Genomic DNA, 144,179 nt, shown 5'->3' on the forward strand with positions numbered 1-144,179 from the left:
GTACACACCCATATCAAGACTTTTAATTCACGGGAATGAAGATTTACGGCATTCCCGAAAGCCCCCTTTGTACGGGGCAAGTTACCATTTATTCCAGACTGGTCGTGCAGAACATCGACTTCATCACACTGTATATATCTGAAGCAAGAATGGGTGTACTGTTAAGAAAAAAAGACAAACTCAAAATAAATCACAAACACACCCACCCACACCCACCTCCTAGGCAGCCTGTTCAATAGTTATTTGTACTTATTTTGTGCTTATTTCTAAGACTGTCCTTCACTCCCTTCACGGATAGTTTGAAATTTATGACGAATATTCTGACTGTTGCTATGGCTTCCTTGCCTCTAGAATGTATTATGCTTATTGTGTAGGCCAGGGTTTCTTAACCACAGCCCTGTTGCCATTTTGGGCTGGATAATTCTTTGTTGGAGGAGGGAGCGCTGTCCTGTACGTTGAAGGATGTTTAGCAGCATCCCTGGCCCTCTGCGCCTGATGCCAGGAGCACCTCTCCCTCCACACTCCTCAGTTGTGACAACCAGGTATGTCTCCAGACAGTGCCAAATGTGCCCTAGGGGGCAAAGTCACCCCCTGTGGAGAACTACTGGTGTGGGCCATGAGCAAGGGTCTAGGCTACCGCAGCACTGGTGTTTGGGGAGATCCTGCTGGTGAAGAGCAGGCAAACCAGCAACCATCACCACCACCACTCAACACAAACGAAACAGGAAAGTGAACAAAATCAAAGGCTACTATTCATTGAGAGCTTACGTCTCCCCCTCCTCCGCGCACCTCCTTGCCCCTCACTGAATGTGCATAGATTATTCCTAATTCTCCCAGCAACCCTACAAGGAAGCTATACAGGCAAGGAAACTCCGAGAAGGTAAATAGCTTATTTAGATTATTCAACTAGGAGATGGTGGAGCAGGAGTCCACATCTCCATCTGTTAGATCCCGAGGTCCATGCGGGTCCCCTCCACAATGCTGCCTCAATAGCCCGGAATGAAGGTAAGAGGCTCCTCCCAAAGGGCGTATTTTCGCCTCCCTATCAGTACATGGGAGGGGTGGGGAAGCCTACATATGTGCTAAGACCTGCAAATCTGTTAGAGTTGGGATTATTTTTGTAGCATGAAGGTTTAATTTAAATAAGCTACTTAATTAAAATATGCCCACCAAATGGAGTCTTACTGAAAAGATATGAGGACCTGGGGCCGGCCCCGTGGCCGAGTGGTTGAGTTCCTGCGCTCTGCCCAGGGTTTCACCGGTTTGGATCCTGGGCACGGACATGGCACTACTGGTGGGGCCATGCTGGGGCAGCGTCCCACATGCCACAACTGAAGGGACCCACAACTAAGAATATACAACTATGTACTGAGGGGCTTTGGGGAGAAAAAGGAAAAATAGAATCTTTAAAAAAAAAAAAACAGATACGAGGACCCAACAACTTCTCTGTTAATATATTCAGGTTGCCAGAAAAGCTCTTGCAAGGTCTGGAAGCGCCTCTTGGCCATGGCTTATCCCAATACATGGCACTTTCCTTCTGGCTTTTAGAAAGGACAGTCACTTGGAATCGCAGTGTGAGTTTCCTTTGTTTTAAACTAGTCTTTGACCTGCAGACACATGAGCTCAGATGTGAATATCTGTGACATACATCTCTCAATTAACTCTCACCAGAGCCATGCTCAGAAATGAATCTGAACATACACATTTAACAACGCTCTTCTCCAGTGATAAAAACCAAAACACCCTGTTCTTTTTCAAGTGAAAGACATAGGAGGATGTAATAGATTCAGAGGTCAGAGGTCACCTTTCAGCACAAACTCTGTCACAATTTGAGATTAAAGCCAAAGAAAAACAATTTTCCCTGTCCCCTTTTCTTAGAGTGATTGTATCTGATGCACTTATAATAGGTTATCATATAAATATTTGTAACTATTTGACCTGTTCAAAGGAAGAGAGAGTTGAGCGAAGGCCCGCTAATTACATCAGGGCAGAACAAAAGTAAATTCATGAATTTACAGTGTTTAGTCCAAATCAGTTATCCATGTAAGCATTTCTGCCTTGGCTATAAGATTTTGGTATATAGTAAAGACAGTACAAGATTTGTATTTCCTAAGTATTACATGTTTGGATTTTGCAAAGCTTGGATTAGCACCAGGGAGCCAGCCTTATCATATTTCATTGGATTAAAGACGAAGGCCTCATTTAAACAGTATAATAATACTTGACAATGCAAGGGTGCCTCCAAGCTCAATTAATATAATTGTTCTCTTTTGCTGGAAATAAATTTATGTTTCCGTTTTAAGCAATAACATAATTCTTTTTGTCCTAGCCAATTGCTTGTTCTTTGTGAATTCAATAATTTAACCTCATGCTAAAATCTTTCTTTTTCTTGCATTGAAAGAGGTATTTGAAATTTACCTATCATATGAAATTTCTAAATTTAGAAATTATTGAAATTCTTTAAATAATTTTATTGTGTTTGTCCTTAAGAAAAATAAATCAAGCAAGCTTAATGTTGTCACACTTTATGTTTAGCACTGTTGAGAAAAATGCTAGTTCTCAAAACATTAAAACTCATGCCTTGTAAAACTAGCAACTTCATATTCTCACAAAATATTTTAAGTTTTTCTTACTGATTGGTTTTGTGCAATAAGATTGTCTGAAATAGTAAGAGATTGTTTTTTTCAAGTTTGAATTCAAATCTAGACTATTTCAATAGAGAAGCCCAGTATACATAAGACAGATATGCAACCAATATGTGCCTGTGAGCTATAGTGGTTGATACATGGCTGTGGTCCTGAGTCCCCCAGTGGTTCTCCTCCACTGTAGCCCATCCCACAGGACCCCCAGACCTTCCTAAGATTGAAGAATTGATGCACAGCACCATAGGCAGCCTCCAGGTCCCTGCCCTAGCACTGTGGTTACCTTCTATTCTGACTGCTCTATGTCCTGCCGTACCAGTCACTGGATATTTGATATCACTCCTGGGTGGGAATATATAATAAACAAAGTTCCAAGTGGGTTCTGTACATTAATGAGAAACCACAATTATGTATCAATAAAAACAAGCAATTAATTATTTGTGCAAGAAAATATGATACCTCAAGGACTGATGTTAGATCAAATATTTCCTCAGGAACCCCCCTTCTTAAGGCCCCAGCTATGTGGCCCTACGATGCCCTCTATGCTCTGCATCCTCATACTCCTTGTACTTAAATGTATCTTTTTGTATAATGACTCTTTCCCAGCAGACTGTGAGCTCCATGAGGCTGAGGGCCATCTCTGTAGCCCCAGGGCCTAGCCTGGAGCCTGCTAGATAAAAGGTGCTCAGCAAACATTTGTTGAACATAAATAAAGCAAGCTATTTCACATAGGATTTTTCGTTGAAATTATTTCATCATCATTTGTTATTGAGATTTTTTTCTGGCATTAAAAATATCTTTGGAATTTAGACGGCCCACTGTCTCTCATTTTGGTTAATTTAATTTTAGACACAATTTGTCCTTTTCCTGACATGGTTGTTTATTGCACTGCTTGTGGTAGCCCTCATTCCTGATTAAAGGATGCTAACCTGGAGATCTTTCTTGACCTTGGGGACTTGACCACTATATAATAATTGAATTGAATAAATACAATAATAACAGGCGGCTCAGTTATTATAAGATATCCTAGTATATTTAACCTCAGTATTCCTTTCTCATTCTGTTGTCCTTTCTTTGTGCCAGTTCCCAGAACACCCACTTTTTAGAGTCAGTGTATTAAATCATAATTCATAGTAGCATAGCGAGTATTTTTCAGTTCATGAGAGAAAGAAGGTATGATGATGTGAGGCTATTTCTGTCAACGATACGGGCTGGTATTGACAAAAATGCTTAAAACCACATTGTTTTTATAGGACAAAATAATAAAGACAATTGTTCAAAGAATAAAAACAAGGTGAGAAAAGGTATTCTGTTCTCAAAACTATTTGAAGTATAACCAAGAAACATCCTTATGGGCACAGCTATGAGAGAGAAGGTGATGGAGCCCAACTCTAATGGAAGAGGCCATGAGAATATCTTTAGCTACAGGTTCTGTTTTACCAAAGGATGAAATAAACACGATCTAAATGGCTAAGTGTTTCATTTAAACTGCCTAACTCAGAGAGAGCAAGCCAGAAGCCACATAGAGTATGACACAAATCTGACAACTCAAAAAAAACACAGTTAAGTGGCATTATGTAGAGGAGGCAAGATAGCAGGATAAAAGGAGGAAGATTTTGATACTGCTGCTAACTAGCTGTGTGATATCAAGCAAGTCATCACCTTTATTGGCCTATTTGCTTATCTTAGGTTGGAATATTTGATTTCTAAGGTTTCTTCTAGCTTGAAAATCTCATTATTCTAAGATTTTTTGTGATTAGAGAAGGCTTAGATGGTGGTAGGATAATTTCTTGATTTGTGTGCTAGAAAGGGAAGTCTTAGGATAAATTCAGGAGTCCAAATGTGCTTATTCAGAAGAAAAGGCCCAGATAAAAGATGAAACCATTATGATGGTTCTCTAGTCATCAAGTGAAGTGAAGGTTAGAAAACACCTTTTTGGATAACACAAACTCACCTAGTTCTCAAAACCAGAGTGTTTCAGACTGCACTTGTTTATACTTCTGTTTTAAGACTATCCTAACAAAGTGGCAATATCTGAAGATACTAGATTAGGTACATACATATCTACGGCGATCCTTCTGTATGTATATGTGTGTGAATATATACGTATGCATGTATACATATATAATTATGTATATATGTGTGTATGTATATATATGAACACCCAAGAAAGAAAAATCTTCAGACAAAAAACTCTGAGGGAGCCAGCCCTGGTGGTCTGGTGGTTAAGATTTGGCACTCTCACTGCCATGGCCCAGGTTCATTTCCCAGTTGTGGAACTACACCACTATCTGTCAGTTGTCATACTGTGGTGGCAGCTCACATGGAGAACTAAACTAACAACCAGGATACACAACCATGCACTGAAGCTTTAAAATAAAAAAATTAAGAAATGCACCCAAAACACTCAGAGGGAGCCTATGTGTGTGTGTCTGTATGTACACACAACACACACATACATACATGCATATGTATGGCTGAATGCCCAAGAAAGAAAAATTTTAGACACAAAAGGTCAGAGTGAGCCTAGCACCTGAGAGGTCGACAGGACCCTACACTGCAGTAACCCTAGGAGTTGATAGCAGTGATGGCGTGGGTGCACTGCAGATATGGTCTGGGTTGGGGAAAACGACTGGGACTGAGACACCCACAGCAGCGAGACCTTTGGAAGGCTACAACTTCAGTGCAAGAGGGGCCTAAAAAATCTACCCCCTCCCTTGCCGCCCCCAGCACAAGGCAGCCTATCCCTGCTGCAGCTCCGGGAGGAAATAAAAGTTTCCCATGAGAATTTGAAGACTCCAGACTATTTAGGGAACTGAATTTATACTAATTACATGGGGAGGCAAACCGTAAGCTGAGAAATGAAGATTAAAAAACCGGTTCCAGGGGGTGATACCTCAGGGTACATGGCAGAAACAAACGTATACCCACTCTGAAGGGACTCTTCAACTCAGGCAACAACAGATTTCCTCAAAAAAACAAGACTAATAAAAAATTACAACTGACGAGGAAACGGCCCCCCATGAGGCAGAGTTAACAGACACAATATACACTGGGATTTTCAGCCCAAGAACTTGAGATCACAAAATAACAATCTTAAAAAAGTATAATGTAAATTGTTTAAAATGATTAAAGGCATAAAAGACGATACAGAAACCATAAGAAAATAAGACATATGAAGAACAGGTAGATATAGAAAAGTACAAATAGACCTTCCATAAAGGGAAAATAGTCATTGGACTAAGTTTAATGGATCAAACAGATTAGACACAGCTGAAGAGTTTATAAAGTGAATTGGAAGATAAACCTGAGGAAACTACCAAAAATGTAGCATAGAAAAATATGAACATTTATATTCTTTGCATGAGATACTCTGAGTAGTTTGAACCTTAGAATGCCTTTCAGATGAAAGCAGTAAAGTTGAATATCTGAGCCACTGTCTAAAAAGTGGTACTAGAACTGTATGTGCAATATGGCAGCCATGAGCCACATGCGGCTATTGAGCACTTAGAATGTGGCTGGTGTGACTGAGGGATGGAATTTTAAATGATATTTCCTCTTAACTAATTTAAATTTAAAAAACCTTATACTTGATTCAATTATTAGGAAACTCAGGTATGTTTGGAACAATGTGGGCATGTAAATCTACTTTGTATTAAAGAGAGAAAATATTCGATGAAAATTTAGTGTCTGAATTGAGATGTGCTGTTAAGCAAAATATATACCAGATTTCAAAGACTTAGTACGAGAAAAGTAAAATATTAATTTTAAAAATAATTGAATGCAGAAATAATACTTTGGATATATTAAGTAAAATATATAATTAAAATTAGTATCCCCTAGGTTTTCTTTTAATGTGGCCATTAGAAAATTAAAAATTACAAAATGGCTCACATATTTCTGTAAAGTGAATTGGAAGATTAGCACTATGCTAGAACATACACTTAAATCAAAGATGTTTGAGACTTCAGTTAGTCCCTCAGATCTCAAATGCTGAAGGCTGGAGAGTAGGGTGAGGGGAGCTAAAAATTTCATCTGAAGACAGCCACTGCACTTACAGGAAGCTGTGCAAGCAACGGAGTTATCTCCTTCTTTGTCACCAAAAATAAAGCCACTCCAAGGATTCTGGCTGCAAGTCGTGACTTCTTTCCCCTTAAGTTCCACATAAAATTGCAGTGTTTAGGTTGAGAAAGTTGTTTCCACAATTATTAAAGTGACTATGAACATGGAAGGTATACATATAAATACATAAAATGTATATACACACATATATGCACAAACACACATATGCACACATAGATGTATAAATTTTTGGTTAGCTAACTTTCTCAGTTTACATGCATTAAAGATAATTCTACTTCATTGGTTCTCATCCTTAGTGTGTGTATCATCTGGGGACCTTGCTAAAAGTGCCGACTTTGATCCAGAAAAAAAAAAATTTTATACATATTTTAATTACAATCTTCTGTTACTTCATTTTATTTAGGCAATGGTCAAATAAACATTTGATAACATGAACTTTGAACCAAGTGTGCTGTGATAGAACCTTCTTTCCACTGGATCTTCTCTTCTCATTCTTAGGTCCTTTGGTACTTGCCTTGTTTATACTGCATTTCATCAATTATTTCATGATCCACTAAGGAAGAAAGAATGCTGCCAATTAAACTATGACACATCATTGATTTTATGATGTAGCCCTATTTCAGAGATGTCAGAATGTGAAAAACAAGCATCTCTGATGATATACAGCATCAGTGTTCCCTAGGCCTCACTTTGAGACCCAAATTTAATACTGCTGATGGATATCTTGGTCTGGATGGCACGTCACACTTCCCTTCCCCACAGGTGAATTCATTATGGCTCCCCCAACTACACTCTACTTTCTTCTAGATTCTGTATCTCAGTAAGCCACACCATCTCCAGGTGATTCTAATGCAGCTGTTTCTCAGGCCACACTCTGAGAAACACTGTTCTTCAAGGAGAGTGTCTATAATTATTGCTGGTTGCAGGCCTTACAGCTGCCATCCAAGGGTTTGATATTTCACTGCCAATGTTTTCTTCCAGGTAATTGATAAACATGCTAAGGACATCAACTGGCCTCACAATGCTTCCTCAAGAATCACTCGACACTTTTCCACTTAAAGAAGTGCCTGTTTGATGCCACTCCCTGTTCCTTATCTTAAAACCGTCTCCTTATTTAGGACAAAATAGTCCCAGCTTGTGCTTCAACATTTAAATATTCATCTGATTAAAACTTTCACTAAAGCATCATTTGTATTCTGTTAGGAAGTAAATCTGTCCTGGGTGTGACAAAAAGGTTGCAGTGAAGCAAAGGAAGACAGAGGATAACCACTTAATTCCAGTAACAACATGACCATGAGACTTTTTTATGCTGGAAAAAACCCTCACTCATTCATGTATTCTAAAATGGCTACAATCATGACTCAGTGCCACCGCCAAGTGAAAAAATATGGAATGTGATAAACTTAATCTGTGTGCTCTGAGGGCCATGCCCTCTATTTTTATTATTTAATTAGAATAAACCCATTCATACACCATACTCCCCTCTAAAGCATCACTTCTCCCCATAAAATCAAAATGACGCATTGAAAATCTGCAAATGGTTTCATCTAGTGTCTCAACAGAGTTGAAACTTAAAAGAAGACTAAAGAACCAAAAATTCTGATAATACTTTCTACAAAAATGCTTTATTTAAAAATATGATCTTTTAAAAAAAGAGAATTTTTATATACAGTTAGTTTAGAAACAGTCAAAAACACAACAAAATAAACCGAGATTTAGAAATTATGATTTGTAACATACACAATACTGGTGCTGAGCAAGATAGTTTAAATGTATGATTAATTCTTTTTGTCCCATCACATTTCAGTAATTCACATTTACTAAAACCCGTGGTTGGAAATAAAGAGGTCTTGTCTGAATTCTTTCCTCTTCAGGAAGTGGCAGCCACCCTTCCTGGCAGATACAGAAGGGGCAGCAGCTAGGCAGTGTATTCTTATTTGAGTGCCTGTGTGTCCAAAAATATATCTCTATCACTTTTATTCTTTTTCTATTTTCTTCTTTGAAATTTATTTATATGTGGCTATAGTGCCTGGTCATCTCTATCACGCTTTTCTTTTTTTTAATTTTAATTTTTAAAAATGGAAGTTCTAAGGGCAAGAAGCAGCAACTGCTATTGATAGCACAGGACTCGGTGCTAATGCCCTTAGGATATCAACACTCAACATGATTCTGGTCTCCAAGTCAGCATTCTGAGCACTATGAACCAATCTTTTTTTTAGCATGTGCCAAAATGTTTCAAATCACATTCAAACATCTAATACAGATTTGTAATAAAACAGGAGAAATGGCTTGTCAAACTAAAGTGCTATTAGCTACTATATTCAAGAGTAATCCTGATTTCACAATTTGAAGTTTTTAAACTTTTTCTTTTTTAACCAACCACAGTCACTGTTTCTCAAACCGGGGAACCCTAACCATCTTCCTGGAGTGTCAATTTTACTCAAAGATTTGGAAAGAAGTTGAAAACCTTTCTAATCTTAAAAAGTTCTGTCAAACATATTCGCAAGCAAAATCAGAATAATTTTAAAGATAAAACATACAACTTCAAAGAAATGACAAGTTGACATTTTGGACTATGCCCTCACACCCTATCTCCTATGAGGAGTATTTCAGTAGTAACATCTGTGAAGCAATGACCTAGGAGACCCTGATTTCTGAAAGTGTAGCCAGGTCCTTACTGACAGTAAATACTAATAAAATTCAGTCTTGACTCATTCTTTTGAGTTCCATCTTCAAAAATAACATAATTCTCTGATTGTACCAGTCTTGTCATACTGATCAGGAAGAAAGTCAACGAAAGAACTCTGGACTGATTTTTATTTTACATCGTTTAATAATTAGAGGAATGCTGCAGTTAGAGAAGATTGCTGGCTTACAACTAAAAATACACAACACATGTCGTAAAAAATAGTGGAACTCCTGAATCCGAAAGATTAGAACTCGACCCACTGAAAATAATGCGAACAGAAATTGTGGGTGGTTTTATCCTTCTTTCAGATTCACATTTAATTACATCATCCCTGCTCCTTACTTCCCTTTCTGTTGAAGCAGTAAGTACACGGTACCCTTCTGAGTTATCTGTCTTTAATTATATTATCTCCTTCAGATAGATCCCCAGATCTACTAGGGATTCTTTCAGTATGTCATGGGGGTCAACCCAAACTGCCTGCCAACAATAACTACTTGTCAATTAGAAAGTCAATAGTCACTCTCTGTATAAAGTGAAGTTACCAATGAAATGATATAAGCCAAATTTGCAAAGGACATTTTTTTAAACAGTTGGTCAACTTTATAAGGCCATGTAAGGAAATCATAATCTGTAAATCAAGTCGTCATCCAACACATTTAATAATTAAATATAAATATGATACTGGATCAAAAATGATCCTAGATAGTTTAGGGATTGAGGTTAATCCCACAGTTTAATGAGACCATCCCAACCACACGTGATGACTTTGGAGGTTTCGTGAGGATGCCACACTGCACCGATACACACTTTATCATGAGCTTTAAACCGACTGTAGAGTTTTGTGGTCTTCCAGTCCCAGATATTTAATTTTCCATTTCCATCTCCTGAAATCACATAACTACAATGGGAAGAAAAAATAAATTCAAATTATTCACACATCTTAAACTGGTAAAATGAATGAGGAACAGAGAAAGAGTTTATCTTTTTCACCTTAACATAAAAAAAAAATCAATGAGAATATACACTACTCAGTGAGAAAAACAAGGCAGAGCATAAAGTAGTCTATAATTTAAACTTCTACCTAAAACCCTCCCCATTGAGTAAATTTATTTTTAACTTGGAAGATTGGGAGACCCAGGGACCACAATGAATACAGTATTACAATTACTCTAGATACTCAGAAACAATGTAGAAACCAATTTCACACAGAGCCAGCAAACACGTTCAGATCTATACTACTGTATTAGGCTCTACCACCTTCATCATAATTTTTTGGCTTCAGCATCTTTTGAATACGTCTAAGACTGACTCAGAGGTAGGAGTCTAAGGCCCAATTAACAGGCTAAACTTAGTAGGTCACAGGAATTTCTGAACTACTTCTACTTAGATGTTTTAGCTTAGAAAGGGGGAATGAATGCAGAGTTCACTCTTAGAAAGACTCCAGGGCTTCACAAATCTAGTGTGACCTAAAAATATTCTGAAGCTGGATTTGAGGTGTCAGCAGGGAAAAGCTATAGTGAAGCTGTTAACTTCAACCCTGCAATACAGAACGAAGTCTTCTGGTGTTCATTCAATCACAGTCACATAGTGATTACAGTCCTGCTAGCCTTGCTTAGAAAAGCAGAGAGAAAATAAGGCACTGCCTATATAGCAAGGGATTTATTATTTAGTTAAAGGGCACAGCACCAAGCAAGGTCTCTTGAAATCATATATAAGGAGATACAAGAACTTAAAAACGCAAAATGTAGTTTTCATAACTTGTTTTTGCCTTTTTTTCTGGTATTTTGACAGTCTGCACAGTTCTCATACAATTACATATGTGAAAGTGATTTGTAAAGTGGTGTTATTTGTACAACAATAGTTTATATTATCATATTTGAATATGAGAGTACATGAGAAGATTTAAACTTACCTCATGTCTGGGGAAAAGTCCACCTGACAAGCATAGCCTGCTACCATATGGCCCTTAAAGATTTTTTTCTTATTTAATCTAAATCTGTTCTGTGCTCCAAAAATTAAGATTTGGTTGTCCATTGATTGGCATGCTAGCCATTTCCCTGTAAATTCAATAAATGAGACATTTTAGAGAAAGACTGAAAATTTTAAAAAGACTTTATTTTAAATGTGTTCAGTCATTAATATTTTGATCTCAACTACTTTATAATAATAGGAAAATGAATTTACCATACCATCTATGAAGTATTACAAATGGGTCCCTATATATACTCTATTATATATAGAGTAGTGAATTTTGCTCATACAAGCATATGTCATGGAGTACTCTCTATATAAAAGCTTTTTTTTTTTGTTTAAATAAGGACATACGGAAATTCTGAGTTTAGCACTAATAGAACTAAACTAAAATTTTATGAAATGAAATTAATTTGTACTAAGTATAGACAATAGAACCATGGGGAGAAAGAGACTTACCGATGTTAATTATGGGGAAAAAAAGATTAACTTTAGGTGAGAAAACCTAGGATTATTAAATAAAACTGTATGAAAAAAAGAGATGATTAAAAAAATTGTAGTAAGTGTTGCTGGAAGGCCACACTGTCTTTATCTACCCAGGATTCACGATGGCCCCTAGCACCTAAACTACAGTATCTTCTTGCATCCTATATACTTACAGACATTATTAACCAAGGGGATGATCCTAACAATGCTCATAGTCTGAGTGGGTAAATGGCCTTGTTCAAGATGGGCACAGTATTTGTAATGGATGATTTAAAAATATACTACATGAAAGGTAGATGCATGACGGCAAATGTGACAAAGTATACAATAGGGTGATTATCAAAATAGGACCCAGTTAGGTTGTTCTTCTCATAAAAATCAGGGCATTTGGCAAATGATCACCAATTTGCCTGTGGCAGATGCCCTGATGGAAGAGCCAACTACTTGTTGCCTCCTCTTCCTTGCTCTAGCCTTACAGTAGCTACGTGAGTTTATTGGCTTTGACGACAATACTGCCCAAACATGAGATCCTCCACTTTAATACCCTCATGCAGAGCTATAATCGTATCAGTATACTGTCAATATATCTGCAGTATGAATTACCTTGTACTTAAAAGGCAACAGTTTATTGAATAGAAAACAGTATTAAATAGATTTCTCTCTTTTCTTTTTGCCTGAGAAAATCTTTTATACTAAGTGCTAAGGTGTTCTCATTATGGGGAATCAGACCAAAATTTTCTATCTCCTGAATGAAAAAGAGCTCCCAGTAAATTACTAAATGAGATGTTGAACATGATTCTGTTCGAAGGAGAATTATTAACAAAAAAGCCCCCTGATTCTCAGATGGAAATCCTTAGATGCTCAGTCATGTTAGTTGCAAATCATTGTTTCTTTTATTTTTATTTTTTCCAAAAACAAGAGAATGGGTGAGGTGGCTCACATATGCAAACCAGTGATTATTTCTAACATTGGAAAGATTTCCTTATATAAGTATGGCACACAGACAGACCTCCCCTAGGAGGGAATGGCCAAGGTTCTTTGAATACAGAAATCACACCGTGTCCTCGATGCTCATTTAGAAACACATGCTATCTACTAACTCACCATTTGGAGACAAAGTCACTGCGGGCATTGAGTGCATACTGGGTTCTGCTATATACTTGAAATCCACAGGGATATCCCTAAAAGTTAAAAATAGCATATCAGAGTAAGTAATTTTAAAAAGCACTTTCAGAATAATTATCTCTGAAACAAAAGAGATACTCTTGAAATCATATATTTAATAAATTTTTCATGAAACTTCCCAGAGGAAGGACAATCACAAAATGACATTCTATTGATTATAAATCTTTTACTTCACAAATGACTTTCCATGACAATTATAACAGTGTCAGTGATTTAGTTTTCAAGCTCTAGCTGATTTACACTTTGACCTTCATGTTACAAAATCTGTTACTGGAAGTTCTTTAATAATGAGCTCATCTAAAAACGTACCATGGTAGGCAGCAGCAAGATGTCTGAGGCAAGCCTACAGGGAAGTATTCTTATTTTACCTGCCAGTCAATATTGTTACTCTGCAAGCAGGTGAGAGTGCTAAAGAGCCTTCAGCAATGCAGGTGGATGGTAGGCAAAGCTGTAAAGGGATTGGCAAGCAGGTTGAGCCCATCTAGAAATAATGAGATTTCTGGAGGGGTAAGGGAGATAAATGCTTGGTACCTGGCCATCTTCTGTTTTCAGTTTACATGTAAAGTATTCCAAATTTGTATGGTGCAGGAGAAAAAGCATTACAGAAATTCTCATGTGAGTGACACAGAGGAATAAACAAAAACAACAAAAATCTAACACTAGTCGCTTAAATCTAGAACCATCAAAGGTTCTAAGTGCCTTTTCATTTTTAATATTCTTCGTGATAAAAAATTCTTTAGTAATTCTGAAGGATTTTGATCTTGTTGCTTTTCATTAGAGACCAGAAATGTTTTTTACAGAGTAATGTGTGGGAAATGTAATCTGATAAATAATACAGAATATAAAGCAGCAATTTCAATTTCAAACTATGGTTCAAGTCCAGTACTTTGATCAATTGGAAAATAATAATAATAAATTAATCAATTAACAATTTATTATCTAATTAATTAATAATGTAATAATAATAATAATTATTAGTCTTTAAGTAAGGATTTTCTCTATCCATATATCCATCCATCCAGAAGAAGGAACAAATGATTAGAAAAAACTTCTATCAGGGTCTTGGTTAGAGGAAAAAAATTTCGGGTATATCCTGGGAATAGTACCATTTATCAGATCTCCAAACCTTTACATCTCTAAGGTACCAATGAGAACTGACATTCAGAGTGACGCAAATATACTGAAAAGAGTCTCAATTTGAAAAAGGTTCAACTGTTTTTCCCTCCTCCTATTTATTATTAGTGGCTAATAATTTTATAACATGGATTAAAACATAAGAACACTTTCTAAATTAAATTAACCATAGTTCAGGCCCATATCAAGCACTGTGTTACTAAAAGTAAACCAAAGATTTTAAACAGATCCCTTATTTCAAGGACTCTTGGTACAATGAGCTCTAGAACAAGAAATGAATTTGAACACTCTGTGAACTTCATTATTTCTAGTAAAAATGCCTGCTAGGCATAGTTATATTTAATAAACACAACAATGTTTTCTAATTAGAAACTGTAATTCAGTATAATAAGCTAGTAACTTATATCTAACAAACAATCTTCAGTCTGGAAATGAAATCATTGAAAAAACCCTAACAAAAAGCTACGAAATTTTAAAGCTAAAAGATAAATAGTAGTGTCAACTTCTGTAAAATTTTCTTTCAAAAATATTTTAACAAAATAAATACCTTTGGGAGAAAACATGTCTATGACATCTCATCAATTTAGCCGATTAGAATACCCAAGGCTGCTGAATATCTAATTATAATCTCTTATTCTCCTTTAAAATTGTAGAATAGTCTTAGTTTGTATAGTAGAGCTTTTCCTTTAAGATCAGGAACAACACAAGGGTGTCCACATTCGCCACTTGTAGTCAACATAGTACTAGAAGTCCTGGGCGGAGCAATTAGGCAAGAAAACGAAAGAAAAAGTATCCAAACTGGAAAGGAAGAGGTAAAACTGTCCCTATTTGCAGATGACATGAAACTATACTATATGTTGAAAATGCAAAAGACTCCATCAAAAAACTGTTAGAGCTAATGAAGTCAGTAAAGCTGCAGGATACGAAATCAATATACAAAAATCAGTTGTGTTTCTATACACTAATAATGAACTACTGGAAAAAGAAATTAAGAAAACAGGTCCATTCACAATAGCATCAGAAACAATAAAATACCTGGGAATAAATTTAACCAAGAAGGTGAAAGATCTGTACACTGAAAATTATGAAACACCAATGAAGGAAACTAAAGAAGACATAAATAAATGGAAAGATATTCTGTGTTCAGGGATTGGCAGACTTACTGTTGTTAAAACGTCCACACCACCCATAGTGATCTACAGATTCAATGCAACACCTACCAAAATTCCAATGGCATTTTTCACAGAAATGGAACAAACAATCCTTAAATTCATAGAGAACTACAAGACTCTGACTAGCCAAAGCAATCCTGAGAAAGAACAAAGCTGGAGGCATCAGGCTGCCTGATTTCAAACCATATTACAAAGCTATAGTAATCAAAACAGTATGGTATTGGCATAAAAACAGACACATAGATCAAATGCAAGAGAATGGAGAGCCCAGAAATGAACCCATGCATATATAGTCAATTAATTTTCAACAAAGGTGCCAAGAATATACAATGGAGAAAGGACAGTCTCTTCAATAAACAGTGTTGGGAAAACTTGATATCCACATGCAAAAGAATGCAAGTGGACCCCTATCTTACACCATACGCAGAAATCACCTCAAAATGGACTAAAGACTTGAACATAAGACCTGAAACTGTAAAACTCCTGAAGAAAACACAGGGGATAAGCTCCTGGACATCGGGCTTGGCAATGATTTTTTGGGTTTGACAGCTTAAGCAAAGGCAACAAACACAAAAATAAACCAGTGGGACTACCTCAAAATAAAAAGCTCTGTACAGCAAAGAAAACCATCAATGAAATGAAAAGGTAACCTAGGGAATGGGAGAAGATATTCGCAAACCACATACCCGATGGGGTCAATATCCAAAATATACAAGGAATTCATATAACTCACCAGCAAAAATCCAAATAACTCAATTAAAAAATTGGCAAAGGGCCTGAATAGAGACTTTCCCATAGAAGACAAAAAATGGCCAATGGGTACATGAAAAAGTGCTCAACATCACTAATCATCAGGGAAATGCAAATCAAAACCGCAATGAGATATCACCTCACACTTGTTAGGATAGCTATCATCAAAAAGACAAGAGATGATAAATGCTGGTGAGGATGTGGAGAAAAAGGAACCCTTGTGCATTGTTGCAGGAATGTAAACTGGTGCAGCCACTATGGAAGTATGGAAGTTCTTCTTGAAATTAAAAATAGATCTACCATATGATCTATCAGTCCTACTTCTGTATCTATATCCAAAGGAGACGAAATCACTATCTCAAAGAGATATCTGTACTCTCATTTTCAATGCAGCATTATTCACAATAGCCAAGGTATGGAAACAACCAAGTGTCCACTGATGGATGAATGGATAAAGAAAATGTGGTATTTATACACACAAGGGAATAAAGAAGGAATGCTGACATTTGCGACAACATGGATGAACCTGGAGGGCTTTATGCTAAGTGAAATAAGCCAGAGAAAGACAAATACTGTATGGTATCACTTACATATGCAATTGAAAAAAAAAGGTCAAATTCATAGAAACAGAGAGTAGAATAATGGTTGCCTGGGCCTGAGAGGGTGGGGAAATAGGGCGAGGCCAGTAAAAGGGTACAAATTTAGCTGTATGATGAATAAGGTCTGGGGATTTAAAGTATAACATAGTGACTATGGTTGATAATACTGTATTATATAATTGAAATTTGCTAAGAGAGTAGAACTTAAGTGTTCTCACTAAACAACAACAAAAGGTAAATATGTGAGCTGATGAAAGTGTTAACTCATGGTGGGAATCTTTTCTCAATGTATATCAAATCATTATGTTGTATACTTTAAATATATTATAATTTTATTTGGCAATCATACCTCAATAAAGCTGGGGGAAAAAAAAGAACTCAAGCTTTGGAATCAGTTTGATCTGAGTCTGAATTTTGGGCCTTTCATGTCTTGTGGAACCTCGGGCAAATTATTTAACCTATCTTAGTTTCCTTATTTATAAAACAGGAATAACAAACAAAACTATGACATGAAATGAAATAGTTCACACAAAATGCTTAGCATGCCTGGCAGATAGAAAGGGTTCAACAAATGTAGCATCATTCATAATTATGGCAACAATGATTTCCTTAGATATTCAGTGCACACTACAAGCCAGGTACTGTGCTGGTGCTGGGGACAGATGGAGAGCATGACTGACACACTTCTTTCTCTCATGGTTAAGAACTTGTCAGGGAAGAGGGACAAATAAGCAAGCACTAAAAAGCTGTGGGAAGCAAAAGACTGTGGGGGATGATAGAGAAGAGGCACCTATCCTCACGAGAGGATTGGCTGGGAACGCTCCAATAGCAAGTGAGGATTAAATTGAAATCTAAAGGATGTCATCACTTATAATAAAACAGTATTATGACTCTTAAGAGTATTTCTTAAGCTCTGAGAAGGAAAAAAAAAGAAACATGCTAACATCACCCCTTAATCTAATGAAAATATTTTGCTGACCAATGCTTTATTTTAGAACACACACACACACACATGTGTTCTTAAAGCCCTGTAATTGGTGCATTATTTAAATATTTACCAATTTCTTTTATACAACTGCATATTTTAAAATGGAGCTGAAATATCAACTGAAGACAGAAACATTTGAAAGTTTAAGTACAATCAAACTGTTAAAATATATAAACAAAACAAGGACATGTATGTTTATTCTCTGGAGTATCGTGAAAATGATCTAAGGTGGCTCATACAAAACTTAGTGTTCACGTCAGATTCTCTGCATGTGACATCATTTCTGAAGTAAGAAAGATCTCAGTTATAAGATAGTCTCCAATCATGGACCTTAAGGATGACGCTAAGACTAAATACAAAGTACAGTCATCTCTTCCTTAATTGGGGGTAATCTGAAGGGGTGTACTGGTGGTGAGTGTGGGAGAAACTACAGTTAAATTACATTAAATATTCAATTATCCAAATTGCCCTAAAAATGGTTAGGAACCTGCTCACCTCCCCAAAGGGACTCAGTTTTAGGAGGAAACTACTGGCTGTAGTTCAAGGCTTCCCACTTCCTAGAGCAGAACAAGTGCTGGGGGTGGGAAGGCACACTCTCTAGTCCCTGCAAGGCTGCACCCACAGTTGAGCTGTGCTCCATCACTGACTAAAACACAAGACAGGTTCCAACCAAACATTCATTTTAACAAAAAGATTACTATGCATTTCTTTGTAAATTATAAAACATGATCTATGATCCTTGGTGAAACCAGCTTTAGTATTTCTTCCCTTTATAAAAGTGTTTTTTTTTTTTTTTCCCTCTAGGAAAGCACAACTAACCAATATATTCTGATTATATTCTACAAGTAAAACATTTGTTTTCTACCATTACGGGCTATGAACGGTAGGATGCAGGGGTCATGATATGGGGCAGTTTTCAGTACTGAATAATCCTAATGCAGTCATTTAAAAAAGTAAGAGTGGGGCTGGCCCTGTGGTGCAGCGGTTAAGTTTGCTCGTTCTGCTTCAGTGGCCTGGGGTTTGCCAGTTTGGATCCTGGGTGTGGACCTACGCACCACTTATCAAAGCGATGCTGTGGCAGGCATCCCACATAGAAAGCAGAGGAAGATGGGCAGGGATGTTAGCTCAGGGCCAGTCTTCCTCAGCAAAAAGAGGAGGATTGGCAGCAGATGTTAGCTCAGGGCTAATCTTCCTCAAAGAAAACCAACTAAGAGATTTTTCAGTATTTTCTCTGAGTTGGTTCTGAGGCCAGGCTCTTATGCTGAATCCCTATTGTAACCAATATAGTCTATACATTTCTGGCTCCCACTTCTCATCAGTCGTTTGCAAAGACAAGTAAGATCCCTAACAAAGAACATAAAACAGCACACAATATGAACTTCTCACCACTTGAAGAAAATGACTCAAAATACATATCCTCTAGATAGACTATCCAAAGACGATGAAAGGTAGCATGTTTAAATTTTTATTCCCATATTCTGGGTATTTAAATAGTTAAGACAGTTTGACTGGCAAGCCAGAGATCACAGTTGTGAAAATATTCAAACAGTTGTATATCATCAGGCTTTGCCTTCGGTTACAAATTTATAAATTGCTTGCCTTATATAAATCAGATTTTCTACTGATAGAAACTCACCATTCCCAAACTCTTAGGCTCTTATCATCAGATGTGCTCACAAATCTCCTGTTCTCATCAACAAAAACAATGGTGTTGACAGCTCCCAAATGCCGATCATATTCCTGCACAATTTCTCCACTTCGAATGTCCCACTGTATATCAAACAAAAGAAGAGGTACCGTCAGAAGTGGAGCAGATTTAAGAAAATGAACAAAGTCATAATTACAGAAAGGGGAGAAGGAAAAGGTCTCCAACATCATGTTTTCATGACTTCACTGTTTTCTACTAAGAATAGGGCATCAGCAGTCCCTAAAAGTAACAAACATTAAACAAGCTAATATTCCTTGCTCCATCCTGATATAACATAAAGCTCAGGAATCTTAATGAAAATATTGTGAGAAGACTTACTTGCACAATCTTTTTATCAGACATCCCAGCCACAAAGAGATTTTGCTTATCTTCATCAGGATTAAATTTGACACAGTAGGGTACTTTTCGATTTGTAAATCTTGATATACACTGTCCTAAAACCAAAGACCCAAGTCAAAGTAGGTAAAATAAATTTAACCACTTAAAGATTAAGATCCAGAGATCATCTGCTTAACACATTTTGAGGAAGGACAGCCTGCTTATTCTTTACTGTAAATGACATTGTTTTCTTTTCATGGATTTTTAATGGTTAAAAATAATTTTTTCAGAAGTAAATCAGTGTCATCACCTGCAGAAAAGATAAAGCCCTCCACGTGATTACAGTGTGCAGCCAGAGCTGAGGAGCGCTGCTGAAGAGGCTGAGGGAATGGGCTTTGGCATGAGTGACCTGGGTTTGAACCCAATTTGGCTATTTACTAGTTGCGTGACCCTGGGAAAGTTACCTCTTTAAGCCTCAATTTCCTCATCTTAAAACTCAGCAAGATGAAAGATGATTTTCTATATAAAAGTATATTAGCCACAATGTACTGATGCAATTAATATGTCTGTGACTGTGGAAAACCAATTGGCCCATGGAACTTCAGATTTACAGTTTAATCAATTTGGGCAATCAAATTTAATTCTGTTCATCAGACATTTATTGTGCTTCTACCAAGCACAATGCAGTATGCCAGGTGATGTAGGGGAACAAAAAGATCAATTAAATGGTCTATGGAAGATTCCAAATTTGCTTGTGTATCAACATGTTCGCTTCATAAATCATATTTGGTGGAAACAAAGTTTCATAGTGAAAGAGCCTCCTTATATAGCTGAGTTTCAACTCTACATTTTGTGATATTAGCTGATAGTCAATGGTATGAGAACCAGCAGTTAAAGGTACCATTTTGCCACAGAGGACCACCCACATTGTTTCATTTATAAATGCTAATTTAAAGATAAATACATATGAGTATGTGAGCTCTTACCTGTCTCAGTGTCCCAGAGCTTCAGATACCTGTCATAAGCTGCACTGAGGAACTGTGTCCCTGCAGTATTAAAGCAGATGTCCCTCACAGCTTTACTGTGACCTAAAGGCAGAGACAACAGAAGGGGAGTTGAGGTGAAGTATCTTCTCTTAAAATAGAAGAGAAACAGCATGAAACAATGGTTTCAAGCCACTCACTGAGTCAAAATCACCAGAACCCTGTCCCGATTTACTGACTCAGAATGAGTGACGTGTGTGCTTGGGAATGGAGGTGCTTTCCCCACACTCCCTTCAAAAGGCTGCTCAGGTGATTCCGATGCATAACGTTAGGTAAGACCAAGAGAAAAGATCTAATATCTTCTTCTGAAAGTCTGTCATGGCAATCTCTTAATATGTAATACATACAACTGATGACTAAACAGCCAAGAATTTAAGGAAACATAATAGGCCAATTACTGCCAATGAAAGAAATGACTGGTGACATTTTGGAGGTTCACTCAGGTTACTCACCAAGCTGGAGATGAAAACAAGGTGCCCTGAACCTAAAGTTCATGAAAATTGTAGCCCTTGTTCAATAACTACATATTTCTTTTCTTACATTACTAAATTTCATAGAAATGGATTTAGAATCTCAGAGACTAAGCCTTTTTGAAAACAAACATTAACTTCTATTTTGTTTTAAGATGGCATTTTGACAATAAATTAACTTTAAGGTGCTTTTCCTGGAAATCAATCTTGCCAGACCAATCAACTCTGTTGAAAGGTTTTGTTGCTGTTAGTGCTGTCGAGTGGATTCTGACTCCTTGTGACTCTGTACAGCAGAGCAGAACCAGAACTGCCCCTCTTTTTGCGCCATCCTCTCACCTTCTAGTACTATATCAGACAATGCTCTGCTGCTATTCACAGGGTTTTCATGGTCAATTTTTCTGGAAGTGGGTGGCCAAGTCCTTCCCAGTCTGTCTTAGTCTGGGAGCTTCACGGAAACCTGTCTACCATGGATGACCCTGCAGGTATTTGACATGCCAGCTTTGAGCATCACATCAACACGCAGTGCCACAGTATGACAATCAACAGACAGGTGGTGTGTGGTTCCCTGACCGGAAATGATCTTGGGCCATGGCAGACAGAACACGGAACCTTAACCACTAGACAACCAGGGTGGGCTTTTCAAAGCTACAGGGACATATAAAATGTGGTTAAATGAAAGCAAAAACTTTTCTATTTTTTACCGCCCCACCATGACTGACACTACCGAGTACAATTATAGAAAATGGGCATGGCACAAATTGTCCACCGCACACAGCAGCCCTGAACCACCTCAACTCTAGTCAGGCAGTATGTGCCATGGCAATGAGGCCTTCTTTTCTATAGCAGGAGTCCTGGTCAGAGCTGCTATCATCTTCCTAAGTAGGAAATTTTCAGTTTTCCACTGAAAAACTGTCTGCCAGTGCAGGGGAGACAGATGGGAATCAAATCCACTCCATCTGCAGCAGACATTTTGTTCCCCTGGACCTGCTGAGAGCCTCCGCACAAGGCTTCCTGGAGGCGGCTACAGCGTCTCGGGCAGTATTTATTTGTGCAGTGAGGTCCTAAGATCATAACAAAGCCCTGCAGAGTGGACTCCTGCTTGAATCTAAAAACAGAGGCACTACGATGCACACAAATAGTGTTCCAATGTGGTACAGTTAAGTTCAGAAATGTAACTAGCCTTCACACGAAATCCAACAAAGACAACAAAGTATTCTCTACCGAAAAGGCTCATCTGCCACAAAGCTGTCCTCTCTTTGGCCTCTTCTTTCCTTTAGGAGTTCTCTCAATCTCATCCTTTTACATGCTTTAGTTGCCAATTCCCAACCCTTCTTCAAAGCTTAACATTTGGCAATCTAATTGCTTACTGGACATTTTCATCTCAATATCCCAAAGGCAGCTCAAATTCAATGAGTCTGAAACTTCCTGATCCTCTTACACTCCCTCTCTTGGTGAGTGGCACCACCATTCACACAGCCACCTGGGAGTATGAGTAAGTCTCCCCCTGCAAGACCCAGCTCAAGTCTAAGAAGACCTTCCTTCACATGAGTGTAGTAAAATCGCTGTCAATGATGTTATCTTAGTTTAAAAAGTCTTTCCAAACAGATCTATAGCCAGAGAAAAAAGAAGCATTACCAATAAATGTTCGCAGACAGCGCCTGTCTCCATAAACCTCCCATAGCTGGGGAAAAAACAACACACAAAAATATAAATTTAATGCAAGACTTTGATAAAATCACAACTTTCAATCATTAACAATAGCCACATGTTGGCTCCATGTGTGCATATCTGTGTGTGTACAAGGGATTTAACCAAAGGCATTACACATCATTAAACATACTGCTTGGTGCTGCTAGTCTGTGTTGCTCTATTTGGATTAGACTTACACACACACACACACACACACACACACACACACGGACTAAACTTTGAAATCTCATATTTAAAGATATATCGAAATATCTAGAGAACTTAACTTAGATGGAGCTAATACAGGTAATTTTCATTTCCTTCATGTTCTTTTCTATAATTTGATATATTTTCTACGATGAAAAGTTTCTATTTATACAATATTATGCAGTACTTTTAAAAAATTAAATGTTATTAAAACTGCCATGTTGGGGCTGGCCCTGTGGCGTGGTGCTTAGGATCAGTGCACTCTGATTCAGTGGCCTGAGTTCGTGGGTTCGGATCCCAGCTGTGGATCTATACCACTAGTCAGCCATGCTGTGATGGTGACCCACATACAAAATAGAGGAAGATTGGCACAGACGTTAGCTCAGAGCTAATCTTCCTCAAGCAAAAGAAGAGGAAGATTGGCAACAGATGTTAGCTCAAGGTGAATCTTCCTCAGAAAAAAACCCCCCAAAAACAAAAAAACCTTCCATGTTTATAACATTTTGGTACTAAAAGTTTTTTTTATTTTTAACTTTTCTGAAGTAATGAATATTACAGAAGCTGTATGAAAATGATGATGTAGACTAAGATGTAATAGGCTCATAATTCTCATCATGTCTACAAAGAATCAACACAATAGCTTCAAAGCTACCTTTACTCTTGCCTGCCTCAAATCCAGTGCTCAACAATGCTGCTAGTGCTCTAAGATAGAAAGCATTTCCTGGCCACCCAGTGCCAACAGGATCAAGTCTCAGTTCCGGCAGCATACCAGGACCTGCTGATCCCTTGCCTATGACTATAGTCATTCTGTGTCTCTCTCAGATTTTAGACTCCAGCAACCACACAACTTGGTTCTCAGCACAACCATGCTGCTTCAGTCTATTCACTCTTTTCAGACATACTTCACTCCCTACGCACCCCCCTCTTTACTTAGTTACCTTCCTATTGAGGTAGGCTTCCTCCTTGAAACCAGAACACCTTGTGCCTGCCTCTATAAAGATCATTTATGTCATAATGAAATGATCACCCTACAGACAGGGATAGTGTCTTAATAATTCTTTATCCTCAGCCCCTTACACATAATATGTTTATACAAGTGAACTAAACTGAATTCTATGCTTTTCTTAACGGGTCAAAGAGAAGACCATAATCTCAATTAACATAGTTTGTATAAAGTGAAAGTTAAAGGAAATTAAGAGTTTTTACTCAAAACTGTTGATCTGTCATTATAAGCTACTAGAGACAAATGCCTAAACGGCTGCTCTCATCAAAAGCAGCTGCCTTATTTATACATTGTTAATATCCGTGAATTATTTACAAAGAATAAAAGTTTAACGATTCAACTTGCCAAGCCCCAATGGCATTATAGGGTTGATATTTATTGACCATCATAATGATCTGGACACAGAAGACACAAAAGAGATAAGAACTATTCTCCTAGATTTAAGATTTTTAAAAGGCCTTCCTCATATTCAAGTTGACATGCACTGGCAACTGGGTTTTCTCTATCACCCCTTCTACGGCTGAACATCAGCTAAAGGTAGAGCTCCCCAAGACTGGAAAAAGTGGGAGAAGAGTCTGGGAGGAGTTCTACTTGATGCCTACTAGCATTTAGAAGAAAAAGGATGAATTATATTACCTACTCTCTAAAAATGGGATTTCTATCACATGTCCTCTCTACCTCAAAAGGCTCTGAGGAACAAATGAACTCAGTTACATATGCAAAGCCTCTATAAAAATGCATTATTAGTGATTAAATATTTATGTGTCTAAAGCCAAAGGGATTGATTACATTGTAATCAGTCATGGAAGCTTAAAAAAGAGCCTAGTGAACTGGACCACAGAGCCATATTTCAACCAACATGTTTGGAAGCAGTTCATAAAGGCTGCCTTCACAGGGCCTAAGAGAAAAAATTAGCCTCTGCCTGCCTAACAAACCCAAATTTATATATAATTAACCAAAGAGACTTAACCAAAGCACTAGCTTTGCAGCACTCCTCCTGTTACTGAAAACTCACCTTAATTTTACAGTCCATGGAACAAGACAGCAATAAATGGCCGGAGAGAGGAAACAGTCTGACTGCGCTGACGCCCTATGAAAAGGTATCACAGCTGTCAATCAGAAGCACTCTAAAGTCAGCTAAAATTGAACACACGGAAAGGGCGGGATATTTTCAAGCAACTTAATCTACTACTTTTCTTCATTCCAGAAATCATGCCACAGAATCACCCTCATTAGTATTCTTAAAGCAGCCCTTACTGACACTAAGCTTTTGAAGGTGTTTTTTTTAACCTTTAATGTTGACTTCCTCGCCCAAGGGAATTCTTAGTCAACCAAGCTGCTGATGCCCCGACTCCTATCCTTCTTTTACTCAGTCTCTTTGCTCTTTGCCAAGAGCTGAAAATTGTCAGTTGGAATAGTGCAGACGACAAAGAATATCAACATGTAAAGTCTTCAAGTAACTCGTCTCTGCGTTAGTTTAACTGTTACCATAGTTTATAAACCAGGGAGCATCTAATCTTCTCTGAAGTGTGATAACCCCAAGAGCTAAGGCAAAATTACTGAGGCTTTGGTGCTAGTAGCAGCCCATTATTCACTGACTGGGTGCCCAAGAGGACGCAGGCTGTAGCAGAAACTTGTGGAGAGAGGCTTGGGCCACCATAAGGGGCCAGGACACCAAATCACGAATGCTTATGTCATGGCCCACCCAGATGACCTTGAAGACTGAGTGACCAATGTACTTGTGACCAATACATGTGGTGACCTCCAAAGCCCAACTCAGGTTTACCTTCAATTTGGCTTCCTTGCTCCATCTTCACTTCCCTACATGTTTACCAGAAATACTGAAGGTTCCATATCAACAGCTGAAACTTTCTGTTGGCTTCATTATTATGCATTACAACAAACAAAAACAACCAACTGCTTACCTTTGTGTGTCCGGACCACACATGAATTTGTTTTTTGGGAAGATAACACTTCTCAGGTGGCACAGTTGACCGCAGATTGACACCAACATCCTGAGGTATGTGAAGATAGGACCTGCCTTGATAGTCATACATTTCTTTAACTGAAATAAGAACGCAAAGGAAAGCAGTGAATACAAGCCATAGTCATGAAATCTATATTCTTCTTTTTTTTTCTGCTGAGGAAGATTAGCCCTGAGCTAACATTTGTACCAATCTTCCTTCACTTTATGTGTGGGTCGCTGCCACAGCATGGCTGACGAGTGGCATTAGGTACGCACCCAAGATTGAACCTGCAAACCTGGGCCGCTGAAGCAGAGTGCGCTGAACTTAACCACTACACCATGGGGCTGGCCCCAAAATCTATATTCTTAAAATGATAACTAACATTTTATTCATAGGGATATCATTCCATATCAAAGTTTAAGTAATAATACTCTGATGGTAAAACCAAGAGTCAGTTAAAATTTAGTTGCCTGAAATCATTGCTATTATTTACAATTAGAGATATTATTTTGGAATTCCTAAACATCCAGAGAATATCAGACCTTTAAATAAGATGTATACTTCTTTTACTCAGTTACACACTTTAGTGCTATATAAAAAAGACTTCACTGCAGTATAATTATAGTGAGAGAAGAAGAGACAATAGTTGGGCCTTCTAAGTCACTGGCAAAGAACCAGAAGCAAAACAGAATAAACAGAAAGTTAAAACAAAACAAAAAATATCAATTATCCCTTTTCCCCTGCTTTCCTCTTTTATGCCCTTCCAGGTTTTCCCATTCTCTTTTCTACTTTCAACACAGATTTTACAATAAAGCCACTTGTGGGAACTAAATAACATGGTGTATATAAAGCATGCCTGGCACAGAGTAGGTATTCAATAAATGGTGGCTGTCATTGTTGTTATGGCTGCCAAGCACCACAGAACTACAAAGATTCCTTGAAGATAAACTGGAGCTCAAGAAACCAAATATGGCTTTATCAAACCCAAATATTTGATATGTGATATAACATTAGAATAACCAATATTATCGGAACTGAATTATTCTTTAGAGTTTCAGATAATTACTATATAATTTCCTAAATAAAACTAATTATTAATGAACCAGGTACATTCTAGAATATTTATAATTTATTTTGGTGAATATGCATTTCCTTCCACAAATCAAAATAAGTATGAGAGTCTTAATCTCTAATCTATTCACATGAAAAACAAAGTTTATTCTTTTAAAATATAACTTAGTAACAGCTATAAACTGTGAGGATAGCTGAAATATTTGATTTAGGCTAAAAACAAAAGGTTAAAATGACTAGGGTACTACTAACACACGAAAAAAGTCAACTTTATCTTAGGAAAGAACATGTGGACCATTCAAGTTTCTTCTTTATCATTTTTAAAAATTCATTAGCACTAAAAAAATTATCTGTGGCTAGCATTAATTATGTGATTTTTCTCTTTTATTAGAACATAGGAGAGTTTGCTATAATTTCTTTCTTTATTTATTTTTTGGTTAGGAAGATTGGCCCTGAGCTAACATCCATGCCAATCTTCCTCTACTTTGCATGTGGGACACTGCCACAGCATGGCTTGATGAGCAGTGTGTAGATCTTTGCCCAGGATCTGAACCTGTGAACCCTGGGCGACCAAAGTGGTGCAAGTGAACTGAACCACTGCACCACTGGGCCTGGCCTACTATAATTTCTTTGGGTGCAAACTGTCCAACATAATTCTTAATATAATGAATTACAGCAGCTGATTAGTAAGGGCAATTGATATTATATGAAGAGAGGACAGTAAATATCTGAAAGTTGATCATAAAAATTGAGAAGTATAAAAAATATGTTACCATGTAAGATTGTCTTTTCCTCCCCAGGTTTCTCTTCTTCTTGTTTGCCTTTTTTCTGCCTCTTTGCTGTGATTTCGTCCAATTCTTTTTGTTCTTCCTGAGGAATTTAAGAGTAAACTTTAAAACGGATGTTCTAGAACCCCATCATTGCCAAAGCTGGTTACAAAGTTTTTATAAAGAGGTCTACTTTTTGGTGAAGCAGCATCTTCACGTCAGCAGATGCTGTCCCAGGAGTAACAATGTCAACTTTCCGACAGATCACAAAATGGCATTGAACACATATGGAAACTGGTTAAGATTTTTAAACTCATTTTATAGAAAACCCGTCCTTCTGGAACACCAGAAATAAATTTAACGTGTTATGCTAATTATGCAAGCAAAAAGACGAGGCAATTAGAAAATCTAGTACCAGAAAGGAAACTGAATTTTAGCACATCATGTTGTTCTTCAGTAAATATGTTTTACATGGTCATAAGGATATAAGCAACGACTATAGATTTGTGACACAATTTTTGTGGGAGGAGCAGTGGAAGGAAGGTGGGGTAGTAGAAAATATTCATTTATAGTAAAAAAGAAGTTAATAGATGATGTCTAAAATAAGTAAGTAGCAGCCTATATATATTATTGAGATATATGGATGTACGATGCAGCTAGAATATAAGCTTTCACGAATACAGAATCTCCTTGATCCTGTCCATCGCTACATCCCTAAGACCTAGAACAGACAGGCTCATGGAGACAGTGGGATTAGGAGGTGGGGACGGACAGGGTAGGGTTCTATACTCTTACTTCATATACTTCATATTATTATTTTTTTTAAAAAACAATATAGATATATTACTTTGTTAAAATTTTTAAATAAATTAATAAATAAATAAAACCCACCATCAATTCTAAAATCATAGACAGGCTGATTCTGTAGTTACTATCTGAGTATCTGGTATCAGAACAGCAGCTACTATGGCAGCTTAATAGCATTAACAAGGTGATTTTTATTAAAAACTGTTGAATATTATATTTTAATTAAAAAGTATGGAAGAAAATAAATCAGAAAAAATATAAGTAAAAATATTCCAAAGAAAAACAAAGAAATCTTACTGTATTTTCTCAGTCAACCAAAGCAGAGAAATTCTGATGAGTCATTTGGTTCCCTGAGGAAATCTCAAATTTATTAACACAGCTATCCCTCATAGAGATACAGCATACACCTGAACTGACAAGGAAAAACATCAAAGCTTACTTCTGAAGGTTTGGCTACATCTTTTTCATCCACATATTTTGCCCATGGTCCCAAGAAACCATCAATATTAGATGCATCATTTTCTTTGAACTTTTTCCTCTTTTCTATTTTCTTCTGACCAGTTTCAAACACAGTTAAACCTACATGAAAAAAACCCAGAGGACACAAATACAGATTTTTCTAAAAAAATAGCAGTATAATTTTACTTTATATGGTTAAGAGAAAGGTGATTGTTCACGTGACCAAAGATTTATTAAAATACATAAAGTCCATATGAATATGCCAGATACACCAACTCATGCTATCCAAAAGGGAGTCAACCTTTTGGGCAAAGAAGTTTACTAATGCAATATTTGCAAGTTCTAATATATGAAAAGAAAAGACCCAGCAATGGTACACAATCCTTTTAATGAAGCACAGATCTATATCAGTGAATTTTACCACTTTCTGAAAGAAACTTAGCAATTTAATATTGCTAAATAATGATAAAGCTACCTCTGAAAGCAGGAATAAAATAAAATTTATCATTTAAAGACTGAATTAAATTACAGTAAGTAATAGCTCATCTTTGATTTACTTGTATTGCAATAATATATAAATTAAATACAGTTCACAAGAGTCTGGTAATTTTTCTAAGTGATCTCAAACTAAACTCGACCTCTAATATCATAAAACTTAACAGTAAGAAGAAAAGAGGAAAGAGGATGCTTCTGGTTGAGACTTTGATTTGATCACTAGGAGGTGGCATACTGTGTGCAGCTGTCAAATTGGAAAAAGAAAGGTCTATGGGAGTCATAGTAACAATTTAACTATTAACTGAGAACCTAGCTACATAAAGATGTGGCTTGTACAAGTCTAATTTAAAGAAAAATGTTTACCTATATGAATTCGAATCAGTTTCTTCCGGCTGTGTGTTATAATAAAAGCTTGTTAAAATTCAATTTTAACAACAATCTAGCTTATATACCAAAGGCAGCTTGATCATATAGGGTCTGTGGCTACTAAGTGTCCTCATACAAATGGCATACTGTTTTTCATGAGCACTTTACGAAGATTCCAATGGGCTGATGAGCTTTGTGACAAGTTAGTGTTTAGAGTACGATACTTTGTCTTATAAGCACAAAATGAATATGACCACAAACATATATTTTAAAACACAGATTCAAACTCAGTCTTCAAAGCAACCCTTCAAAGACAATATTCACAGACATCCACAAGGAAATTTTCTTCTGCTGGTAAAATGTAGCTTGACATTAGTGTTAAGAAATAAACTACTAAAATTAGCTATACATTAATTACAATTTATTGAATGGCTTCTACAGGATTGGCACCATGCCAAGTACTCATTCCAACCCCTGAAAATAGGTACAACCATCTTCCCTACCAGGTTCCATACCTAATAGAAGGCAAAAGCAAGTTCTAAATGGTGATAGTTCTAAACTATATCGCTCTAAACTCTATCACTATTGTCTCAACTTAAAAAAAAAAAAATCAAGAGCTAAATAGAATACTAGTTTTTTCCTACTGTCTAAAGTCAAACTGAAAGACAGTAAAGATATGCATATATATTTGATACTAAATATTTCAAATAAATTACCTTGATTTTTTTCAGCTTCTTCTACAGAGCCAATATATTTAGTAGACACTTGATGATTATCTAACGAAGGGTCCAATGCATAACCTAAAAGGAAAAAAGTACAAATTATTCACTCAATTTTTGCCATTTACAATTCATTTTAACTCTATGCAAATATACTCATTTCATGTTTTTCTTCCTAGATGTCGAAAATGGTCTCTTTAACTTAGGACCAATCCTTCTCTCCTGAGTTTTGTTTCCATTTAGAACAATTAACCCAAATCTCAGGCTGGGCCATGAATGACTTCAGCAGAATAAGAAGCATCATGGGATGAATCTAGTATATTGACCTCACATTACTAAGAGCCTCTCCAGCCAAGATATCAAACTGTGGTCTTACGTTTTGTAAGAGCTTAAAATTACATACGTATACATATAAAAATATACATTCAGAAGCTTAGAAACTGTTTTCTTTTTCTTTTTGACAGATAATATGTGACTTAGTTTATCAAATTATATAAACCATTAAATAATTTAAAAAATAGGGTAAGAAGAACTACCTAAAATCTAGCTATTATTTTGAAAATGTCAATCTCAGCAAAGACAGTCTTCTCTCCTAATTTTAAAATATTTCTACTTCATAAATCATTATTTATATTTCCTTAGTGAGAGAAGTAAGTATGGATATCTACTAGCATATGGAAACACTCTTTCAACTAGTGAAAGAGTATATAGCTACATATAAATGTGGTTTTCAGTGATCTATGGGAACTTAAGAAAATGTACATTAACTCAACTCAGTTTTTTCTCAAGTGGGGGTGCCAGCATGATAAATGTTTGGTAAAATCAGTTTTAATAATAACCCAGCATATTCACAAAAGAAAGCTGGATGGCTCGTCACTCTAGGGCCCACAAACCACGTGAACAATCATGGAATACATGAAAGTACTAGTGTTTTTTTTTCTTAAAGGGCATATCCTAGTGGAAACAGGTATTTTAATTTTCTAGCTAAAGATTAAAAGGGAATTCTTTTGGGGAACAGAAAAAGATTTGTCATCAAACATACTTTTCAAACAAGCTAAGGATGTAGATGTGCAACTCACCCTTGTGATATGCTAGAACAGAACCAACCACTTGGCTATTAGCTTATTTGCATTTAGTTTTGTTCAGTATTAAAATACATTCTTAGCCAGAGGAGAGAGTTTGATGGCAGAAAAGCAGCTTTGGAATAGAATCTCTGAAATCACAGGTTCAAATCCCATGAGTTATTTCATCTTTCATCTCTCTGATGTACAGAATAGTTTTCTGGAAATGTTTTTTTTAAATGAGACTGTATAAGGCTCATATAAAATTTAGACCAAAATACCCTAAGTTAAAAATCCCCATCTCGACCATAAAAATTTATCTAGAATGTAATTCAATCTTGAAGGAGATTCCTGTCTATATAAATGGCAGTGCATTATGTGTTTGGAGGGATGGAGTAGGAGGCAGAGAGTGAAGAGAAATCCCTGGTCCTTCTTGTGTTACTGGGTGAGCACCCATCCCTAACTCGTCTGGTCACAGTGTTGTTTCTGAGGAAAGGAACTTACGCTCTCCTCCTTTTCCATATCCTCATGGTAAAGTCTTTACTGCCACTATCACCATTACCACTGCTTCCTCCAACCCCAGGTAATTAGGGGATAATAGTATTTTCCCTTTACATATAAGGGCAGTTAAACATTTAGCTGTATGTCCTACTAGAGGTCAGCCAGTGGCAGAACTAGATATAGCTCTAAGAATACAGAATTTCAGTCCAATTAGTTTTCTACTATCCTGTGTCTCAAATAAGTGAATATTAGTTCTGAAATATGCTCATCTATCTTTCTGAAGCTTATTCTCCATTTTATCTTTTCAGCTTATTCTCCATTTTATCTTTTCAATGGAGTTAATGTTATCTTCTTCCTTTGTAGTCTTATTTGAAATGGCTCTAATAATATCAATTTTATTACTAGATCCTTAAGATTATTAATACTAATGTCCCAATATATAAATGAAGAGAGACTAAATAAACAATTTGTAAAACATGGTCACAAATAAATGGGAAAACCTTCAAAACTCACTAGTAGTCCAAATGAATAAAATTAAAATAAAGAGAGAGAATATTTTGATTATCAAATAAACAAAGGAAAAACAATCATAGATCTTGGGTAATGAGAGTAGGACTTTGATATATGGAGGTAGCAGTATAAGTTGGGAGAGTTCTTTAGGAAAGCAATTTGAGAAAACATAACAAAAGCTTTAAAAACATTTACATTCTTAGGCCTGCTGCTGGGAATTCATGTTAAGAAAATAACCAAAAAACCCACAAAGTTTTATGCACAAAGATATTCAGCACCACATTTTAAAAAGCAGTTTAATATATACGTCACCACATTTTGAATAGTGAAAACCGGAACCAACTTGAAATCTAAATGATGTAAGAAATGTTTACATAAATTATGACATCTTCAGGAGAATATTTTAAAAAATTATTTAAAAAGGTTAATAAAGAGTTTCTAATATTGAAGTTAAAACTCAGTTAATAATAACTATGGTGAAACTAAAGGTGTTTACTTTAAATTCTATTTTTCAGTTCCATAGACTGGTGTAAAGAAAATTCTCGGTGAAAGTAGGACAAAGGGAAGAAACCTGATTGAGAAGCCCCAAGGAAGACCAGCAAGGGAGCAGGCCAGGAACCCACGACAAGGGAGGAACAGAGGACAAAAGAATTCACACAAACCACTGAGAGACAGAGAAGTCAGGTGAAACACCATAAATAGGAGCTAAAAGCAAAACTCTGCAATGAGTAAATGGGAAGATACAGCAAATGTGACCATCTTCACCAGTAAGGACTCCACAGGTGAGTTCTGTGATAAACTAAATGTACTGTACAACACAAATCTTCCAGAAATAATACACTTGGATGATAACATTGCTCCAACTACCTAAAAAGGGGAAGAAAAGTAGGATCAGTGTTTGTTCTATAACCTAGCAGTCACAGAGTGATACATGAGTGACTTAGGTAAAACTGAATTCATGTGCCATCTACCTTATGTCTCGTGGTAACACTAGTGCAAGATGTAAGGTTTGCTCCCTGGTACTTTGCAAAAGAAGGAAGGTAACAGAAAGTTCTCATAGCCTTACATTCCATGCATAAGAGTCAGAGAAAACTCGCTCATTCTCTGAAAGGAATCAGATCACTACCTGAAGTTAGACAAGGACTTTCTATGAGAAAATTATAAGACTTTTAAATTAACAGTAGCTATACTTACTTAGTACTTGGGGTTAAAGAAAAAAGAGACTGCTAAACCTGAGGCTGGTTAACTAGTTTATTAATTTAAATTCATACAAATTGCTCTCAGTTCTAAGATTATCATAAGGGAGACAGAGCATTTCTTAGTTTTGCAAGTGGCCACTCCCTTTATTCCAGGCTGCCTGATACAGTACAGCCTCACCTTCACTTTTTGTCTTTAACTCACTAAATACTTCAACCAGTATCCGAGCCCACCACCGCCTAACAGACGGGCAAAGACACTGGTTATTTAAAAAAAAAAAAAAAGCCCATTTCTGAACTCAAGTCTAAAGCCAATTAAATAGTTTTAAATGCTTAAAAAGGAAAGTAGGTACCAGTATAAGCTTAACTGGATTTTTCCCCCCATTTTGTTCTACAGGAGATTTAAGCTATCTAAATTATTGCTAAAGGCCCTTCTAATGTCAAAGAAAACAAAGTCTTTAAAAGTCTGTTTTATTATAGACTAAAACACAATAAATTCCTGATGCAATAGAGTTGATTTTTATGCTCTGCATATATACTTACATGAAATCCCTTACATAAGCAATGGGTACAATGCATTTACAACCATTTTATTGGACTGGAAGCGTCACTGAAGTCTCTTAGGGGATTCTGGAGTACACAATCTTGGCTGTGACTTTTGGCACACAGTTAAGTCAATTATAACTTTGCCAGGGCGAAATACGATCTAATAGATGATAATCTTTTCATAACTAGTTTCCAAGGATAGATTAAAATAACTAAGACTATTTGTACTAAACCTCTAAACTAATTTACGGTAAATCAGTTTGCATCACTCACTAAAAATTAGAAAAATTAACTTTCCAACATTAGATTATGTAAATTGTGATAGAACCAATCAATGGATATCATATAGCTCTTAAAAATGAAAAGCTTTCAGATTATAAAGTAACACTGAAAAATGCTTATGATAAAATATTGAATAAAAAGTGAGATGCAGGGGCCAGCCCAGTGGCAGAGTGGTTAAGTTTGTGTGCTGAGCTTTGGTGGGCTGGGGTTCGTGGGCTTGGTTCTTGGGCTCAGGCCTACACACCACTCATCAAACTATGCTGTGGTGGCATCTCACATATAAAACAGAGGAAGCTGGCACAGATGTTAGCTCAGGGACAGTCTTCCTTGAGCAAAAGGAGGAAGATTGGCAACAGATGTTAGCTCAGGGCTAATCTTCCTCACCAAAAAAAAAAAAAAGCGAGATGCAAAACGTTCAGTTCAGAAAGATTACAGCTCTGTAATATAAATATGAATATGAAAAAAGACTTGGAGGGATAAAGACCACAATGCTAAGAGTAGATATTTTAGTATAATGGGATTATAGGTAACCTCTCATTCCTGTCTAAATTTGTTTATATTACTTTTCAATGAAAATAACTATTACTAAAAAGCATCATATAAAAAGAACATATAATATTTCACGATATTGCTTTCTTAACTTTTTTTTATCCTATCTTATAATAATGGAAGTTAATGGTAGATTGGACAGAAAAATTTTAGAACTTCGAAAAAATTCTACCATAAGAAATAAAAGGGGGAAATATTAGAATTCTAACTGCAAAGAAAACTTAAGAAAAAAAAGAGAGACAACATTGCTGAAGTCTAAAAATGTGATTATTAAATTTGTTGTAAAAAACAATTAAGTTTTCTTTTTCAGTTACTCTTTTGGGAAAGAAACACCAGCACAAGTAATTAATTCATAAAGAAGATCACAACTACGACAGGCATAAAAACATTCTCATTTACTTTGTTCACCCATCCCTGCCAAAAAGGTCTTTAAAGCAGAAGGTGACCAGTGTGTCTGTCTATCTACAGATGTGGATTACAGGAAGAGAAATGAAAGGCACCACCAGATATGAACAAAGCTGATGTAAGTGCCCAGGACCTATGATCTGTGGAACTACCAACAAGGACATTACAAAGGCCATCTCTTCTCTTAGAGGGGATTCCCAGCCTTGCATGCATATTAACTTTCTTATATCCTGCCACTGAGGGGATGTAATTATTTTACACAGTGAATTTGTGGCCATTCTATTTCCTGATGCCCCTTGGTGATCAAGAGAAAACTTGTCTGTGATAAGATGTGAGAAACAGAGTAAAGTCAACTAGTGTATAATAAGATAAAAAATGTAACCTCTTACTCTATCCTGCCATTTACGAACTTCAACAGCAATCTGCATGTAATGGGCATTCAATAACACCTGTTCACTATCAAGTAGATCTTAAGACCACAGAATATTTCTAGTATTCAGAAATCATAGTGGATTTAGAATGACAGCCAAAAATAGTAGTTCACCTTTCCATTTGTATAAATATTTATAGATGTACATAAGAAAATACTACCTTTTTTGAAGGAATTCAGATTAATAAATTTAAAAAGCCAGAAGATAAAGGTGATTATCACACACATACATACACACATAACTCCTAATGAAGTCAAAGTTAAAACTATAAGTCTTATCACCTTACCATATGTGGCAAAAGTTCTTCTTTGCTGTTCAAACATAAAATCATTGATATGAGCTGGTTCAGCATACCCAGAAAGCATATTTCTAGGGGCAGCCATTTGCTGTGTCCTAAAGGGATTTTCTGGTCCAAACTGTAATGTTATAAGAAAACAAACAAACAAACTTAAATTCTGAGTCTATAAAGCTAGAAGTACCAGAATAATGTACAACATACAATCTATTTTCAACTCTAACTCGTCAGGGGCTGAGTACCCTATTTGGGAACATGCTCACTCACATAGTTCAGAAGAATTGGGCAACGGCTGATTAGGACTGTCTGTCAGCCCCTAGGACAGAAGGAGAGGAACCTACCTAGTTCATCCAAGTCTACATGTATCTATTTAAATTTAAGTTAATTAAAATAAAATATTCAGTTACTTGGTCACACCACCCACATTTCAAGAGCTCAACAGCCACGTATGGTTACCAGCAGCTACATTTCCCTCATATCAGGAAGTTCTATTTGACAGTGTTGCTCTAGATAATTCAGACTTTCTATAACTTTGTCTAAACCATGATTTGGGGGATTTGGGTTGACTTTTATACGAATAATGGCACTGTGATGTAATTTAAAAAAAATATGTTTCTCCTCTACTAGACTATGAGTTCCTTAAAGGTGGAGACTTAGAATCCTCCACACCAACCATAGTGATGGGCATACAGAAAGCACTAATGAGGGAAAGATTAGTCAGAATCCCATGGGGGCAGAAGACAGGAAAACAGACAATAAAAGTCAAGTGCTTGAAAAACTCCCTAGGAAAAGACATTACAAATGTAAATAAAATTTCTCCACTCTGAAAAGTCACACTATGAAAGTCTTACACAAAATAGTACCATTATCACCTATTTGTATATAATGCTTTGAGTTTCCAGAATGGCTTTTCAAACGTTATTTAATTTTATCTGCACAAAAACTCTGGAAAGTTAAAGAGGTATTTTCCCTCTCACGTTAGAAATGAAGGAAAAGCCACAGATGATGTATTTTACCTACCTTAGAGTCAATAGATTTTTTTTTTTTTGCCGAGGAAGATTTTCCCTGAGCTAACACCTGTGCCAATCTTCCTCTATTTTGTATGTGGCTTGCTGCTACAGCACAGCTGCCATGGAGTGGTGTAGGTCCACACCTGGCAACCCAACCCAGGCCCTGAAGTGAAGCACGCTGAACTTAACCACTAGGCCACAGAGCCAGCCCCAAGATTTTTTAATTAGTAGAAACAAGACTAGAACAAATCCTAATCTAATGTTCTATTGCATCATAACATTCCTTAAATGTACAATTATAGCCTCTAAATTATTAAAAAATTGGGTAAAAAAAGTACTAGAATATATTGTGTCAAGTGCTATTAGTTTAATGCTGTTATAAAAGGTACTGAGAAAATCTAACTCTTTTCTTTTTTGTTTTAAAATAAAGAATAAAATGAACTTTGGAAATAGTAGAATTAGAACATTTTTTATTTGAACTCTGGAAGGTCTACGGTCATGATGAAATATTTTGACATTAGAACATCCTAGGTCACTACCATTAGAAACCCTCTTTTCTATGATACCTTTCCAGAGCCAGAAACATAAATTATTCATCTCTTAACCAGAATGTTGCCTTCTCTAGATATCAACGTTATATTATGCATGAAAATCTGAATTTAAATGTTAGATTTGCCTTACTTTTTTTTTTTGGCTTCAGAATAAATTACTACAATGTTCCTTTCTACTGACAGTTTCCATTTCTATGATTAAAGTGATTCAGTCTTAAAATATCTGATTTATATGTAAAGCTCTTACAACTATTTATTCTAAGTTATAATAAAGGACAGTACATACTGTCCATTGCAGCCCATACTAGTTCTTCCTGTGCTGATGGCTGCAAACGTAGGAAAAAAGTCTAGATTACTGAACGCCGGAAGTTGTAGTTAACTTCATTCACAAAATATAATATAATAAACACAAAATTTATTATAGAAACAAGGAACACTCATAAAGTTAAAGATAACACAATGATTTAAAAGTTTCCTAGATGCTCTACTTGCTATAGTCAACAACTATCCACAAAACAGCATCTGATATTTCCGGGGGGGAGAAAGCTAAAAATGATAAAAATCTCTATTGCCCTTCTTGTCACTCCTATCACATATAATAAATTAACCATTGTAATGCTTATACCTTCCAAGTTAAAAAAGAAAAATACAATTTCCATACTCTTATTTTATGAAGATTTTACAAAAAGAACAATTCTTCTACAGGCCATACATATCAAACCAGCTTCATTGTGGAAGATTGGCCCTAAGCTAACATCTGTTGCCAATCTTCTTCTTTTTGCTTGAGGAATATTGTTCTTGAGCTAACAGCTGTGCCAATCTTCCTCCACTTTTTGTATATGGGATGCCGCCACAGTATGGCTTGATGAGAAGTGTGTAGGTTCACACCTGGGATCTGAACCTGTGAACCCTGGGCCACTGAATCGTAGTGGTCGAACCCAACCACCACGCCACCTGGCTGGCCCCTAAACCAGCTCCATCTTTTAAAGGAAAATTCTCATTCTTAAAGAACTTTGATGTCTATAAGAATACAGATGTATAAATTACAGCTAAGTATATTTTATATATGGTGCTATTCCTAAAGCAGTCTAAAAATTTAAGTGTGTTTATGCTTTACAGATATTTAAGCTGAGACAACAAAAAATCTTCTAATGATACAGGAAGCTGCACGGGGAGAGGATTCATCTACTTTTGGCTCAATTTAACTGCCTGGTTGCCGGCAGCGGTTGGAGCTGACCTCAAAGACATTAAATGCCAACAAAGAAAGGCAGAGAATGGTATTCAGCAGAACTCAGCTCTTCCCAATACTCAAAACACATTTCTCTGATGTTTCTGCTCTCCCTGAATATGCACCTCTTTTAATTCTAGGTTAACCACTAAAAAAACCTCCCCAAACAATGCATATAGAAAACACACAAACTGATTTCCAAATACTTTTAAACTTTTGGCTATAAGTTTAAGAGTAAATTTGTATTCAAGTGATTTTAAAAAATACATATTTGAGTGAATTAGGTATGAGTACTTAACAGTTTTTGGCTAAGGGAATACTGAAGTACACCACAGTCAATTACAATTGTAATCTCCCCATATAAAGCACACACACTTTTGTATTAATTCAGATCACTGCACCCAGAAGAATGTACGATGCTCCTGAGAGGTAAGGATCCTGACATCTTTAATCTGCGCGAGGGAGTCATTTATTTATAGAGTTGGGAGAAAGCATTTTCAGTTTAAGACGTTGGCTGATAAATCTAAGAGATCTGTGGCTGTGGTTTTCAAAAGCCTTCAATAGGTAGAGTACTTGAGGGTCAATTTCTTAGCAGTATGTCATAACATCACAGGAATTAAGAAAATTTATACTAGTAAAAACTGACTATATGGAATCATAACCATAAGTTCACATACAGGAAAAAAAAACCCCATTACTGAACTAATAATCATATTATACTAAGATTGCTGGTAAGTTTTTCATTAATATTTACTGCAGTCATCAATGTTTAAAACATTTATCAACAAATTTTAAAGTGAGAAGAGTCTATTGACTAACTTAATTATTTCCTACAAATTTGGAAAAGATCACCAGAATTCAATTTTATTGGTGGAATACCTCAAATTTGTAAGATATGAGCACAGTTTAAATATTACTATTATAAGAATATTTTATTAGTGTTGGTTCTATGACCTTGGGCCTCAGTTTCCTCATCTATAAAACAAAAAGAGCTGAGCTATATGATTTCTACAGTTCATTCTTACATTTATATTTATAGCAGTCCATACAGCCAGATTTTTTAACAGTAACTAGCATTTTTTTCCCCTCAACTTTTGTATTTTTTTAATTTCTAAAAGTACTACTATTTTAAGGAGTCTGAAATTCTCCCTGAGGCTTATGGGTTTTATATGAGTCTAGAGCAGCTAACAAATACACTTTTCCTTAAGCAGATCTGAAAAGGATTGAGTGAAATGAAGAAAATCACTAGACTAAAACAACGGTTATTATATCTTCAAGTTCCATCTGTAATTTCAGAAAGCTTATTTGGGTATCTCTAGCTGGGTAGACCATTTAGGAAAAGTCCTTGGTTAGGAGGGAGAAACAATCTTTTATAAAATAAAATAGCCAATTCAGTTAATTTACTGAAGTAGCGAAGTCAAAGGCATAGATAGGGGTGTGCCCTGCATACCACAATGGCCTCCAAACTGATATTCCAGTTGCAGCGATTGTTAAGAGCGATCTGGACTCAAATCCCCAAATACACCACTTGCTGGCTGTTTAATCTGAGACTTGGTTTCCTTGCTACAAAATAGGGCTAAGAGTACTTACTTCATAGGGCTGTAGTGAAGACTAAAGGAAACAAGGTACACAAATATGTAAATCCCTCAGTGTGGGACCTGGCATACAGTAATAAGTGGTATTTTTACTTCATTAGTCTTTCTCCCCGTTCTTTTCCATCATGCAAACCCTTACCAGATTACCCTTCTTAAAAATTCAGCTTTGACTATGCTAATCCCCCACAGAATTGAGAGATTCTAGGTTTCTAAAGAACCTCAGAAATCTGTCTATCAAATCAAGACCAGACTCTTCACCGTGGCCCCCAGAGCCCTGTGCAATATTATACAAGCACCATTCTAGTCTCACCCTCTTCTCCCTACTGATAATGACTAAAACATTCCTGTTCTTTAGACCTTTTATGATTCGGCTCATGCTGTTCCCTTCTGCCTGGAATTTTTCCTCATAAAAGCCTACTTAGCCATCAATGCCAATATTAATATAAATATAAATAAGGGCCACCATTTACTAAATGCTTACTCTGTGCCAGGGAGTTTCCTAAGCACATTATCTCATTTATCCTCGTAACTTGGTAAAGTAGAAATTACCTTCATGTTTCCTATGAGAAAACTAAAATAATGCAAGGTTACACAGGAGCTAATAAGCGGTATGTTTAACCTCAAATCTCACGTTCTTAAACTGGACTGTATTGCTCATTTCAAATACTACTATTTTCACAGAGCTTTTTCTCATCTTTACAACCAGATGCAATCTCTCCTTAGACTTGAATAGTACTTTAGAGGCATTATCTCTATCTTTTTAAAAAATAAATTCAGTGCAGCCTCTCTGGTAAAGAGAGGGATATATATCTAGTTTGAGGAGAGGGATTATATCTTGTTTCTAACAGTGGATTCTCAAACTATGGGAACTTGAATTTCATCTAGCAAAGTTCCTGACAACACCTTTCTAGACTTTTCCAACTTAGACAGATCCTAGTCATAAAATTCAAAGTTAATAACTTGTTATGTCACAGACGATTCATTTGGCAATCAGGAAAAATTATAATTTTTCTCCACTTTTTAGTCTCAGCATTTTCTTCTAAAATTGTTGACAACAAGCATAGAAGTGTTCCTAACATAAACTAGTTTATGTATTTAATGTAAGGCTCCCTAACATGGGGAAAAGAAGAACAGAACATTAAAGGATTGCTAACCCCACAAAGAGGATGACAGGCCTACTGCCTTGCCAATAGCACCACAAAAATTTTTGACTTTTTGAATTTTTCTTGAAAGTTTTGAAACCTAGTTACACAGCAATATATTAGTTATGCATAGGATCTAAAAATTTAAGAAAAATAGACTTCATAGAAAATACACTGACACAGGAATGCCACACACACTTCCAAAATTTCTTACTTCAAATTTTATTATTTTCTGGATTCAGTGGTTCTATTTAATTGAAGTATTCTTCATTAAAAAAAAAATCATGAGGCATATATGTAACATACCATCTCTCTCCAATGTGTTGGCTAAAATAGTGCCAAGGGATAAAAGATGGGTTATAGTTTGACAGGATAGAAGGATTTAAGAGATAATGGAATAAAATTAAAAATGTGTCACAGTCTCAGAGCATGAGAATGAGATCCTTGCTTACTGTTACCCAGAGAACAGGCAGAGCCCTGTCTAACACTAGCACACACCGCCTGTGCTACACATTTCAATTGCCATATTTTAAGTGACTACGGAAACCTAAGCATGAAAATTACATGAAATAGTTTTATGGTTCTGATACACCAAAAAAAACCCAATGACTATATGCTAAACAATGAAAAATATTAAAAAGTATTTCTTTCTCCACCAAGATGCAGTAAAATACGGCTCCTCACCTCCATCTTTTAGTGCTCTTAAGGATCCTCCTACTGAAGCCTTATTATTCTTTCTTACAATGACCATTTTCTAGCATCTCTATTTTGGCAATCAAGCATTCTTTTCCTTTTATAAGGGCAAAATATTTATAAATTTCATTTTTTCTATAAAGACTTTGCTAAATGGACAATTTTCACTGTTTCTGATGTTTTCTTTTCCTTCCTTATCTTTTTAATGTTTCCACCGCCATTTATCATCATAAGATGTCTTACTCAGAGCAGGCGATGAACACTGCAACTACTTCCAAGCACTGACCATGTGAGTATGGGACCTCATTTAGTGTTTAGCATTGCAGCATTTGTAACTAGACATTTCATAATATACTCTGCACTGACGATGCTAATAAACCAAATACTTTTTCCCCTTATGGTTAATTTGTAATATTCCTTTATCAACACTGAGAGGAAGATGTTAATTAGGTTCACATCTAAGAATCAGATATTTTAAGATTTCCCTTTTCAAAAGACATAGTTCTATACTATCAGATAGTTGTGTGGATGCAGATACACAGCTAGTGGATTTGTGTGCGTGTGTGTGTGTGTGTGTGTGTGAGGAAGACTGGTCCTGAGCTAACATCTGTGCCAATCTTCCTGTATTTTGTATGTGGGATGCTACCACAGCGTGGCTTGATGAGTGATGCCTGGTCTGTGCCCTGGATCCAAACCTCCAAACCCTGTGCTGCCGAAGCAGAGTGTTAACCACTCTGCTTAACCACTACACCACTGGGCTGGCCCGCTGGTGGATTTTTAAAAGTACTGCCATAAGACCATACTATTTAAACTTTTGTAGGCTAAAGGAATATATTTTCTTTTTTCAAATTGAGATATAATTGACATACAACAAGATATATTTTCTAAAAGTTTAAATAGTATACTTTTGTGAGAAAACTTTGAAAAATTCACCAATTGTTTATCTACTTAGGCATAATTTAAATACTTTAGCAAAAGGCAGAATCTTAAATATAGTGTCCTTTCTTACCTCAGGAGCAAACATGGTCTCATAGGTAGGATTATACTGAACCTCTTTAACAGCAGGGTCAAGGTGAACTCCAGTCTCCAAGTCTTCCTAAAAGAAAACCAGATGAATGTTAAAGATCTGACGAATAACTACTTTAGAAACTACATTAAGCTAGCCATTTTAACACCAATTTAATCATTATCACACTAGGGCCATGTGATTAATAGTTCTAATAATCAAAGACCAATAAAAGTAATGTATGTGGTTACAGAAGTTAGAATGCATAACAAAAATTTTTCCTTTCAAAACACTGACTTTATCCCATTTGAACAAATTAAAAATGTCTAAGTTAACACTACTCAAAGCCTTAAATTAAGAGAATCCAACTCTTCTTTCTTAGTAACTCAAACGACCTGATCTTCTGCTTCCAAATTCAGGAGAAGCGCTCCTTCGTTATTCAGCAAACCTCCTTAGATATGTACCAGGGGGCACTCGGTTAGAGACTGTGGAGGAAACAAAAGGAAGCAGTAGGGCCCGAACCCTCTAAACCCACAGACTTACAATCTACGTCAACGTTTCCACCTTCCTAAATTCATCCCCAGTTTAAGGAACATAAAAATCTCTTCTCCACTACAGAATTACTGGCAGTCTATCTCCTGTGTAACTCTATCACTTACAAATAGAACAGTTCCCAAATTGGTACCTCGAGCCTGACCCTGTCCCCTGAACCCTGGAGACTTACATATCTAAGCTCCAATTCAACATCTTTTCTCCCAGGGTGCCTAACAGACATCTCACACTCCCTATATCCAAATGGGAACTTCTGCTCTCCCTTCCCCAATGACTTTTCCAGCCTTCTCTATCTAAGTTAATTGCAACTCCATCCTTATATTTGCTCAGGTGAATACTGCCGGAGTTATCCTTGACTCCTCTTCTCTTCACATTATATATCCAATCCATCAGCAAATCCTCTACCTTCTACACACATCCAGACTTCAACCACTCCCCCAGTCCTCTTTTCCTATCACTGCCGTCCAACTTACCATCTCGCCCCTGCATTACTGTAATAGCCTCGAAGTCGTCTCCCTGCTTCTGCCCTTGCCCACCTACAGCCTCACTCCACACAGGGGCCAGAGTGATTCTTTAAAATATTAGTTAGATTATGCTACTCCTTTGCTCTAAACCCTCCGGTAGCTTCCCACTCAGAGTAAAAGCCAGACAAAGACTTACAAGACTCATTATCAGTTGTTCTCAAAAATTAAGTATGGTTCCCTAGGGTCGTTTCACAGTGCACTGTTGTCTTCCTGTATTGTCCTGCACGAGTATTTACATATTAAAACACATTATTTGTACATATTTAATTTACATATTAAACATATTAAACATACTATAAATACCTTTAATTTAATTAGGGCATTCAAGTTATATTTTGAAATTTTTAAGGAAGTTCCTATTCTCTATGAATTATATTTCAGTAAAGCTAGAATTACAAAATTGCTGTTACAAAATGAGGAAGTTGGATCTAATTGGTTGAGAATTTACCCTCCGTGATCTGCCCTCTGCCCACACCAACTTCTGTCTTCATCTAGCCCTGCGCCTGTGTTCACTTACTCCAGCCTCACTGGCTCATTTGCTATTCCTGGAATTTATCAAAGGACAATCCTGCCTTAGGGTCTCTGGACTTGCTGTTCCCTCTTCTTGGAATGTTCTTTCCCTGGATATTCACATGATTGTTCTCTCTTCTTTCAGGTCTCTGCTCAGTTTTTCTACTTTCCCCTTACTTCGCTTTATTTATCTCCATTATATTTATCATCACCTGATGTATATATTTATTATCTACCTCCCTCTACTAAAATACAAGCTATACACGCTGGATTTTGTATACACAAATGTGTTCTAAACCCCTAGAACTATCCCTAACATATCACCATCTGTATCCTGCTGGCCTCTTGCTGATGGCAGGATATATCTGTCAACATAAAGCAAAGACAATGTACAGTAATATTGCAAATTTTGCAAAAAAGGTGGGATATCATGATGTTGACAGTGATACTGAAGAAGCACCGCGACTGACAAATGGCAATCTGGTAGAGTTAGACCAGCTAATGACCAAAGACCTGAAAATGACAAGAAAAAGAATACCATAGACACAAACTTATGAAATTACCACCTTTAAAACACCCTTCACCAAAGCAGCCAACTTAGTTCTTCACTTCTCAAAGATACGGTCTTTCAGGTACGACTCCCTGAACTTCCTTCAAAAGTCTCCATATCTTTAACTTACCTTAACCTTCCCATGACTTTAATTTCCACCCCAAATTTTTATCTGCAGCCTCGACCACACTTCTGGTCTCTGGATCCCCATATCCAACTGCCTATGGAACTTCATTATATGGAGGTTCCACAGCATCAAACGCTTTGCTATGTCCAAACAGAAGATATCATCCCCATAACTCCATCCTTACTCACGCACAAATCCAGGACTGAGCCTTACTGACTCCACCTCTGAAGTGGTTCTCTAGCAACCCTACTCCCACCTTCCCTTCACGTTCTAGCCACTACTGTCCTACTGTAGCCTTCATCATATCCTGCCTGGTCTATTATAATACCTCCTTACCTGGTTTAATATACTCTAACTTTTACCATATTAGACTAATTGCTGATTTTAAAACTATGAAGCTCTTTCATGCTTTCCATACCATTTGCAATGTTACTGTCTTTGTTCCTCATGCATATCCCTTTACCATCTGATAATCTATCATCCTCTTATTTTCCCTGATACCTTCCCTCCTCCTGGTTCAAGAAAACTGCTTTTCATCCACAGTCCTGTGGAATGGTGTAGCAACTCCTCATGGCAACTGTAATAGTACACTATTTGTTGCACACGACTTTTACTTACATTTTACATCCTTACTGCCTAGTAGAATGCAGGCCATTCAGCGCATGTTCAATAAATATTTGTTAAATCAAATGGAAGAAAGAAAAGTCAAATCCATAGAACAACTAAAGAGGATGAAGGCAGACCAAAGATCACTGAATTCGGCAATTACGTCACAAAAGAACCTTTGTCAGAGTGATTTCCATTGTGGCATGGAGTAGGGAAAGCTACTTGCAAGGGGCAGAGATATAACTGAGGATTTAGAAAATCAAGACAGTAATAATTTTTACTCTTTCAAGACATTTGGCTGTAAAGAAGAAGAAACGGGGTGCCAGACTGAAGGATTTTCAGGATAAAATTAAGTTTGTTTTTTCCTTCCTTAAGAAAAGACTAAGTCAAAGATTTAGTCAATCATAAGCTACAGGAAAGGAGCGAGCAAGGAGAAGCACATGAAAAGAATGAGGGGGCAATCAAAGGTATGGTTATCCCAGAAGAGGTGGGAGGGGAGAGAACCCAGGACACAGTTGAAGATTAGCCTCTGAAAGAAAGAGAGCTCTCTCTGAGCTGAAACAGAGATGACAAAGACGAGGATGGGTGACGGGTGATAGATGTTTGGAGCAGATGGGAGATGTTGAGAGCCACAGTTGATCTTTTTATTTTCTTTGTGTTGTCAGGAGCATAAGCATCTTCATAAAGCAAGTATGGTAACTTCAGCTTCATTTATTCATTCCAGAAATAATGACTGGGGGGTCTACCTATGTGCCAGGCACTGTTCTAGGCCCAGAGAAATGGACGACATTCCCCGCCCTGCTGGAGCTTACAGTCTAGTGGGGGAGACAGACGATAACCAATATAACAGTGAATTATGTAGTTTGCTAGAAAAGCGTAAGTGCTATGAACAAAAATATTAAACAACAGTAGTTGCCAAGACCAGGATAGATATATCATCTCATATTATCCTTACAACAACTCTGTGAGGTATTAGCAAGATTAAGTCACTTACTCCAAAATATTAATAGAATAAATATGAAGGGCAAGAATTTAAAGTAACCATAATGAAGGATATTAAAAGAGACTCCGTTAGCAACAAATGAAAAAATTGCCAGCAAAGTTAGCCAGGATTTTTAGCTGCAACCAACTAAAACCCTCCCAGGCTGATTAAATTGTGCTGAATCCTTTCGAGTTTCTCTTAGCATTGCCGACAAGGGTGGAGAATCAGCTTGGGGAAACAGGCAGAAATAAAGGGTGAGTATACAGACGGAATCACAATTCAAAATCAATCATATCACAGAACCAGCCCAGTGAGGACAACAGTTCACCATCTCCGAACACCATCACTAATCTCTCTGGCTGCCACTGCATGTTGCTGTTGAAACTACTGGCCCGAGAAACTAGACACTGTTGGCCACCGCCACCACTTAAAAATATTTTCTTGCTTCTTTGTGGACCAGCTTTAGATTAGATTTAGGTGGGCACATTTGGCTGGCTGAGCCCAAGTGACGGTCCTGAGCCTCAGCTGACAGGGAGCTGGGAGAATGAAAATCGGGGCTTTCAGCTTCTACAGGTGGGGGCAGGGAGGGATGTTCTTCACATTAGGACTCTTAAGGAAAGGGGTTCAAATGCTGGGCCGCCTAAAAGATGATATATATATATTACCCTAGAATGCACACTAGAATCTTCATTGATTAGAAATACTATCTTGCCTAGGGCTCAGAAGCAAAACCCAGTACCATAAAGTTAAAAGGTTATACACAAATTGCTTAAATTGCATAAAAACTAAATTACATGCTTTTCTCTCTTAATATTCAACTCCTAGTGATAAACTGCTTAAAATAACAAGAAGCTTAGCCACATTCATATCTCCCCAATGGATTTTATAGAATACAGTTGCTAGAACCACTTTATAATATGGCTTGCCAGATCTTCCTGATTAAGGGTATTTTAAATATTCTAAATTTGAATTATTTTGAACAGAGCATTATGAGATGCCAAGTTTTAAATGCAAAGTATAATTTAAAACGAATTACTCTTTATATAAGCAATGGTGGCAACTAATAAAAAATACAGATAGATCCCAGTTTCTGGCTCTTGCTAAAATTCTAGAACAAACTGAAGAACCTTCCGAAAATGAAGGATTATTAATTTTATATTTAATTAGAAAAACTTAGACAATACCTCAACCTTGTTTTAACACCCACAAGGAGTTCAATAATAATTAGGCATGCAATTGAAATTATTACAGAATTACCAAGGATTTCTATTCAGTTTTAATTATCCATAAAAATGAAAGTACAGTAAGTGAAGAACATCCTATGGGTCAAATAAGTTTAAAAAGTTTATCTTTTATAGATTCAAAGAAATTTGAGAATAAAACTAAATAATATTTACTTTTCAGTCCTTTTCACATTTCTACTGTTGTACAAATAAGAAAACAGAGGTAAAAGCACTTTGTAAACTATAAAGCAGAACATAAATATTAATCATTATTCTAAACTATTTATCAATTTATGGTATAGTTTTTTTCCCCCCAGAAAGTAGAAATGAAGACTTCCTAAAATGAGAGTCTAGGTGGATGAGACAAAAGAATAGAAATTCATATGAACACATCCTTTGAGTTTGGCCCTTAACAAACGCAGAGGGAAAAGGCGATCCATTTGAAGCTCACAAGTATGAGAAAGATCACCCAAGAAGAATGAATTTAAACATATGCTAAAATTAGAGGCAGAATTTTTATTCTACTCAAGTTGGCTGTGCTAAAGCAGGGAATGCACTGGGGAAAAGTAACATAGTCACTGACTGGAATGAGAGAAAGCCAGGTCTGCTTTTATTTTTTTAACTTTAGAGTCTATGAATAAGCAACTCTTGCAACCCAATTGGGCTCATTACATGATTTTCAAAGTGCAAAATCTGACAAGGTTGCATTAAAATAAATTTTTAACCAGAAAATACTCAACCATCGTCATACATTAAAGAACACAAATATGTTTAATTGGAGTTCTAGAATAAGAGGAGAGAGGACAGGATTAAAATATGTGAAGCGATAAGAACTGAGAACTTTCCAGAAATGCCGAAAGATCCACACTCCAAACCAATCAATTCACAATTAAAGAAACCTGACAAATTCTGAGCAGGACAAATAAAAAGAAATCCACACCTGTGTATTCCATAATGAATATAAAGAATGAAATGATATCCCAATAAAAGGGGGGGGGGGGCGGTGACTGTCTTAAAAGCAGTCAAAAGAAAAATAGCTACACTGACGGCTGGCTTGTTATCAGTAACACCGAAAATCAGAAGATCGTAGAATATTTTACTTTAAATACGCTGAGAGAAAATAGCTCTCAGCTAAGCAAACTAAACTCAGTGAAAATATTCAAGAAAGAGGGTTAAATAAAAAGTTTGAAGACAAACTAAAACTGAAAGCAGTTGCCACTAGTTAACCCCTACTAAGGGACATTCTCAAGTATGCATTACAGCAAAAGAAAGCGATCTAGCGTATGAGATGCATGAATCCACATCAGTCATCGTCATCTTCTGAGGTTTAAATATATACAAAAAATACAGGACAACTATAGCTAAAGTAGGGGTGGGGAGATGTGAATAAAATGGAAGTGCTCTAAGGTTCTTGCGCTGTTCACTAAGAGGCATACGTATTGATTAATTCAGACATTTCAATTTCTAGCGGGAACCACTTAACAGAAACTGAGGGCATCATTTATAAATGAGCAGAGGAAAAGAATGGAATGATAAAAAAACAATCAATCCAAAAGAATGGATGCCTAGTATACTAACCTTCTGCCTTTCTTCTTTCCTATTGCATGTATTTAAGGCTATACTTAAAAAGTATTGCTATGGCTGCACCTCACAAGTTCTGATGAATATTATTTTCCTTATTGTTCAGTTCAAAATATTTTCTATCATTTCTTTTTACTTTGGCCCACGGGTTACTGAGAAGCACAACTTCATAATTTTCAAATATGGGAATTTTATACTTATCTTTTTGTGACTGATTAGCTTAGATGCACTGTAGTCGGTGAATATGATAATATGATTTAAAATTTACTGAGATTTATTTTATGGCCTAGTACAGAGGATGGCAAACTATAGTTTGTGGGCCAAATCTAGCCCACGTTTGTTTCTGTACCAAGCTAAGAATGGTATTTACATTTTAAAGGGTTGTTTAAAAAGAAAGACAGACAGAAAGACACTGTGACAAAGATGGTATGTGGCCAGCACAGTCTCAAATATTTACTATGTGGCCCTGTACTGAAGTTTGACAATCCCTGGCCTAGAATATGGTCATTTTTTCAAAGAGTGTTTTATTAGTCCTTGAAAACAATATTCTGCATTGAGTTCTATATTCTTTATACTCTTTAGATAGAGTATGCTAATTTTGTTATTTAAATTTTCTGTATCGTTACTGATATATCTTGTTTCTTCTATCAATTATTAAGAGAGGTATATTAAAATCTCCCACTGTGATTACAGATTTGCTAATTTCTCTTTGTAGTTCTATCAGTTTTTGCTTAAATATTTTGAGCTTACATTATTAGGTGCATATGAATTGAAAATTTTTAAATACCTCTTTGTGAATCGAATCTTGTATCATTATGAAGAGACCCTTTTTCTGTTTTATTTTACTGATCTTAATACAACCAGTGCCGCCACCTTCTTTTGCTGGAATTTGCCTGATATATCCTTTTTCCATCTTTTTATTTTTGCTCTTTCTGGAGATCTTAGCAAGCATGGCAAAGCAAGAAAAAAAAATAAAAGTTGAAAGAAAGACGATACGGTCATATTTGCAGCTGATATGACCATGTAAGGAGTAAGATAAGTTAGAAAACTACATAAATGGAAAAAATAACGCTATTTATTAATATAATAGCATAAAAATAAGATGCACTTAGAAATACCTGCAACAAAACTGTACAAGATATTGTTGGAGAAAATTATAAACTATGGAAGAAATTAAAAACCTAAAGAAGATCTAAATGAATGAATAGATATAACATGTTTTCAAACGACTGAATCTATGATTCAATGCAACTCCAAACAAAATCCCACCTGGTGTTAGTAGAACTTTATGAGTCAATTCTAAACTGTATATAGAATTACAGGGGCCAAGAATAGCAAAGACATTCTGGAATAACAACGACAAAAAGGGGGGAGGGGCAGGCAGAGAGCCCTACCAAAGAGTGAGCCACAATTATTAAAAATGGTCACCTCATATACAAAAATTAATTCCCTGTGGATTTATGACTTAAATGTAAAAAACACACACATGGTCAGGGGCTGGCCCTGTGGCCAAGCCAGGGTGGTTAAGTTCACACGCTCTGCTATGGTGGCCTGGGGTTTCACCGTTTTGGATCCTGGGCACAGACCTAGCACCACTTACAAGCCATGCTGAGGCAGCGTCCCATACAGAACAAACAGAAGGACCTAGAACTAGAATATACAACTACGTACTGGGGGGATTGGGGAGAAGAAGAAGGAAAAAAAGAACAAAAGATTGGCAACAGATGTTAGCTCAAGTGCCCCCCCCCAAAAAAGTAAAGACATGGTTCTTTCAAAAGATAAAATGGGAGAGTATTTTTAAGACTTTGGGATAAGGAAGGATTTTTCAAACAAGAGACAGGAACCACAATCCATAAAAGAATAATTTGATAAGACTACACTAAATAAACCACTTCTGTTTATCAAGACAGTGAAGAGAGTGAAAAGACAAGCCACAAACTGGAAAAGATATTTGTAATACACATAACTGACAAAGGATGGTAGCCAGTAATACAAAGATCTCCTACAAATCAAAAGGAAGAAGACAACCCATTAGTTGCTTCAATAAGAAAAAAGAAATTCAAATCACCGATAACATATATGAAAAGATGCTTGGTCTCATTAGTGTTCAGGCAAATGGATTAAAAACATTGCATAAGTTTATTCTCTGCCAAAATGCTTGCTATTAGTCACAATACAATTAGTCATATACAGATGAACTTATTTGCATGCTTCACATCGCCTCTGTTGGTCATGTTTCTATCACTACGTTCACTATGTATAAGGCTTTTGTGGGTTTTTTGGACATATAAGCAGGTGTTGGTTCACAGACTAGCGATGATCAATGTCCCTGACTCTCTCATCACAGAACCTAGATCACTGGGGGGTGTAGCCCCAGCTCTGCTTCTAATGGACCCCTGGGACCTTATGCAACCTCTCCTTCTGGAGTACCTTACTTATAACCTGAAGTGATTGAACTAAGTCAGTTCTAGAGACATACCCTCACTCTCACCCAGTCAATGTACACTGATTCTCAATGTACATGCCATTTCAAGACTTTCTTTCTCATGTAATCTTTCATTCATTCTTTCTCATATATTCCCCTCAATCTTGTGTACTAGCCATTGGAGACATGAAAAGGAAAAGACACAAGAATCTCTGGTCCCCAGGGTCTCCCAACAGTCCAGGGGAAAGAAAAAAGCAACAAATGACAGCAATGTGGCAAGTGCTACAACTGAGGTAGGAAAAGGGGGCGAAGGCAGACAGAGGAGGAAATGCGTGCGCTGAGACTGAGTAGAGCAGAGGTTTTTTGGGCAGGAGGGAGGCATGGGGCAAAGGATTTCTAGGCAGAGAGACTAGTATGGGCACAATCTTGAGAGGAAAAAAGAAAACAAGGCTTTTGGGGCTTTGTCGAGAGTTCAGCATGAAAGAATGGCAGGTCTCACGGGTTCCACAAGGAACTCAGAAATTACCCAGTAGGCAACCCGGTGTCTTTGGGCAGGGAAGTGAGAGGATAACGCTGGAATTGAGAAAATCACTCTGGGTGCACTGTGAAGGAAAGAGTGCGGTATGGAACCAGGAGACAAGAAAGGAGGAAGTAGAAAGATCAGTTAGAAGGATATTATAATTGTCTTGAAGATAAATGATAAGAACCTGAACTAAACAGTGGCAGCAGACAAGGAAAGAGAGATTTGATAAATATCATTGTGTCACAATGGACAGGTCCCATTACCCAAAAGTAGAGGTTAAGGGAGAAAGAAAGTCAAGAATGACGCCTGAGAGAGGTAAGGAAGATAGGAAGTAAGGCTGTGTCAGCGAAGATGAAGAGGAAGGAACTGATTTGAGAGAAATGAAGCAGAAATGTTGGAACCAGTTGAACCACTACCTTCAGGGGCTGAGGAAGAAGGAAGAGAAGAGGAAGACCCCTTTGTTCTTGGCTGGACTAACGGGGGCGGGGGGGGGGGGGGGTTTGCAGGACGATTAATCAAAATGGGAAAAACAAGTGAAGCGGATTTTGAGGGAAAGAAAATGTGCTAATTTTTCAGCACATTGGATTGTAAGTGTCCGAGTGTCATCCTGGGAGAGAAGTTTAATAGTTCTGGAGCTAGCAAGGAGTTTAGAATTGGAAATAATAAGGATAGTGTGCCTGGTACCGTTCTAAGTGCTTAATATGCTTTAAGAAAAGCCTTTAACTCCGTGAGATAGGTACCAGTGTAATCCCTACTTTACAGATGAGAAAAACCTTAGGCACAGAGCACTCAAGTAACTTATTCAAGGTCACCATTTGGTTAAGTGTTGGAGCCAGGATTTCAATCCTAGCAGTCTTGATTCCAGAGCCTGTGTGAACCACTTCACAGTGTTCACCTGTAAGTCATCAGAAGCACAGACTGAGGGTGAAGGCATGGAAAATTTGAGGGGTGTAGAGAGGACTAAGGGCAGAGTCCCAGGAAACACCAATATTGAAAGGGAGAGAAGAAGAAGAAACAGGAGATCAGAAGACTGAGGATAGCCCCATGGAAGCCAAAAGGAGAGAAAGCTTCCAGAAAGAACTATCTAATGGCATCACTTGATGCAAATACTAAAGTCAGATGGCAGAACTTGACAACTAGAAGGCCAGCACATCACTCAGGGAGAGTAAGTAGTCTCCCAAGAGGTAAGGCTGGGCTGCACTGGGTGGAGGAGAAAATGACAGAGCTCCAAAAAGCTGAGCTGTGAAAGAAGGAAGATTCAGCAGGTTGCTGGAGGGGTATAAATTTGGGGAGTTTGCTTTGTTATAAAGAAAGGAGGATTCTAAGCATTCTTTCATATCAGAGGCCCGTTAATAAATAATAAAATTCATAAGGAGCTCACTACAAACCTGTAAAAGACCTAAGTTATAACACTAGACTTGGGAACATCTTAAATACAAAGGAATTTTGTACACTGTCTCCCCTCACCACATCTTGAGTTTCTGATCACCCTATTAGGCTCTGCTGGGCCGACACTACCAATCGGTGGATGCTCTCATTGGCCTTTAGACACGCCGACCTCTCCTTAGTTCTTCAATCACACTAGGCTCTTTGCCCTCTCAGGCTTGTTGCCTCCTTTGCCTGGAAACTCTTGCCTTAGCTTGCACATGGCTGGCTGCTTCTTGTTCTTTAGAGCCGCCTTTTCAAAGAGCATATCCCTGACCAAACCACGGAAGTCATGCTCCTACCTTATTCTCTACCATGGGACTCTATTTTTCTCCTTCACAGTGCACACTCCAATCTGTAACCACTTTATTTTCTCATATTTTACTGGCTGCCTCTTCCACTAGAATGTATGCATCATGATGGCACAAATGTCTGGCTTGATGGCCTGTGTCTTCAGCCCTTAGAACAGTTCCTCGCAAATAACGTGTTCAATAAATATTTGTTAAATGAACTATATAATCCATTTTCTCCCTCTATCACCTTCCTCAATTGAGATCATGCACAGTTTCTTGACTCCAAGGTCTTTTACTCATGTATTATAAATGTATCGACATATATAATCACAAGAGCTAACATTTATTGCACTTTTATTAGACACTAGGCTCTGTGCTATAGGCTTTCTTTCTATCATTTCACTTAATCTTCACAATATCCTCTCATATAGATAGGTGCTTTTAAAATCACCTCCACTGCACAGGGGAGGAAACAGAGGAGATTGTATAACTTGCCCAAGTCCACAGAAGTGGTGGAGCCGGGATCAGAATCCAGTTCTTACTTCAAACACAAAACAAAGCCAGATCACTGCTCACTTCAAGCGAGGGCACATACTCGAGTTAGGGAAGTCCTGATCTAGCTTTATCTATGTTCTGAGATAACTCCTGCTCTATCTACGCCACATACTTATCCATGAATTCGAAATTTCACCCCCTCTTCCCACTTGCTTTCTGATGGCGGGAGGCAAGAGAGGGGAGCAGTGGAGCTCTGTCCTGAACTTCCAATTCTCAGCATCTCCTGAGGAAGAGGCACGTAGAAAGGAGAAGCGAACCAAGCGTTAGCAAGTTATCTCTCAGCACTGAGGAAGAGGTAACCCGGGGTCTAACAAATGGGACTGCGGGATTTTGGAGCAGAAGCCGACAATTCCCGCACCGCATCAGCGGCCGAAGCGCTTACCTTAACTGCCACCTCCGGAGCCGAGTCCACCGCCACCGCCAGAGAGGGCTTGGCCGAAGGCGATTTCGTCAAGTGCATGAGAGAGTCGGCGGCTGGCAGCGGACACCGTCCGCCCTCACTGTCCGAGTCCGATTCGGACCCTGAACCCGAACCATAGGAAGCTGCCAGAGCTGCAATCGCAGCCGACATGACGGCAACAGATCCTCTGCGGAGACCAGGCCCGGGCGGAAGAAGAAGCGGCTCCCAGGTCCTGACAGATTGCCACAAAACACATTTTTCACCTCCTTGCAAGTCATTTATCACATTTCTAAACAACCAATTAATTAGCATTAGAATAAGTGAAACAGACCTGAGAATTTGGAAACACTTATCTAGCGAAATACAGAGAATTATAATACCTTATAACTTTCAGGACCTAGTCAGATAGATTAAAGACTACGAGTCCCGAAATACCCCGAGGTCGCGAGGTTCTACCCTCCCGGCGTGCAGAGCGGCGGGCCGTGAGAGAGGCATAATGGGAAGTGTAGTTTGGAGCGAGGGGGCGGGGCGGGGCGGGCAGGCTTCTCTTTGACCCCGCCCCTGAAAGGATGGTTCATTCAATTGGCTATCATCTTCCCTCATTCCCGGGCCAAGCGCTGTTCTCCCCGTCCCCCTCCCCCAAACTGAGGATTGGGCAATACCACAAAGCCTCAGGAGAGGGGGGGAAGAGCGGTATTCATCCCCACGGATGGGTGAGTGGGCGGAGGCTGAGTTTCGCACCGCGGTAGCACCTGGGCCCTGGGGGCTGAAGAGGAAAGTGACAATCTTAAGTTGGAAGACCTTGATGGGCGGGGAATAGCTCCCGGTGGGAAGGATGGGAGCTTAGGTGGCGAGAGTCCAGCGGTCCCCCCTGCTTCAGGCTCTGGTCCCCGCGCCCGGTTGTGGAGCGCCGCGCGCGGGGAGGGGGCGGTGGGGGGCGGCGGCGGCTCGCGGTGTTGTTCGCTCGCGCGTCGAGCACACGGTGGGTCCGGCAACTGGCGGGCGCCGCAGGCGGCGTTGCCCGTGGCCCGCGCCTCGGCCGCTGCCCGGAGCGGGTCCCACCCCGGAGCCTGACGTGCCTGGAGGCTCTAGGTGGAGTCCCGGGAGCTGAGGGGGACCGGCGGCCGCCGCCGAAGCATGAAGAAGGGGTAAGGCAGGAGCCCCCAAGATCTCACGGTGAGCGCGCGTCTCTCAGGAATCGTGTTCTGGGGGGCGAGGTGATGGGGAGGAACTCTCCTCGCCGGCCGGAACGGAGAGGGGTGCGCGTGGAGCTCCCGTCCGGAGGGGTTCCGGGCACGGGCGCCTCCCCCCGCGGCCGCCACCCCCATTCGCAGGTGCCGGAGTCTGGCCGCCCACCCGCCAGCCGGACTGGGAGCCGAGGGCGACGGCGGCCGGCGGGCGCGCCTGGTGTCGGTCGCAGGGACCGCCCGAGGCGGCTCTAGGCGGGGGACTGCGGGTCTCACCTGAGGTGCCCCGCCTGAGCGCCCCCGCGCCCGCCCCCGGGCCTGTGGCTCCGGGGGGGCTGCAGCACGGGGCGGCGGCGGAGCCCCGGCGCGCCGGCGCGCGCGTTTGCGTCCTCGGACATAACGGGCCAGCGAGTGCGGGGCTCTCTTTCTTCGCTGCGAGAGGAGGCGAAGCGCGGCGGTCGCCTCCGATGCCTATTAATGCCGGGGGGTGTCTCGGGCAGAGTTGTGGAGCCGCTCACTCAGCTCCGATGTCGGCCGGACTCGCCCATTGTGCCACCCGGATAATTATTCAACTATGCAGCATCCATTGCACCTTTCCCATTTTTCTTCTCCCCTTGCTACAGCATGCCCCCTAGCTTCGGTACTCTGACGCCTTCTCTTGCACTTGCGGGTGATGAACTGGAATAATGATGAAAAGAAAGCCCGTCTGAACATTCACAACCTGTCCTATAGCCGATTAATTGATTAATCCCCAGCTGCACTAGATACTTTAATACGACTCGGTCTACTCCTATCCTCTTCTCTATAAGGTGTGTCTTGGATGATGTTTTAATTTTTTCTTTGGTGTTAGATTCTCGTATTGGCTAAGTCTTATTTCTCTCCGGTAATGGATGTGATTGATTTATTGGTCATTAACCCGTCTAATGTTCTTAAATTTAACTTGAATGCTAGGTAACTTTCGTTTTTCTTGTCGTTGATAGCACTATACCGTAATTACAAATGCAGTCTCAGTCTGAACTCTCGGGAACAGTTTTTCCTTTATGCTCAAGTTTCTTTTAGGAAAAGTATTTTTATTTATGTCGGAGATTTGAATAAAGAACTTGATATAAAATTTCTCAAGTTTTGAATAAGAAAAGTTTTGTATTTCTTTATTTTTCAGTAACAGAATGTTTGATTGCTAATCATAGCCTTCGTTGAATGAAAGGAAGCATTTAATATTTAAGATAGGGTTTTAACTGCCATAATGAGCCTTCCTTAATTTATCTAAATTTTATTTTTTATTCAGTTCGTTTCTTTGCAGTATCATGTATTTACTTCTGGAATTTGTTCTCAGTTTTCTAAGTTTTGTTTACAAGGATGAGTAGGCTCCAATTTTGTATGATCTGTCTGAAAGAGGAAATATTTTTTGAAAATGGAAAACAACTGTTGGTTACTTGATTATTATGTTAAAAACTGTTTACATCTCATTATTTAAAAGTAAATGATTCACTGCCAAAAGGAAGTGTTTTCCTTTTCTTTTCCTAGTCTTTCCTTCCCAGCTTTTCTTGTTTAAGCTTGTTGCCCTAACCCTCTTGATACAACGGAATTGCACATAGGCATTGCAGAGGCAGTTGGTTTAAGGTACAGTAATTGTTTTATGGCACTTGGAAGTGGCGCACATATAATATAACTTGATGATGTAGGATCAATTGCTTGGTTGGGAAATGACCTTGCAATTTACAAAATGGACACCTTTGTGCCTTGGTTTTCTTACATGTAAATAGAGATAGTGCCCATTTATGCCACTAATTAGTATGCATAAGTTCAGTAAAGATGTTTTCAGAATGCTTTTAAAGAAAATATAAATATTTTAGCTGATGGATGTTGAAAATATTTCTTTGTAAAATACAATGAAAAAATGTCATTAGGATTTTTCGTGGCATGTTAGAATGGCTGATTTACAATGAATTTTGCTTTGGAGACGTAGGGCTGTAAATTGAAGAATGTTTCTTATACATTGTGTTTTTAATAATTGCAAATTTAATAGGTATTATAGTTAATACCTATAGGTAGTTATAAATATAGGTGTAGTTAATATTGATAAAAAAGTTATACGATTTGTTAATAGACAGAGTATTGAATTAAGTTTGTGAAAAATAAGATCTTCAGAAAACATTAAGGCCTTTTTCATTGAAAAATTCTCACATGACACAATCCAAAATACATGTTGCGATCATTTGTAAGGTATAATATGGAGCTATTTTTAAATTATACAGGTTTGTAAATAACCATATATTCAGAGGCAATGTCTTAATATTGTATACTACTATATTTAATTATACATTTTGCTTTATTTTCAGAATAGTTTAGGGTATTATTTCCCAGTGCTTGATTTTCATTATCACAGTAGATAGTAGTTTTTGATTTCTTCATTGGAGGATTAACTCAGTTAATTTTCATAGCAAAAACTGCTGTTAAAATATTATATTATTGGAACTTTTACCAAAACAGTACTTCTTGTTACTTTGTGGGAAAATTTCCTATCAATTTTAAGACTGTTGAAATGTCTTGAAGATTACTATTGTATAGTTTCTTTTTTGAGAATTAATTTGATTACATTTTTTAATGTTTTCTTAAATGACCAACTGAAATTCAGCTGTCATTATCACTTGGGTAAATACAGTTAACTTGAGGTTTTTCCAGACTCCTTGAGGATAGGAACTAACCTGATGCTTACTATCGTAAATCCAAAGTCACTAGCATAGTGTTTAGCAAATGGTAGGAGCTCAATTTTTTTTGGTGGACAATTAAATGAGTGAGTGAAGGATATCTATTGATTTAACGTACTGAGTAGAAATTTTTAAAAATAGATTCTCAAACATTAATTTTAACTTGTGAAACATATAGCTTTATCTCAAGAGAAGAGAGAAAAATGTATTTGGAGGTTCTTTGAACTTCATTTAGCTGTTCAGATATAATTCCTGTACCCACACATTTTTTGAACTAGCACTAAGTACTCTGTAATATATACATCATCAACCTGTCATTTATGAAATGACAATTTTCTTCTTACCTTTTATAGCTCACTTCATGAAAATATACATTGAAGGTTTTTCTGTTGATGTTTTTCCTAAATTAGATTAGTATAGACATGTGTTTGATTCTTTTTGACTTATTTTGGTTTTCCAGTGAAATATTAATAAAAAGATGTATGTTTACATCTTTTATATCCTGTGCTAAACATTCCTGAATAACTAATTTTAAAAATAAATGACCCTTGGGGGCTGACCCTGTGGCATAGTGGTTAAGTTTGGAGTGCTCTGCTTTGGCTGCCCAGGTTTGTGGGTTCAGATCCGGGTCACAGACGTACACCACTTGTCAGCCATGCTGTGGCCGCGATGCACATATAAAGTGGAGGAAGATTGGCACAGATGTTAGCTCAGGGCGAATCTTCCTCAGCAAAAAATAAATAAATGACCCCTAAGGTGCAGCTTTTTATAAAATGAAGCTTTTTATGTGTTTTTAGTTATCATATTCAGTTTATAATTTTGAGTCTTTGTGTATTGGTAGTTCCTAACTTGGAATGAGATTGATTATACTTTAAAACTTGTAAAATGGTTTAGAACTTGGAACTTACTCTCTCAGAAACACTATGCTTAGTGGTTAGATTTGCAGGCAACCCACCAAATTTAAACCATAATATACCTGAATTAGAGGATTAGGCTAATAATACTAGAGAATTATGAAATTATATTAATAATAATTAGCATAAATATTATATTGAAAAACCTCTAATACTGTGCACAACAATCTTTGGGAAAATCAGTTCAGAATCTACCTTGAAATGCTAGGAATACATTTCTCTTGTGTTACGCACGACAATATATTAGGAACTTGTCCTCTGACACCCACTGGAGGTGAGGAGGAGGATCTTCTTCAGTTCAGTGGGTGGTGTAGCCTTATGTCATCTGGGGCAAGAGGTTGGAGGATGAGAGCAAAAGGAGCTAGTGTCTTCTGTGTTAACACTGGGCAAGTCATTTTACCTCTCAGGGTCTTTGGTTTTCTCAGTTCTAAAGTGAGAAGGTTGAAGTAGATGATCTCTGAGATTGTTATAAATAAAATTCAGAGGCGCTTTGAAGCTCAGTGTAACCCCCCTTTTTTCTGATAGTTCATTTTCCCTTTCTAATATTATTGCTTACATACATCCTGTCAGGGAATTTCTCCTTTCTGGATCCACCCCTGAAAAGATAATAGTCTTAATCTTTTCCTCACATGCTTATTCTTGGAAGCAAGACGTTTTAGGTTTTTAAAGGAGTTTTCTTGTTATACTGGTTGTTTTGTTTTGTCTGTTTTTATCCCTTTTTTTTTTTAACTTCCAGCACCACCAAGAGACAGAATTAAGATGATTTCTTTTGTTTTCCTCTTTTGAGTTTTTTTACCGGCAGCCTATAAGTAAAATCAAGGTAGATTTTATTTATACTTTGGAGAAAGCATATCCAGTGAATCTCCAGGGAAATGTTTTTATAAGGAAAAATATTGGAACTGATTTTATGCAATGGGTGTATGAAGGTAAAGAGACGGAGTGTGGCCTGGGGATAGGATTGGCAGATAATGTGTGGGATATCTTGTATTTTTATTTGCTAAATCTGGCAGCCTTATCTTGGGTGCTGTGGAACTTGTACGGCAGGAGTACTGGCGTGGTGGGGTTGGAGGCAGAGTGAGAATGTGAGTTTATGAACTCCTTGAGGACAGGAGTTTTGTTGTTGTTTTGGTTGGTTGATTTGTTTTGCTTTGCTTCATTTTTCTGTTTCCAGTATTTGTTCTTTGGTTTAAGCTAAAGGTATATTTGAGTGGATACAATTACTACAGGATAGCAGGTACATAATTCTCTTAGGAAGGTGAAAAGATCAGGATGCTGTAAGAAAAGGGGTCATGAAAACAGCTATGTTTGTCATATACAGTGGAGTATTTTGTAGGTTTTTAGTTAACTTCTTATTTGAAGGTTAATAATATTCAAGAATAACAGACAACATAGTCTCCTAAGACGGCTTGTATATGTGCAAGTCAGTGTATAGGTACTGTTACATATATTATCTTATTCACTTGATATCATAGTTCTGTGAGGATTTTCTGGGAGAAGGGGCTTAACTAAATTAAACAAGTTGCTTATTCTGCTTAGCAGAAACTCGAGTTCTCTGGGAACCACTTTCTCTTCCCAGTAAGTTACTGCTAGAGCAGCCATTTTAATAACTTGATAACAGTAATTCTGCCTGCCTGCTACCCTCCTCCTCTTCTGCAATTGGTTGATCTAGTGGTGATTACTCCCTGTCTCATGCTAAGCCAATTCATTCAGCATGTAATTCTTGAGGGTCAACTAGATGTTAGAAGATATAATAGAGAGCAACACAGCTCTTGATTCTCTTAGAGTTAACAGATTCTAAACAAATATACACATTTATAATTAGAAATTTTGGGAGTGTTATAAAGGAAAAGAATGGGGAACCTAATTTACCTTGGGAGTCAAGGAGGGCTTCTTTGAGGAAAGATAAGTAGAAGTTAACTAGTTGCAAAATGGAGGGAGTGCAAAGAATATGTGTAAAACAGTTTTGGGATGGGAAAGAGCTTGGTAGGTTCAAGGAACTAAAAAAACGCCAGAGTAGATAAAGCTCAACTTTAAGGTGAGCAAGAGGGATTGTGGCTTGATACGAGGTTGCAGGAGGTGAACAGGAGCCAGACCATTGAAGGCCCACATAAGTCTTGGTTCAATGGAACTTAGGATTTTAGTGTATTGGGGAAGGCCATAAAGGATTTTAACCAGGTCGATGACTGGATCAGATCTGTCTTTTAAAAAGATCACTCTGGCTTGGAGGGGCCAGGGAGGTCAATCACAATTCTGCCCATTTCTGTAGTTTATTGGTCCAGTTCTAGATACCTGTGCTAAGCCAGGCCACTCAACTTTTCTTGGATCCTAAGTGCCCAGAGGGTTGAATAATTTGTTTGCTCTCTGGTGGCTGCAGCTGTAAGATACAAGACTCAGAAACTGTTAATGGCCTTGTTTCTTGCCATATGAACTAGATAAGCAGTGGCATCTGGAGGAATGACCAAGGAGAGAAGCAGACATACAAAGAGTCCTGACTGTATTCAGATGTCTTTGTCCATGGTCCTGAGATTGGGTTCCAAGAGACACTCTAAATCTTTGCAATAAGTTGTCCTTTTTGCATAAACTAGTTGAACTTGTATTTGTGGTACTTGACAACCAGCCAACCTACATAGTCTTCTTATAGATTAAGTAATTTGTAGAAGATCACGTGGCTAATAAAAATGGTAGAGGTGGAATTTGAACACAGATTTCAATATCCCATTTTTTCTTAATACCCTATGCTACCAAGATAGGTAGCTTCTTTAACAGTTCTAAAAGAATTCTAAGGACGTGGATTTGGGGTGTGATAATACCTCTTGGATGATAATGGCAGCAGTGCTTTATTTGGGGTATGTTTGACAATGGTAGAGCTTCCTGCCATTCTGTCCTCTTGAGTAACAGTTAGTCAGGTCTACTCTAATAAGTTAACGTTTCTATATTGACTAACTCATTTGAAAAGAAAAAGAAAAAGCTTGTGTGTCAGGCCATGGATTAACTTATTCAATTCTTCCACTAAAATATATGAAGTCTTTCATGTTTTCACATTATGCTACAAAAGTAAATAAGCTTTTTTGTTTATCACTCTTTAATAAGACATCTGTTGTCTTATGTTGGTCTTTTTTGGGGTAAATTTTTGTAACATACATGTACTAGAGATCATACCAGAGAATTGTGGAAAGGTTAAGCAAAAAGGGAGGAACAGGAGAATCATTTCATATTTTGCTTGAGAATGAAGACTAGCACTTAGTTATTTTAAAAACCAAAATAAAAACTTTGTGTGATACATCATGATACATGGCTAGAAATTTATCAGTTTTGTTGATATTTTCAAAGACCCCTCTTTTGGTTTCATGGACTTTCTCTGTTGATTTCCTATTTTCAATTTCATTGATTTCTCCTCTAATTTGTTTTTCTTCTGCTTGCTTTTTAGGCCTATATTCCTCTTCTTTTTCTGATTTTCTAAGGTGGAAGCTGCAATTATTGATTTTAGATCTTTGTTCTTTTCTAATATATGCATTTAGTGCTACAAATTTCCTTCTACGCACTGCTTTTGATGGATCCTACACATTTTGATAAGTTGTATTTTCATTTACTTCAAAATACTTAAAAATTTCTCTTGGGACTTCTTTGACTCATGTGTCACTTAGAAATGTGGTGTTTGGTCTCCAAATATTTTGGGATTTTCTAGCTATCTTTCTGCTATTGCTTTCTAGTTTAATTCCATTGTGGTCTCAGAGCATACAGTGTATGATGTCTATTCCTTTAAATTTGGGGAGGTGTGTTTAATGGCCCAGAATGTGGTCTGTATTGGTGGATGGTCTGTGTGAGCTTGAGAAGAATGTTCTGCTGTTCTTGGTGAAGTTCTGTTTTTTTCATTCTCTTTTCTCTTTATGTTTTAGTTTGGGAAGATTCTGTTGATACTTCTTCAAGCTCACTGATTCTTTCCACAGCTGTATCCCATTTACTGATGATCCTATCAAAGGATTTTCATTCTTCATTTCTGTTAGTGTTTTTGATTTCTAATATTTCTTTTCGATTGGTTCTTAGAATTTCCATTTTTCTGCTTACATTACCCATCTGTTCTTGCATGTTGTCCATTTTTTCCATTAAATCCCTTAGCATGTAATCATAGTTATTTTAAATTCCCAGTCTGATAATTACAGAATGTCTGCCATATCTGAATCTGATGCTTACTTTGTCTCTTCTAACTGTGCTTTTTCTTTCCTTTTAGCAAGACTTATAATTTATTCTTGAAAGCCAGACATAATAAATAGGATAATAGGAACTGAGGTTGTTTTTGTTTCCCTTGTTGTCTTTGAGTTTCCCTAGAAACATCTTAAGCAGAGTCTGAGCCTTGCAGTTTTTTCAGCTATAGTCCTGTTATTATATAGGAGCCCTATTCATGTGGTGCTGAGGTGTAGGGGGTGGGGAAGTGCTCTGTAATCCTGTGGTTAGATATCAGTCTTTTGCTGGGTCTGTCTCCCTGGGCCTTTACAAGTGCTTCTAAACCCCCTGTCCCCCATATAGATATGTCATTAAGACTAGAATGGGCAGGAATTGGGTAATTTTTCTTTCCCTAAGTTGGATAAGACTTTGGTAAAGTCTTTTCCTTTGCTGAATAGGCTTTTGTTGTGGAGAACTCTCTGGACTTACTTAAAACAGGGTACTTTTTCCCTTTCCTGACCAAGTGGGAGATTTTTCTTTGATCCTCACTGTGAGAGCCCCATGGGGCATAAAACCTAGGAAAGTGTAGCAGCTCCCCTTAGACTAGACCCCCAGGAATTTTGACTCTCAAACTAGTCCGCAGTCAGCCTCCAGCATCTTGTTGAAGTTGCTTTTTAAGTGTTCATACCGGATTTTGGTTCCTGTGGCTTCTGCTTTGGTTAATATGTATTCACCATTCCTCTAGTTTGGGTGACAGTTTGACCTGTGACCTCAGTCTCTGATGGATCTAAGAAAAGTCCATTGGTTTTCAATTTGTTCAACTTTTATCTTATTGTGAGAGAAGGAGTGGTGACTTTCATGCTGTTAGAGTGGAACCTGGAAGTACCATATTTAGGGGGAAAAAAAAACTCTGTGTGGTATTCTATTGTATAGATATCCTAAAATGTTTCACTTGTTCTCCACTCTTAGATGTTTAGGGCTGCTTTCTTTCTTTTTATGTGACAGGCTGTGCTCTAATAACTCTCTTTCAGTGAACTGCAATTTTAATTTTAATGGCTATTTTCAGTTATCTATATCTCTTCCAGCCATTTACCCAGGAATTAATCAGGAATTGACTGTATTTAAATCAGAAGACTGGATTTAATTCTTAAGGCTTTCACTTATTTTGTAATCTTGGACCATTTTATTTTTGATCAGTTTTCTTTTCTGTAAAATGTAAATGATAACTATCTTGGAGAGTTGTAAGTATTAAATGTTATATTAGAAGGCATTTGTAAACTATAAAGCACTATATAAAGGTTAGATGATTTAGGTATATTAAATTGTGATGTAAACTATGAGGCTTAGTAGTCAGGCACCTTGAAAATTAAATAGCTTGAGACTGGGCTGCCTAGTACAAGATTTTGAATTATTGGTAATTCTGAGAAAGGGGCCATAGTTGATTCTGAGGGAGATAGCTAAATAATAAGTACACCTTAAAAACTTAATTGAGAAAATAATGTGTTGATAGCAGCTGATATTTAAACTTATGATAGAATACGTTAGATTTTATGAAGGTAAGAACTAAGAAAAATAAGCAAAGCCATTTTTATGTCGCTCTACAACTTGGCAGTCAGTATATGTTCTGAAACATTTTGATAAGACTGTTAATCGGATAGAATTTAGATTTTTCATTTATTTCAATATTCTTCTCTAAAGTGGTTTAGTGATTTTTGAGGTAACACAGTCTTTAGTACTCATCACTACTCAAAAGCGTGATCTGTGGACCAATGGTGTCAACAACATCTGAGAGCTTGTTAGAAATGCAGAATATTAGGTCTACCCCATATCTACTGGATCAGAATCTACTGAATCATTTTGAGAAGATTCCTGGGTGACTGGTATATACATTAATGTTTGAGAAGCTCTTGCTTAGTGTATGTAAATCTGGCAGTCGAGAAAGACCTTTTTCAAGGTTTTCAACTACGGTCATGTGTTATTTAATGACTTGGACACGTTCTGAGAAACACGTCCTAGGGCAGTTTTGTCATTGTGTGACATCACAGAGTGCACTTACACAAACCTAGATAGTTTAGCCTGCTGCACACCTAGACTCTGTGGTACTAATCTTATGGGACCACTGTTGTATATGCAGTCCGTCATTGACCAGAATATCATTATGCAGCACCTGATTGTACAGTGTCTCTGAATGGCTTATGATTGAAAGAGAGAAATGGATATTGGGTTAAGTGTAACTTTACCAGTATTGATAGAAATTGTGCTAAAAAGAGGAATGTACTAATCTATTTTAAAATCCTACCTAACAAAGATGAGGATACGCTGTTGATAAGCCTAATGATCTATAGGTCGATATTGAAATTATTTTTTAAAGAAAAATTAGATTAAGTTTTAAACTTATAAAATGTTGTAATGGTTCCTTCGTCTGACTTTATTGGGAATTAAGAGATTCCATTTACATGTCTTTTCCAAAAAATTATGACTTCTCCCTTTAAAAGTAAAATTTGTATTTTAATTACTTTACATGGAAATAGTTCTAAAAATATTATGCAGTTTTCTGCTTCTTTAAACAAAGCATGTGGAACATAATTTAACTTTTTCTTAATGATAAAGATTCCCCTAGGACCTACCAAAGCTTTATACATATATATAGATACTCAATTAAACTGATGAATTGACTCATTGTGAAGACCTACTAATAGTATTATTTGTTGTAATAATAAAGGTGTTGATTATTAAAGGATGTTGAATTGTTTATCCATATAACAAGTGATCCTACATCACTGGCCTACATTACTGTGTTTGCTTTTTTTTTTCCTGCTGAGGAAGATTAGCCCTGAGCCAATATCTGTACCTGTCTTCCTTTTTTACATGTGGGTCGCTGCCACAGCATGGCCAGTGAGTGGTGTAGGTCTCTGCCTGGTATCCGAACCTGTGAACCTGGGCCAGCAAAGTGGAGCATGCTGAACTCAACCACTAGGTCATGGGGCCGGGCCCTGTGTTTGCTATTCTGAATTTTCTCCATCTTTGTTTAGTTAGCAGCTTTCAGTGTTTATATGCCTGCTTCTAGCAACTTCCCTCTCTAATTTGTGTCTTCTGATCTACTGCATTCTAAGAAACCATGTGAAGTTATACATCACATGAGGGTCTTGGCCTCTCCATTCACTCATTCATTAGTAAGTGTGTATTAAGCACCTATTATCTGCCAGGCTCTGCCAAGAGTGGAGTATTCAGTAGAGAACAAAACAAAATCATGTGGAACTTACATTCTAGTGGAGGAGATAGGCAGTAAACAAATACCCATGTAATATAATGATGAGTGGCAATAAATGCTATGAAGAAAAATAAAGCAGGGCATAGATACAGAAAATAATGGGAGGAGCCACTACTTTAAGTAGGTTTGTAAGGGAGAGCGTGGGGAGCAGAGACCTGAATGAAGTAAGTGAGATATAATATTTTTAAAAGAAGAGTGCATAAATTTAACGCATAGACTATGGCTTCTACTTTGCCTAGAATCCTCAGGTGTTTACTTAAGGTCTAACTCTTAAATATTTCTGCAGAATGCATCACATTTGCATTTGAATTTGTTGCATAACATCAGAACCAAAAGTATGGTTACTATCATACCATCTCAGGATTTTTATGCAATTTCTGGAGATAAAAGGTAGGGTGAAGGATGAGGTTTAGAGGACAGAATGTTGAATTTCGTAATATTTGAATGGTTAAAAGAACTGTGGAATAGAATACAGTAATCAAAATTAGAATTGTTGTAGAAAATTTGGGACATAGATTGCTTTAAAATAACACTGTGAAAAAAGTATGCTGTAAGTGGTTCCCTGAGAAGCAGAATGGCTTCCCATGTGGCCATACTGCTCCTAATTTATTAGTGGCACCAGTAATCACAATAGCACCGCTTTTTGAGGACCTGTTATGTGCTAGGCACTGTACTAGGCGTATGTGGTGCAACTCTCACAACAACCTTGTGAAGAGGTATAATTCTCATTTTTATGAGGTGGAACTAAGCTTTAAGCATAGACTGCTACAGGATTTTTCACAATGCCAGCCAAAATTTAACTGTCCAGTCTCTTATGCTTGTTCTGATGCAAGCTTCTTCTAGATATAGGGAAAAAATGGAATTATTTTGATTTACTTGTTAGGTAGCAAAATTGGAGGTATGTGCTGGGGATTGGTTCCAGATTTAAGCCGTGTGCAGGGTAAAAATAGTGTGCCATCAAAGGAGTTGAATGAAAATGGCTGTATCATATCCTTTTGATGAGAAGGCAGTCATTTTGCCAGCAATTTTCACATACTCAAAAGTTTTTTTAATTGATTAGTAGAAAATCCATTAGTTTGCTTTAATTTAAAGATGATCTCAAATCTTAAGTGATTTGGTATTGTTACTAGAAGTAGAGAAGTCTAGAGAATGAGTAAATTTTCTTTTTGGGGAGAGTGTGGAGTCATGGATGATGAATTTGATTTTTGGATGTTTTGGGTTAATGAGACATTCTTGTGTTGCTGTCTGGCAGACTGATAGAACAGGAGTAAATATTTACAGGGATGTTAGGGTTGTTTGTATATGTAATTTAGAGTTGATAGTTCAAGATTCTGAAAATAGGTGGATTTATGAAGAGAAGAGAGTGTAGAAAGAACTAGGGTCTAACAAAAATGTTGACTCCTGACTTAATCTTCATAGAGTGGAGATTAAAAGGAGAGCCAGAAGCGGGTCCTGAAGGTGTGATCAGAAGAAGATAATGTGTTGCATTCTGATAGCACTGTTCTTTTGGGACCAGGGAGTAAGGCCTGGTGGTCTGGGGCAGTTCTCCTTTGAAGAGGAATCTGAAATGCTAGTGAGGTAGGAAGGGAGGCAAAGCCACAAGTGTGTTGATGGTTTTGAAAATAGAGAAGAATGGAAGGATTACAGGAACTTGGTAAAGACAAAGAAATTTTATAACGAGGAATTGGAGGGTTAAGATAGAATATTTAGGTCAGAAAGGGGCCTTTCTCCAGAGATGAAGTTGTTGGAGTAGAACTGTTTAAGGCTCTGTACAGACACTTGATATGTTTAGTGGTAGAAGGGAAGGTGCTACTCTTCAGTCTTCAGGATTGGAAGTACTGACAGTGGAACCCTCAAGAGAGATGGGGTGCACTTTAAAAAGCCTTGCTTTAGTCTGTATGCTTCTAACACTTGCGCTGGGGTCGGCAGGCAGTACATGCCACCGCGTTTGGGGTAGGACTCTTGGACGGAGGAAAGGGGTCATGCGTTACTCATGAATGCTCAATTATAAGTGTCTTCCCCTTCTTGCTTTCAAAACTAAGTCTTTTTCTTTGTGATAGAGGCAGCCAACAACTGTGTACCTCATATATAGATTAGTGTTAATATCATAAAAATCATCATTTTCACTGTCACTCTAGTTAAAGTAGTAAATGAAATGAAGCAGGTATCTTAACAGAAGTATATATAAAGGACTTAGTTTCCTTGATTAGCATTAAAAGGAAAATGTAAATTTCTTTTTTGTAATTTTGTAGTAAGTACAGAAAGATGACATTAAGGACCTGTCATCAGTTGAACATGAATTTTAATATATATATTTCATGTAGTAGGGGTAGATTTTTCAGTTCTCCAACAAATTTTAAATGTGTTGAATTTGCTCCTTAGAAGTCTGACTGTTATGTGAGAGGTGATATTAGGAGCAGACACTGCTGGTTAAAATAGTATTTACTGTAATATCCTTATGAAGTCTTTTTTAGGGTAAAATGAGATAATTATAAAAATGCTTTTGATGCAAGTCTATATTAATATAAGATGTTACTCTTATAGGCCCACAAGACTAGGACCATAAATAAGGCCATGATTTACATTTTTTATGAACTATTTAGTGTGGTATTTAAATGTTTTTAATGTAATAAATGACTAGAATAAAAAATAAGTATTCATTTTGGTATTCATCAATTCAGCTTTATTATTTTTAGTTTTTAAGTAATTCGCTATACCAGTAATATTGAACTTAAATAAAGATGGTGATGATTTGTTGAAAATTAAGTCACTTATTTTTCTTTTTAACTTTTTTGTTTATTTGAATCTGTTTTTCATCTGCAGCTGCCTTCCCAAATTATGGTGGAATTATCTGTAATTGACTGTATTTGAGGATGACAGTGAAGCATGCAAGTTCTTTAAGTTAGCTATAGATATGTGTCACTTTAAGAATTTAATATGAATTCACTAATGGAGTGAGTGACGATAAAAATAAGAAGGAAGGGGGCTGGCCCCGTGGCCGAGTGGTTAAGTTCGCGCGCTCCGCTGCAGGCGGCCCAGTGTTTCGTTGGTTCGAATCCTGGGCGCGGACATGGCACTGCTCATCAGACCACGCTGAGGCAGCGTCCCACATGCCACAACTAGAAGAACCCACAACGAAGAATACACAACTATGTACCGGGGGGCTTTGGGGAGAAAAAGGAAAAAATAAAATCTTTAAAAAAAAAAAAAAAAATAAGAAGGAAGATCCAAGGCCTAAGTCTTGGAGTACTCAAAGATTTAGAGGTACAGAAGATACGGAGAAGGAGGGAGGAGGAGAGCTGGGAAATTTGAGGTCTCCTGAAAGCCAGTTTAAGAAAGTGGTTTCAAGGAATAACAGCTGTGTCAGATGCTGTTAAGAGGTTGAGTGAGAAGATGCCTGAGAAATAACCACTGAATGTAACAGAGAGCTGACCTTGGTGAGATGGTTTGGTACAGTGCTGGAAATGAAAGCCTGCATAGGACTGATTTAAGTGAGAATTGGAGGAGAGAAATTAGAACTCATTCAAGGAATTTCTCCATAAAGGAGAGTGGAGAAATCAGGGGGAGGGGTTAGAGTGGCTGGAGGGAGGAGTAGGACCAAGAGAGGTTTGTTTTTGTTGATGTTATTGTTTTGTTTTTAAAGATGGATGAAATTATAGCGTGTGTCTGTGCTGATGACAGTGATCCAATAGAGGGAGAAACAGTGATGCAGAAGAAAGAGAGGATAATTAATCCCTACTGCTTAAATGGGATTTGGGAACTGGCCTGTCCTGGAACTTTGCCACCATGTAAAATGTTTCTGTGGAGAAATTTTTGACTTTGATAGGCAAATTACAAACGCCTAGTCACCCAGCTCACATACTATTTTATAATCGTAGATTTTTTTTAGTCATGGGATGGGAATAGTTAAAGCCATACTCACCAGTTTTCCATTGTGATAGCTACATTTATTTTCAAGTCAAGAGTAGGATTGTAATGTGTTGACAGAAGATAGCAAAGCTTACTGATCTACTCTAGCTTGTCTGAATTTGCACCATGTTTTTGTTGAGGAAGATTAGCCCTGAGCTAACTGCTGCCAATCCTCCTCTTTTTGCTGAGGAAGACTGGCCCTGAGCTAACATCCATGCCCATCTTCCTCTACTTTATACGTGGGACGCCTACCACAGCATGGCTTGCCAAGCGGTGCCATGTCCGCACCCAGGATCCACACTGGCGAACCCTGGCCCCTGAAGCGGAACGTGGGAACTTAACTGCTGTGCCACCGGGCCGACCCCTGCACCATGTTTTAATCAGTCTTTAAGATTTTTTGCTTGTGTATTTCCAGAAAGATTTTTGAAAAACTGTCCCTCTTGCACATTGAAGTTGATGTCTAATTACTGTCATAAATTTAAATCATTTATTTTTTGGTAACAGGTGGTAGAAAATAAGTATTTTATAGCATAGTATGAGTATTGATTATGTTAGAATAAATGGTTAATGCTGTTTAGTTAAATGGACTTTTGAGAGGACTTTTGAGAGTTTTATTGAAATATAATTGACATACAATAAATTGTACAGTTGGATGTTTTTTGTTTTTTTTTAAAGATTTTATTTTTTCCTTTTTCTCCCCAAAGCCCCCCGGTACATAGTTGTATATTCTTTGTTGTGGGTTCTTCTAGTTGTGGCATGTGGGACGCTGCCTCAGCGTGGTTCGACGAGCAGTGTCATGTCCGTGCCGAGGATTCGAACGAACCAACGAAACACTGGGCCGCCTGCAGCGGAGCGCGCGAACTTAACCGCTCAGCCACGGGGCCAGCCCCCACAGTTGGATGTTTTGACTATGGATGTACTCTTGAAACAATCGTGACAGTCAAGATAATGAACCTCCCAAAATTTCCTAGTCTTCCTTTGTAATCCCTACATACTTCTCCCTACTCCTTCCAACTCCAACTCCCACCTGAGGCAACCACTAATCTCTTTTCTGTCACTATAGATTAGTTTACATTTTCTAGAACTTTATATGAATGGAATCATATAGTATATGCTTTTTTTGGTTTGGCATCTTTCATTCATCATAATGATTTTAATTTACCCATGTTGTCACATCCATCATTTGTTCATTTTATTGCTGAATACTCTTCCATTGTATGAATACTATTCCAGTAGATAACAATTTTGTTATTCATCTGTTGATGCTGTCTATGTTGTTTTCTGGTTTTGACTATTGCAAATACAGCTGCTGTGAGCATTCATGTACAAGTCATTGTTTGGACATATGCTTTCTTTTTTTCTGAGTAAATACCTAGAAGTGAAATGTCTGGGTCATATAGTAGGCATATATTTAACTTTATAAGAAAATGCCTAAGTACTTTTCAAAGAGGCTATGCCATTTTATATTTCTACAATCAAAGTCCAAGTTCATTTGCTCCACATCCTTGCCATTCTAATTTTAGCCATTCTAATAGGTATGTAGTAGTATATCATTGTGGCTTTAATTTGTATTTGACTAATGATGTTGATCTAATAGTCTGACTAGTCTAAGACTAATGATCATCTTTTCATATGCCATTTGTGTATTTTATTTTGTGAAGTATCTGTTCAAATGTTTGGCCATGTATTAGGTTATTTGTTTTCTAATTGAATTTTAAGGGTTCTTTATTCTAGAAACATGTACCTTATCATATATGTAATTTGCAAATATTTTCTCTCAACCTGTGGATTTTCTTTTCATTCCTTTAACAGTGTCTTTCAAAAAGCAGAAGTTCTTAATTTTGATAAATTCCAACTTAACAGTTTTTTCTTTTGTGGATTGTGCTTTTGGTATTATATCTAAGAAATCTTTGCCTAATCCAGAGCCACAGGGATTTTCTGGTTTCTTCTAGAAGTTTTATAGTTTTACATTCTGCATTTAGGTCTATGGCCCATTTGCACATGGTGTGAGGTAAGGATCAGAGATTTTTGGGGGTTTTTTTTAAGTGTAGATATCCAGTTGTAGCACCATTAAAAAGAAAAAGAATATCCTTTCTCTACTCAGTTTGCTTTGCACCTATGTCAAAAATCACTTGACCATATATGTGTGGGATTATTTCTGGACTCTGTATTCTTTTCCATTGACTGACTGTTTTTCTTCATACCACTACCACACTACCTTGAATAATATAGCTTTATAATAAGTACTAAAGTCAGGTAGTATAAATCCTCTACTATTGTTTTTCTTTTTCAAAGGGCTATGTGTTTCCTCTTGAGTGAACTTTGGTAGTGTCTTTTAAGGAATTTGTCCATTTCATTTAACGTATTTACTTTATTGGTGTATGTCATTTATAATATTCCCTAACTATTCTTTTAATATTTGTAGAATCTGTGGTCATTCCAGATATTGGAAGTTTGTATCTTTTTTCCCCCGATCAGTCTGGCTAGTGGCTTATCAATTTTATTGATGTTCTCAAAGAACTATCTTTTGGTTTCATTGATTTTTTTTTCCTCCATTATTTTTCTGTTTTCTGTTCCATTGATTTCTGCTCTCATCTTTACTATTTGCTCTCTTTTGCTTACTTTGAATTTAATTTACTTTATCTTTTCTAGTTTCTTGAGGTGAGAGTAGCTGAGGCCATTTATTTGAGACTTTTCTTCTTTTCTAATACAGACATTTTAGTGCTATAAATTTCCCTCTGTCTACTGCTTTAGTCACTTCTCTCAAATTTGGATATGTTGTTTTCATTTTCACTCAGTTCAAAATAACTTTTAATTTTTATTTCTTCCTTGATTTGGGGTTATTTAGAGATATGTTTTCCAGTTTCTAAATATTTGAGAATTTTCCAGATGTCTTTCTGTTACTGACTTCTGATTAGATTGTGGTCAGAAAACACTTTGTAGGACTTGAATCCTTTTAAGTTTATTCTGACTTGCTTTATGGCACAGAGTATGGTCTTTCTTGGTAAATGTTACTTCTCTTAAAAAGATGTGTATTCTGTTGTTTTAGGGTAGGATGTTCTTTAAAATTCAGTTAGGTCAAGTTGGTTGATGATGTTCTTCAAGAGCTCTATATCTTTATTGATTTTCTGCCTTCTTGGTTCTGTCAGTTAAGGAAAGAGAGATGTTAAAATTTCTGACTACTGCTGGGTACTTTTCTGTTTTTTCTTGCAGTTCTATTAGATTTTACTTGATTTTGAAGCTTTTTATAAGGTGCACAAACATCTTAGATTGTTATGTCTTCTTGCTGAAGTGACTTATTATGAATGATCCTCTTTATCTCTGGTAATATTCTTTTTCTAAAATTGACTTTGATATTAATATAGTCACTCTAGATTTTTTTTATTAGCATGGTATATCTTTTTCCATCCTTTTATTTTAGCCTATTTCTGTTTTCATATTTAAAGCAGGTTTCTTGTAGGCAGCATGTGGGTGGATCTTGATTTTTTTAATTCAGTCTCACAATCTCTGTCTTTTAATTGGCATATTCAGATCATTTACAGTTAATGTGATTATTGATATGGTAGGGTTTAAATCTACCATTTTGTTATTTGTTTTCTTTTTGTCTTAATGTTCATCTGTCCCTTTTATCTCCTTTTTTATCTTTTAGATTTAGTAGTTTTTTTTAATGATTCCATTTTGTTTCCTTTGTTGGCTTAATAGCTATAACTCCTTGGGAAATTTTAGGATTTGCTTTAGAGTTTATAGTATATATGTCTTTAACTTATATAGTTTGCATTCAAGTGGAATGGTGAGTTTTTCACAAATTAATTTGTTCAGCTTTCAGATTAAGGACTTAACATTATGTCACTTTAGGGTCATACTCATTTGGACTTTGGAGTCGTATCCACCTGGATTCAAATCCTAACCATGCAACTTACTCAGTGTAGGATTGCTTATACTTTTTATGCCTTAATCTTCTCATCTATAAAATGGAGTTAAACACTTTCATAGTTTTTCTTGAAATACAGCGCATTTAGAATGGTACCTGACACACAGTAAGCACTATATTATTAAAAATCATGTTGATGAAAATGCCTTATGGATTCTGAATATCTTGCCATCATTCTACTTCACCCATCACCCTAGTTAAAGTACTTATTACTTCTTTAGTCACTGGTCTGCTACGCTTCTGCCTTTCCCAATTTGAATCAGTCCTCCTGCCAAGTTAATCTTTCTCCATTGTAGCACTAATCATATCACATCATTTCTCTGTTCAAAACTATTTCCACCTGACTACTCACTTCCTCCAGGATTAAGGACAAACTCTTCGTCCTGACAAGCAACATTGCCCATTGTATCTGTCCTCGATTTATCTTTTCATTCTTCTCTTTCACTGTTCTTCTACTTTTACTCTATATAGTTCAGTCACACTGCATTCTCTTTCTTCCCCAAATATGTACTGTAGTTTCCTGTCTCTGAATTTGGCTTTGCTGTTTTGTATGTCTGTGAAATGTTTTGAGAGCAAGTATGTCTCAAAATTACCTTTTGTACTAATATTTGCCTGTCATAATCCTTTGTGTCTTTGAAGGCTCTCATCAAATACTATCTATTTCATGATATTTAGCTGGTTGTGGTCTTTCCATTCATTATATTTCTACAGTTATCCTTTGTTTTTCTTATGTCACTGGCCTTACACTACTTTGGGTTATTATACAGGTCCAAAATTCCTTATCTGTAGTTCTAAAATCCAAAAGACTCTGAAAACTAGAATTTTTTTTTAAACTTATTTGGTGGCTATAGTGAGCAGAATAATGGAGCCCAAAAGATGTCCATGTCCTAATCCCTGGAACCTGTCAATATTTATCTTACTTGGCAAAAGGGGCTTTGCAGAGGTGGTTAAATTAATTAATTACCGTTACTACAGATTAAATTAAATTGGCATATAAGGTCCTTTCAGATTGTAAACAAAAGAAATGCTTAAACTTTCTTAAGTATTGGAGGTTTACTCCAGAGCAGGGAAGTAGGGAGGCTGAGCAGACATACAGCCCCTGGGTCCTAGTGCTTACAGGATGAGGATTTACATCAGGTTGTTCAGGATGCAATAGCAGCTTTAGTGGCCAGTTTTTCAGTGTTTATTGCATTCATTTTACCTAATAAAGCATTGAGTTTGTCTGTCACTGTCTTCCATGGAGTTGTCCATTGGGGCACAGTTTTGTGCCATGTCACTTTATAGGTGATAGGCCTTTCCTGTGTCTTGTCATATGTGGTTGCTTTTAGATGAAATACCAAACCAGTGGTTGTGGTCAGATTAGCAGGTTTGATTTAATTGAAGGCAAAATAGTGTAACTCATTAGTTTTACTCTATACAAAAATAATTTCATTTCTTTAGAAAAGGGAGTTGTGGCTTGTTTCTGTTCTCTCTCACAGGATAATAAATCACCCCAAACTTTAATGGCTTAAAACAACCACTTAATTTGTTCATGATTCTGTAGGCCAGCAATTTGGGCTGGGATGAGCTGGGCAGTTCATCTGCTGATCTTGTCAAGGTCACTCACATGGCTGTAGTTACCTGGAAGCCCAGCTGGGGCTGGATAGTTTTAAGAGGACCTCATTCCCAGGTTTGGCAATTGATTGTGGATATTGACTGGGCCGTGTCTCTCTGGAAAGCTAGCCGAGCTTGTCTGTGGCCAAGCTTCTTGTGGAAGAATTCTAAAAGAGCAATTATAGGAGCTGTGAGGTCTCTTGAGGGCTAGACTTGAAATTCACATAAGTTTCGCTTCCACCAAATGATACTGTCAGAACAAGCCACAAGACCAACCCATATTCAAAGAGTATGGAAATAATATAGTAAAGAGTTGCAAAGAATTTGTGGCCATTTTTAATCTACCATAGGTCTTGAGGCACTTAAGGTTGCATAAACTGGATGACACTTATGGGTAACAAGGAGCAAGTATTAAAAAACTACCACGAAACATTGACTTGGGTTATTTGGTAGAACAAGCAAGGGAGTCATAGCCTTGGGGGAATGTGGGAGGTGATAAGAGGATGCTGACTGAGGTTTTTACTTTCCTTAAATGGCATGGAAAAGCCCAGAGAAATGTTATTTGCAAGGAAAGGAGTCTCACAAAGGAAGAATTTTACAGTTTTTATCTTTTTAGAGGATATTACATGCAACTGGACTTTTAGAACTCTGAAAACTGGGTCTCTTTTTTCTATTGTTCATTTTTTGGGTATAAAAAGAAGGTGAAAGTGTATCACTGCCTTCTTAGTGCATAGTCTCTAAGGCAATTTAATTGAATGTATTTTTGCACTATTAGGAGTAATAGACAAAAGGATAAATGACTAAGGTAGATCTGCATTTTACTTACAGAATTGCTTTTTGTGATACTGTAGTATAATAAGAAACATATAGTGGTGGGTCTTTGTCCCTGGTTCCTGGCACAGAACTCCTAAAACCCTTGAATCTCATAGTGGTGAGCGTCTTTTTGTATGCTAATAAGGTGACTACTGGCTGGGGCTCCCTAAATAGCTTCAGGATGTGGGATAGAGGCCAGAAAGACCAAGCCTTGACTGGAAGCTTGGAACTATCAGCCTTACCCCTCAACCTCCAAGAAGGGAAGAGGAGTTGGAGATTGAGTTTATCACCAATGGCCAGTGATTTGATCAATCATGCCTATGTAATGAAACCTCATAAAAACCCCTAATGTACAGGGTGGGGTTTGGAGAGCTTCTGGATTGGTGAACACATCAAGGTGGTGCGAGGAACGTGTGACCAGAAAGGGCATGGAAGCTCTGCACTGACACCCCCCCACCTCCATACCTTGCCCTATGTATCTCTTTCATTCGACTGTTCTTGAGTTGTATCCTTTATAATAAACCAGTAATAGTAAGTAAAGTGTTTTCCTGAGTTCTATGAACCATTCTAGCAAATTATCAAACCTGAGAGAGGGGGTCATGGAAATGTCCAATTTATTGCCTGCTGGTGAGAAATATGGGAGGCCTGGGACTTTCAGCTGGCTTCTGAAGTGGGGTCAGTGTTTTAGGAGGGAGCCATTAACCTGTGAGGTCATGCTAACTCTGGGTAGCTAACATCAGAATTGAATTGATTTGTAGGATGCCCAGATGGTGTCTACAGAGAATTGGAGAATTGCTTGGTGTGGAAAATGCACACATTTGTTGTCAGAAGTGAAGTGTGGGTAAAAACAGATCACAGAACTTCTTTTCTGCTGGGTCTTAAAAACTAACATTCAGATTTGGTTATTGATTATGTTAAAGACCAGAACAGTCTGTCTGAAGATTGAACGAAGCACTTTTCTACAAGAATATACATAACGGATTCTGTGGTCATGCAAAATAGTAGTTCGTAAAAGGGAAGGTGGCAGAAATCCAGACTACTGCTGTTCCCTTTTATTCAAATATTGTCTTTCAAAATGAAAGAAAGTAATTCCAATTATATTTAGAGTAGCCCTCTTATCTTTGGAAGATTCCTCATTAAGAAATACATTCAAAATTTTTTTCACACACATAATAGCACTTCATAGTCTTATTGGCTATGTACCAGTCCTTATGCTAATCACTTTATCTCATTTAATCCTCATAAACAACCAGATGAAGTAGGTAGTATTAACCCCAGAGGCACAGAAAGGTTAAAGTCCTTAGCACAGTGTATAAGTGGCAGAGCCAGGTTCAAAGCCATTTCCTCTGTGGTCAGACTCTACTCCTAACCACTACAGGGAACTGCCTTTTAAATTTTACGGATTAAGTACAACTAGCAATATTTTTGCTAGAGGAAAAGGTAAATGTTTCATCCATTGCTAGAGTGTAAAATGCCAATATTAGTGTATTATTTTAGTAATGTGTTTAACAAACTGAAAGAGGTTTCATCTTATGTTGGGTTTCTGGTGTCTCTGGTCATTCTCTGAGCCTTGCTTTCCATGAAATGAGGAAGCTAACTATTCTCTCTTTAATCTGGATATTCTCTGTAAAGACTCTACTTTTGGTCTGTAGTTGCAGTCTGAGAAGGACATTAGTATTTTAAAAACATTGTAGTCTTAAATCTGTTCAGGGTAAAAGAGTTCAGAAATATTTTGGTCAAAATGAGGAGAATTCACAATAGAATTATTCTGGGGAGTCATTTTTTCTCATTAGTAAATCCTCTTTCTAGTCTTTCTCCCTGGTTTCCTGTTCCATCAAACTTTTTCTTTTGATAAGCATTCATCTGCTGTCCCATTTTCCTTATTCCCTGATAATGAACGTATCCCATTTTGCTTGGTATACCACCAATTTTTCTCATAAATGTTTCTCTTTTTCCAAATATACCCTTGATGCCCTTTTAAATTTAATTTTGTGCTACTGCATCCCTACGCCTTCTCTTCTTATAAAAACTTGGCCTATCCATTTGACTTTGGTTGTACCTTGCTTCCTTTATTCCTAGAATTCATGCCTCTTGCCAGGAACCTAAAGGAGGAGGTAGAAGGAGTGCACAAGAGCCAAGTCTTCTAAAACACCGTGCTCAGACTTTGTTGTGCATCCTAATTATCTGGGCATCTTGTTAAAAAGCATATTCTTAGGAGAAGTTCTGGGGTAGGACCAAAATGTTGTGGTTCTTACATGTTCCCAGGTGATGCTAATGCTACTACTGATGCTAGTTTAAGGACTACACTTTGAATTAGCACTATTATAGAAGGTCTAAGCCAGAAGAAAGTAGTTAGAAAAATTATCACTTTAAAGGAGACTCATTCTTAAATGATGATGTGATTATAAATGCTGCCTTGCTTCTGCAATGTAAGGACACATCGAGAAGACAACCATCTATGAACTAGGAAGCAGGCCTTCACCAGACATCTTGATTTTGGACTGCCTTAATCTGCCTTGATCTTGGACTTTCCAGTCTCTAGAACTGGGAGCAATCAATATCTGTTGTGTATAAGCCACCCAGTTATGGTATTCTATTATAGCAGCCTGAACAGACTAAGACAGTAGTTTGAGTAAGAAGAGATGGAGAGGAGACAGACATCTGAATAGAATACCTTCGTAATTCTTAATATTGCTAGAATCCTCTTATGACTTTTTGAAAATTGTGATAAAATATATGTAACATAAAATTTACCATTTTAACCATTTTGAAAGTTACAATTCTGTGGCATTAAGTACATTCACATCTTTTATCTTTTTTTGCTGAGGAAGATTAGCCCTGAGCTAACATCTGTGCCAGTCTTTCTCTACTTGTAACGTGGGTTGCTGCCACAGTGTGGCTAACAAGTAGTGTAGGTCCGTGCCTGGCATCTGAACCTGCAAACTCAGGCTGCCAAAGTGGAACGTGCTGAACTTAACCACAACACCACAGGGCCAGCCCCTTTTGTAACTTTTTTAATGGACTTTTTTATAGCATTTTTAGGTTCACAGCAAAATTGAGCAGAAAGTACAGAGTTCCCACATACCCCCTTACTCCAAACGTGTACAGCCTCCCCCACTATCAACATCCTGCACCAAAGTGGTTCATTTGTTACAATCAATGAACCTACCTTGACATATCCATTACTATTCAAAGTCCATAGTTTACATTAGGTTCATTCTTGGTGTTGTATATTCTGTAGATTTTGACAAATGTGTGATGACATGTATCCACCATTTCAGTATCATACAGAATCCCCTAAAAATCCTCTGTGCTCTGCCTGTTCAGCTCTTCTTTCCCCCACAACCCTTGGCAACCAGTGATTTTTTTGCTGTCTCCATAGTTTTGCCTTTTCCAGGATGTCATATGGTTGGAATCATACAATATGTAGCCTTTTCAGATTGGCTTTTTTCTCTGAATACAATGCATTTAAGGTTCTCCATCACTTGATAGTGCTGGAGAGTACTCCATTTCTTTTTAGCACAGACTAATACTCCATTGTTTGGGTGTACTGTACTTTATCCATTCACCTGCTGAAGGACATCTTGGTTGCATATGCTTATTTACCATCTGCTGCATATATCTTTTTTGGTGAAGTGTCTGTTTAGATCTTTTGCCTAATCTTAAATCAGGTTGTTCTTACTGTTGAGTGTTAGTTCTTTATATATTTTGGATAACAGTCTTTTGCAAATATTTTCCCCCACCTATGCCTTGTCTTCTGTATTGACAGTGTCTTTTGCAGAACAGGTTTTAATTTTAATAAAGTCCAGCTTATCAGTTATTTTTGCATGGATCTGGCCTTATATCTAAAGAATAATCATCAATCTTAAGGTCATCTGGATTTTCTCCTATGTTATCTTCTGAGAGTTTTATAGTTTTTGCATTTAACATTTAGGTCTGTGATCCATTTTGAGTTAGTTTTTGTGAAGGGTGTGAGATATCTATGTGTAGATTGTTTGTTTTTTTTTTTTGGCGCGTGAATGTCCACTTGTTCCAGCACCACTTGTTGAGAAGACTATCTGCTCCATTGTATTGCCTTTACTCCTTTGTCAAAGATCAGTTGACTGTATTTATGTGGGTGTATTTCTGGGCTCTCTGTTCTGTTCCATTTGTCTGTTTTTCTGTACTTTTGCCAATACCACACTGTCTTGATTACTGTAGCTTTATAGTAAGTCTTGAGGTCAGATAGTGTCAATCTTCCAACTTTGTTCTTCTTCAATATTGCATTGGCTATTCTGAGTCTTTTGCCTTTCCATATAAATTTTAGAATCACTTTGTTGATAGCCACAAAATAACTTGCTGTCATTTTGATTGGGATTACAGTGAATCTGTAGATCAAGGTGGGAGGAGTTCACAGATTGATATGATCTATCTCTCCATTTACTTAGTTCTTTGATTTTTTTTTTAGAGTTTTGTAGTTTTTCTCATATATATCTTGTATGTATTTTGTTAGATTTATATCTAAATATTTTGGTTTTTTAGATGCTAATGTAAATGTGTTTTTAACTTCAAATTCCAATTGTTTATTGCTGGTGTATAGAAAAATAATTGAGTTTTGTGTGTTAACCTTGTATCCTGCCATCTTGCTATAATTGCTTATTAGTTCTAGGAGTTTTTTGTTGATTCTTTTGGATTTTCTACATAGATGATTATGTCATCTGTGAATAAAAACAGATTGCTTCTCAATCTGTATACTTTTTATTTCCTTTTCTTGTCTTTTTGCATTAGCTAAGACTTTCAGTACAATGTGGTAAGAGGGGACATACTAGTCTTGTTTCTAATCTTGATAGGAAAGCTCTGTTTCCCACAGTTAAGTATGACGTTAGCTGTAGGTTTTTTGTAGATTTTTTTTATCAAGTTGAGGAAGTCACCCTCTATTCCTAGTTTGCTGAGAGTGTTGGATTTAGTCAGATGTTTTTTCCACATGTATAGATATGATCATGTGATTTTTATTCTTTAGCCTATTGACATGATGGATTACATTAATTGATTTTTGAATGTTGAACCAGCCTCCCATAACTGGAACGAATCCCACTTGGTCATGGTATATAATTTTTTTATACATTGTTAGATTCACTTTGCTAATTTTTGTTGAGGATTTTTGCATCCATGTTCATGAGAGATTGATCTGTAGTTTTCTTGACAAGTCTTTGTCTAGTTTTTGTATTAGTATGATGCTGGCTTTATAGAGTTAGGAACTATTTCTTCTCTACCTTTTGTTTTATGACCTTTGAAGCAGGAAATGTGCTGTCTGCCTGATACATCTTAGTTTTTATCTTGCTTATTTTGAGAATACTGTACAATGAAAAAGTTAAAATGTGATTAGGTTGGAGTAGACTCTCACAAAAGAGTAATCATGAAAAAAATAGGGGAGGTGAAGCAGAATTCATCTCCTTATGTTCTAGGATCTGTCCCCCAAAATAGAAAATTTTTTCGTTATCATTTCTGATGTTCATATTACTTTTACTCTTAAAAAACATTTTTAATGTATATATTTAGTGAAGTGCCCAATAATAGCTTCGGCTATGTCAATGAGAGAGGTAGAATTCTGAATTTCACCACTTGTACTCTTTCAAAACTTAATAAACTTTACGTTTATTAAGTTCAGTTGGTGGTAACAAAGTCCCCCCGTGTGTTTTGTTTTAGACCCATTTTCTTTATTTGCTTATGTGTGTAATACATATTAACAGAAGATTTCCCTTATGGGCTAGGTTCTTGCTGGCATGTAGTCCTTCCATAGAGGTCAGGTTAAGGCTGGGCCATGGTTCTTGCTGTCACATAGCCTGTTCATAGAGGACAAAGTAATGTTGTTCATCTGAGTAAATAAGAAATCTGGAATGCAGACATCTTTGTAATAATACATTGAAAATGCATTAAATGCAATCTGTATTATATTGTCTTTTATTAGGCGTATATGCAACAAAATAAAAACACTGAAAGATGTGTTGGGGAAAAAAGTAGAATTCAGAAAGAAGAGACGTAAGTCTCTGTCTATCAGTCCATCTTCCTTGCTGTCAAACAGTTTGTAGAAGCCCACTTTCACTAACCTTTTTCCAGTTAGAGAAGAGGAGATTTCGTAGCTTCTCCTAAAATTTACTTTTGGAACTCAAAAGAATTACTCTCATTTTTTTTGCTCCAAAGGTACCCTTAACTCTTTGCCTGCCCCCACCCTGCCGTGGGCCCTTAAAACAAACATATATATTATTTACTCAACAAGAACAAAAACATATGTCCATACACAGACTTGCACAGAATGTTCACAGTAACTTTATTTGTAATAGGCAAAAACTGAAAATAAGTCAGATGTCCATCAATGGATGAATGGATAAATTATGATATATCCATACAATGAAATATTACTCTTTGACCCTAAAAATGAATAAATTATTGATGTATGCAACAACATGGAATCACAGAATCATTAGGCTGAATGGAAAGAAGGCAGGCAAAGACGAGTAAATACTTTATGAGTCCACAGTTCTACAACAAGCAAACAAATCTATAGTGACAGCAAGTCAGTGGTTGCTTGTGGACATCAGTAGAGGGAGGAACTGCCAAGGGGTACAGAGAAAATGTAAGGGGTGACTGTGGTGATTTCAGTGTTAAAACTGACCGAACTGTATGCTTTAAGTATGTGCACTGTATTAATTTTGTGTTGCTCCTTAATGAATTACCACGCATTAGCAGATTAAAGCAACTCTTATTAATTATCCCAAGGTTTTGTAGGTCAGAAGTCTGTGTCCACTTAGGGTCCTCACAAGGCCAAAATCAAGGTGTTGACTGGGCTGCATTGCTTTCTGGAGGCTTTGGGGAAAAATCAGCTTCCAAGCTCATTTAGGTTGGCAGAATCCAGTTTCTTGTAGTTGTAGAACTGAGGTTCCTGTTTTATTCCTGGCTGTCAGCCAAAGGTTGCTCTTAGCTCCTAGAAGCTTCTCTGAGATCCTTTCCAAGTGGCCCCGTTTGTCTTCAAGCCAGCAATAATATGGTGAATCTCCCTCATGATTTGAATCTCTGACTTCCTCTCTTGCTGTCAGTTGGAGAAAACACTCTGCTTTTAAAGGGCTCAGTGGTTAGGTTAAGCCCACACATATAATCTCCGTATATTAAGGTCAGCTGATTAGTGACCATAATTACATCTTCAAAATCTCTTTTAACAAGTAATGTAATATAATCATAGGAGTGGCACTTGGGGCTGGAGATCCGAGGGCCATCTTAGAATTCTGCCTGTCATGTGTAGTATATTGTGCTTCAATTATACCTCAATAAAGTTTGTTTATATATTTTCTAGGAATAGGACAAAAAGACACAATAATAACAATAACGGTGATAATAAATGCTTGCAAGGCATTGATTGTGAGACTCAAATAAGATGTAGATTGATTTTTCTTACTGATTGTATTCAGCATAGCATTTCCATTTCCAAATCAGGGACTATAACTAAAATATTAATAAAATATCTAACACCTTTTCTTCATTTGTATTTTCTTCCACCTGTGATGAGAGGAAACTGTAGAAAGGTGAGGATGTAACTAAGAATCAGTCATAATAGAAAAGAGGTGATTTTGTATGTTTCACAAGTTCTTGACTCAAAATTGTGATTAATGAATATTGTGATTTAATGTGTCTACAAATCTAAATTTAATATTTTTAAGTCCCTATTTGTTATTTAAACTTGTGCAATAGATGAGTTAGTGTAGCTCTGTATTTTGTTGATCTTGTTATTATTTAGACCAATCTTGAAATACTTGAGTTTATAGAATTCTCACATTACAGAACTCAGGGAATATGTTTCTATAGCATGGAAAAGGTTTTATCTACTCATCATTTACTTTCCAGAAAGGATTAAATCAAGAATAATTCATTTAATGTTTTATTATAATTACGTATTATTTAATGGCCAAAGATTTTAAAAATTAAAATTTTGGATAGGCTAGATGAAATTTTAGAATAAAATGTGGTTAGTTTTGTTTGGATCATCAAATTATTAGTGTACAAGTGTTAGTGAGGATGTCAAACAACTGGAACTCTCATAAATTCCTGGTGGGTATATAAATTGGTTCAAGCACTTTAGAAAACTATTTAGCAGTATTTAATAAGCCTGTACATATGTATGTGTATATGTTCCCTATGACCCCACAGTTTACAGTTTCCAGTCGTCCCACATGTACTCCATAATAAACAATAAAATCTCTTTAAAATCAAATGTTTGTGATCTCTTACTCCTTCTTAAGACTTGTCTTTATTGAATATCAAAGTTCAAAATCTTCAATTTGATTGCATTCTTTGTCTTTTATTTCTACCTTTGTGTTCTTTCAAGCAACTTTCCTTATTTTTTCTCTCTCATTCTTGACTTGAAATATCTTGTCTCCTTGTCATTTTATCCATTATGGACATCAGTGCTGTCCAGTTGAACTTTCTGCAGTGATGGTATAGTGTTCTGTAACTATGTTGTCCAGCATGGCAGCCACAAGCCACATATGGCTATTGAGCACTTGAACTGTGGGTAGTGTGACCGAAGCACTGATTTTTAAATTATTCATTTAATTTTAATTTAGCTACATGAGGCTTAACAGTTAATGTATTGGATAGCATAGGTCTATATCAGTATTAGCTTCCTTAAACTCTTCAGCTTGTTTTGATTTCATTCTTTCTGCATACCTAATAATTTGTCTTACCCTACTTTTAGACCTTAGCCATATGTTAATTTTTATTAATTTTAAGTGTTTGGCGTATCTTTGCTTCCTGATTATCTTGTAAGCTTCTGGGTCGTGAAGGTATTTTACTTCTTTCATATCTCTTTCACCACCTATGTTTTGGTCATAATACATAATCTGAAAATATTTGTTGAAGGAGGTAATCATCTGGGAATTGGGGAGCTTCAAAATACCATTGAAAATCTTTTAGGGCATTGTGAAATTTGGGAGGCTAATTTGTCAAGAATACAAAATGGAGTTCAAAAATAGTAACAGATTGAGTAAAGCAGTAGATTAAAAATCTGGAAACTAAAATCTAGTCTTAGCTTTGCTGTTCATTTTGTGAATTTAGACAAGTTTCTTAACTTTTTCAGATAAATTTGCTCATCTACAAAAATGAGAGGAGAATTAGTTGGTTTTTAGTATCTCTTCTAGCTTAAGATTCTTAAAATAGGTAGGCTTTTCTGAGTTGAAAACTATTAACAGTGGAGATTAATGTTGATACTGGTTTTATTTTATATTTAAAAAATGTTCGAGAAAGTATGTTGAAATGCCCAGTTTGAAATGCCAAAACACTCCTCTGTGTAGTGAAATGCCAAGAAGGAAAAATTATGTGAAATTCTCATGAGACTGTGAGTGGACAGGAAAATAGCAAATGAGCTTCTTTGTAGCCAACAGTGAATCCAACTAAGGAAGAATAAAGCTATATTTAAATGATTGTGTATTCCAAGTAATTAGTTAACAAATCCAGGAATAAGATTTAGGAGAAAGTGTCAACATGTTGTAATGAAGGAAACAATGAATTGGAAGTCAGAACTGAGATCGTTATCTCTGCAGTGCCAATATTTAGCTGTATGACCACATGTGGTAGAGTTTCAAAGGGTATTTACTTCTGTGTGACATAGCATCGTCTCCTGACACCTTCAGGACCATACCATAAACCAAAGTGAGTACCCCTACTCTTTCAAAAGACCTAGAAATAATTCCATTATGCCTCATATCACTGTTTATCTGGGTCAACTGGCAGAAGTGCATGCCTTTGTTTTCTGTTATCTTCTGAACGCACATCTTCATACTGCTTTGAACAGCCCCTCATCTGACACATTTCTCCAAATTTCCCAAATCCTTCCACTGTGTTCCGAAGAGCTTCTGCCTCTGTGACCTGCAAACTTCCTTATATATAGTTATTTTCATCCTCTTCTCCAAACTTAAACCCTCCGTCTCCTTGCCTTAACTGATAAGTGGCTGGTGCCTAAAATTAGTTTCATCTGTATGCTCTTCTGTGGGCGTGCTACGTATATCCATATATCCCACATATATTAAGTTTAGAGAAGATGTGGGTCAGTATCTTCTTTGCTTCCTAATGCTGCTTGCATATCATTTTTCCCCACTTTAAAATGAGTCAGAAGGTACTATCAATTCTATCTCTCAGCAATGTTGGTGAGAAATCATAATAGTAGTTATATTTATTATGTGCTGACTGTGTGCTAGGAACTTTTGTTTCCAGCTTTATTGAGATAGTTGACATACAACTTTGTGTAAATTTAAGGTGTACACGTGATTTGATACACATATATATTGTAAAACGATTACCACAATAAGGTTAGTTAAAACATCCGTCACCTCACATAATTACCTTCTTTTGTTGTGAGAACATTTAGGATCTACTCTAAAAACTTTTGAATATATAATACAGTATTGTTAACTATAGTCATCGTGCTGTACATTAGATCCCCAGGACTTATCTATCTTATAACTGGAAGTTTGTACTGTTTGACCAACATCTCCTCCATTTCCTTCAACCCCCAGCCCTTGGAAACCACCATTTTACTCTCTGTTTCAATGAGTTTGGCTCTTTTAGATTCCACATATAAATGAGAGCATACAGTTTTTTTCTTTCTCTGTCTGACTTATTTCACTTAGCATAATGCCCTCAAGGTCCATCCATGTTGTCGAGAATGGCAGGATTTCCTTCTTTTTATGGCTGAATAATATTTCACTGTATATATACACCACATTTTCTTTATCCATTCATCTGTTGATGGACACTTAGGTTGTTTCCATGGCTTGGCTATTGTGAGTAATGCTGCAGTGAACATAGGGGTGCAGATAGCTCTTCAAGAGAGTGATTTCATTTCCTTCAGATATATGCCCTGAAGTGGGATTGCTGAATTGTATGGTAATTCTATTTTTAATTTTTTTGAGGAACCTCCACACTGTTTTCCATAGTGGCTGCATGAATTTACATTCCCGCTAACAGTGTACACCTCCACATCCTCACCAACTCTTGTCTTTTTGATAATAGCCATCCTAACAGGTGTGAGGTGATATCTCATTGTGATTTTGATTTGTATTTCCCTGATGGTTAGTGATGTTGAGCATTTTTTCATGTACCTGTTGGCCATTTGTGTGTCATCTTCAGAAAAACGTCTATTCAAGCCATCTGCCTGTTTTTAATTGGAATGTTTTTTGCTGTTGAGTTGTATGAGTCATGTGAACTCTAGTTACAGAGTACAGAGAATAAGAACAATGTAGGGGACCAAAGGAGTTAAGGGGATTAAAGATTTCTCCTTTGGGGTGAAATAAATAAAGGAGGCATATGTCATATAGGAGAATAATGAAATACAAGGAAAAAATAAAAAGAAAGGGAAAAAAAGCCACTAAATGCTCTGTTACCTTCTCTATTAGTTTTGGCTTTAAAAGCCATCATTACCCCACAACCCTGTGCCCCCAAACACCATTAAATTACTCTCTCCGTGTTTCCAATTACCTGGTTGTACTTAATAGTCTTGGTCATAAATCTCTTCCTAATCCCATAGATTTTGTGGATAGGGAATAAAATATTGATATAGTTGATCTGCTTCAGAAATAATTTTCAGTTTTTGGCTGACCATAGAAAGTTTCTCATGCCAAGAATTTGGGTCTCACCCCTACATCTAATACGTCATTAGTCCTGTGGATTCTACCTTCAGGATGTCTTGAATTGGTATGCTTCTATATCACCATCAGCTAGTCCAGATGACTACTATCTCTGTCACCTGGTTTATTACTTCAGTCATATTCCAACCGGATCTTTTAACTAGCCCACCTGCATTTATTCTGCCATTGCCCACCCTCTCAGTTATGCTTCATAGAGCAATTAGAATGAATACCCATTTCTGATCTTGGCATTCTTTTGCTTAAAATCTTTTGATGGCTTCCTGTTAGGATAGCATTGAAAATCTTCAGTATGACCTTCAAGATCCTACTTGGCCTGATCTTCTGCCTCAGTCTCTGCTCACTGTGGACCTACTCTCATATCTGCCAGTGCATCAAGCCCCTTCCCAGTTCAGGGTCTTTGCATATGATGCACCTTCTGAGTTAGAATGAACACACACACACGCACGTGTTCCAACTGCCCCAACCTAGCTAGCTAACACCTAATAATCCTTTTGGTCTCAATTTAAATGTCATTTCTTGAAGGAAATAGATGTTTTTATAGTGCCTAGGACTTTTACTTCATTGCACTTATCATAAGTATAATTATATACTAGAGTCTAGCTAATTAATCCATGGGAGACTGTTTTTGCTCACTGCTTTACCATCAGCACTTAACACAGTGCTTGAGTCGTTGGTGTTCAGTAAATGGATGGCTAGATGAATGGGTGGATGGCAGTGTGTCAAAAGTGCCATGTTTGTTATAAAGTACAACATATTTGATAGGTAGTTTTTAGAGGTATTACTTTTTAATAGTATAAAGAACACTTGGTCCTGTTTTTCATATAGTTTAATCTCCGTTTCTGGTTTACATACCTCAAATTTCAAATTAACATTCTTAAACCACTAAAAATAACGTTGGAGTAATATTATGCTTGTGTAATTTGACAATTAAGTTTCAGTAGTGGTTATATTAATTTGAAAGAAACACATATTTTCTTTGAGAATAAAATGGAGTCACATAATTACTGCTATCTAGTGGATCTTATTACTAACTTGACCATACTGAATCCTGTTTCCAGTCTATAGGTGTTTAATAATATTTACTGTTTGATTAGCATCCAGTTTTCTTCTTGAATCTAATAGTAATGTCTATAATGAATTGCAGAATATGTAGCTTATTTCTTCATTTCTTTTTTACTTTGTTCATATGGCAGTGTGTTCTTTTCAACCTTAGCCTATCAAAATTTAATACTTTGCTATTGTGACTTGAGATGAAAGATACAATTATCAACCTATTTATTTATTTTTGGTAAAGATAGCACTGTTCTTAGGGCAGATTCTTTCACCAAGGGTCAGAGCACCTCAAAGCAATCAAATAACTAGAAGTGTTCACATGATTAATGGCTCTTTAGTCCTGTGAATGCCTAATTTGGCTTTGTCATTAGTTTGTGTATAGAATTTTAGAGATTCATGAGTAGTGAGTAGTTTTAAAGTTACTGCTCATAACAAAGGGGAAATTTGTTACTTTTTTGTGTTCCTAAGATTGTTCTGCACAAGTTTATATTGTTTCACTGGTAAGTTCAGTTATTTTTTATTTCAGTTGTTTATTTACAATAATAAAACAACTTGGGATATATACATTATAGATTTAGGGGGAAGGAAAATTTTAAAAATTCTGTTTTTGATATACTTTTAAACAATTTGTATTTGTAAAATTAAATTACCTTAGTTAAAGACCTATGGTTTTGCATAATTGAAATAAGTATTTTTTAAAATTAAATTTGATGTATTTGTTAATGTGAAATTCTTATTAAAGTATTTAAAATATTGAAATTTGTTTTTATTAGAATATTTTATTCTAACCTGTTCCCTTAGGTCACATAATACAGTCCTTTAGTTTGAGTAGTGCTGTTATGAAAGTTTAAAATTCTATTTCTATAATTTAACATAAACTTTTCTTTTCTTTTTTTTGAGGAAGACTAGCCCTGAGCTAACATCTGCTGCCAATCCTCCTCTTTTTTTTCCTGAGGAAGACTGGCCCTGAGCCGACATCTGTGCCCATCTTCCTCTACTTTATATGTGGGATGCCTACCACATTCATCCAAACTGGTGAATCCCGGGCTGCCAAAGCAGAACATGCACACTTAACTGCTGCACCACTGGGCCGGCCCCAAATTTTTCTTTTTTAATGTGTCATTTAAAAAATTCAGAAATACCCTTAAATGATGATACATTAGTTTCATTGACATATGAGTGAGTATAAGAAATTAATCACTTGTCATTGGTGAAATAATAAAATACTTTTAATTCTTATGCTCTTTATATAACCCATAAAGCAATTATTAACTATAATTATTTTATGACAGGTTTTAAAAACCAACTCTTTAGTTTTCCTCGGAATTGTTAACTAAAGGAGTCCTTTAAACATTTTAAATAGATTTTTAGACCATTTTTGCATTCTGAAAGTGAGAATTTAGGTAATTTATTTTTCTGATTTCTAAAGCCATAAAATCACTAGAATGCTTGAGCCATGGTTATTTTTAACACTTTATATATTGCTTTATATGTTTATACAAATAAATATGTGTGTCTGTGTATATACACATACACATGTACATAAAGTCTCAATTTGGATCAACAGAAGACATTCTGAAAATAACTTAGAGAACATATTGATATTAATAGTCACCAAAGTATATTTTTAATTTAGAATTCTGTCAAACATTTTCCTGTGGTTAGTGTTCAATAGTTTCATTTTTGTTACTCTTCTAAAAGATTATTTTCAATACATTAATTTAATGTATGGTTTATTTAATGTAGAAATTAAATTTAATGTATTTAATTTTTATGATGTCTTAAGCAGTATTGTAGCTAATTTTATTTTTAATTTTAAAATCTGCATGGATTTAAAATTACACTCATGAAAAGGTTATTTAAATTAAAAAACAGATTTATTGAGATTTTAGTTAAATTATTTTATCTTATAAAATAAGTTTAAAAATCTGCCCCTTTTGGGGGCTGGCCCCGTGGCCGAGTGGTTAAGTTCGCGCGCTCCGCTGCAGGCGGCCCAGTGTTTCGTTGGTTCGAATCCTGGGCGCGGACATGGCACTGCTCATCAAACCACGCTGAGGCAGCATCCCACATGCCACAACTAGAAGAACCCACAACGAAGAATATACAACTATGTACTGGGGGGCTTTGGGAAGAAAAAGGAAAAAAATAAAATCTTTAAAAAAAAAAAAAAACTGCCCCTTTGGGAGATGTAGTCTTTAGTTTTCGTAGTCTGATAATGTGTTGATGTTTGCTTCAATAATTGACTGTTTAATTGCTAAGAACCCAGGAAAATATATGAAGTAACCTAGGAATTGTTTTAGTGTTATTGCATTGCTGTTTTTGCAAAACTCAGTTACTTTTATAACCACATGGGATATACAATAGTTGGGAAATTTTTGTTTGCTATGTTAGTATCTTTAGTTGTGACCTGAGAGACCAGATTAACAATTTTATAAAGTAGTTATTCTATGTTTTAGCACATATAATTTAGCTTTCTTGCTAAATAAAAGATTTTTATCCTCAAATAGGCAAGTTAGGCAATGGTGGATTAAACGATGTTAAAATATATTCAATTGGTTCATGCTATGCAATATATGTGTGTTTGTTTTTTTTTTTTTTGAGGAAGATTAGCCCTGAGCTAGCTGCTGCCAATCCTCCTCTTTTTGTCGAGGAAGACTGACCCTGAGCTAACATCCATGCCCATCTTCCTCTACTTTATATGTGGGACGCCTACCACAGCATGGCGTGCCAAGCAGTGCCATGTCCGCACCCGGGATCCGAACCCTCAAACCCCGGGCTGCTGAAGCAAAATGTGCAAACTTAACCACTGTGCCACCAGCCCGGCCCCATATGCAATATTTTTTTATTGCATTTAAACAGAAAGTGTATCATGTGTAATATTTATAAATATTGAAATGAATTTGACTTCATTTTTGCTTGCTAAATAAATTATAACTTATAGCATTTAGGATTTTTTTTCCATCCTTTCCCAGTCTGACAAAGGATCCTATTTTAAAGGTGTTGAGACCTCTCTAAAACAGTCAGAAATCAGGCAGTTTTCTCAGAATTTAGGAGATGAAGTTGTTAGGCTTTATTTTACTTTTTGCCACTAAGACTTTGATAGTTGAGTTAGATAAATGATCATTATAATCAGCAAGGAATAAGACAGAGAAATAAGAAAAAGAATCTAGTATTGAAACCAAAGTAAAAGGAAAGAATGAGGAGAGTTTTTCTCTCCAAAAAGCTTTGTATTTTACCTCAAGGCACCATTTTAATCACAACAAAAGCCATTTCTTTTGAGATTAGGATAATATTTTGAAACTACTGTGTATGCTGTACAACATTCCTCTGATCAAAATTTGTCTGACTGCTGTACCCCAGACGCTGAACTAGCCCCTGAAGATGCAGAAATGAGTAAGATATGATCCATGCCTTCTCATAGGAGAACAAAACTAGCAAGTCTATGATTCCACAATACAAATAGTAACATACTATTTTTCTCAAATGTATTTCTTTTCTATGCACGTAGAAAAGAGCAGCTCCTTAGGATCACAGTTAAATAGTTGCTTTAGAAAGGTAGGGGTGCATGTGTGTGTGTGTGTGTGTGTGTGTGTCCGTCCTCTCTGCTCAATAACCTAAGGAAATTTTTTTTTTTACCTCCTTATAGTTCATGGATTGTTTTATCCCCCTGTATTTATCAGTCAACTATTGAACAGCTACTGCTTTCTGATTTTTGGAAACATAAGTTGAGTAAGGCAAACTTTTTGCCCTCTGGGAGCTCTCATTCAAGCATAGATATGTAAACATATAAGTACAATACAGAAGTGTGTAATCATTGTATTTAGGTAAATGCATATATGGGTCAGAGTTATGGGCGCCAAAGAGTAAATGGTTATATCTGCCTGGGAGATTCAGTAAGGCTTCAGAAAAGAAGTAATGGTTTAGTCTAGTCTTGAAAGATTAAGCGTTCTCTGTGACGATAGGAAAGGGAAAGGCATTCTAGATGAGAACAGCATTAGAAAAGGCAAGACTGTACAACAGTAAGGTGTGTTTAGAGTGATTAGAATATAAGGTAGAAGGAGTGTAGTGAGAAATGAGGCTAGGAGAGGGGCTAATCCTGAAGAACTTGGTATATGATGTTCAGACTTTTTCCTGACAGCAAGGAACCATTGAAGCGTTTGTCTTTGCAGGAGAATGACATTAACAGATTCAGAATTTTGATAATATTTTTAAAGCTGTGGTGTGGGATGGATTGGTGAGAGTGGTGATACAGATGGAATGGCAGGGAGAAGCTGTAAGACTAACGACAGAAGGTCTACTCTAACCAAGTGTGAGATGACCAGGGTTTGAGTTAAAGCAGTAGAAGTTAGAAAAGGAAGGTTGCAATGTGAGAGATGTTAGTGAGATAGAATTAGTAAGCCTTGATCTCCCATTGGATATGGATAGGAACTGCGGCAGAGGGCAAAATTGAGGATGATGCGTAGATTTGAAGAGAAAATACTATGAGTGTAGTTTTGGACATACTGAGTTTGAGGGATCTAATGGAATTTCCATGTGCAGATGCCAACAGACAGTTGCATATATGCATCTCCAGCTTAGGAGAGAGATTTGAGCTGGAGTTAAGAATTTTTGAGTTATTCAACAAGTATATATTTAACATGGTTTTATATGCCAGGTATGTACCAGATACTCAGCTAACTATGAGGAACATAATAAATGAAAAAGAAACACCTAACTGTATGCTCTGAAGTGACATGTCTAAAACACAAAGCTACAAGAAGGTTGAAAGGAAAAGCTATATCTTGTAAACAGAAATGAAAGGAAAGCGGGTGTAGCTATATTAATATCAAACAAAGTAGTCTTTCAGGCGAAAAAACCCAACATATTACTAGAGGTAAAGAGGAAACTTTACAGTGATAAATGTACTTAATAACATAGTCTCAAAATATATAAGTCATATGGAGAATTTGACAAATCTGTAGTCAGAGTGGGAGACCTTAACACATCTCTCTGATAGAACTAGAAGACAAAAAATCAGTAAGGCTATTCAAGATTTGGGCACAATTAGCAAATCTAACAAATGGACATATGTAGAACATTGCAAACAACAACAGCAAAACGTACATTCTTTAAATATAATTGACTATATGCTAGGCAATGAAGTAAGTATAAATAAATACATCTTAAAGGATTGAAATCATACAGAGTGTGTTCTCTGACCTCAATACTATTAAACTAGAAATTAGTAACAAAAAGGTAACTAGAAAATTTCCATATGTTTGTTAATCAAAATAATATACTTCTAGATAACCGAGTCAAATAAAAATCACAATGCAAATTAGAAAATGTTTTGCAGTGAACAATAATAAAATTATTACATATCAAAGTTTGAGAGATACAGTTAATATATGCTTAGAGGGAAATTTATAGCTTTAAACCCATATGCTTGAAATAAAGCTGAATATCAATGAGCTAAGCGTCTGTATATCAAGGAATTTTTAAAAAGAGTAGCGTATTAAACACCACAAAGCAGTGTGGTGCTTTTATAAAAAACAAACATTTGATAAAATCAACATCATTCATGATAAAAATAAATAATAAATCAGCAGTAATGAAATAGCAAGTAAACATACAGTAGTGAAATTCACTAAAGCCAAAAATTGGTTCCCTGAAAAGACTAGTAAAATTGGTAAACCCTTTGTGATAAAGAAAGAAAATTGAGGATGCAAAGCTAATATAATAAATGAAAAAGGATATTTTATAATCTTATAATCATAGGAAGACCATAAGGAATTTTTGATGTCAATAAATTAAAAATTTTAGTTGAAGTAGGTAAATTCCTAGAAAATACAGCTTACCAAAATTAACAGAAGTAGAGAATCTCAAAAATTCTATGACAATTAAATCATCCATGATTTTAAACTTCCCACAAAGAAAACTTGAGGCTAAATGGTTTCATAGATGAACTGCACCAAATATTTAAAAAAAAAAAGTGCGTATCTTATACAAATTCTTCCAAAGAATAGTGAAAGAGGGAGCATATCCCAACTTGTTTTATTAGGTCAGCATAATCAATACAAAACAAACAGAAAAACCTCTTGAGGACATTACACGAAAGGAACATAATGGACCAATTTCTCTCATGAACATAAATGCAAAAATTATGAGTTGCAAAAATTACTAGACATAGTAACAAATCCAGCTCCAGCAATATATTAAAGAAGAAATATAATCTCCCTATTTTGAGGTCAGTTGTTTGTTTCACTTTGTACAATTTAAAAAATGTTTCATATTATAAAGAGAATGCTGAACAAATAGGTCAGAGGAGACAAATTTCACGCGAAAGTTTGTTTTTAAAGAATATTGTGGTTTTTTTTTTTTTGAGGAAGATTAGCCCTCAGCTAACTACTGCCAGTCCTCCTCTTTTTGCTGAGGAAGCCTGGCTCTGAGCTAACATCCGTGCCCATCTTCCTCTAGTGTATACGTGGGACGCCTACCACAGCATGGCTGCCAAGCAATGCCATGTCCGCACCCGGGATCCAAACCAGCGAACCCCGGGCCGCCGAGAAGCGGAACGTGCGAACTTAACCGCTACGCCACCGGGCCGGCCCCTGTTTTTAAAGAATATTGATAAGTAATACTTCAATGCAATTAGATTTATCCAAAACTTTTTATTTGGTAGTCATTAAAGCTCAGTAAATAATAAATTACTTCCTTCAGTAACCATTGTTTACCAGTAGGTAAGTATAGGCAGTCCTCACTTTGCATGGTAGTATGGGACCCAAAAAGTGACCAAATGAGCCAGAACTATGCAAAACAAATCTTAATAATCAATGAGAAAAATTACAGTTCCACGATCTTTAAAAAATTTTGTCAAAACACTAAAAACTACTATGTTCGTTATAAACTTATAGGGAAATGAAAAAATAGTAGAACTAATATTAATTTAGTGCAGTGTAGTAAAAAGCATGAGAAACAGAATTAAGGTGTTTCATTTCTTTGTAAAAAGCTTATCAAGAATAGTTTGTGCTTTCCCTTCTCCTTGTCTAACAGAATAACAGAGCTAGCAGTGAGCATCCTTTCTGTGTCTTGGCAAGTTGTCTTACTCCTCTCTACTAAATTTGGATCCATTTTCAACATTTTATCCTTTGCACTTTCAATGTAATGAAATGTCTCTTGAGAGTTCCTTTAATGTGAAGTTTTTCGTTGGTGTCACTTCCTCTGGGACATCTTCCTTTTTGTCACAACTACTTTCCTCAGTTATATCAATAAGTTCACCTTCACTATTTCCTTTTGTTTCTTAGCATTTCATTTTTCGTTCAAAGAAAACTTGTAAAAGGAATTGTAAAGTTTCACATGGGTTTATCACTGGCAGGCTGGAAGGTAACCTAGCTACGTGCTTTGCGGTCTTTAGGTGAGTTGAATAGCAGCTGAGGAGTGACCAGTCACCAGCCGACTTTGAAAAGAAATGACATGTTGGGTCACTGATCATGGTGTGCATCTCTTGTTAACATAGTGATTTGTGGACTGACGTGCTAGCAAAAAAGTTCCTATTTATGCAGTTACTCACAATTAATATACTGTGGTAAGTGAAATTGGAAGCATGTTGTTGGGGGACTGGTGTTATTTGTGCATATGTGAAGCTTAGCATGGGAGGACTGCCTGTAATTCAAAGAAGGTTGAACTCTTCCGTCAGTTAAATAAAGATCTGATCAGTTTTGATGCGGTTGAGGTTGTAGAAGGTTAACGAGATCAGTTTCGACTCATTCAGTCAGGTGATTCCATTTCATCATCTTATGCTAGCAAATATTTCATTATTAAATATGGAGGACAAGGTCTGACTCTGTGTTGGTTGAAATTAAATAATGTTAATTTATTGTTTGATTTCCTTCAGGTGAACTGGCACAGAGGTCCATCTCAAGATGCCATTAGTGAAAAGAAACATCGATCCTAGGCACTTGTGCCACACAGCACTGCCTCGAGGCATTAAGAACGAACTGGAATGTGTAACCAATATTTCCTTGGCAAATATAATTAGACAACTAAGTAGCCTAAGTAAGTATTTTTGTATCAATTAAAAACGTTACTCCTAAAGCAGAATGTTATGCTTTAGAGTATTAAGAAGATGTTCTTGTGATTAATTGGGGGAGGCAGGTGGCAGGGTGCGGGTTATATTTGGTGAGGAGAGTACAAAATTATCCTGAAAATTTAAGTAAAATTTATGAGTTTTAGAGTCGTTTCTTCTTCTCCTGCATGTTTCCTCTGGGAAGGGGAAATAAGGACAGAATCTTTAGGAACAGAATCACATGATGGATAAGAATTACTGAGATTGCTTTTAAAATATGATTTGATCTATGAAAGGTGGGGCTAGAGTTGTACTTTTGCTTGCTTGTTATCACTGTTTACTTTTTTAGAGACTTCAGCTATTTGTGTTTTGGGACACTGGTATCTCTCTCTTTAAATATATTTTATTAGTGTAGGGAAATATTTTTATATTTTCAAATACCTAAAAGTGAAAAGTGTAGGATAGTCACTAGTTGGAGGATTGGGTTGGTCAAGTGAGTTGTCTGAAGGACATTAGGGTATCAGTCAAGAGTCTGATATGCAGCATGATGTGAAAAAATGGCAAGTGAACCTGGCTTCTGACAGACAAAAGGCAAGCAGGTTGGCCAGATAATAAAGGTCAGTGAAAGGCGCAGGTATGAGAGGAGGAGACAGGCAGTGTGTTCCCATTATAAGATTACAAAACAGAGCTCTAGGTTAAGGAATTAAATTATTTCCCATTATTCTAAATTTAATGTTAGAAAATTTAAACAGTAAATCTAGCCTATCTTTTGAATTAAGAATTAGCTTTTTTTTGTGAGGAAGATTGGCCCTGAGCGAACATCTGTGCCAGTCTTCCTCTATTATATGATTTATATGGGTTACCGCCACAGTGTGGCTTGACGAGTAGTGCTAGGTCTGTGCCTGGGATCCAAACCTGCAAACCCCAGGCCGCCGAAGCGAAGCACGCAAACTTAACCACTACACCACTGGGCCAGCCCCAAGAAGTAGCTTTTTAATAAGACATTTAGGGGCCTGCCCGGTGGCGTAGTGGTTAAGTTTGTGTGCTCTGCTTCGGTGGTCTGGGCTTTGCGGTTTCGGATCCCAGGCATGGACTTACACATTGCTTGTCAAGCCACGCTGTGGTGGCACGCCACATAGAAGAACTAGAAGGACTTACAACTAGGATGTACAACTATGTACTGGGGTTTTAGGGAGGGGAAAAAAAAAAGATTGGCAACAGATGTTAGCTCAGGGCCAATCTTCCTCTCCAAAAAGTACACTGTAAAAAAAGTAAGACATTTATATTTCATTCTGGAGATAAAACAAGATGATCTTGGCTTAGATATATTCTGTAAGTAGTCTTAGATTTATGTTCTCATCCATATCCTGCCACATAGATTGTCCTTATAGATAGGATTGGCTCTTCTTTTTCTTTTAACTTTTGTCTTTTCTTTTTATAATTGAGTACTTATCACAAGATAGAAGTTGTTAATCTGTTTCAAGTTAGAGAACTTGGACGTCCACATTTGTAGCTAGAGCAAGATAAAAATTTAGCTTTGAATGCCCTTGGTGAGAGTACTAGAGTTTTTACATTGCCTATGAAATAGTTTGAAGAATAAATTAAAAGGCTGTTAATTTGAATTTGACTATATTCCTTGTCCTTTTTGATGCTTCTTTTTTTCAGTTTAGTTACGGACAGTAAATCACTAACGTATTGTTTACTTGTTTCTTCCTTGTGAAAGTCAGTATAGAATGTACTTGAGAGACAAATCAAAATAGTCCTAGATATTGTATTAACATGATTAACTCTATTGTTTAAAGACATTTGCTGACTTTTTTTGTAGTCTAGCACTAATTTGAATCTAAAATAACGAATTCATATAAAATTTATATATACTGCAAGTACATGAGTTTATCAGCATGTTAACATTAAAATACATGTTAAGAGCATAGAAATGAGATTAATAAATTTGGTTAAAATATTTCTTAAAATGAATTTTGGATTTAGTACTGGCATCTTGTTTTAGGTATATTCCCAGTGTAGAATTTAGAACTAATATATGATTAAGGGTGTTAATTTGCAGTACTAACTCTTTTCTTACATAGCCTAAAGGTGAAAATTTAAGGAATTTTCAAGTCTGATATAGTCCATATAAGCAATGTTTATCAGCAAGCAGATGGTCATGTTGTAGCTAAACTCCGAAAATAGAAATACATTGTAAAAATGTAACTAAAGTAGGTTTTTGACTGCTTCATATTTGGAATCAAACACTATACATAGGCATTTTGTAAGCAGTTTGTAGAGATTCAGAAACAAAGAGAAAACCATAAAATATTGTAGCAAGATGTAACAATAGTTTACGGCCCTGGAATTAAGCTCTCTGGCAGCTTTCCCACTTGCCATAGTTGAGAACCTGGAATTAAATTTAAAAGGCCTCTAGATAGCCAGAATAAACAAGCCCATGCACTAAAGGCTATGCACATAAACGAGCCAATTGATCCCTCTCTCAGAGCCTGTTTACTTTTACTTTGATAGTTCATACAGGTTTGATGATGTGGTTTCCAAACATTTATGCTTCAGAGCATTAAAAGAGGAGATTTGGGAGAAGATAATAGAAGCAGGCATTACTGAAGCCAGCCAAAAGAAGTAGTTGACACAAACGAAGAAGTGACATAAAAACTGCAAAGAAGCTATTTAGTGTGAAAACAGATATTCTTTTACATTTCAAGGCTGTTTTCTAGCCTGGGACATTAGTTGATTTTCATAATCAATTCACGCCTATAAGTCCTCAAGAAAAGGTTAAATTAAGTTTAATTTTGTATTCTACTGAAAACAGGGAAACTTAGAGTAGATTTTACATCAGTTTCCATCCAAAAGAGTTAAAATAATAATTAATGCATTAAATAATCTCTGAATTACTTTGAAAACTTGGCTTTCCAAAATAGTTGTAGGTAATTGAGCTTTTCACTTTGGTACTACTGTTGGCACCAACAGTGTGCTGGAGAACACGGCAGTGAAGGTAAACTTGCCGGGCTCAGCATGGCATGGCTTCAGCCTGAACATCTCCTGTCCTCTTCACAAAAATGTACATCCCAGTTTTTTTCATAGTAGAACACAATTCTGTTTTATAGTAGATAACTACTGAAAACCTAGAATTCACTTATATAAGTTTCCTCTGCTGTACAAAGATTCTTTCCCATTTTTTTTTTGTCTTAACTATCATTGGGACTCTAATTACCTGAGGGATCTTTTACCGTTCTCTCTTCCCAAGGCCTTTCTCTTGTTGAATATAATCAGTTCATGCTGCCAAGATGAGCTTATAGAGTCTACTTCTTGTTCTCAAACATAATGGATAGATAGCAAGGTAGATGGGTAGGAGGATGGATAAATAGATTGACTCGATAAGACATTAGATACTTAGACAATGAACAGATAACACTGAATACTTTGCTGTATGATAAAGCTACATTTTCTTGTCCCAAAAGAGCATACCCCATTTAGTTGAAGAGTTGAATATGGTGAATATTGAAACCATTCTGAACAGTGTTAACATGCATATAATTAAAATCATGAGTTTTAGATTATAGGAACTGAGAAAAGGGAGATAAACATAGGGTGAAGTCATTAGAGGAGGCTTGCTGAATGAATTATGAATTGAATCAGGCCTTTAAAGGAACAAAAGAATTTGGAAAATGGAGAGGGATGAGGAAGGAAGGCATTTCAACTTGCCTAAAGAATTAGATACATAGAGGCAAAAAAAATATATAAGGGGGATTAAAGGGACCAGTGAACTGGATAAATATGGTGGAGACTGATTATGGAAGACAAAGAATGTTAGATGAGAGGATTTAGATGTTTACATCATAGATAATGAAACCTTGTAGCTTCCTGAAGAGAGAAGTATAATGTAAGATTAATTGAAATTCAGATACATACACAGTCAATTTTACATTGCAAGCTTTCTTCTTTTCACCTCTCTCTAGGAGGGAAGGAGGAGGTACATTTGGAAAGTAAGAGGGGATATGAAAAGAGAAAGGATAGGATGTTTATCTTATCCTCTGAAGTACTTTGGCACTTAAACTCGTGGTAGAGGGCGGTGCGAGGGGGCAGGGGTGGAGCACAAACTCTTTTTAAAAAATCTGTTAAAAAACTGTGAGCCCTCTCTCCAGAAAAATGTAAATGCATTTAAACATCCGCATATAATTTCAGGTGGTATACAGACTGTTAGTTTAGGATCCCTGTTTAAACTAAGCTCTTTTAGGGATGAGATTCTCTCTGCCATCTCTGTATCCCTAGGATTTGCATCCCTAACGTTCTTTGAGTAAATGAATAACTTTATACCTGTGTTTTCTTCCACTTGGGATGCTTACCTTATCTGCCAGAGAAACTTGGTGTCTCTGGAAGTGTCTGAAACACCATCCCTCACCCACAAGTTAGGTGCTGTGCTTCTTTCTCTGTGCTCTGTGGCTCTTATTTCATATTGCAATGAGAGCTGCCTGTTGTTGAGCTGCTACCCTGTATCGCTGCTCTCCCAGGCCCTTTCTTCACTGTGTCACCTTTTCCTATACAGTCATGAGTTGCACAGCAGTGGGGAAATGTTCTGAGAAACGTGTCAGGTGATTTCATTGTGTGAACATCATAGAGTGCACTTACACAAACCTAGATGGTACAGCCTCCTACACACCTTGGCTATATGGTACTGATGTTAAGGGACTTCCGTCGTACATAACGTCGTTATGCGGCCATGACTATAACTTCTTTTTGAAGCAGGTATTTTTGTCCCTATTTTACAGGTGAGGAAATTGATACCAAGATCTCAAAGTAAATGGAGCAAAGATTTGGACTTATTTATTAAATGGCTTTTCGTATTTGTTTAAATATCTGTTTTCTCCTCTGTTCAAAACTCATCAGCGGCAGACACCTTCTAATGATTTTTGTATCTCCAGGGCCTGATACAGTGTCTGGTACATTAGACATCTTCAGTCAGTTCATTTTCAAGAATGTATTTGAGTGAATGAGTATATATATAAACTATCCTTTTCCTCTTAATTTATTATAGAGAGATTAAAGTTCTGATTTTTTTTTTTAATTATAAAATCTTCTAGAACAGGAGTTTTATGTTTTACTTTTTGATGTCTTCAGTAGACCATACACCTACCTACTTGGCACAGAGTGAGTCCTTAGTAAATGTTTGTTGGTTTAACTGATAATATATTGAAATGCTTTGGAAAAAACTGCAGCATTACTCAAATATAAATGGGTGTGATTAATGAATTCATTTAATAAATACTTAGTACTTCTCTGTCACAAGCACTGTCTCAGTAGAGCTTACTTTTGAGCTAGACTTAACCTAGACAGTGTGTTTGGGTCTAAAAATGTCATGATTTAGGAAAACCATCACTTTTTGTTGTTGTTGAAAGGTATAGATAGTAATTGACTCATTTTTATGTTTTAAGTTTGCATTACTTAATATGTTCTAAATGCACTTGAACGTTTTTTCATTATAAGTTGTCTAAAACTTCTCCCTGGCTTATTTAGTAATAGAAATTTCTATTCTTTTTCTCCTTTTAGAATAGGATTATTTTGGCATATGCTTTTCAGTAATGGAAATTTGTATGACTAGAGAAATACAGTGATTTTAGATTTCTGATGATTTTTTAAGAAACTGGAACAAGAGAATGTAAAATAGTCTCTCATGAATTTTCAGAATCTTTTTGGGCATACCTGAGACAGGACTTTTGAAGAATGTGGGATTCTGCCACTTGGCCTGAAATTCAGTTCTAGTGTAGAGTCTATTTATGAATGCTGATTTAGGATTAAAAGACATATTATTTGTATGTACTTTTACATCATAATCTTTTCTAACCTTCAGCAGGTGGGTAAATATGGATAAAGCAGGTAGAGTACCTCCATTTTAGACAAGTCACCTTGCAAGAATGGTAGCACTGGCATTTTGAACCAGATTTCTCAGAGTTTGTGCTGTTTTCCCACTCTGTCACCATTGGACTGCTTTAGGCTAGGATTTAAAGTTTAAACTAGTTCCAAATACAGTCATGTGCTGCATAATGATATTTTGGTCAATGATGGACCGCATATACAGTGGTGGTCACATAAGATGGTACGAGATAGCCTAGTATGTAGTAGGCTATACCTCTTAGGTTTGTGTAAGTACTCTAGGGGGGAGGAAATTTTCCTTTACCCTTCTGGGCTCTTGTGGCTGGTCTCAGAATTAAATTGACGTGAGACATATAACAGGAGAAAAACAGAAGTTTAATAATGTGTATACATGGGAGAAACCCAGGAAAACCTAGTGACTCGCCAAAGTGGCCAAAGCCCTCACCTTAAATACCATCCTCAGGTACAGACAAAAGATGCTGGATGTGGGCAGAGTCAGGGACTTCAAAGGGCAGGAAGGCAATTCACAGGTAGGGAAAGGAGCAAATGTTTGGAAAACAAGTGTCTGGCCACAGAGAAACAGAAGAACACAGAAGAGAGCCCAACAAACAGGCTTTTCTAGGTTCCTCCCTGTCTACCACCCAGTTCATGTTATGCTAAGGTGATAGCTTGCTTTCTGAGACAGGTTTTTTAATCTAAATTCTTCTAGGCAGTTAAGGGGGAGGTAACAAGAAAAACTTTCTGAGTCTTTTGTTTCTTAATAATAATCAGCCTAAAATAATCCGCATGTTAAAGAGACACATTTCGAGGTGGCAAATTTTGTTCTTCTGTACATTCTGTGATGTTCACACACAAAATCTCCTGATGGTGCATTTCTCAGACTGTAGCCCCATTAAGTGACACATGACTATGAATGCCAAATTCATCAGGACAACACTTGTAAATGTTAAATTGTTTGATGTTTATCCTTTATCATGTTAGATTTTATGGTATATGTTTCACTTTTGCTTAGGTAAATATGCTGAAGATATATTTGGAGAATTATTCAATGAAGCACATAGTTTTTCCTTCAGAGTTAATTCATTACAAGAACGTGTGGACCGTTTATCTGTTAGTGTTACACAGCTTGACCCTAAAGAAGAAGAATGTAAGTTTATTCATATTATAATTTCTTTCACATATATATTTTAGGTAAGGTGAGATGAGTGATATATTTAAGAAAAGTATTAAACTTGAATTTATTACAAGTCTTTTTTACCCATGACCTTTGGTGTACATGTTGTAATAAATCAATAAATTGTCTATAAATGCCATTAGCATGACTCTCCTGGCTTTTCTTTTCTGCTCTTTTTCCCCCCCCTTCTCCTTTTTGTATACTAAATAGCTCTTAATTTTTTGACATGAAAAAATTTTTAGCCAGACTTTTCTTCCATTCTCTTTCTTTTTTCTTTTCTCCCTTATAATTTTTTTGTTTTTATCTTAGTAATAAAAATTATTTGAAAATTACCAGAAATTTTTAGGTTTGATTCTGTAAGAATGTAATTCCTTTTAATATGCTTTTGTGTGTGCATATTTCTAAAGTGCTAAAATAGTTATTTGCATGTTATTTCTCCCTTTAAATGAACATTTCCAAAAAACACCAAACTGCCAGTATGAAGGACAAAAATCTTCTGTACTAAATATCAAACCAGGGATATCAGGTGAAAAAAAAAAAAAGCATTACAGGCTGAAATAATGGTAGAAATTTTAGTGGTAAAACAGTTCCCAGGCATGGACCTACTTCACTGAATGGTGGCCATGCTGTGGTGGCAACCCACATACAAAATAGAGGAAGGTTGCCACAGATGTTAGCTTAGGGAGAATCTTCCTCAAGCAAAAAGAGGAAGATTGGGAACAGATGTTAGCTCAGGGCGAATCTTCCTTAGCAAAAGAAAAAAATGAAACTACTAAGAATATAATTTTCACTTATCCACCCTAGAGAATTATTTAATGTGAATCTCTTGTAACCCTCTCTTCAGAATATTTTTTTTGTTGAATAACATTTTTAGTATAAATGCAAGTTATATAATCTAAACTTGAACAATAAAAATATTAAAGAGTATCACTGGAAAAAGCAAAAGAGTGTAATGATAGGTGTCTTAGTGATTGAACCAACTTCTTTTGACATAGCCTTATTTAAAGCCTAAATAAGGAAAAAGAAATACCATGCTGAACTTCTACTGCTTGTGAAGATACAAACTCATAGGCATGGATGTGAAAAAACCAAAATAGTACTTTTTTCTCTTGATCAGCTTTATTGAGACATGTTTCATGTACTCTACAATTAACCCATTTTCAGTTAAATTGTACAATTCATTGGTTTTTAGTATATTCACAGAGTTATCCAGCTATCACCATAATCAACTTTAGAACATTTTCATCACTCCAGAAAGAAACAGTATACCCCTGAGCAGTCACTCCCCATTTTCCTTCCCCTCAGCCTCTAGCAGTCACTAATCTATGTTCTGTCTCTATGGATTTGCCTATTCTGGACATTTTGTATGAATGGAATCATACAATATATGATCTTTTGTGACTGGCTGCTTTTACTTAGCATAGTGTTTTCAATACTGGTTTATGTTGTAGATGTATTGGCATTTCCCTGATGACTAAGAATGTTAAGCATCTTTTCATGGCTTATAAGCCGTTCAGAGACAAGTCACCCAGCAGCAAGTGGTAGAGCTAGGATCTAAAACTAGGGTTTAAATGACTTATCAGTCGTTTGTGTATCTTCTTTGGAGAAATGTCTATTCAGATCCTTTTCTCATTTTTGAATTGGATTGTTTTTCTTTTTATTGTTGAATTATAAGAATACTAGATATATTCTGGATCCAAGTCCTTTATCAGATATATGATTTGCAAATATTTTCTTCTATTCTGTAAGTTGTTTTTCTTGGTGGTTTCTGAAGCATGTACATGTACATTATTTATACTTCATGAACTTCTTGAAATAAAATCAATGCTAATGGTGAAAAAATATTTTATGGCCATACTTTGATATATCATTTACATCCAAAATGTCTTTTTAAAATAACTTAAATATTTAAGTTATAAATATATGCCATCTAATAATACAGAAATACATAGGCAGTTCATATATTAACAGAAATAAAAACATTTAGTTTTAAAACACTGTTAAATTTTAACAAATACCTTAGCACTCCCATTAAAATTGAAAAGGAAAATACAGATACTAGTAAATAAATTAAAATTAATAAGGTGGGGTTAAGTGTTTAAAAAAAATCTTAATGTACCAACAACTATCAGAATTGTTTATAGTTTCCTTTAAAATTATATGGAGCATTGGGGAAGAATTCAGAATCTAAAAGCTGAACTACTTAATTTGAAATTGTTTGGGAGATGTTGAATAAATGGAATTTTCAAAGTTATTTAACCTAGATTTTTAAGCTCAGTGAAAGTTCAAACAAAGTAACATTATGAGTACAACACTAAATTGCAGAGTGTAATATCAGTATTTTTGGTTTTTCAGTTACGCTAAATAGTAAGTGATGTTGAGAACTACCAATGTAATTTAGAACGTGTATAGCAAATGAGTTTTTAAACAAAGACCTGCATAATTATGTCTAATTCAATTATGTTTACAAACATATTGTGCTAATTTACTGTGCTACATAATACTTTTCAAATAATAAAAGATGTCATTGTTGGCAACTGGAATGGGCTTTGTCACAGTGGTCTGTTGACAAATAAGACAAATGATAAATGAGAGGAGTTGAAGATAGAAAAGTGCTTGTTACCTTATATGGTCTTTACATCCCTTACTAAGAAAGTTTTTGGAGATTAAACATTCGATTCCATCTAGTTACATACTTACAGTTAATAAGTGGGATGGGAGAGTGGTAAAAATTGATCCATTTTGGTTGTAGAAAACAGAGAGCATTTCTTACGGGAGTCAGAGGAAGAGCATGTGCTATTGTGGCAAAGGGATCAGCCTCAAAGGCAGGCAGATCTGAGTCTTCTGTTCTGGCTTTACTGCTTATTAACTGTTTTGCCTTGGCCAGTTATATAATATTTCCTAGCCTTGGTTTCTTAACGTTTAAAAATAGAATAATTCCCATTGAATTGTAAAGATTAAATAAAATAAAAATTAATGAAAGCATCTAGCACATACAGTATGTACTCATTAAATATCTCTCATACTACTCTTTAGTAAGAGTGGGGAAAAAACTTTTTTCTTTTTCTGAATATTATTTTAGTGTATTACAAGTCACGCAGCGTTGAGATTGCTGAGGATGCATTCATGGTGTGGCCACTGCGTAGCCGGCCTCACTCCTCCACCTCTTCCCTAGATCCAAATGTTCGTGTCCGAGTCAGTTTTACTTGTGAGGGTGGTAACGATACTATTTTAAGGGGAAGAGTAATTTAAGAATTGTTATGATTGTTTAGTACTGACTTGCTATGGTATAAAGCATTTTTCTGTATTCTTAAAGCTATGTTAAATATGTAAGAAATCACCTAATTTTTTAATATCAGGAAATCACTCTAAGAGTTAAGAATATGGTATTTTGGTACATTTCTTATTTTAACATCCTACATAGTCCAAAAGAAAATGAGTAAATTAAGTTATTTTGTCATCATATATGAATGGGGCTGTGTTAGTTACTGGAGATACTAATGTACAAGACAGTCTTAGTCTTCAAGAGCTTACAGTTAAGGAGAGATCCTTATAGGGCAAGATAAAAGATAAGTGAAATAGACAGTAATATGGATTGCACAATACTTGCAAATGTTTTCTTTACAGTGAAGTTTATTTTAACTTTATAGTATACGTATAATATTTATAGTCTCTATAGCATAAAAGTCAACAGTGTGTTTAGCTCAGAATGCCACTGATAGCTAATTCCTTCAGTGTTATTGGTATAAGCTAAATAAAAGTAATAAAGGGCGATGAGAACAAAAGATTACAGAAAAAAGGAAGAAGAAAATGTAGTTTGGTGGGGACTCAGGATGGCAAGTAGAGAAAAGAAAAAGATGTATTTGGTGGGAAATATAGACGTGCTTCAGGTGTCATTAAAGCCTTCTGAGCCTCAGAAATCAGAGGTTGCATTAAAACCCAACTGACTGGGAAAATGGCGCAAAATTATGTGGGATATAATGATAGAGCATTTAAAATATGGTTCCTGAGTCATAAGCCACTGCAGTTACAACCTCCTAAGCCATGCTGAGTTGTAAACAAATGGAGTATGTGAATTTGTCCTTTTGTTAAATCATCTTAGCAAAATAAACAAAATATGTTTTCGATTTTTGTTTTAGTGTCTTTGCAAGATATAACAATGAGAAAAGCTTTCCGAAGTTCTACAATTCAAGATCAGCAGCTTTTCGACCGCAGGACTTTGCCTGTTCCCTTGCAAGAGACATATGACGTCTGCGAACAGCCCCCGCCTCTCAATATACTCACTCCGTATAGGTCAGTAGGCTAATGAATTCGAACGCTGGTTGTTTATCTCAGACTGCAGCTGCAAGTAGGTAGCAGTCTACCTTCAAATACCAAATCCCCAAACAGTCTATTTCCCTGGGCTTCTGACCAATGCAGAGAACCCTCCCCATCTACCACTTTGAGAAAACCTTTGCTTTCTTAACTAGGTGAGTTCCCAAGGTTCTGGCATACAAAAGACGAGACTTATTCAAAGGAGTTGTTTTGACAAGTATAATTAAGAAACGCCAGTGGCAAACTTATTAATATGAAGGGCAAGGAGTTATTTTTTAATTTCTAATCAGATGGAAAATAAGAAATAAAGAGCTCAAAATTCCACCACAGTAACAAAATAATTATTTTTGCTTGTTCTTGTCTACTCTTGATCTCTAGGCATTAAATTTTTACATAGTGAATATGTAGTAGCTGCTTTAAAAATGTTTTTTTACCATTTAATAAAATCTTGAATTAATCAGCTTTTCTTTGCAGTCCTTTCACATGATTTATTAAATGGTAATTTAAGGTGTTCGACGTATATCCTGAATAAAATGGTGTAGTTATTTGAAACTGTCAGTATGCAAGTCATTGGATATAAATAACTCGTACTGCAAGAATGACTATTAGGTGATTTTTTTTTTGGATTTAGTAAGATAATAAGTAAATTAGAGTTTTGGCAGAAACCCTGAACAATTTCTCTATTCTAAGTGTTGTTATTGTCCTTTCAGGCTTTTATCTTTAGCAGAACCGTTTGTAATTACTGAAATTTCCAAAAGGACTTTTAGAAAACTTGGAATTTAGCAGAAGTTAGGGATGAAAATTTTCCATTGTCTTTAAATTATTAACACTAACTCTGAAAAACATCTAGTTTTCCATTTTCCTTAGTTGCCTGTCTGATTTGTGAGAAGTGTTTTATTAGTGCGGTAGTCTAATTTATTTTGCCAATATTCTTACATATGCTATATTTTATTAATGTAAGAGGAAAAACATTTCAGTAAAATTATTTCTATTCTGGCTGCCTAGGTCTTACTAATGTATATTTTAATTGATATTTTATATTTCAGAGATGATGGTAAAGAAGGTTTGAAGTTTTATACCAATCCTTCATATTTCTTTGATCTATGGAAAGAAAAAATGTTGCAAGATACAGAGGATAAGAGGAAGGAAAAGAGGAAGCAGAAGGTATTACAAGAGATTCAAAAAATTGAAGTTAGTTTTTGTGTATTTGTACTTTGCTGCATATGTGGAACTTTATTAATCCTGTACTTTGACAATTTTATTTTATTGGGTCTATATAGTCAAATACTAAAGCCTTTATAACCACACAGAAAGATCACAGTCTAATGGGGAGTAAATGAGCAATTAGATTATTATAATAGGGTGTGATAAGTGCCGTAATAGAGGTATTCATGGCAGGTTTGGGTAGCACAAAATAGCACCTGCTTTAGACAGAGGACAAGGTTGGTAAACATTTCCAACAAAGCTTATAATGAATCTTGAGGAACAAACAGGAATTAAGTGGACTAAGGAAGAGAAGGACATTCTGGTAAGAAGGAACAAAGGAATATTGTGCAGATATTGATAAAGTAAATTAGGCTAATATTTTCTTACCACAGAGCATATCCTAAATGTTTTGGAAAGGTTATTCTATTATGACTAAATTCCTTTTATCTGTCTGCTGTGTTGTCATTTTCCATTTTCTAATAAAATTCACTTGAATTTGCTTTATTCCATGTTGATGATAACTAGAAATATAGAATGAGGAAGCAAAATTAGATTTAGACAGAATTATGAAGGAGACAAAGTCTGTGTTCATCATCCCTGTTTCTCCTGTAGCTGTCTCTGATTTCTCCCCTTTTCCCCATAATGCCTTCATTTTATTGTCTTCTACACTAAACAGTATCCCAGTGTTCTAGCTAGAGTTTGCAAACTGGTGACTGGCAGCCCAGATTACACCTGCAAGTAGTAGTTTGTTTGCCAAGCACAGTTGTGTTAAGATTTTTGAATTGGAATGCCTTAAATGGACGTGCTTGCATAGTTAGTTCACTGCAGTCCTCATCTTATACCTGACTCTTCATTCATTTATGTTATCTGGTTGGCCCCTTTGAGCATTTGATTTTGTCACACCTACTCTAGACCTTTCTGTACTTTCTCCCACAGTTTGAATCATTTTTTGTTTTATTTTTCAAATACCCTGTTTTCTGTTGAGTGACAAAGTTATTATGGGTTAATTGGATAATTGGATTTTTTCTGATGTATTGGCTAGCTAATTGGTGCCTTCCCAGATAACATTGCCTTAGTAAATGTTCCGGTTTTCGTTAGAGGTAGCCAGTGCCATTAATGGTAGAAATTTCACTCACTATAGCAAAAACGAATAGATGTAGTTGCAGAGTTGGTGAATCTCTTTTCATCTGAAAGGACGTTCTGACCTCAAATTTTATTACTTAGGCATACTATTTTTATCTGGTGCATCGATTCCCATTAGAGGTTAAAGAAATATGACAAAAAACTGGGATCGCAAGTAAACTAGCTAAGATTTAACTCTAAATGTACAAATGAATTGTCTCTATGTTACTTTTACCATATTATGACATTGTCTTTTTCAATATTGATGTTAGAATTTGATTGTTAACCTCTTTTTAAAAACTTAGCACTTCAGCATTTGGCTTTGTTTCAATACATCTGTTATAGCAGAAAAATCTAGATCGTCCTCATGAACCAGAAAAAGTGCCAAGAGCACCTCATGACAGGCGGAGAGAATGGCAGAAGCTGGCCCAAGGTCCAGAGCTGGCTGAAGATGATGCTAATCTCTTGCATAAGCATATTGAAGTTGCTAATGGCCCAGCCTCTCATTTTGAAACAAGGTTTCTTTTCTTTTGTTTGTTTTGTAACAAAATTAATGGTAAAACACTGATTTTATTTCTAATATCTATGCCTCTAAGTCTTAGGTTCTGAACTGTTGAATTGGCAGACCCTGTTATAAGTATAGAGATGATTTCGAAACCCTGACCATTGTGAGCCTACTGAAGTCTGATCTTGGGCAGGTCATTTTCATACCCGGACTTTAGTTTTGTCATCTGTAGAAAGAGGTGGTTGGAGTAGATGATATTTAGGATTATTTTAGCTTTCTTATGAAGTCCCAACTGCCTCTCAACATTTCAGGCAGAGTCTGCTAGAATTTCATAGTAGAAGAATGGGGTCTGGGACTTTTTTTAAGTATTATTGATTCACTATATATAAAATAGGGTTGAGAAAGGGTTATATTTTGTTCCTTTTTCTTTCCCCTGACTTCCTTTCTATGCTACATCTCCCACCTCAGATATATCAGCACTTTCAAAAAAAAAATTACTCATCCCCTTTTGTAGAAATATAGAATAGCTTCTTTCCCTTTCTCAGTAGCCAGGTGCCCTATCTAAGTAACATGCTACCCTAACATTATAGTAACATCTCTCTGTGAAGAAGGTTATTTGTGTATTTTTGATTGATGGTTGTTGTTATTGTATACAGTCATTGATTTTTGAATGGAAAAGAGCTTAAGGTTTTCTTGTGAATAATACATGCAAATTATTGGGCCATAAGTGTGAAATATCTTGGCCTATTTTAGGAGTAATGTACATGTAAGATACTATTTATGTGCGTTACTGAAAGAAAGAGACTGAAGAATTGAGATTTTTTAAAAAATTAATCTGTCAACACATTTATTTCTACTACTATTAAATAATTAAGGTATTTAGCTGACCCAGTAGTGTAACACTAATTTCTAACTTGCTTTGTGCACATCTTTTAAATCCAACCTTGTCCCCAGCAGGCACTACAGTCAATTCTTTGTTTTGAAAGCAGAGTGACTGTAATAAATTTCTGAGAGAAGTTTCTTAAAAGTGGTTAAAATATTGGCATTCAAAGGATAAACCTTAAATATCTCATGTAGAATGCTTTATCCCACCAATAATTCAAGAAAAATACACTGATACTGTATATTTTTTTTAGACCTCAGACGTATGTGGATCATATGGATGGATCTTATTCACTTTCTGCCTTGCCATTTAGTCAGATGAGTGAGCTTTTGACTAGAGCTGAGGAAAGAGTCTTAGTCAGACCACATGAACCACCTCCACCTCCACCAATGCATGGAGCAGGAGATGCAAAACCCATACCCACCTGTATCAGGTATGTTGGGACAAGCATGTGATGTTTTCTATCAGGGGTTGGTAACCTTTTTCTTTAAAGGATCAGAGAGTAAATATTTTAGCCTTTGTGGGCATATGGTTTCTGTCACAACTACTCAGCTCTGCCATTGTTGCATGAAAGCAGCCATAGACTATACATAAACAAATGAATGTTTATGTTTCAGCAAAAATTGACTTACATAAACAGGGAGCAGGTCAGATTTGGCCTGTGGGACGTAATTTTGCCAGTCTCTGGTAAGAGCGGACACATTTTTGGGGGAAAATTTAGCTAGTGAGCATTTACTTTAAAGATTAAAGTGTGTTTCATTTTATTATAGCTTTGTTATCAAGCACATGATATGTGGTATATTAATAAAAATTAAGAATTTTTGGAATATGGTAAGGGGCTAAAATGGCAACCAAAGATGTGATTATAAGTGTTAGTTTGATATTAAGGGAAATATTCTAAGAATTTGAGAGAGGATAAGTTCATAATAATCTTTCAGTAAAGCAATTTTGAAGTTTTTGTCCATTGTTATCGAAATTATAAATTTTGTTAATAGATAAATAGAGATCAGCTTTACAATTCTCAGTTAAAAAAATCAACCTTCTATCACTGACTCATTTGATGTCCCATCCTCAGAAAGGAAGAGGGCCATAAATTTCCTTTCGTGGTTTGTAATTAGTTGTCATTCATTTAACTGAAATGACACATGATGAGTCTTAATAGCTTCAATATAAATAGAACTTTGTATTGGCCACACATATTTCTACAAATATTGAAATATAAGTATGATCTTTACAAAGACTCATATCACAGTTGAGCGTTTTATTTATCAAAGTAAGCATAAAATGCTTGAGTGGATATGAAAGTTGCATGGGAGGATGCGACCATTTAGAATATTATAAACCAAAGCACCACTTATTAATTTTCTTGTTGTTGTACTTTTAGTTCTCATTTCACTCTAAATACTGGTGTAGAATTTTTAATTTCAATAGGAATGTGTTGATGCATTTATCTTGACATAATTACTGATAGTCATTTATACTTTGTGTGGTTAGTTTTTTCTCTTTGAATAACTTGCTAGGATCTCTTTATCATTTCAGTTCTGCTACAGGTTTGATAGAAAATCGCCCTCAGTCACCAGCTACAGGCAGGACACCTGTGTTTGTGAGCCCCACTCCCCCACCTCCACCACCACCTCTTCCATCTGCCTTGTCAACTTCTTCATTAAGAGCTTCAATGACTTCAACTCCTCCCCCACCAGTACCTCCCCCACCTCCACCTCCAGCCACTGCTTTGCAAGCTCCAGCAGTACCACCACCTCCAGCTCCTCTTCAGATTGCCCCTGGAGTTCTTCACCCAGCTCCTCCTCCAATTGCACCTCCTCTGGTACAGCCCTCTCCACCAGTAGCTAGAGCTGCCCCAGTATGTGAGACTGTACCAGTTCATCCACTCCCACAAGGTGAAGTCCAGGGGCTGCCTCCACCCCCACCACCGCCTCCTCTTCCTCCACCTGGCATTCGACCATCATCACCTGTCACAGTTGCAGCTCTTGCTCATCCTCCTTCTGGGCTACATCCAACTCCATCTACTGCCCCAGGTCCCCATGTTCCATTAATGCCTCCATCTCCTCCATCACAAGTTATACCTGCTTCCGAGCCAAAGCGTCATCCGTCAACCCTACCTGTAATCAGTGATGCCAGGAGTGTACTTCTGGAAGCAATACGAAAAGGTAATTTTCTCAGGGCCATTAAGAACATTGCTATGGTAGCATTAGAAACTTTGTAAATATTTGAGACAATAATATTTTCCTGGTTTATAGAATTTTAGATGATCATGTGTTTGCACAAATGGTCTTTAGAAAATAAAGCTATGTTCAACTTATATTTTAAATCATTTTCCAGAAAATATATCAGATTTAATCATTTTATTTTCATATTTAATGGGGATTCGTAAAATGTTTATTTAAAGAATGAGAAATTAAAAGTATCAGACTTAAAGTTATAGAAAATTTAGTTAGAACCCTTTATATTATGTTTAATTGTATGTTAACACCTTTATAAATAGTATTTTCTGTAGTGTTAAGGCTGTCCATTTGGTGTATCACTGATACTTGCTCTACCAGATGCCTTTAAAGGATTAAGATTCCTCCCTTAGTAATAAAGGAAAGACATCTCATATTCATTCATTTATTCAGCCAACATTCTTAAGCACCTAGAATAGGCCAGGCACTAACCATACAGAGTGAATAACAGTGTCTTTCCCTCATGGACTGAGAGAGAATAAAGCCGCAGAAAACATACTCAACTATGTTTAATTTTTTTGACCATAGAGATAACAAAAGAAATGTATCACCTGGTTAACTTTTTAGGGAATGGTGAGTCAGGAGGCACAATAGATCATAATAGTTAAATAAACTGGAGATAGCCACTGGGGTTATCTGGTAAGTACCAACTAACATCACAGAAAGAACATAACATAATGGAAGACTTAGTGTCTCTCTAAATATGATTCCTTCAAATTCTTTTTAATACATTGTGCTTTTTGGTTTCCTATTAGTGTTTCTCATGTGTATTTGATCTCATTCCAGAAAGATTAATAATATCTTGTATTTAGCGTTTTGGTTTACAATGAATGGTTTGGGTTTGCCGTATCAGGTATCCAGCTACGCAAAGTAGAAGAGCAGCGTGAACAGGAAGCTAAACACGAACGCATTGAAAATGATGTTGCCACCATCCTGTCCCGCCGTATTGCTGTGGAGTACAGTGATTCAGAAGATGATTCAGAATTTGATGAAGTAGATTGGTTGGAGTAAGAAAAATGCATTGATAAATATTACAAAACTGAATGCAAATGTCCTTTGTGGTGCTTGTTCTTTGAAAATGTTTGGTCATTCCAGTGTTTTGCTTTCTTTTCCTTATGATAACCGTTTTCCTCCATGATTTTTGATTTCTAAGAAAAATATTAGCATACATTTCAAACTAAATGTTTTACAGTGGCTTATCTTTTTTATTTTCCCTGAAAAGACATAATTTGGGCAAATAAACCACTAAGTATTAAGCATGGACAGCTGTTGTTAGAGTAGCAGATTCAGTTTTTTGATATATCTTAATTGTGCACTTTGTGAATTTTAATTTAAAGAAAGCAACTGAGATTGAAATCTTGAGGGCAGCTGTATCTATTAATGAGCCTTATTCCATTTCCTGATGTTTTAAAAGAAGAAACACTGCCTTTATTATATGAATACACTCAGAAAGTACATTTAGCTTGTAGTATTGAATTCTCTTAAAGGAATGCTTGAATTTTTTTAATTATTGTTTTATTGTTTTTAAATACTTGCCTTATTTGAATGTTTAGCACTACCCTCTTCTCACTTATATATTGTGTGGTACGATTTTGCTTGCCTATAAGAGTTTAAAAAATTTCCATGTGAAATACTCTGACATAAACATACATGTAACTTACGTAACTGTTAAGAATAACAGTCTGATTTAATAAATGGTTCATTTTAAAGGTTCATGGGTGTTGCTCTTTTAATAAAACTATTTCTGATAGTTTATTAAATAATATAAAGTAGGCTCTAAATACACAGATATTAAACAAAAATTTAAAAAACCACTTCTATATAATTTCCTCTTAATTGTACACATTCATATTGTCTGGTGTGTAAGGTAGCTTTTATATCACTTTTTCTGAAGGTCACAAAATTAGTATTTTTTAACTCCTTATACTCTTAAATTAAAATCTCAATTTACTGTCTAATTTCAGCACACCTTGACTTCAGTTTAACAACATTGCTGAAGTTATATTTTGCAATGATAAAATGAGTTGTTACTCTTTGCACAGTCCACATTTAGGGGTGCAGGGGAAGCAGCATTAATATCAGAGTATTACCGTGAAGTTTTGGTAGTTTGATTGTAAAAGTGACTGCAGTCTTCATCCTTGCCTCTGTCTACCCCTTTTGCAGTGCGGTTTCCAGCTCCTCCCATCAACAGATGGGTTTTATTCCCACCTCCTTGAATCTGAGTGTCGCTGAGACTTGTTTTAGCCAATAGCATGTGGCAAAAGTAAGCTCAGGCTAGGCTGCTGATCAGAAACTTCATGCAGAGAGCTGTCTCAAGTGAGACTATCTTAGACCAGCCAAGCACAAGCTCGCCTGCTGGCTGACTGTAGATAGATGAGCAAGCCTAGCTAAGATTAGCCCAGCCCAGAAAAAATGTTTAGCTGACCTATAAATTTATGAGCAAAAAAATAATGCTTGTTTTCTTACACCTAAGTTTTGAGGTGGATTATTTCACGTAGCGTTATTGTGGCAATAGACAGCTGATACATGAGGTCATTGGTAACTTGCTAATGTGGTGATTATTTGGGCAGGTAACTAATGACCTGTAGTCTTGTAGGATAGGAATGATGAACTAAATTCTGGACATAAAAAATATTTCCTAATAGCTCTAATAAACAAAAAATTTGCCTAGAACAAGAGATTAGATAGCCATTTGAAGTTTTTTCCTAACCTTACAAAAATGTATAGTATTGAATTTAACTCAGGAAAATATGTCAGAATTTAAAGTTTGCCTTCCTAAGTATGCTTATGATCAAAGGTGGTTTTTTGTTTTTTAAAGATTTTTTTTTTCCTTTTTCTCCCCAAAGTACCCCAGTACATAGTTGTGTATTTTTAGTTGTGGGTCCTTCTAGTTGTGGCATGTGGGATGCTGCCTCAGCATGGCTTGATGAACAGTGCCATGTCCATGCCCAGGATTTGAACTGGCGAAACCCTGGGCCACCGAAGCAGAGCGTGCGAACTTAACCCCTCGGCCATGGGGCCAGCCCCTAGTATATAGTTTTTATAAAGCTCAGTTGTGGCCAGATAACCAAAACATAATGGTACTGATGTTGGAGTAGTTAAGGGTGATACAAAAGGAAATGGTTGAAGATTTCTTAATAACAGAAGTAGATCTGTTATAAAGCCTGGCAGTATATATGTTAAATAGTTTGTGATAGATTTTTTTTGTTTTTCAAAACATTCCTGGAAAATAAGAAAGTATGCACAGACTGAAGAGCCCATATATGTAGTATCTATTTTAAAATCAAAATAACCTTTCAGTCTAGATATTCAGCTTAACTTGCTGAGAGAATTTTGGAGCAAATCATTCAGTGGTCAGTTTTAATACCCTAAGAAGAATGAAAGTTACTGGGTAATGACTCTTCTTCTTACTGAATTATGTTTATTCCATTAAGTCATCCGTAAGAGTCAAAAAAATGAATTGTTTATCATGGGGAAATACTTGGCTTCATTTGTTTTGATCAAAGTCACCCATTTACCTCCATGTTACCAAATTCAAAAAGACTTTTTAGTGCTTAATTTATTTGATCTTTATTCTGTAAATATTGAATGTATACAGAATATATTTCTGTATTATATTTTTTTATTTTCACTCTAGTACTCCTTGAAGCTGCCGATCCCTCTGGCTTTTTTCTTTTTCTTTCTTTTTTTATGACACTGTTCCTTCCCCTTCCTAGTAATGGTGGGGCAGAAGAAGGGGAGGGACATACCTAGCAGCAGTGGAGTTTGGGATGAAATTCAGTCATTGTGGAGGGAACAGGACTGTGTTTATAACTTTTCCTAAGTAAGGCATATTTGTAAGCTGCAGATTTATAAGTCATCCTAAGGTCTAACCACTGCTTTCCATAACTTATCTGTTTGGGCAGATGAGATGACTTCTGAAGCATTTTCATGTTATAAATATTTATTAAAAGATAAATAAGAAAAATATTCATTTGGATTGTATTCTGTAAATTATAAAATGAAACACTTCCCTTTATTTCTACTTTTAGAAAGCCCTACCCTTTCTTCAAAAGCCATCTCACATCCATATTTTCATGAAGTCTTCTCAGATCACCACAACTGGAGTTTATATTCCTTTTCAATTTCTTTAATTCTTTTACTGTTAGCTTTCTTCAAGCACATTTATGCCATTTTGCATCACAGTTATTACCTTTTCGAGCTTGCCAAATAGATTACTCACAAGACAGCAGGGGCCTTGTCTTAAATAGGCAACTCACAATCTCTCTTATAAACAGGTTCAGAAATACTCCTTTTTTGTCCTGTCCACTAGGGCTCTTAAAATCATTTCTTCCTAGGTACTGCTCCTGCTAGAAAGTTTCCCCCCACTAATCTCAGTAACAGTAATTTAGATTGACCTAAAACTAGTCCTCATTTCATCAAACTCTGTGTGTGTGTGTAACTTAAGAAGTGGAAAGCAAAGGATTGACTCTTCTGGCCAAAGGTGAAAATTATTAATATTTCTTAAGGCAGAGAGCAAAATTGATCGTGTTTTTAATTTAACGGGAATTCTCATGAATTACTTTTAAAATACAGTGTTAACTTTGCCCTTAGTAAAGTACTGCTGCTGTTAATTTTTTCATTTTCACTCTACTCTATTTATCTTGACCCCAGCTTTTTTTAGAACTATCTCCCTAAACTGAAGCAAGCATAAAATAAATTATTTAAAGCTCCTAAATAGTTGAAGAAATTCCTTTTGGAATTCATGATCTCTGTATTATTTACTTAATAAAAAATGCAAATAAACCAATGCAAGATATTAATCATGCAATATCAGAATTTAAAGATGGCTTTGCTCCATTGAACTAATGAAAATGAAATATTAAATCATGGTATCTCTAAGTTATGTCGTAGAACTGTAATTAATAGAAATCATCGTGCTGAAACCAAAGAGAATGCATAGGACCCTTGTAATACAAAGAGTAAGTCTTTTCCTCCCTTTATTCATTGCTGTACGAAGAACAAATTTATTTATGTTCTCGATGACTTGGCTGTAGAATGCATCAGTAATCTCTGTTGCTTTTCAAGCCTGACAGCCAGGCTCTGAATAAAGAATGAATACCAGCCTTGAATGAACATTTCAAGCACTTTCTTCTTTTTACAGACTAGTTATCAATACCTTTTTCTTATTATTGTACGGCCAGCTGCTCTAACTTTTTTTTCCTTTAGGAAAAAAAAAATTTAAGTAACTGAGCATGTATTGAAGTCATCTTTCTCAGGATATTTATAGTTTCTCCTCTTTCCTGTAACTAGATAAATTTGTTTTAGTGGTAATTTTGATTATTTTTTAGTATCTATATAAATAGTTCCTTGTATATGTGTGTTAGGCTAGCTTTTTCAGTACTACTCTTTTGATATAGGACATTGATGTCTCCAGGAGTAATAAAATTTCCCATTCACCTTTTTGGCCTGGAAACGATATAAAAGACACAAGAACTGTCAAATCACAATATGTTTTCTATTGTAACAGCTTTCAGTATTACTTAAAAGTATCTCTTCCATTCTTACCCTTGAAAGCCATGAAATATTGCACTTCTAACTTTAAAGAAAATCTATAGCAAGTATTTATCTAAATTATTCTGGATAAAGGAACACATCTCCTATTACTAATGGTTTACTTTTGTTTTTGTATTTGTTTTTATTTTATATTTATTATATTTATTTTCATTTATTCAACAGAAATTTGTGATGCCTGCAGAGTTACCTTGCTGGGTATTGGGGCCACAGCAGTGAATAGACAGAGCCCTACTTTCTGAGTGTACAGATCAATTAACAAAGAACAATGAATGTTGTGTTAGGGAAGCACCATAGCACAGAGACCAAACCTAGCCTAGGAAGTCAGGAAAGGCCTCCGAAAGAAAATGACATGTAAAGTTTGAGGTGGATCCAAGCAGATAAGTGTTGAAGTGAGGGTGGACAGTCTACCAGGCAAAGGAAGTAGGTGTGTGAATGTCTGGAAATGTTTGATGCAAAGCATGCAAGGAGTAGAGTAGAAATAAGTTAGAAGGGTAAACAGGAGCAAATCATGAGAGAGTTTTAGGAATCGTATTAAGCAGTTTGCCTTTCGTTTCATGGGCAAAATAAAATTGAGTAAGTGACATATCAGAATAGCATTTTGGAAAGATAATTGGCAGCTGCAAAGTGGCAAATGAATTAAGAGAGTAGTAAGCTTGGAGGTCAAGAGACCAGTCAGGCTGTTACAGTACATGATAATAATTAGGGATGGTGGTGACAGAGGGGAGAGATAACAAGATAGATTCAAGAGAGATTTAGGATGTGGAATATGCTGGACTTGGTAATTAGAGAGGAAAGGGTCAAGGATAAATTCCAGAGTTCCAGCTTACTGATGGACCATTAGAGGAGGAGAGGGTTTGGGAGGATGGGTGATGTGGTTTGGGACATAAGGCGGGGAAAGTAGCACTGGCATGGTTGGAGGGAGGAGTCAGTCTTAGATTTATGAAAGGGAACCTCTTCTGCAGGAAGGAGGGAAGGATGGATATATAAACAGTTAGATTTAAAGGTCTGGAGCCAAAAAGTTGAGAAAGTTTTCTTCTAAAGGCATCTGTTTTCTCTTTGAAGTAGATGACAGCACTGCTCAGGGTGACTGGGGAGTCAGGAGGGGTGTCAACAGTTTTAGGAAAAGTAGAGAAGGTTTGAAGTAGTCATTGTGAAAAATGGGAGCGCTTTCCAGGGTCATAGAAATTTTCAGACAATTAATTAAAGACATTGTTGAGATTGGTGACCATGAATTTATGATGGCACCAGTCTGTAGTCTGTGATTTTTATTTTTTTCAAGCAGTCTGAACACAGTTGCCAGAGAGAGACAGTTGGATTCATCCAGAGTTGGGTTTTGACTCTATTGTGGGATGGAAGGACTATCTCTAGGAAGGTTGACCGGGTCTCCTTAATATCTTAATCCCATAATTAAACTCCCATGTTGAAGTTCGTCTCATCTAGTTTCCCATAATGCTAGTTTGATCTCCTTTTCTCATTAAGTGCACTCTAGTAGGCTCTCCTCGACTGTCAAATCGTGAAGATGAATCATCTGTCTTTTTAAAGTCTTTACAGTCCGCCTCCCTTAGGCCCAGCATCATCCTGATTTTCCTTCTACTTCAGTTTATTATGCAGTTCCTCCTTTTTATCCTGTTAACCTGCTGAATTTCTGCCCTGTTCCCATTTTAATGTGCTCAGCTATACTTTATTCTGTTATCTTTTAGATCTGGAAGTTTTCTTCTAAGAATTCTGTCAAATGCAATTCTGCCATAAAAGTTATATAATTCAAAACCAAGAAGCATCAGGGCAAGGCTCCTTGGGATTTGACCTTTTTCTGTCCCTTTCATGTCTGTGTTATCTCATCTGCCTCATTTACTTTGTGAACAGGAATCCATTTTCTCCTGAAGACACTTAGATCAGCTCAACAAATCAATACTATGCTTAATTCTATTAATTTTGTTTTTTAGAGCATGTTCAAATGAGGCCAAGTTTTTAGATTTGGTTCTTGGATTGGTTAATTTTCCACAACTCTTTGGCAATAAACTGTTTCTTTACCCTTAGCCAACCATCTCAGAAATGTCTGGCATAGGGTCTCAGTAAAAGATGCTAGATAATTCGATGGGAACTGCTCACCATTATCAATAAAATAACTCAAGGGCCTACTAACGAAGTGCTAAGCCTTTCATCTTGATATCAAAGACCAACCCATTCCTTTTGTTTGATTATTTAATCTTTCTGATTGTAAAACATGATATAGAAAAGTGCATAAAATTTTCAGCTCAGTAATCTATCACAGTGTGAATACCAGTGTAACTACCATCCAGATCAAGAAAGAGAGTATTGTTGTCACTCCAGAAAGCCTCTCTCATGCCCCCTCCCAATTACCACTCTTTCCCTCTACTCCAATCCCAAAGGGTAACCACTATCCTAATTTACGATAATCATTTCCTTACTTCTGTCTAGACTTTTACCACCTAAGCATGTGTTTCTGAATATAGTAGTTTAATTAGACCTTTACTTTGAACTTTATATGAATGGGATTTTTTAGTATGTGCTTTTTTGTATCTGACTTCCCTTACTGTAAAATTTTGTGTGTGAGATTCAACCATGTTATGTGTAAACTTTGCTTTATTCATTTTCATTGCTTTTTAGTAGTCCATGGTATAAATATACCACAATTTATTCATTCTGCTGTTGATGGGTATTTTAGTTTGCAGTTTGGAGCTTTTACAAATAATACTGGTGTGAACATTTTTTCATGTTTCTTGTTCGTGTGCCGATATTTCTGTTAAGTGTATACCTAGAAGTGGAATTGCTAAATCATAGGATATGCCTATCTTCACCCTTAGTAGCGTTGTCCGCAGCCGCAAAGGGCAAGGAATGACAGGTACCGCCAAGGCTACTTGATTGTTTAAGTAATCAGAATTTATTGATAAAGAGGAACAGAACAAGGAGCAGGGAAACAAAGAACAAAAAATCGGTACTTACAACATCCACACCACAATCAGCTGGGAACTCCCAGTAGTTTGGATGGTGGGCGGGAGTGCCGATTGTCTGGATCTGAGGCAAAGGGTCCTCTCCTCAGTGAGACTCTCAATTGTTCTGTGCTTGTGACTCCCTTTTACTCCAATGTTTTCTGGGTTCTGACTCAGAGTTTCAGACATTTAGATACTTTGAGTTATTTCTTCTTGTTCCCATGGATGGAATGTTTTTATCTTTTTGCTCCCATGGATGGGATGTTTCTATAGTCCAATCAGGTGCCCATCAGAGTGGCCACCCCAGACAAGGAACATGACACAGGACGTTTTCTTATTAACTTGTGCCTTGGGGTCAGGGTCAACGTGGCCACTCTGGCTCTGAGCCCAGACACATTCTTTCACGTAGGCCCCAGATCCCAGTGTCTCTAGAAGGTGGGGAGGTCAATGAACTCTGTACAAGTAGATACTGCCAAACAGTTTTCCAAAGAAATTGTACAAATTTATACTTCTACCAGCAGTCTGAGAATTCCTGTTGCTCCACATCTGCGTCAGCTTCTGGTATTATTCTGTTTAATTTTAGCTATTCTAGTGGGTTTGTGGCAGTGTCTCATTGTGGTTTAAGTTTTCTTTTCCCTGATTTCTAATGAAGAAGGGCATCTTTTCACGTGTTTATTAGCTGTATCTTCTCCTCTGTGGCTTATCTTTCTCACTTTAATGGTGCTCTTTGAAAATAAGTTACTAATCTTTTTAATTAGAGACAGCTTTATTGATATATTCTTCACGTGCCATGCAGTTCACCCTCTTAACGTGCACAGTTCAGTGGGGTTTAGTATATTCACAGAGTTGGGCACCCACATATGATGGTTTTATTCCCTCTATTTAAAAAATACCATACTTTACACATCTATCCATATTGCTTCACAATTTTCTTTTTTTTAAATGTTACTAATTTTAATGGAGTCCGTTTTATCAGTCTTTTTATGGTTAGTGATTTTTGTGCCTTGTTTAAGAACTATTTCCCTATGCCAAGGTTGTGAATGGTCCTCCTATATTGTCTTCTGGAGACTCTCTTGTTTTCCCTTTCACAGTGAGATCTATAATCCATCTGGAATTGATTTTTGTGTGCCATGTGAGGTCAGGGTTAACTTTCATTTTGTTTTCATATGGGTATCCAGTCAGGTTAGCGCCATTTATTGAAAAGACTGTCCTTTCCCCGCTGCTCTGCAGGGCCAATTTATCAAAAGTACATAAATACAGACAAAAAATAAATATACTTATGTATTTATGTTGATAGATGATTGTATGATATGACTGTCTAGTGATGACAGTACAGTTACACACAAATACAGGAGTCTATTCATAGACTGTATTCTGTTCCACTAGTGTGTCCTTATACCAATATCACAGTTTTTAATGGTTATAGCCTTATAGGAAGTGTTGATATCCAAGAAAGCAAGCCTGTCCATCTTGCTGTTTTTCTTTAAGATTATCATTACTATTCTTGGCCCTTGGCATTTCTGTATAAATTTTCCACTCAGATTGGCTGCTATCAGATTGGACATTTAGAGGCAGCCGTAGCTACACTGGCCTGGTAGGTGGGAGCCCATTACATTGTCTTCATTTCTGCCACATGGCCACTCTGTTCATGTGCCCTGATGGCAAGGTTTCCTTGCCTTAGCATAGCAGACCTCCATCAACTGAGCATTTAAATATCTGTAGAGCTTTGTGAGTCTAGAGAACAGATCTTCACTCAGCTACTTGGTTGTATCTGCTCTTCCATAGCCAGAAATACGGGCCTTTTTATAAGCTACTAAACTAAGCTCTCACCCATAGACTAACTGCTGGTTAATAGCCCTCACATTGTCGTTATCCCTCTGCAGAGTATTATGGCAACTTGGCAATAATTAGCCAACCCCACTGTCCTTTTAGGCATTATTCTCCCCATTTCATTTAATTGCCTGAGTTATTACACATACAGGGGCAGTTACCTCCCCAGGATGTTTTCCCAGGTCACCATTGGTGAAATCTTTAGCGATTTGGCTGTTACCCTGTGCCAGGGGCTATCCATGCCCCTATATACCAATCATGATGACATTCTTCTCTTCCTACCAGGTAATGAAAAAGTCAGTCTAAAACTCCATCCTACCGCTTGTCTTCTTAAACCACGCTTACCACCACCTATGTTAGTTTGGGTCCTCTGAGATAAATATGCCAAGACAGGATTAGATGTGCAAAATATTTATTGAGGGGAATGCCTATGAAGGACAAAGGGGAGGGGACCAGAGAAGGTATGTGGAGAGCATGTGGGTGGTGAAGGGAGAGGAGGGAAAAAAGAAGATTGGTTGAAAAGTGTCTTAGGCTGCAGTGCTATTGTAAGAAAATTTTGACCAGGTCTGTGGAGAGTCCTCACACCAGAGTTGCCTGTTAGAAGAATGGGCCAGTATTACTAACACTGCTGTGCTTAATCGTTGGCTAGGAGCAGCATGAGATAAGCTTGGTCATGGTGTAAACATAATAGTAGATCCAGAAGGGCAGCAGCTGGGGCCTCCATCAACTGTGCTTCCCCTAGCAGGAGAGCGGAATGGTGTATTTTTATGGCCACCACAGATTGCTTTGGTGCCTTTGTCAAAATCAAATGAATGTATGAGTGTGGGTCTATTTCTAGGCGCTTTACTATTCCATCGGTTGGTTTGTCTGTACTCTGCCAGTGCCCCACAGTTTTGATTACTAGTATCTTTTGTCTATCTTGGAGTCAGGTAATGTAAACCCTCTAATTTGTTCTTTTTCGAGATTGCTTTAGATTTTCTAGGTTCTTTATATTCTTTTGTGAATTTTAGAATAAGCTTGTCAATTTATACAGAAATTTTTTCTGGGAATTTTGACTAGAATCACATTGAATCTATAACTCAATTTGGAGGAGAACTGACAACAGCGTTGAATCTTCCCATCGATGAACATGGTCTGTTTTTCTATTTATTTAAGTCCTCATGGATTCTTCTCAGCAGCATTTTGTAGTTTTCAGTATAGAGGTTTTGAATGTTTTCTGTTAAATTTGATCTTAAAGGATTTAAGGTTTTTGACAGTATTTAGTTTTGTAATTTCACTTTCCAGTTGTTTGCTGTTAGTATACAGGAAGAAGTACAATTAGTTTTTATGTGTTGACTTTGTGCCCTTCAAACTTAGTAAACTCATTAGTTCTAATAGTTGTTTTGTGGAATGCATAGAAATTTTCGTGTAAACATCATATCAACTCTGAATAGAAACAATGTATTTCTTTTCTGTCTGTATGCCTTTTATTAATTTTTCTTGTTTTGTTCCCCTGCCTAGGACTTCCAGTGTACTACTGAGTAGGAGTAGGAAGAGAGGCATCCTTGCTTTGATCCCATCACTAAAGTATGGTGTTACCATTAAGTATGATGTTAGCTGCAGGGTTTTTATAGGTGCGTTGTATTAGGTTGAGGAAGTTCTCTTGCAGACCAAATTTGTTGAGAGTTTTTGTCTTGATTTGGAGTTGCATTTTGTCAGATGCTTTTTCGATATCTGTTGAACTGATGATACGATTTTTCTCCTTTGTTCTATTAATGTGGTATATTACGTTAATTGATTTTCAAACATTAAATCAACCTTGCCAGCATAAGCCTTTGCTTGATCATGGTCCTTTTTATGTATTGTTAGATTTGATTTGCTAATGTTTTATTAAAGATTTTTGTATCACTATTCAGGAGGGTTAATGGTTTTACTTTTTGGGAATGTCTTTATCAGATTGTCATATAGGAATTATGCTGGACTTATAAAAGTGTTCCCTTCTCTATTTTCTGAAAAAGTTTCTGTAAGGTTGGTATTATTTATCTCTTAAGTGTTTGATAAAATTCACCAATGAAACCATCTGGACTTAGAATTTTCTTTGTAGAGTGGTTTATTATAAGAGATTTAACTTCTTTAATAGATATTGGGTTATTCAGATTTTCACTTGTATCCATTTCATCTAAATTATTGAATTTATTGGCATAAAATTGTTCCTAATGTGTCTTTATTGTGCCTTTAATGTCTTTAAAATCTGTGGTGATACTATGAATTTCTTTTTATTTATCTTCCTTGGAATCCAAAGGGCTTCTTGGATCTATGGCTTGATATCTATCATCAGTTTTGAAACGTTCTCCATCATTATTTCTTTAAAAAGTCCTCTGGCCTGTGTTCTTTCTTTTCCTCCTGGAGCTCCAGTTGCCTACGTGTTAGGACTTCTTACTGTCTCCTCTTTGTCTCTTTACCTTTGTTCTCTATTTTCCATTCTTTGTCTGTCTGTGTTTAATTTGGATATTTTCTTCTGGTATTTTTTGTCATTCACTTAATCTGTGTCTAATCTGCTGTTATACCCGTTGAATGGGTTCCTAATTTCTGTTCTGGTGTTTATCGTTCCTGGAATTTCCAATTTTTTTACATTTCCATATCTCTGTCAGAATTTTTAATCTTGTCTTTTATTTCCTTGAAAATAGTAAGGTTAGTTTTTTTATAGTCTGTGTCTGATAATTCTATTATCTGGAGTAAATCTGGATAAATCAAATATACCCTATTTCTAATGTCTGTTATTTCTGTTGGTCTTATTTATGTTGTCGTCTCTCTTCATGTACCTAGTTATTTGTGATTATAGAAATAATTTGAAGGCTTTTTTTTTCATGATGTCTTCTTCCAGAGAGGATTTACTTTTGCTGCTTCCTGACCCAACAATCAATATAGAATTACCTCAATTTGGTTTCAGGAATGGAGATATCTCACAGTTGAATTGCAGTCCCTGCAGAGCCCATCTACTTCTGATTCGACCTTACTCCTAGGGTGCAGCCCTTTGGGTCCCAACCTAAGGTGAGGAGGTTCACCTGGCCTCCCCATAAGGCCAGTTCCAGACTCCGGTTCCTATCCTCCTAGCACCAGGAGGGTGTCAGAAGTACTGCTTATTTTCTCAATAGCCTCGGGAATCATTAAACTCATCCAAGAGAAAGTGACTGGGCCATCAAATTCCCCCAGATCTTGGCCTGGCAATTCTTTATTATCATGTTCTCTCTCAGGTAGTTGCAAGCATATATGTTTTAACTTTGTCCAGCTTTTGAATTGTCCTCAGCAAGAGGATAAATCCGTATTACCTAATACCCCATTATCAGAAGAGGTTGGCCAGTCCAATCTCTTTTTTTGTTCCTTTATCAATAAAAAGGAAATTAATATGAAGACCATTTTTGGTACTTATGAGAAGTAAAAATTGATAACCAAACATTTTTCCATCTTGAGACTGCATTACATAAAATGCACAATTTCCAAATTTTAACTCAGTTCTTTAAGCTCACAATTAAACTGTTTGCTGTGAAACTGCATGCAGCTGCATTTAAAGACACATCAGAACAAAAAAGAACTGTGAACAATCCAGGTTATTTTTAACTAACAAAGGCAAGTGTTCAAAAGCATAGATACAGAGGCTTATGTAAGTGGAGTCAGTGCATCCCGGGAGTTTTCTGAAGAATGAGAAAAAGCAAGTGACAGACCTGTCAAATGGTTCCCAATTTACTGCTTGGGGACTTACAGGATGCTATTTGAAGTTATACAACTTGTAAAAACGTCATCATAAATCAGAACTCCCCAGTGGCACTTTACTTTGAAGCATTCTTGCTTACGAGAGGACAAGTGTGTTTGAAGAGTTTATTTATACTTTCAATTCTATTTTGACTTTTTCATGACTGTGAGATCTTTGTTGATTACAAATGGTGCCCTAACAGGTATCACTGACAATACCTCAGCTGGAGGATAGAGACTGTGTCTTACTCATCTTTCTACTCCCAGTTCTTGGCATAATACATGTTTGTTAAAGTAAAATATTAACTCTCTAGAATCCTTGAGACATAAATCATTCTGGATAAATCTCCTTTCCAGGTAATTAAGGGTTAAAATTTTGCGTGTTATAAAGAAAGTATTACTGTTATTACCATTACCACCCCACCCCCTCACCAGCCATCTCTTGTTTTTGTGTCAAACACTGTCCTAGGCAGTTTACATTCCTCACCTCATTTTATCCTCCTAACAACAGGATGAGGTAGGAACTGGTATTATCTCTATTTTGCAGGGGAAGATGCTGACCTTCAGAGACGTTGTGACTTGGTCCATGTCTCACAACTTATAAGGAGTAAAGCCTGGATCTGAATCCAGGTCTTTCTGACTCCAAAGCCCACGTCCTTAATCACTATTATTGCTGGAAGCTACTATGAATTTTTCTACCTTTTTAAAAAGAGTGTTCTGGGCATCATTTCCATTTTAAAAAATGATATTAACAAAGCACTTATCAGAATATATTATAATTATTTGTTTATATTAGACCATGAGCATCTTGAGGACTGTATCTTCTTCATTTCTCTGTCCCCGACCTTCATTATAGGCCCTAGCCACATAGGAGGCCTTCAGTAAATGTTTGTTAAAATAATGAAAGAATAAGTGATCTAGTGTCATTGTTATCAGTATTGGTTACTGTGAGGTGCTAAAAAGCAGATACAGAAGCAAATGTAGATGTAGATTGTGGTGCATGATGCTAAAAGGGTGGTGTTTCCATCCTTGTACTTGAACCTTGCTTCCTTTGAGAAAACTTCCAAGTGTCATTTTTCTTTTTTGCTCGTTTCTTTCCTTCATTCAACAAATATTTACTAATAGTTATTATGTATCAGGCATATATGTCTATTTTGTACTTGTAAAGAAAAAGGAACACACAGATCTAAAGTCACTTACAGTCACTTTCTCATAAAGGAGTGAAGCTAGTACAGCTGCACCTCTTTTAAGAAGGGTAAGATCATTTATTTTTTTCCGGAAAAGTTTATTAGAAATCAGAGACTAGGGGCTGGCTCTGAGGCCTATTAGTTAACTCTTCTTTGGCAGCCCAGGTTCAGTTCCCAGGCACGGACCTATGCCACTCATTGGCAGCCATGTTGTGGTGGCAACCTACATCCAAACAGAGGAAGATTGGCACAGATGTTAGCTCAGGGCGAATCGTCCTCATTAAAAAAAAATCAGAGACTGAATCACCCTTACCATAGAGAATTTTCTGGCTCTAACCAAAATCCTTTTCTTTACTGTTCTATATATTGATTTGTCAGCCTCATTGACTTGATGCCTCATTAACACAGTGAATAAGCAGATATCTCTGAAAAGCTTCTATTCACTCTTCCAGTTCACTTGCGTTATTAGTTAGTGGAGTGAGGAGGAATTGCCTGCCATTTACTAAGTGGTTATTAAACTTGGCTATCATCAGGTTCATCTGTGGAACTTTCAGAAACTTATCAGCCATTATCTCATCAAATCTTTCTTCTACCATCTTTGATCTTTCTCATCAAATCTTGCATCTTTTTCCGTGATTTCAATTACATATATGCTTGATAGTTTGGTACTGTCTCACAGCTCTTGGATGCTCTCTTCTGTTGTATCACCCACCCACCCCCAACACCCCTTTTTTTCTTTGTGTTTCAGTTGAGTAATTTCTATTGCCTTATCTTTGAAGTTCATTCATTCTTTTCCTTGGCTGTGTCAAGACTACTAACGTCAAAAGCATTCTATAGCTCTTTTGCCAGGCTTTTTATTTCTTGCGTTTCCATTTCATTCTTTCTTATCATTTCCATCTCTCTGCTGAAATTTCCCTTCTGCTTGTGCATGGTGTCTACCTTTTTTTATTAGCACTTTTAACATAGTAATTGTTTTAAAATTCCCTGTCTGACAGTCCAACAAGAGTAGGTACTGACAATCTTTGCAATTCTGGTGAGTGTGAAACAGTATCTCTTTAGTTATCATTTTAAAAATATTTGTATTGGCCATTTAAGTTTCCTCATCTATTGTCTGTTCATATCCTTTGCCCATTGTTTTAGTAGAATGTTTGTCTTTTTCTTACTGATTTATATTACACAATAATACGAACTGTAAATATCTTCTCCCACTCTGTAGCTTACCTTTAACTTTGAATATGTTTTACCAGACAGAAGTTTCACATTTTAATGTGCAGTCAAATTTACTATTATTTTTCTTTATGGTTTGTACTTTTTTTGGCTGGGTAAAGGCATCTTTTTGTACCTGAAGTCATAAAGATATTTTCATATAATTTCTTCTGAAAGTTTCAGAAGTTAGCTTTTTCACATTGTCTTTAACCATCTGGAATTTATTTTTGTTTAGGATGTAAGATAGGGATTCTGATATTATTTTTCTTTATGAATGAAAAACTATTAGACAGTCCTTCCTATTCCACTGAATTGTAATGCAACCGCTTTCATAGGTCACATTCCCATGTGTGAATGAGTTGGTGATATATTAATCTTTCTCTACAACAACAATATGTTTTCCTAATTAGTATAGATTTCTAAGTCTTGATTTCTGGTAGGCCAAGTTTCTTTTGCTGTTTTTGAAAAATAATCTTGGCTATTTTGGGTACTTTATTCTTCCAAATGAACCTTAGGACCAACTTACTAAATACCATGAATATTTTTTTGAGATTTTTATTGGAGTTGTATAGATTGCTGTCTATGCATAGATTGTATAGACAGAATATGATCCCAGTCTCTGGGGAACAAATATCAAGCCTCCCAAGAACTTCCTTTCTGCACTTAGGTGACAATCAGGGTTGGCCTACAAGTTTTGCACCTCGGCCAACAAGCATCTAAAGAACCCATTGTTAGGCATCTCTAATCTATTAGTCTCTCTCTTGAACCAACTGCCCTTTCTACCCCTACTCAGCTAACCATGGATTACCACACTCCACATAAGGCCACTGCTGACCGTTCCTTCTTTGTCCTTGTCAGTGCCCTACCTAACACACTGGGCAGGAGTAGAGGTGGATGATGGTAATTCTGCATTCCCTAGAGGAAGGAGTCTGGTCCCATATGTGGTTGGTTCATGGTAGTGTTCCTGGAGGTGGTCAACTTGATGCCTCTTGTTCTCTATTTTGGTCTCAGTAGTTCTGGGATAACAGAACAGAAAAGTCCAACTCAATATCCTGTTTGTAGTTAGGTTATTACTAGATACCTTATTATCTTTCTTATTACATTTCCTAAATGGTGTACATAATATTTTTCAAAGTATTGTTATATTTACAGCAACCTTGCTGAGCTTGTCTAATAATTCTAATAGTTTATGGATTCCCTTAGATATTCTAGGCAGAGATTATAAAATCTTTGGGAGCATACCGTCTTGTCAAACCTGGTGTCCCTAGCATTAATGCAGTACCAGGACAAAGAACGTGGTTGATGAATGTTTTGTGGAATGGATGGAAGCCACATGTGATTAAAAAGTAGAATATTCTTGGGGCCAGCCCAGTGGCATAGTGGTTAAGTTTGTGTACTCCATGTCGGTGGCCTGGGGTTCGCAGGTTCGGATCCCAGGTGAGGACCTACATACTCCTCATCAAGTCATGCTGTGGTGGTGTCCCCCATACAAAGTAGAGGAAGATTGGCCCAGATGTTAGCTCAGGGCCAATCTTCCTCACCGAAAAAAAAAAGAAGAATATTCTTGATTAACAAAAATAAAAACGTTGGGCATCATAGTGTCTCTGTACCTTTTGAGATCTTGGGACTGAGAGAGAGATTTCTGGATATTTGAAAAATTCTATTAGTTTCATTGTGATACCAGAACCTTCATTGAGGTTTAAGATGCAAAAGAGGGGCAAGATGCAAATGACTGCAGCTAATATCTAGGACAGGGAAACATCTCAGGAAAGCAGTCCAAAGCAGGGCCAGCCACTGAGGTACATCCCACAGAGGGCAAAAGGAGAGGCTCAGGGAGGAGGAAGCAGCTGCTAAGGGGAAGAAACAGACAATACAATTAATGGAAACTTTTCCCATCTTCCTTAGGAGATTCCGTTCTCCTCATTTGGTAGGCGCCTGCTCTCTACCTCTGCCCCTTCTGCTTAGTCAAAGATAAGACCTTGGCTGAGCTGTACACTTGCCTGCCCATCCCTCTTTCCTATCTGCTGTTTTCCTACACAGTCCACTCACCGTCGGCTCCATCCTGAAAGTACTTTGTTGATGACTGATAACCTGCACTGCGCTGCTCACTAGCTGTCTAACTGTTACTGAGCAAGGACTGTTGAGAGACAGTCCTCCTGACTCTTGGACTCCAGCAAGGCCCTGCCCATTCTGTATCTGGGCTGGTGCTCAGGGTGGTTTTTGAAGTGAGCAGCCTTGAGCGATGAGGTGATGTCTCCCTCCCTGACAAAGAGAGCAAACTTGCTTGCTTCCTGCTTTAAAATGGCAGGTACCCCGAGCTCAGTGTTGCTCTCCTGTAAAGCAGCCCACTGCAGGCCCATCTACATCTAGGCCCACTTACGTCACCCCTGTGGGCACTGGAGCTTAGGGAACCACTGCGAACATCTGACACTCTGGAGACTGCTTTTGCTGTGAGTAATAGTCTTTCATTTCTTACTCAGGTGTCTCATGTCCTCTGTCAGCATTCAGGAAATGAGCTTGCAAGTAGGATGAAATCTTAGACCCTTTACCATTTTTGACAGACTAAACTTTTAATTGTGAGTGTCATACCAGTCAGGTTGTCTGAGGCTTGCCTGCTGCTGGGACCATCATTCCAGGCATATTCTGAAAATTGGGCATATCTTAGAGGAGGACCTTACTCATAACCAAGGTCTGGGACTCTGAACCAAGGCCAGAAAGGAACACTTTCAACCCCGGAAACGTGGCCGTGTAAAATCTTTCTTCCTGTAAGTAATGAAAGATGACAGCTAATATCAGAATTGGAACTTCTTCTAGGGTCTAGGCCTCAGAGGACTCCGGTGTGCTTGGCTGGAAACTTAACATCTGCTCCTTTCCTTCTCCTTCCCTCCTCCTGCCCTCTCTCTCCCCTAAACCCAAAAGTAGAGCAATTAATTTTTTTAATGTTTTGTTTGGAAGTAATTTCAAACTTAGAGAAAACTTGCAAGAATAAGAACAGTACAAAGAAAACCTAGATGTTTCTTACCCAGATTTACTTGTTATTAACATTTTACTTAATTTCCTTTATTATTTACTCTGTGTGTATGTTGTTTGTACTTTTTAATGAACCATTTGAGGGTAAGTTATGTAGATTCAGGCTATTAGGTTTTGTATGTAAGCTTAAACTTGAGATCCACCTTCTGCCAAATTCCATTCTGTTCTGAATAATTTTAGCCTGAAGTTGCTGTGTACTCGGAACACCTTTCTTATCTTGAGAACTTAATAAGGAAGTTGGTGGTTGAGTTTGAACAGTTAGTATTTCGCCAATAAAATGACCATTTTCACTTCACAGGAATATTATGATATTTTGTATCATAGTTCAATATGTATATACAATAGTATGTTATTGTCTTCAAGCATGATTTTTAGAGGTACCATTGAAATTATTTTCTTTAATTCCTTCCTTAGGGTAGGATATAATTTAAAGTTTCATGTTTTCTACTGTTATTTGGAATGTATGATTTTAAATCAAGGATTTAAAAAGGATTTTCTCAAGGATTTTGTATATGTTGGTGACATATGGTTTGTCTTAGAAAACGACAACAAAGGAATTGTGACTGATTCTCTCAAATTGAAGCACGTTGCAGAGGCTAATGCTACACAAATATTATTAATTATGGCTTGTAGTGACATAGTACCAGAATTATGTGTAGAAAACAGAAAAGTAACTTAAAGAAAAACTACAAGTGAACCAGTCATTAGCAGAGATTAATTTTTTAATTATCTGGGATTCTGTGCACATGCTCTTGGCACTACTCTGACGCCAGGTAGCTACGGCAGAAGATATTCTCTGAATATTTTAATGAAAATTTGTAAATTCAGGAATAATATTAATGGTGGTTGTACTTCATTAAAATATGATTTTCTTATTGGACAATGGCGATTTATAACACTGAAACTTGAATAGAGCTAAACAGAAATCGTAGCCAGTTTGCTTATACCGGTTTAGATTCTTAGTGCCAGATCCACTTTGATTCCATGGTTAGTTTTAGGAAAGAGAGGAGCTGGTTTTAATTAGGATTGAAGTTTCCTCCTGTGACTTGTGCGTGGAACAAGAAGGAGCGTCATATTAACTTAAAATGACATAGAGGCTGTCTTCCTAAGAAAACAGATCCAGCAACTTCTTACCAGAATTTTACGTTGTGAGAAGGCAAATAATAAATGATTCTATCAAAATTTCAGCTAACTTTAATAAAATATCTCAACTATCTTGTTACAGCAAAAGCTGCAAAGCATTTTCTTTATTTGCTGAGCAATACATAATATTTATAAAATATGTAATGAACACCCACATATCCTCTACCCATCTTAAGAAATAGACACTAACCAATATAGTTGAAGCTACTTGTGTTCTCCCTCCAGTTCTGACTACTGCCGTGAATTTACTGAGTTTATTATTTCCTTGAATATATATATTTTATGTTTACATATGCATGTATATGAATATATACACACATGTATTCATACTTATATTTCTTAGGGATATATATGTGTATGTCTGTATATGTAAAGATGTATATGTATGTGTGTGTGTGTCAGGAAAATATATATATCCCCAAGAAATAGAAGCATAAGTATGTGTGTGTGTGTGTGTGTATAAATTCCTACGAAATATATATCGTTGTGCATAGCTTTCTAACTTTGTATTCAGGGTATACTATATATATTCTTCTGTAGCTTGCTTTTTCTTCAACAGTATGTTTGTGAGTTTCATCTATGATGATATATGTGGCTGTAGCTCATTCATTCTCACTGCCAGAGTATTCCAAGGTGGGAATAGCTTATAACTGATTTATTTAGTTTCCTGTTGATGACATTTATTAGGTTGAACCATATGAAATTTCGGTTTTCCCAGGAAAAGGCGATTAAATTTCTAACATGCTAGTGTGCATATGAACAATGTGATTGATGAAGGATGACCTTCCCTGATATGGTTTAGATGTTGCAAGGACAGAGGAGGGTATGCAGGGACAAGGAGGCTTTTTAGAGAAGATGTGGGTATACAAATACATTCCTAGGAACGGAGTGAGGTAGTTTCTGAACAGAGGGGGAGACTGGGGACATTGGGCTCACTACTGTAAGAATCCTAACAGCAAGGACAGGGAAGAATGAACTTGAAGGCTGGAGTCTGCTAATGGAGTTGGTTGGCTCTGATTAGTACATTAGGTAGGGAGCTGGAGGCCCAGGGCCAGAGAGAAAGGCAAGTTGCTGATTTCCTGGCAGAGCCCAGAAGACAGTAGACGGATTGGTCTAGAAAGATAAGAAAGCAGTTTTGATGTCAAAGGGGTGGACTTGGGCCCAGAGAGGGAAATATCTTGCTTCCCCAGAAACAAGGACAGCCTGTCTGAAAGGAGGATTCAACCTAGCATGGGATTAAAAAGCCTTCAGGACAGGCAAACAGCCCCATTCCCCCGTCCCCTCCCACCCCCAAGGCTGAAAACTCGGAAAAGGATTCGCAGGGTAGTCTGAATAAAACAGTGTAATCTGTGTCAACTTTTTGACTTACATAAGATTTTCCTTGCACAACAGTAGAGATTACAACCAACAACAATCACGCTGTGTTACAGGGAAAGGGGAAGGGAAACGGGCTCAACTGTGAAAGAAGAGTGAAGAAAAATCATGAACACGAGGGAGTGGACTGTTAGGTGAAATTTACCTTGTCCCGTTTTGGAGGGGGTCAGGGAGAAGGACTTCTGAATAGCAGCTAAAAGTAAACCAAAGCAAATGATTAAACCGTGACAGAAGGTCAAGAGTCTAGGGGAAGGGGAGAGAGAATGCCATGGGACTTAGCTTTTATCACAAGGGAAGAAACAACATTGACGATAATCGTAGTTCCCTTCTTTAGAAAGGGAACATTTAATGCTTTTTTTTTTATGTTTGAAGAAACATATTCAGATTCTTAAAAATCTTATAGGCATAATCCCAATTCTGTAAATATAAACACTTAGAACACTTGGATGAAATATGCCAAAAAGTCTCTAGATTGTAAGATCATCATTTTTTTCCTACAGGTAATAGGTATTTTCTACATAAAAACATTTATTTAAAAAATAAAATTTATTTTTAAAGACAATATTTTAGAGTTTTAAAAAAATTACGGAAGACCATACTGATGCTGGGTTGGAATCACCTGCCAGGGCCAGCCTGGGGTAGCAGAAAGGAAAGATAGACACACAGGGGTGGGTGTGTGTGCATGTGTATGTATGTTGCAGAGAAAGAGTGTTTACTTTTGATAGCTTCCCTTCTCTCATTCCAGAATAAATTTTCTGCCTCACTCACAAGGCCTGTTAGGGCAAAATATTGGGGTTCTCTGCCCCATGCGCATAAACAAGCCAATTAATTATGGCATCAGCCTTTGAGGGGAGAAATCAGCTTTTATTCTGCAAGATGGATCTGCGGGGAGACAGGGCCTGTGCCCTCAGATCTGTCTCTTCGACTCAGGATTTGGAACAAAATTTAAGAGGTTAGAACAGGCTGGCACATGGAAATGCTGGTGGGACAGGTTTTGATTGGTGGGCTTCAAGCATTTGTGGTAAGTTTTAAAAATTTATGACAGCGTTCTAAACATTTATGACAGGGTTCTAAACATTTATGATGAAGTTCTAAACACTTTTGATGAGGTGGGGAAGGAATTTTAACACCGGACCTTCCTGAATGAGGGTCCCCTTGCTTCTGATAAGAGTCTGACTTTCAAGTTCTGGTCTTATCTGGTCCTTGGGTTCTGTGGGAGGAGGATCTTTGGTTCCGAGGTTGCTTCAGGTCAGGATTTCTTCTTTTGGGCATGCCCTGGCTATGTGACTCTGCAGTTTTTCTGAAATCAATTCTTAATCGCTCTGTTGATAAGAGATGGGATCAGTTGAACTGGTGTTGGAGGGCCTGCAGTTACAGGCCCTCTCCGTCTCACCCCACCCACACATCCCTTCCTATCTCAATGCTACCTCTGTCCGCTGTGCTGGCGATTCTGCAGCTCCCTGACGTCACTGTGTCCCACCACGATGCTTCACCCTCACCTCACCAACAAAATTCACCAGTCCTCTTCCATATCCCCAGTGGGCTTACTGTACACTATCAGTAAGCTAACAACTAGTCCCCAAAAAGGTTTATCACTAATAATTTATTTTGTTAGCTCTAGGATCTTTAACAGGAGATATTAAAGACTGGAAAGGCTTAAACCAAAAGAATGATAATTTAACAGATGATTTGGGCATTTTGAGAAAGCTTTGGGCTAAGGTTTCTTGGATGCCTCTCAACTCACACCCAAGAGCTAAGATTGTGAATTGATTTTATGGCTTGAGGTGTCTTGGTTATCTCAAGGTTTTAATACTGAGAGAGGCCCTATAAGTGACAACAAACACAGCTGTAGAGGAAGGAACAGGGTGCTTATCCAGCTGTGGCCAGCTGAGCTCTTCCAGCCCTACTGTCACATGTTATGTGACCCTGAAGATCCCTGTTTCCCTTTGGTAAAACTCACATTATCTTAGATGTGGCCTTTTGAGGGTTTTTGGATAAATTAAATTGTGCCAGGTATCCCATTACCCAGTATGAGATCTAGTCTTTCTAGAAATAGGATAAAAGAATAAGAGATCAGGTAGCATAGAATGAGATATGAAACAGAGCCATCTCTGGGCTGGTTTAAAGTTTAAAATACTTCATTCAGTTTCCTGGAAAGTTGATTGAAGGAAGAAAATATATGTTATGCATGCAAATTTATTTAATATATTCCCCTAGCATGAGCTACCTTTTAGACATATTTTATGTGCTTCTGTAATTCACCAACAAGATTTATTAGACCTCTAACATCGGTATTTGATTTAGCCTCATATTTTCAGCAGGAAATGATTTGTCTTCTCAAAGAAAATGTGCAGTCTCTGGAGTTCTTTCAAATATGCTCCATTTTCATACCTAAAAATAATGCTATCAAAGTGAATTTTTTATCAGTAGCAATACAAACTGTCTTGAGGTTATATGTGGCTTTAATTTGATGTTCATTAGCTAAGCTAAAAGGTGAAAGTACTAAACTTACTATGTTTCTTTACTGGAATCCTGCTGAACTCCACAAAAATAGAGATTGTTCAAAACAATATGGAATAGGAATTTTTCCTGCTGTGGTATTTTAGAAAAAGCTACCCTAGTTAAATGCCAAGACACAGAGGGTGTAGTATCTCATACTTCCAAATAAACTATTTTCTTTTCTTTTTTTGGTAAGCCCTGAGCTAGCATCTGTTGCCAATCTGCCTCTCCCCCAACCCCACGAAGCCCCAGTACATGGTTCTATATCCTAGGTGCCTCTGCATGAGCCGCCACCACAGCATGGCAACTGACAGACAGGTGGTGTGGTTCCACCACCGAGAAGCAAACCCAAGCTGCCGAAGCAGTGAGTGCCGAACTTTAACCACTAAGCCATCAGGGCTGCCTCTAAAGAAAATATTTTCAACCACCCAATTTAAATGCTTAGGATTAGCGTTGCTTTTCAACAGATCAACAAACATTAATTAACATGTATGTGACAGGCATTTCATATAAAGGGAAAACACCTAGCATAAATATTCAACAACTATTTGTATAGCTCCACAGTGCAATAATAATAAAATATCACGATGAAAGAGACCCATTCATTCAGTATCTCTTCAGATGTTCCTAAGTCCTCAATGGTATTTTTTCCCCAAATGCTGAGGTATCAAATCTGCCCTTCACTGAGATGATATATTCAGATGGACCTTGTATCTCTTTTAGCTGAAGAAACTACTATTAGCATGTCAAGTCTTTAAAATCTTACTTGGCATATACACTATTAAAAAAAAAAAAGACATGGATGTGAAATATATTTCTATGCAGTGTCTTTTTTTTTTATTGAGTTATTGATAGGTTACAATCTTGTGAAATTTCAGTTGTACATTAATGTTTGTCAGTCATGTTGTAGGTGCACCACTTCCCCCTTTGTGCCCACCCCCCACCCCACCTTTCCCCTGGTATCCACTAAACTGTTCTTAGTCCATAATTTTAAATTCCTCATATGAGTGGAGTCATACACAGATTATCTTTCTCTCGCTGGCTTATTTCACTTAACATAATTCTCTCAAGGTCCATCCATGTTATTGCAAATGGAATGATTTTGTTCAGTTTTGCAGCTGAGCAGTATTCCATTGTATATATGTACCACATCTTCTTTATCCATTCATCTGTTGCTGGACACTTAGGTTGCTTCCACGTCTTGGCTATTGTAAACAGTGCTGCAATAAACATTGGGGTGCATAGGACTTTTGGGATTGCTGACTTCAAGCTCTTTGGATAAATACCCAGTAGTGGGATGCTGGATCGTATGGTAGTTCTATTTTTAATTTTTTGAGGAATCTCCATACTGTTTTCCATAGTGGCTCCACCAGTTTGCATTCCCACCAGCAGTGTATGAGGGTTCCTTTTTCTCCGCAACCTCTCCAACATTTGTTGCTATTAATTTTAGATATTTTTGTCATTCTAACGGGTGTAAGGTGATATCTTAGTGTAGTTTTGATTTGCATTTCCCTGATGATCAGCGATGATGAGCATCTTTTCATGTGCCTATTGGCCATCAGTATATCTTCTTTGGAGAAATGTCTGTTCACGTCTCCTGCCCATTTTTTGATTGGGTTGTTTGATGTTTTGTTGTTGAGTTGTGAGAGTTCTTTATATATTATGGATATTAAGCCTTTGTCAGATATATGATTTGCAAATATTTTTTCCCAGTTAGTGGGTTGTTTTTTTGTTTCAATCCTGTTTTCATTTGCCTTGAAGAAGCTCTTTAATCTGATGAAGTCCCATTTGTTTATTCTTTCTCTTGTTTCCCTTCTCTGAGAAGGCATGGTGTCCGAAAAGATCCTTTTAATACTGATGTCAATGAGTGTACTGCCTACGTTTTCTTCCAGAAGCCTTATGGTTTCAGGTCTCACCTTTAGGTCTTTGATCCATTTTGAGTTTATTTTGGTGAATGGTGAAAAAGAATGGTCAATTTTCATTCTTTTACATGTGGCTTTCCAGTTTTCCCAGCACCATTTGTTGAAAAGACTTTCTTTTCTCCTTTGTATGCCCTCAGCTCCTTTGTCAAAGATAAGCTGTCCATAGATGTGTGGTTTTATTTCTGGGCTTTCAATTCTGTTCCATTGATCTGTGCACCTGTTTTTGTACCAGTACCATGCTATTTTGATTACTGTAGCTTTGTAGTATGTTTTGAAGTCAGGGATTGTGATGCCTCCCGTTTTGTTCTTTTTTCTCAGGATTGCTTTAGAAATTCGGGGTCTTTTGTTGCCCCATATGAATTTTAGGATTCTTTGTTCTAATTCTGTAAAGAATGTCATTGGGATTCTGATTGGGATGGCGTTGAATCTGTAGATTGCTTTAGGTAGAACAGACATTTTAACTATGTTTATTCTTCCAATCCATGTACATGGAATGTCTTTCCATCTCCTTATGTCGTCATCCAATTCTCTCAGAAAGGCCTTGTAATTTTCATTATATAGGTCCTTCACTTCCTTAGTTAAATTTACCCCAAGGTATTTTATTCTTTTTGTTGTGATTGTGAATGGTATTGTATTCTTGAGTTCTTTTTCTGTTGGTTCATTACTGGAGTATAGAAATGCTACTGATTTATGCAAATTGATTTTATACCCTGCAACTTTGCTGTAGTTGTTGATTACTTCTAACAGTTTTCCAATGGATTCTTTGGGGTTTTCTATATATAAGATCATGTCGTCTGCAAACAGCGAAAGTTTCACTTCTTCCCTCCCTATTTGGATTCCTTTTATTCCTTTTTCTTGCCTGATTTCTATGCAGTGTCTTTTAACTGCCTTGTCTCCATTGTCAGGGGTGCTTGCTTGAAGCAGAAGTGAGAAGTTGTTGGCTGAGTTCAGTCAAAACTAGGTCTCCTGCCAGGGGACTGTGACAGTGAAGGAGTATAAGAGGAGCTGATGTTGCCCTGATGGGCAGTGAGAATTTATTGACAACTCTGAGGGGTCCCTTGACATCTCTGCCACTTAGTGTGTGGCCCAGCTGCTGTAGTCCCTTGCCAC

General features: G+C 36.8%; 2 protein-coding genes across 5 annotated transcripts; one reads left to right on the top strand and one right to left on the bottom strand.

The window, feature by feature from the left end:
• Positions 1-8,322: 8,322 nt before the first annotated feature.
• CDC40 (cell division cycle 40) lies at positions 8,323-56,266 on the bottom strand. Its single transcript, XM_046675591.1, has 15 exons — positions 56,048-56,266; positions 43,793-43,879; positions 36,556-36,685; positions 30,786-30,869; positions 29,189-29,328; positions 27,949-28,045; positions 26,063-26,202; positions 25,153-25,227; positions 22,874-22,919; positions 20,712-20,813; positions 19,726-19,841; positions 19,336-19,469; positions 12,976-13,052; positions 11,327-11,471; positions 8,323-10,312 (listed from the first exon to the last, which is right to left on the bottom strand). Exons 1-15 carry the CDS (start codon positions 56,234-56,236, stop codon positions 10,135-10,137), a joined length of 1,740 nt encoding a protein of 579 aa, XP_046531547.1. The 5' UTR covers positions 56,237-56,266; the 3' UTR covers positions 8,323-10,134.
• A 444-nt stretch (positions 56,267-56,710) lies between these two features.
• WASF1 (WASP family member 1) lies at positions 56,711-118,319 on the top strand. Of its 4 annotated transcripts, none has more exons than XM_046676437.1 (9): positions 56,711-56,778; positions 99,151-99,311; positions 106,211-106,345; positions 110,512-110,665; positions 111,733-111,850; positions 113,360-113,532; positions 114,656-114,835; positions 115,942-116,570; positions 117,496-118,319. In XM_046676437.1, exons 2-9 carry the CDS (start codon positions 99,179-99,181, stop codon positions 117,651-117,653), a joined length of 1,680 nt encoding a protein of 559 aa, XP_046532393.1. In that variant the 5' UTR covers positions 56,711-56,778; positions 99,151-99,178; the 3' UTR covers positions 117,654-118,319. The 4 variants fall into 4 exon arrangements, with proteins under 4 accessions (XP_046532393.1, XP_046532390.1, XP_046532394.1 ...); XM_046676434.1 differs by lacking the exon at positions 56,711-56,778 and adding an exon at positions 56,882-57,241; XM_046676438.1 differs by lacking the exon at positions 56,711-56,778 and adding an exon at positions 56,882-57,241 and having other exon boundaries at positions 113,363-113,532.
• Positions 118,320-144,179: the final 25,860 nt, after the last annotated feature.

This window comes from Equus quagga, chromosome 11 (genome assembly GCF_021613505.1).
Source record: "Equus quagga isolate Etosha38 chromosome 11, UCLA_HA_Equagga_1.0, whole genome shotgun sequence".
NCBI classification, from domain to species: domain Eukaryota; kingdom Metazoa; phylum Chordata; class Mammalia; order Perissodactyla; family Equidae; genus Equus; species Equus quagga.

What these genes read in the sequence shown, in the direction of transcription:
- WASF1 (XM_046676437.1), top strand. Translation starts at nt 99,179, where the DNA reads ATGCCATTAGTGAAAAGAAACATCGATCCTAGGCACTTGTGCCACACA. An exon ending in AATATACTCACTCCGTATAG is followed by an intron (nt 110,666 to 111,732) that starts GTCAGTAGGCTA and finishes TTTATATTTCAG; the next exon opens with AGATGATGGTAAAGAAGGTT. An exon ending in AGGAAAAGAGGAAGCAGAAG is followed by an intron (nt 111,851 to 113,359) that starts GTATTACAAGAG and finishes CATCTGTTATAG; the next exon opens with CAGAAAAATCTAGATCGTCC.
- CDC40 (XM_046675591.1), bottom strand. Translation starts at nt 56,236, where the DNA reads ATGTCGGCTGCGATTGCAGCTCTGGCAGCTTCCTATGGTTCGGGTTCA. An exon ending in AAGAACTTTTGCCACATATG is followed by an intron (nt 30,870 to 36,555) that starts GTAAGGTGATAA and finishes TTTTCCTTTTAG; the next exon opens with GTTATGCATTGGACCCTTCG. An exon ending in TGTGGTCCGGACACACAAAG is followed by an intron (nt 25,228 to 26,062) that starts GTAAGCAGTTGG and finishes ACCTTTTCATAG; the next exon opens with GGCGTCAGCGCAGTCAGACT.